The 136,009-nt window shown below is 47.5% G+C and overlaps 23 protein-coding genes across 23 annotated transcripts in view; 13 read left to right on the top strand and 10 right to left on the bottom strand.

The window, feature by feature from the left end:
• SODALDRAFT_332853 (hypothetical protein) overlaps positions 1–889 on the top strand; it is a 2,383-nt gene extending 1,494 nt beyond the window's left edge. Inside the window, exon 2 of the mRNA XM_028611817.1 lies at positions 1–889. This exon is cut by the window's left edge and continues 513 nt beyond it. Within this exon, the coding sequence (XP_028467216.1) occupies positions 1–431 (431 nt within the window). The 3' untranslated portion in view covers positions 432–889.
• A 439-nt stretch (positions 890–1,328) lies between these two features.
• Positions 1,329–2,639, bottom strand: SODALDRAFT_158958 (GTP-binding protein SAS1). The gene is made up of 3 exons (XM_028606920.1): positions 2,500–2,639; positions 2,039–2,306; positions 1,329–1,901 (listed from the first exon to the last, which is right to left on the bottom strand). Exons 1-3 carry the CDS (start codon positions 2,527–2,529, stop codon positions 1,570–1,572), a joined length of 630 nt encoding a protein of 209 aa, XP_028467215.1. The 5' UTR covers positions 2,530–2,639; the 3' UTR covers positions 1,329–1,569.
• A 558-nt stretch (positions 2,640–3,197) lies between these two features.
• On the bottom strand, positions 3,198–5,796 carry SODALDRAFT_350553 (ATP synthase regulation protein NCA2). The gene is made up of 2 exons (XM_028613490.1): positions 5,653–5,796; positions 3,198–5,523 (listed from the first exon to the last, which is right to left on the bottom strand). Exons 1-2 carry the CDS (start codon positions 5,667–5,669, stop codon positions 3,507–3,509), a joined length of 2,034 nt encoding a protein of 677 aa, XP_028467214.1. The 5' UTR covers positions 5,670–5,796; the 3' UTR covers positions 3,198–3,506.
• Positions 5,797–33,628: 27,832 nt separating this feature from the next.
• On the top strand, positions 33,629–35,918 carry SODALDRAFT_339739 (C-4 methylsterol oxidase; the record flags this gene model as incomplete). The annotated part of the gene is made up of 4 exons (XM_028612879.1): positions 33,629–33,649; positions 34,894–34,965; positions 35,065–35,208; positions 35,265–35,918. 4 exons carry the CDS (start codon positions 33,629–33,631, stop codon positions 35,916–35,918), a joined length of 891 nt encoding a protein of 296 aa, XP_028467213.1.
• A 438-nt stretch (positions 35,919–36,356) lies between these two features.
• SODALDRAFT_332847 (transcriptional coactivator/pterin dehydratase) lies at positions 36,357–37,563 on the bottom strand. The gene is made up of 3 exons (XM_028611816.1): positions 37,036–37,563; positions 36,891–36,953; positions 36,357–36,741 (listed from the first exon to the last, which is right to left on the bottom strand). Exons 1-3 carry the CDS (start codon positions 37,312–37,314, stop codon positions 36,484–36,486), a joined length of 600 nt encoding a protein of 199 aa, XP_028467212.1. The 5' UTR covers positions 37,315–37,563; the 3' UTR covers positions 36,357–36,483.
• Positions 37,564–38,952: 1,389 nt separating this feature from the next.
• On the top strand, positions 38,953–41,470 carry SODALDRAFT_158854 (hypothetical protein). Its single transcript, XM_028606919.1, has 3 exons — positions 38,953–39,210; positions 40,096–40,673; positions 40,750–41,470. Exons 1-3 carry the CDS (start codon positions 39,057–39,059, stop codon positions 41,245–41,247), a joined length of 1,230 nt encoding a protein of 409 aa, XP_028467211.1. The 5' UTR covers positions 38,953–39,056; the 3' UTR covers positions 41,248–41,470.
• An 878-nt stretch (positions 41,471–42,348) lies between these two features.
• SODALDRAFT_294848 (actin-like ATPase domain-containing protein) lies at positions 42,349–45,354 on the bottom strand. Its single transcript, XM_028608765.1, has 4 exons — positions 44,883–45,354; positions 44,506–44,826; positions 42,709–44,441; positions 42,349–42,600 (listed from the first exon to the last, which is right to left on the bottom strand). Exons 1-4 carry the CDS (start codon positions 45,067–45,069, stop codon positions 42,565–42,567), a joined length of 2,277 nt encoding a protein of 758 aa, XP_028467210.1. The 5' UTR covers positions 45,070–45,354; the 3' UTR covers positions 42,349–42,564.
• Positions 45,355–45,652: 298 nt separating this feature from the next.
• SODALDRAFT_332844 (DASH complex, subunit Dad4) lies at positions 45,653–46,593 on the top strand. Its single transcript, XM_028611815.1, has 5 exons — positions 45,653–45,757; positions 45,830–45,886; positions 45,953–45,997; positions 46,078–46,162; positions 46,228–46,593. Exons 1-5 carry the CDS (start codon positions 45,755–45,757, stop codon positions 46,254–46,256), a joined length of 219 nt encoding a protein of 72 aa, XP_028467209.1. The 5' UTR covers positions 45,653–45,754; the 3' UTR covers positions 46,257–46,593.
• A 32-nt stretch (positions 46,594–46,625) lies between these two features.
• SODALDRAFT_332843 (YL1 nuclear) lies at positions 46,626–47,835 on the top strand. The gene has a single exon (XM_028611814.1). The coding sequence runs from the start codon at positions 46,733–46,735 to the stop codon at positions 47,354–47,356; it is 624 nt and encodes a 207-aa protein (XP_028467208.1). The 5' UTR covers positions 46,626–46,732; the 3' UTR covers positions 47,357–47,835.
• A 757-nt stretch (positions 47,836–48,592) lies between these two features.
• SODALDRAFT_350547 (Got1 family protein) lies at positions 48,593–49,979 on the top strand. The gene is made up of 5 exons (XM_028613489.1): positions 48,593–48,801; positions 48,941–48,967; positions 49,064–49,112; positions 49,179–49,194; positions 49,311–49,979. The coding sequence occupies exons 1-5, from the start codon at positions 48,771–48,773 to the stop codon at positions 49,605–49,607; spliced, it is 420 nt and encodes a 139-aa protein (XP_028467207.1). The 5' UTR covers positions 48,593–48,770; the 3' UTR covers positions 49,608–49,979.
• A 308-nt stretch (positions 49,980–50,287) lies between these two features.
• On the bottom strand, positions 50,288–51,147 carry SODALDRAFT_323787 (profilin; the record flags this gene model as incomplete). Its single annotated transcript, XM_028609835.1, has 5 exons — positions 50,288–50,422; positions 50,520–50,666; positions 50,769–50,853; positions 51,003–51,018; positions 51,135–51,147. The coding sequence occupies 5 exons, from the start codon at positions 51,145–51,147 to the stop codon at positions 50,288–50,290; spliced, it is 396 nt and encodes a 131-aa protein (XP_028467206.1).
• A 2,323-nt stretch (positions 51,148–53,470) lies between these two features.
• Positions 53,471–55,585, top strand: SODALDRAFT_276420 (hypothetical protein; the record flags this gene model as incomplete). The annotated part of the gene is made up of 2 exons (XM_028608017.1): positions 53,471–54,201; positions 54,280–55,585. 2 exons carry the CDS (start codon positions 53,471–53,473, stop codon positions 55,583–55,585), a joined length of 2,037 nt encoding a protein of 678 aa, XP_028467205.1.
• Positions 55,586–56,581: 996 nt separating this feature from the next.
• Positions 56,582–57,658, bottom strand: SODALDRAFT_276509 (synaptobrevin; the record flags this gene model as incomplete). Its single annotated transcript, XM_028608025.1, has 6 exons — positions 56,582–56,622; positions 56,706–56,968; positions 57,070–57,126; positions 57,258–57,386; positions 57,459–57,541; positions 57,638–57,658. The coding sequence occupies 6 exons, from the start codon at positions 57,656–57,658 to the stop codon at positions 56,582–56,584; spliced, it is 594 nt and encodes a 197-aa protein (XP_028467204.1).
• Positions 57,659–59,313: 1,655 nt separating this feature from the next.
• SODALDRAFT_378496 (Sec63 Brl domain-containing protein) lies at positions 59,314–66,074 on the top strand. The gene is made up of 4 exons (XM_028614989.1): positions 59,314–60,461; positions 60,522–63,264; positions 63,346–63,534; positions 63,626–66,074. The coding sequence occupies exons 1-4, from the start codon at positions 59,556–59,558 to the stop codon at positions 65,914–65,916; spliced, it is 6,129 nt and encodes a 2,042-aa protein (XP_028467203.1). The 5' UTR covers positions 59,314–59,555; the 3' UTR covers positions 65,917–66,074.
• Positions 66,069–69,186, bottom strand: SODALDRAFT_310837 (hypothetical protein). The gene is made up of 2 exons (XM_028609150.1): positions 68,773–69,186; positions 66,069–68,657 (listed from the first exon to the last, which is right to left on the bottom strand). Exons 1-2 carry the CDS (start codon positions 68,783–68,785, stop codon positions 66,367–66,369), a joined length of 2,304 nt encoding a protein of 767 aa, XP_028467202.1. The 5' UTR covers positions 68,786–69,186; the 3' UTR covers positions 66,069–66,366.
• A 1,270-nt stretch (positions 69,187–70,456) lies between these two features.
• On the top strand, positions 70,457–71,320 carry SODALDRAFT_276177 (hypothetical protein; the record flags this gene model as incomplete). Its single annotated transcript, XM_028608003.1, has 2 exons — positions 70,457–70,671; positions 70,708–71,320. The coding sequence occupies 2 exons, from the start codon at positions 70,457–70,459 to the stop codon at positions 71,318–71,320; spliced, it is 828 nt and encodes a 275-aa protein (XP_028467201.1).
• A 322-nt stretch (positions 71,321–71,642) lies between these two features.
• SODALDRAFT_378494 (dolichyl-phosphate-mannose-protein mannosyltransferase) lies at positions 71,643–74,825 on the bottom strand. Its single transcript, XM_028614988.1, has 3 exons — positions 74,295–74,825; positions 72,723–74,166; positions 71,643–72,617 (listed from the first exon to the last, which is right to left on the bottom strand). The coding sequence occupies exons 1-3, from the start codon at positions 74,451–74,453 to the stop codon at positions 71,974–71,976; spliced, it is 2,247 nt and encodes a 748-aa protein (XP_028467200.1). The 5' UTR covers positions 74,454–74,825; the 3' UTR covers positions 71,643–71,973.
• Positions 74,826–76,816: 1,991 nt separating this feature from the next.
• Positions 76,817–78,570, top strand: SODALDRAFT_276526 (zf-CHY-domain-containing protein; the record flags this gene model as incomplete). The annotated part of the gene is made up of 2 exons (XM_028608027.1): positions 76,817–77,557; positions 77,647–78,570. 2 exons carry the CDS (start codon positions 76,817–76,819, stop codon positions 78,568–78,570), a joined length of 1,665 nt encoding a protein of 554 aa, XP_028467199.1.
• Positions 78,571–78,726: 156 nt separating this feature from the next.
• On the bottom strand, positions 78,727–79,658 carry SODALDRAFT_332831 (hypothetical protein). The gene is made up of 3 exons (XM_028611813.1): positions 79,550–79,658; positions 79,363–79,440; positions 78,727–79,235 (listed from the first exon to the last, which is right to left on the bottom strand). Exons 1-3 carry the CDS (start codon positions 79,634–79,636, stop codon positions 79,212–79,214), a joined length of 189 nt encoding a protein of 62 aa, XP_028467198.1. The 5' UTR covers positions 79,637–79,658; the 3' UTR covers positions 78,727–79,211.
• A 322-nt stretch (positions 79,659–79,980) lies between these two features.
• Positions 79,981–84,035, top strand: SODALDRAFT_344280 (hypothetical protein). Its single transcript, XM_028613155.1, has 3 exons — positions 79,981–80,527; positions 80,603–82,661; positions 82,728–84,035. Exons 1-3 carry the CDS (start codon positions 80,395–80,397, stop codon positions 83,827–83,829), a joined length of 3,294 nt encoding a protein of 1,097 aa, XP_028467197.1. The 5' UTR covers positions 79,981–80,394; the 3' UTR covers positions 83,830–84,035.
• A 469-nt stretch (positions 84,036–84,504) lies between these two features.
• Positions 84,505–85,940, top strand: SODALDRAFT_332829 (DUF1000-domain-containing protein). Its single transcript, XM_028611812.1, has 2 exons — positions 84,505–84,962; positions 85,229–85,940. Exons 1-2 carry the CDS (start codon positions 84,706–84,708, stop codon positions 85,668–85,670), a joined length of 699 nt encoding a protein of 232 aa, XP_028467196.1. The 5' UTR covers positions 84,505–84,705; the 3' UTR covers positions 85,671–85,940.
• A 673-nt stretch (positions 85,941–86,613) lies between these two features.
• Positions 86,614–90,382, bottom strand: SODALDRAFT_359297 (hypothetical protein; the record flags this gene model as incomplete). The annotated part of the gene is made up of 10 exons (XM_028614173.1): positions 86,614–87,011; positions 87,089–87,801; positions 87,884–88,375; positions 88,482–88,559; positions 88,658–89,219; positions 89,309–89,356; positions 89,411–89,581; positions 89,728–89,867; positions 89,968–90,039; positions 90,195–90,382. The coding sequence occupies 10 exons, from the start codon at positions 90,380–90,382 to the stop codon at positions 86,614–86,616; spliced, it is 2,862 nt and encodes a 953-aa protein (XP_028467195.1).
• A 3,861-nt stretch (positions 90,383–94,243) lies between these two features.
• SODALDRAFT_275971 (chitin synthase export chaperone) lies at positions 94,244–95,505 on the top strand (the record flags this gene model as incomplete). The annotated part of the gene is made up of 5 exons (XM_028607998.1): positions 94,244–94,273; positions 94,388–94,423; positions 94,530–94,711; positions 94,813–94,906; positions 94,960–95,505. 5 exons carry the CDS (start codon positions 94,244–94,246, stop codon positions 95,503–95,505), a joined length of 888 nt encoding a protein of 295 aa, XP_028467194.1.
• Between the last annotated feature and the right edge of the window lie 40,504 nt (positions 95,506–136,009).

Here is a 136,009-nt window from a genome sequence, read left to right as displayed (position 1 = left end):
ACTTTGCGCGGAAATATTCCGAGCCGAGGCCAGACAGCAAGCGGAAACAAAAAAAGGCGGTCAAAAATAAATCCAATGGCAAGGCGCCGGAGATAGAGGCAACAAACGGTGAAACAAGAGGGCAGTTGGGGCTTTCTAGTGAAGCATCGGACGGGGCCCTCGAGGGCGGTGACGGGGCTTATGGAATCGACAAAGGGACTAGGGGAACTGATGCCGGTGGCGATTGCGGCTTCAATGGGAACATGAAAACCGAAGGTCCGGTCAAATCGGCGCGCTTCGTGGTGTCTTTCAGAGATGCGCTTGAGGCACGGCGATTCGTCAGGACATGGCATCGGAGGGAGTTTTCCCTCTCCTCCCCCACGAGTCTGGAGTCGACACCAAACCAGCAGCAGATACAAGGCATAACCGTCAATGCCATTATACCCTGGTAATTGCAGGTTTTTTCTTCTTCTCTCTTTTCCACGTTCTCGTAGCCCTTTGGAGGACTGCTTGCCACATATCCTGCTGTGTTCTGAAGCGCAGACACAGCAATCCAGCTGTCATGTTGACTGCAGTCCTTTATCTATGTAGAGGAACAATGAAAGTGCAATACCAAACAGCTTTCTCTTATACCCGAAAAGCTAAGCTTGTATTCAACATTGGTGGGGAAGGGGGCCGGGGGGAATATTCTTTTCTCTCTTTGTTTTTATTTTAGTTTCGGCAGGCAAGGAACATGTCAGCTGCGGGTGTATGTGCACGCCCATGCGGACTCGCCTTAGATCAAGAGGGTCGTTGGGAAGAGAGGAGGCAGTCATCAACAAGATTAAGACAACGTCTCATGCGCAGTGTGATGAGAAGGAGAAATAGAAAAGTATATTAGACCCCACATGATAAACCGAACTCCAGACCAGATATTTACTCTCTAGGGGATGATGATAACAATGACGGCGACAACAAGTAATGAAGGAGCCAGAAATCCCGTCAAGGCAACATGCCAGAAACAGACCGGTCAGGGTGACCGACCGGACCGAATCCCGTCTCCTTTCGCAGCACCCCATTGTGTTGTACTTCCACAGGAATACCTCCCAACTGAACGGACGCTTCCGCATGATTCCTGCCTCGCTCTGGTGCCGCACACAGCGATGACGAACCCATCAGAGTGACTAAAGTGTCACTTGCCAAACAACGCACGCACTCGCTCCTCTCGCGCAGAAGCACAGGAAACCATCGAAGCCAAACCAAGCTGCCTCCTTTCTTGTCCTCCGACCTTCCCTTGCTCTTCTTCCTTGTAACGACAATCACGTGCGAACTTGTCCTGCCGGAAGTAGACCCAAGCTGCAGCTGTCGCCAGCAACTCCGGGGTTCTTCCCTCGAAACCCCTCTGTATCCGTCCACTCGAATCGGTCATGAGATCCCGTATGCGTAGCCACATACAGAACGCCCAATGCAAACGCAGACACCAGAGCCTTGGTGTTCACTATGTCCGCCTGTGTCTTCCTTGGTCTTGCACCATGCCATGTGGCCCCTCAAGTTGTTTGTTACCCTGTGTCGTTGACCCCCTCCTTTTTTTTCTTCCTGGGGGTTTTTTTTTTAACAGCATTTGCCGCCGAGACCGCCGGCGCCGCTTTGTTGGTTCACCGCGATGCCTGAACTGCCCGTACCGGCGCCAGCCTGGTCACCCTTCTGATTGTCAATGAGGCGCTTCTTGATGTCGGCGGCGAGGGAGTAGAAGGCCTGGTCGATGTTGATGTTGCTCTTGGCAGACACCTCGAGGAAGGGGATGCCGAGTTCATCGGCAAGTTGCTGTCCCTGTTCGGTCGACACGACTCGCTTCTCTTCCCAGTCACACTTGTTTCCGATGAGAATCTTGTTGACGCCTTCTGTAGCGTGCTGCTCGACGTTGGCGAACCAGGTGCGAATATCTGATCAGAAGAGGAAGGAAGGCAAGTTACACATGTTAGCACATAAGCAGCAGAGACAGACGTGCACAGACCTAGGCCACGGGAATAGTGGGGTTTGTAGTGCAAGGGACGAAAAGGAAAGGGGGCGCATTGCGTACTATTGAATGACTTCTCGTCAGTGACGTCGTAGACAAGCAGAATGCCCATAGCACCGCGATAATACGCGGTGGTAATAGTGCGGAAGCGCTCCTGGCCAGCCGTATCCCATATCTGGAGCTTTACCCGCTTGCCATCGAGCTCGATCGTCCGAATCTTAAAGTCGATACCGATGGTGGTGATGAAGGAAGGGGTGAAAGAGTCCTCACTGAAACGCAGCAGGCAGCAAGACTTGCCGACGCCCGAGTCCCCGATCAGCAGGAGCTTGATCTGTGGACAGTGAAAAGGAGACGGCGGTGTTAGCAGAGCACATCAGACAAGAGGCGAGGAGAGGAGGTGACAGCGAATGAAGTGCACGGGGTCAGGGAAAGGTGCAGCGGACAGCACGGAACGGATCAGGCTCGACGGGCGCATCGCAGGGTCATGTAGGCTGGGTATGTCTAGACGACTGAACAAGACGTACTAGGAAGTCGTAGTTTCTGTTACTCGACATGTTGATGAAGTTGTCAAAGACCAGTCAGTTCGAATGTTGGGAAACGTGGGTGTGAGTTTCTCGTCGTCGTCTGGTATTGATGGGCGAAGACTCGAGGGGGTTGTTGTTGTTGTTGTTTATTCAAAGCGTTGCGTCAATGGTAATAGCAGGCGGATTTCAATGGACAATGGACGAGACAATCGCGATGATGTGCCGCCGCCCCCAGTGAGTCGAGAAGTCGTTTAGAAGGCTGAAGGGACGTGGCCGAATCGGGGTCTGGGGCTGCGGATTCCAAGTTCGGAGACCCTTAAGGTACTTCTCCAGCACCCGAGTTTCCCTGCTTTTGGAGGAAACCACCTAAGGTCATTTGCTGTTGCCTAAGGTATAGGTACGTAGAGTAGTACCTAGGTACTTATAGTCTCCAGTGAACGAGCACTGAGTAATACTCCGTACCTACTACGCAAATGAGGTACCTTATCTTCCCCGTCACACGTACCTTGAGAAATAGCACCTTGTAAGTACCTTACCTAGGTACCTAAAAGGGATGGTACCATGAGAATACACGCAAACACGATCCAGAATGTACCTTAGGTACGGACGAGAGGGACCAGAGGGACAAGAGGGACTGACCGACATCCTGTGAGTCTGCAAGAGTCCAATAAATATTAATCAATTGTATATCTATATTTCCGTTTGATCTAAAAACGATGTTTCTGTATTCCTTATTCGACTAGCGTACCCTGGCCTCTCCATGCTTTTTAATCCAGTTTGTCCAGACACCATTCGCTGTTATGCTGATGATACTTTTTTCGAGCAAATTCGACGGCCACCCGTACGGAGCAGATATCGTCGACAAGTCCGGGAAGCTGCACTCGCCATCGGACTCATGGCGCCTAGGGAGACAGCCACCAACGGCTCCAGACCTTTTATCCACCTGGTTCCATCAAGTAAAAGACATTGACTCATCGAGTGTGTTCCTCGCGTCAAGAGACCTCGCCTCACCGCACCCATTTTGCATAGGCCCATTTCATTCTGTTGAAAGTTTGCACTTGGACTGGGTATCTCTTAGGGCTGGCTAGGTCATCCAGATCCTTCAGAAATTCCTTTTCCATATGCCGCGGTAGCAGCTTCGACATCGCGTTTCGCAGCACGTGCACCTCGCACAATAACCGGCCGTGATCCCGGTAATGGAGGAATTCATTGGCCGTCGGTGTCGCTTCGGTTAAGATGCGGTCGATCTTCAGCATTACCCGTAGCACCTGGTCTCCCTGGCGCTGGGTACGGGCTCCACGTCGGCCGCCAAAGACTCCTCGTATGTACTGAACCACCCCCGCGGTAACGAGAATACCCGGGGTTAGACCCACCAGGGCGAAGACGAGCTCCTGGCTCCTCAGCAGAGCATCGATGCCGCTGACTGCTACCTCGAGGTCGACTTTGGTCTTCTGCACTTGTATGAGAAGTGATCGGACGAGGTCCCCTCGCACCGCGCCTCTAAAAGGTCTACGGAGATCCGTCTCATACGCCCGCAGGACCGGGGTCAAATCCCCTTCGTACACTTTGGCCCGAAGCACCGCGATTTGCGCGTCGCTGAGCGGGCCTGACGCCCCTGTGAAGTGCGGATTGTCAAGGGCGAAGTCGACCACCATGCGCTCAAGGCTCTCTCGATCGGCCTTGAGGCTGTCACGGCTCATTATAGCGATATCACTCGCCTCGTCGTGTCGAATCGTGCGAACCATGTTGCGAACCGGCTGGATGACCCAGTTGGTCCAGAAATCTCGAGCTGTCACCGCGATATCTCGTGCCCAGGTGGCTAACTCGGCCTTCCTGTTAACGAGGATGCGCAGGACAGTGGTAGAGGACAGAGCGGCCAGCGTTGCGGGAAGCCAATACCGCACCAATACCGATGGCCGCCCATGTTCCCGTACTTCTTCATGCAATTCGCGGGTTCTCTGGGGAAGCTTGTGCTCTAGGATGTATAGCAGCCGTTGGGCGGCGGCAGAGACTCGCAGGGGCGCTTGGGGATCGTCAAACTGTGTACCGAGCTCGGCATCCTCGTATATGGTGCGGAAGACGCTAGTCTCGAAATCTTGGGGGTAAAGTTCTAATTCCATGATTTTATCAAGGACCGCATCCATCATTGCCACCGTCTTAGACACAACAGGTTTCCAGTGAAGGAGGTCCATGCTTTCATCGTCGGTCTTAGCGTCGTCCATATCCATTCCAAAGGCGAGGCCTTCGTCGACCAGCATGCCCAGGCCGGTGGAGGTAATGTCTTTCAGCTTGTTGAGCTCGGCAAGATGCCGACGCACCTCGCGGCGGCTCCGGGACACTGGAGAGAGGACCTTGCCCCGAATGGTCGTCATGGAGCGCTCGCGAACGCTTCTTTGAACTATGCCATAGAACTGGACCCATGAGCGAGCCATACCCTTCCAAGCAGACCCAGGAGGGGGTTCATGTTCAACATCGATATTGCCAATATGATCGTGGACGCTGCATCGAATTCTGTGAAAAGTGTCCCAAAGTCGCAGGGGCGACGTTTGTATGGTGTAAAGAATGGTGTATGTATAAGAGCCCAGAGTCTCCTCCCAGTATTGGATGTCATCGCTCAGAGGAACTATCTGTTCGAAGAGCATGTTGAGGAGGTGCCCATAGGCTTGGACAGTGGCCCTGCTGATTAAGAGCCACTCCACATTGGACTGGTGGAGTTTGTCTGGACCTGATCTGTCGGCGAGGGAGTCTACATCACCAAGGTCGGCAAGCCGGGATTGCCGAAGAAGGGTTTGAATGCGATGTGGAGATACTTGGGACAGGGGAGACGAGGCAGAAGAGAGGGCGTTGACAATGCGGAGAAGCTCCTGTACTCGAGGAGTGGACAAGGCTTCGTTGGCGTATTCCGTTTCGACATCATCGGTGCCGTGAATGGCGGCGTCCGATAGCTCGTCCAGGTCTGGAGGAGGAAGCCTGCCGAATCCCAGAGCGATTCGATCAAGCTGTGCGTCGATCTCGCGCACGCGACTGCACGAGTAGCAAGAAATGTCAGTAAATTGGCACAATGTTAGGGAACATCAAGATAACGGCGTGGTATGATAGGAAGAAGAGAGACCGGGACTAAGGGAAAGGAAGGGAAGATGGTGGGAGACGAACTCGGCAACGATAGACATAGCAGGCTGCCAAGGAGCAGACTGAGTACCTAGAAAGGTCTGCTAAGATTGCCTACGTCCAGGAAGTTGCGCATAGATAGATGCCTGCTTAGACGAGTCCTGCTTATTGTATGGGTATGGTAGCTTCAGGATGTTTGGCAGTGAGAGATGGATGCATCGGCATCGTGCCGAAAATAGCTGGATAACGTCACTTCAGTACCGTGGTCAGGTAGGTACCTGAGCACTCCGTAGAGTGGGTCAAGCTTGGTAGGTAGTGACTAGGTACCTTATTAGGCCCCGTTCGACAATTTCACTAACTTTAGTGACGATTTTCCTTTTCTTGTGTAAGTGACTTTCGTTAGCTAAGACGCTATTTTAACCCCGGCCCTTAGCCTCGATATATCTTTTTATATAGTAATAAAGTTTTTATATCGGAGAATTATTAAACCGATCCGTGATACGGGGTTATATCTTTTAGATATAAAACCACTATCTTCTTAATGCTATATAATATCGTGATAACTTTATTATATATCTATATAGCTGCCCTTAGTTCTATTAGCGTGGAGGATATTATAGAGGGGTCACTTTATAATATACCTAACCCGGGCACCGGGTATATCGAGTCGTAGACACAGAATCTACCGCCGCCTTTAATGTAAGGGAAGGATACTATCGATTCCGACGCCTCTAGCGACGAAAATACGTTAGAAAACGATATAAATACCTAAAAGACTACCTTACCTATACGTACGGCGTCTAAGGCCGCCGCTCCTATATCCGGTAAATAGTCCTTACGGGTAACTTAGAGCGATAACGTTAAACGTGGCCTCCTTAAACGACTTATCACTACGCGTTATAATAATACCCTATTTACTACTAGTAATAAGAGGTTAGCTAGATAGCTAACCCTAATATCGATCCTACCGGAACTATAAGAGGTATTCTCCGAGGCTAACCTAATAGTTAAGGCGATAATATTAAAGCTTAATCGTATAGAAAAAGATATACGGGCGGCCTTAACGCTTATCGGTAAGTCCGGGGTTAATAACTATAACGATAAGACCGGCATAATTAAGGCGACGCCAGAGTAGTAGGATATCTTTAAGGCTAAATACGGCGAGATCGGTAAGCGTATTCGTAAGCGCGGGGGCGTACGATAGGTGGAAAGCCTCTTAAAGCACGTTTAGCCTAATACTATCGCGACGGGTTAAAATATCGTAGACGTATACGAGCTAAATTAACGTAAGCGTTAGTAATCTATAGTATCGTTAATAGCTATACTACCGCCGGCTAGTAAGCGAACTCGGAAGTAATAATAGGATTCTAATAGTAGTAGTATAAGCTCGTCTATCCCTTATAATAATATTTTAGATACTCTTCCACGGCGCTATTATAGGAGGGAGCCTAATATACCTAATCCTCTAATAACCGGTTTAGTTATATTAGCCACGCGCTAAAATAAGCCTATTTTTATAAAGGCTATTATCAGTTACGAGAGTGAGTTCTATAACGAGTTAGGCGGCGTTAATAGAGTAGTTATAGTGGTAGAGTTCCTTACTTAATTAAAATCCTACTAAGGCTACGCTATTTAACGCGATCTCGATTAAAGGAAAACGGTCGTTTTTAAAAAAGTACGGCTTTATCTAAGGGAGGGTTATTATGGGCGGTGAAAATAACAGTAATAATAGTGATAATAGTGATAGTAGTGATAGTAGTGATAGTAGTGATAGTGGTGATAGTGGGAGGGGCGGTAGGCGTAGGGCTATAATAGATCTAGATTCCGACTAAGCTTATTTTTCCGTGGATTTAATTAACTAGATATATTCACCACCTACCCGAAAAGGACTAATACGGAGTATAGCTCTATTTTATCTACTCCTTCCACTACTATAATCTATATAATATTTAAAATATCGATATATCGATCCTTTTTTTACTTTAATAATAATAATCCTATATAACTACTACTACTATTCTATTATCTTAGATATCTAGTATTGTATCTTTAATCCACCCTTATTACCGATATTACGGTCGGCACGCTCTACGGCTAGCCGTAATAGCTCCTTTTCCTCTTCCTACGTAAACCCCGTAATTAACGCCGTATCGTTACGAATACATCTAATAAAATTCTAGATCCCCGTCACCGTATATATAATCTTAATCTGCTTTTTAAGGCTATATTCGGGTGCCTTTACGCCGAGAATACGGAAAGACCTCTTTAATACCCTAAAAACGCGTTTAACGGCACTACGGTAGCCTGCGTAAAGACGGTTAAACCGCTCCTTTAAGGATAGTTACTTCTAAGCTATTTTAGAGAAATCTTAAAGGTGGTACCTCTCCCCGTCGAACGGGGTTATAATACCTCGAATATCGCTACCGAAGCTATTATCTATAAGGTAGAACCGCCTATTAGGTACGTGAAAAGACCCTCTCGCGAAAGCCTCTCGAAGTAAGGAAAAGTCGTTTATACTACCCTTAGCGCCTGCTAGGATATACGTGAACGAGAGGTTAAAATCCACCGCCGCGAGGATATTTTAAATAAGTTATCCCTTCCGGTTATAGAACCGCCGTTATACCCTTAGTAGCACCCACACCGTGATATACGTTCCGTTAATTACGCCGATATAACTGTTAAACTAATTATTACGTCGTGATAGTTTAATATATCGTGATACGTATCCTGCTAATAGGTTTTTAACGTATTCGATATAAAGCTAATGTATAGCACCTAGGACCTCGTTAAAGATACGCGATCCTATATTTAAGGATATCTTAAACCGGTGGTATATATTACGCAACGATACGCTATAGCCGATAATATAGAGAAAGATTATAACCTTTTATAAAATCGTATAGTAAGAGGTCTCCCTAACTATACTATTTAATACAATCTAATATATTAAGTAATAAAACTCCTCCCAACTTAATCTAAATAGGTCCTAAAATACTATATCCGATCCGACCACTAATCCCCTTATAATACCTATCGTTATAGTAGGATTATTCCCGTGGCTATTCTAGAAGGTATTTCTACGCCTCTTAAGCCGTCGAGTGACTTTAGGTCGATAAAGCATTAACATTAGAACTAGTAGATTAAGTTCCGGAATAGTATCGTTATCGTTAGTAGTAGTAGTATCGTCGTTAGCCTTACCTATAGTGCGGCTAATAGTGGATCTTATCTTATTAAAGGTCTTTAACGCGCGTTATTTATAACTTTTTACGTTAATAAGCCTCCCTATATAAAAACGCCCTTTTCGTGGAAAAACGTCGATAAGAGGATCCCTACTTAGCTATTAGATAGGTAGTTATAAGGAGTAAGAAGGTAGTAGCGAGAGGGTCTAAAAGGGAGCAGGCGTGTATTAAGTGGTGGTCACGGCTAGTCCAAATATAGGTAGCCCTAAAGAATCAGAATAATCGCTGCCCTCTCTATACTAAAGAGGGGGCACTATATAAGCACTATATACTCCTAGGCTAACGCTAGTATAGTTAAACGGATATCGTAAACGGATATCTACGCCTAAGCCTAGGCTATAGCCCTATATAGTAGTATCGGCCTAGGGTAGCTATAGCTATGTTAAGACGGGAGCCCGGTCTTATTTATACGGGAACCCGTCGTGGTCCCGTCGTGTACCCGGCCTCTATCTCCTAGGCAGGGGCACTTAATAGGGCGACCTCCCCCAGAGTACTCCTATCCTTAGAAGCGGCTAGTGCCGGATAGGGCCACTTTTCCCGACTATACCCGGCGTCGGCCTATATCCCCTCTTACTGTCCTTCTATCACTAATCCCGCACACGACGCCATTATAGTCCCGTTGTGGTCTTACCCTTAATCCGTCACTCTATTCCCACTATCCTTCTATCGCTAATCCCGTACACAATCCTGTTATAGTCCTATCGTGGTCCTATCCTTAATCCCTTACTCTATTCCTATAGTCCTTCTATCCTTAATTCTGTACACGACCCCGTTATAGTCCTATCGTGGTCCTATTCTTAATCCATTACTCTATTCCTATAGTCCTTCTATTATTAATCCTATAGACGACCCCGTCGTGGTCTTGTTATAGTCCTATTCCTAATCCGTCGCTCCTATACTATAGCCAGCATCGGCCTGCCTTTAATCTATATAAAGAACCGGCGCCGATATCTCTTTAATCTATATAAAGAACCGGCGCCGATATTCCTTTAATCTATATAAAGAACCGGCGCCGATATCTCTCTAATCCTTATAAAGAACCGGTGCCGATATCCCTCTAATCTATATAAAGAACCGGCGCCGATATATAATATATCTAAAAATAGAAATTTATCTCCTTCCCTCTTATACCCCTTTTACCCTTATACCTTCCTCCTTTATAGGAAGGAACGGTGCCCACGTGTCCTTCTAGGGGATATCTTCCTTAACGCCTCCCCCCTAATTTTCTTCTCTTTTTTTTTCTTTTTTTCTTTACGCCTCCGATTTCGAGATTTTTCGTTGTATTCGTAGCGTGCCGTAAGTTAACCCTCGTGGTATTTTACTTATAGGAGCAGGGCTTAATAGTTATTAACGTGTTATAGCTCCTTAATTTTCCTAATTTTTCTCTATTATCTTATAAGTATCCTTTTAATATCTCTCTATCCTAGGGGAAAATAACTTATATAACTTCACTAACTATCTCATATAGCTCCCTTAACTACCGCCACTATACCTCCTAAGGAGACTAATAATAATAATAAAAATAATAATAAGCGGCCGGTATCTAAGCTAATAGCTAATAGCGCTTCTAAGAAGCGTAAGATGGCGATGGCTATAGTGTTATCGTCGTCGACCACCCCTTATTAAGAGGTGGTAGACGTTAGGGAAAGGGCCTCCGGGGGCTTAACCCTTAGGGACCCTTACTCCCGCTACGCCGGCTAGCTGGCTAAGATTAATTTTAGTAATAAGACGTCGCGCTTACGGTTTGAGTTATACCGGTACTCCGGTACTATATCCGCTAAGTATACCTTTTACTTTAGGTATAATAGTCGCCGTTATAATAAGCTTCCCACTATAGGCTATAACGTGGCTATCTAATTATAGAAGGTCCTTATCGTCGCCGCTACTAAGGATAGGATAAACGATAGCTATCGTGTAAGTTCTTCTTTAGGGATAACTCTAATATAGACTCTAATATAGGTATATACTAACCGTGCTATAGACTATAGCTATAGAGTGCTAGAACGTCCTTAAGGCCTCTCTGGGTAAGCTTAAGAGGGAGATAACCTTTACCGCCGCCGATAAGTCTTATACCGTTTATCGGGCGAAGGAAGAAGTTAACGACGCCCGCTAGAAAACGGCGGATAAAAGCCTAGAGTCTCTTTAGAATATAGCGTTATCGCTTCGCCGGTACATTAATTAATAGGACTTATAGATAGCCGTGCAGGAACGCCTCGCTATTACCTTTAAGAGAGTTACTACTAGTATAGCGTATAACCCCCCGGTAGTCCCCCCTTTTAATACACTACTAACTTCTTTTCCTCTCCTACCTTCTTTTCCCTAACTAGATATCCCCCCTCCCGCTTTCACGCCCGCTTTTACGCCCTCCAACTTATTAGCCGACGATAACGATAATAACGATAACGACGGTATATAATAAGGCCCTCCTAACCCCTATAATATCCTTAAGTCCGAGCCTGCGACGCTTACCCTCGCGCCGAAGAAAAAGGCGCCGGCTAAGAAGAAGGCCACGCCTAAGAAGATAACGCCTTTAATACCCTTACCGAAGAAGAAGAAGAAGTAGTAGAAGTCTAAGCCTCCTATTATTCTTTCGGATAATACGCCGTTTATTAACGGGTAAGAGGTAGAAGGGGATAATACCTATATAAGTAGAAGTACTACTATTTCGGGGTAGAGTAAGGTATATACGGAGGATTAAGTAGGGATTATGCCGAGGATCTATAACTATAGTAGGCGGTTAAAGGTATATAAGGAGGATTAAATAAGGGTTACGCCGAGGATTTATAATTATAGTAGGCGGTTAAAGGTATATACGGAGGATTAAGTAGGGATTACGCCGAGAATCTATAACTATAATAGGCGGTTAAAGGTATATAAGGAGGATTAAATAAGGGTTACACCGAGGATTTATAAATATAGTAGGCGGTTAAAGGTATATACGGAGGATTAGGTAGGGGTTATACCGAGGATTTATAGCTATAGTAGGTGGTTAAAGGTATATATAGAGGACTGGGGGTTTTTTCTTTTTTTTTTAATATAACTTATAGGGTACGCCCGCTTACCACTTTGATTATGCCCTCTTAATAGTCCTGTCGTGACTTATAACCGTGTAACTGCCTAAGGGAAAAGGAGATAGAAGAGAGGGAAAAAGGGATAAAAGAAGAGAAAGGCTTAACTAGTTTAAGGGGAGTAGACCAAAGAAGAATAGAGAAAAGGAAGACTTAGTGGGTTAGTCGTGGTCCTGCGATACTTTAGGTATATTATAGTCCTATAATGCTCCCGCTATATTAAGCTTCTGCTTAAAGTAGGTATTAATAAGCTTATCCAGTATATTACGTTTTAGCTCCTATATATTCTCCTTATCGTCGTAGCCGGCCTATTTAATAAGGTATTAGCGCGTAAAAAACTTATAAAACTAAACCGGCCTATCTAAAAACATATCACGCCTATTAACCACGGGTATGTAATAGGAGTAAAATTAATAAAACCACTAAGACGGAGATTATAACCACCGCTTCTCTCCCGGGATACTATCGTAGTAATACTATAATACCGGCGCTACGGTATAGCCGGAAGAAACGTGGGATAGTATTGCCCTGACCTTAACTACGCAGAATTCGTAATAGACCTACTTTTCGTAATATAAGCGTTCCCCCCCTTATCCGTGGCGGGACGTAGCGCGGAACCGATATAAGACCGAAAGGGGATTACCGCGCCCCCCGGAACCGAGAGTAACTAAGATTAAGGCAGAAATCCAGGCCTTACTAGCTAATAGGAATATAATCGAGTAGGTTATAGAGCTAGTAAAGGAACTGATTATAATATATAGTACCCGTAAGGATACTGGCGCGATACCGCTAGTATACTTATACGCTACTATTCGCTATATTATCCGAGAAAAACTCCGAAAAGGAATAAGCGGTATAAAAGAGACTTAGGCTAATATTATAGCCCGGGCTCCCGCGGTAATACTGCCGTGGGACCCTGCCCCCCTTAAAGTAATCCCCGCTAGGTATTACCGGGAATTAATTATCCGCTAAGGAACCCTCCCCGAAGACTAGCCTCTTAAAGCCAGGACCCTAAAGGAAATTATCTAAGCTATAAACGCTACGATTATCCGATACAATACTATAGCGGTATAGAAGCTACTAAGCGGAGATATCTACCTTACCTTTACCGAAGGGGTATAGTAGTAGGCCACCTATAAGGAATAATAGATCAAGAAGGCCTTTAGTAAAGGAGCTACCCTAGCCGTGTATACTTACCCTATATTAGTTAAGGCTATCTCTTAGGAGGTCTTTAACGCCTTATCCGAAGAAGACTTATTAGTAACCCTATAAGATATAAACCCTAAGATAAAAATTATCCGAGTATAATAGCGCGTACCCCGCTACGGTACTAGTAGGGTAGCGCTTCTCCGTATCGAATCGGCTTTACTAGAAGGGGTAGCGAGCCTTATCCGGAATACCCTCCTTTTTAAGGGGGGTAGCTATATCTCTAAGCTATACGATCCTGACCTTAGCCCCCTAAGGTGCTATAAGTGCTTATACTTTAGCTACTAGGCGAACGGCTACCCTATAACGGAGAGGGTATACCGCTATTATGCTAAGCCCGAATCGGTGTACTTATAGGGCCTAGGATACTATAAGGCTATAATACTTAGGCGCCCCTGCCGCTACGCCGCTTATACCGGAGATTATAATACCTTTAACGATTTATACCGACTACTAAAGAAAGAGACTAAAAAGACCTACGAAGCGTATAAGTACCGAGCTAGGGACTTTAATATTACCTGCTAGACTAAAGCGGTATACCCGCGGTAGCCGTAGATTTTCCCCCCGATTATTATCACCTAGGACTAAGACCGCCCCTTTTATAAGGGTAGGGGTTAGCCCCCGAAAAGGATTAGAGGATAGGAGGGCTCCTTAATACTAGGCCCGATAAGCGCCTATATAGTCCCCTACGGGGCCGGTAAGGCACCGTAGTAGGAACCCTAGAGCTAGACCCCGGTTATATCGGACATGTTATCTTAACCCCCCCCCCTTTAATTAATAGAAATCTATATCCTTTCGTGGAATATAGGGAGGAGTTAGGCGTGGCGGGAGCTACCGCTCCGGTGCCGCGCTAAGTATAACGTGATAGTAATCCAGGAACCCGGCCTTAACCGTTTCACGAAAAGCCCCGCCTACCCCTCCTAAGGGGTATATTAGCTGATTTAGGGAGGAGGCCGCGCCCTTTTATATATCTATAAAAAACACCCGCTATATATATAGACGTAGTAGGCCTACCGCGATACCTACGCGATTACTTTAGGACCGGAGATAATACCCTTATAATCTAGTTAATCTACTTAGAGAACTACTAATTAGCTAGGATCTCCTAGAATACGCCCTTATAGAATATATTCGATATAGTACCGCTACGGGGCTAATATGCCCTTATAGAGGACTTTAACCTATACTACTCTCTATAGTTATAGCTACTATAGTATTACCCCTAAGCTGATACCCTGCTTACCCTTATAACCCGGTAAAACCTAGACCTAATAACCCCCCCCCCGGAATAACTATATAGTACCGCCTGGGCCGGCGTACTAGTACTATTAACCTTATATAGGTAATATAAAGGCTCCGTTACGATTTTAGCGGCCCGGATAAGACCGTTATTGGGTTAGACTACTACTTATAGATAGCCTAAATACTTATAGAGACAGATACTATACCGATTACCGTAACGATACTACCGCGGGATTTAGCCGGGCCCCGCTAAGTCTAAAAAGACTTTAACTCCTTATAGGTCCTTTAGCTCGCCGCTATATAGCTATAGTAGACTAGCCTTTTTATAATACTAGGAGATATCGACTTAGTATTAGATAACCTAATAAACGACCTTATAACCCTAGCTAATAAGGCCGCGCCGCGCCGCCGCGGGGTTACCCCTAAATACCTATCTACCCTTTAGTAGAACGCGGAGTTAACCGCCCTTACCTAGGAAATAATGCGCCTTTACCGTAGATATATATTTAGGAAGTCCCGGAACCGATAGGATAAGTTCAAGGAAGCGGAGAGGTGCCGAGATAAGGCCGTGGCGGTAGCGAAGCGGCTATACTAGTAATACCTGCTTTACTCGACTAGGAAGGATAATAGCCTTCTCTAGTAGCTATAGAAATAGGTATAAATTAAAGGAGGAGTACCGCTAAACCCCTTATCGGTATTACTACTATACTAAGATAATAGCGATAACCCGGTAACTATACACGCAGAAAAAGCCGAAGTCCTTAACCGGAAGTTCTACCCCCCCCCCTTTCCCTACCGCCCCTAGGCCCTTAGGCGCGGAATTCCCCCCCGGGTAGGACGTCTACTAAGACGTTACCGTAGCGGACGTATTAGAGCGCTTTAAGAAAACTAAACCCTAGGCGGTACTAGGACTAGACGGACTCTTAGTAGGGCTCCTAAAAGTATATAGACCCCTTATACACTAAAGGCTTAGTGCTATCTTTATAGCGTGCCTTAAAATAAGCTATTACCCGAAGAGGTACCGCTATGCTACCGTGGTAGTCCTTAAGAAGGAAGGCTGGCCGCCGGCCGATCACGGGATAGTAAAGGGCTAGCGACTAATATTACTCCTTAGTATAATAGATAAAGTCCTTAAGGGGATATTAGCCGACCGGATCGCTATTATAGCGGAGGAGTATTAGCTCCTCCTAAAGGGATAGATAAGTAACCGGATAGGGCGAAGTATAGAGATAGTAGTAAAGAGAGTTATAGAGGCTATAAGGGCGAGCTAGGCTTATAACGGCACCGCTTTAATACTCTAACTGGATATAAAAGGCGCCTTTAATACGGTCTCTTATTCCCGCCTCCTCGAGGTACTTAAAAGGAAAGGCTTCCCTTAATAGCTTATTACCCTAATTAATAGCTTTCTCTAAGACTGTATAGTCTAGCTATTACTTAATAGCGAAATAGCCCCCCTATAATACCTTTATAAGGGTATACCGTAAGGCTCCCCGGTCTCCCCTATCCTTTTTATCCTTTATATCTCTACCCTATACGAAGAACTAGAAAAGGTCCTTAAAATAATAGTAGTAGGCTTCGCCGATAATATGAATATTATCGCCTTTAGTAGGATAAAAGTATAGATGCGGTCATACCTCGCCGCCGTATAGCGGATATACCTAGACCAGGAGATAGTAAGCAGATTATAGTTTAAACTAAGTAAGTATATCTATATCCCCTTTACGAAGTTACGCTAACCTTTACCTACCCCGCTCCCCCTTAGTATTATTTCGGTGCTAGTAACGGAGGCGATAAGGCTCTTAGGCGTTTAGCTTAATAGGAAGCTTAACTTCCGACGTAATACTAAAGAGGTAAAGAGCCGTCTAGCTACCTAAATATACGCCCTCTTAAGGCTTAGCGCGGTAGCGTAGGGGTATAGCTTTATAGGCGTAAAGAGACTATACCTTATAGTTATACGACTAGTAATCGCCTATTATACTTTAACCGTCTATAAGATAGGGGCCGGCCCCTGGTATAGCCCTATAGCGGCACTTATAGCGGTATAGAACCGATACCTCCGATTAGTAGCCGGAGCCTATAAAGCCACGCCGGTTAGGGTCCTTAAAAAAGAGACCTTTATCCCCCCCCTTAACGTATACCTCTTAAGCCTAAGTGCCCGAAAGATCCTCCGGATATAGGAAGAAGGGACCGAAGATAAGATATTAGCCGGAGTATACGTTATAGTAAGAGCCTTAGCGGCACCGAACCGGTATTATAGGACTTATGCCGCCCTCGCATGGATAGTATAGCTTACTGCCCTAATAACTTAGGCCGGAACCTCGCCCCCGCGGAAGGCCGTTATAAGAGAATAAGGCCGAGCCTAGGCGGAAGCACGGCGGCCCTATATCTACGCCGTAGCGGTACCGAGCCGCCCCCCGATATAACGCTCCCTCCGAAAATATAGAGGGCTCCTTAAGCTATAAAACTCCGCATTTACCTAGATTAGATTAGAAAAACTAGACCTACGGGTATTCCTAGCTAAATCGAGGGTGCCGGGCTTCCTATTACCGTGGTGCCCTTACGGGGACGGAGGGGCGGAAACGGCGGAGCACGTAGTACTCTAGTACTAGGAGGTAACCGAGGAGGACTATAAGGACCTTTTTGGTGCTATAGGGAGGCCGCTTATAACTAGAGGAGACTTATACAATATATTAGAATATAATACCGAAGCCGGGGTAGTTATAAGGTGGTTCCTATAACTGAAGAGGCTTAAGGACTTTCGCCTCGCCCTTAAAGTTATAAAGGCCTACGAAAATAGAGGTAATACCGAAGCGGGACCGGAGCGGAGGTAGTATAACGCGGCGGATTAGTTAATTATCAATAGGGGCCCTATAAGCCGGGACCCCGGCAGTATTAGCTTAGTATTAGGGGGGGCTACTAATAGCTATTAGCTATTATCGTACTAGTTATTATCGTCCTCGTTATCCTTAGTAGTGCTAATACTACTCTTAATATATTCTAGGCCTTATTAGAATCGGTTAGCTAACCACCGCCACTATAATACCGTAAGGAGACCGAAAAGGGGCCACTTATAAAGTACTCCAGAATAAGGTCTATCTTACCTTCTAAACGTCTTATCTAACAAGATAATTCCTATACCTCCGCCGGCGCGGTGCCGCCGCGGCTATAACCGGAAGGTAGTGCCCGGTTTAGGGCCCGGCTAAAAGACCGGGACGCCGTCCCTAGACGCTCCTTAGCCTATAGTTTATTAGTAAAGGACTACTTTAGCACTAAAGGGGGATATATATAGTAGCGACACCGTTACCACCGGCGGCCTTTACTACTATATACGCCCTATAAAGATCTATAAGACGCTACTACTATTTTTTAGTAGCGGGGGGGACTTATGGAAAAATTAGTATATACTACCGCGATACACCTACAGCACTATAATAATATCGGCACGACTTATATCCTTACACGGACGCCGGCTATTAGTATACTAAAAATAAGCTGCTCCTATACCCGTGGTATTAGAGTAAGCCTCCACGTCGTCCGGGTATATACCTAGGCGCTTACTATAACGAATATAACTACCTTAGGTTAGCTACCGTAGTACCGCCCCGATACTACCAGGGAATATATACAGTATAACCCGGACTAAGCCCTTCTTATACTAGCTATGGTTATTATTAGTATTATTATTATTAGGAGACGATATCTACGACTATTAGTACGCTACTACTAAGGCATTACTACGCTACTAGGAGAACTTATATTATACTAGTACTGCTAATTAATTATTTATATATATATATTAATACTATACTATCTAGTTAACCCCACGTTACCACGCCACCGCGGCATTGCCTATAAAGCACTTATGGTCTAATTATAATAGAAATATAAATAAGGAAACCTAAAGGGTTTTACTATTAGTATAGAGCCGTAATAATAAGCCGGCGGCACTATAAGCGGGAATAGATCGGGAGAAAACCTATAATAAACTCGTTAGCGTTATAGGAGGAAGAGAGAGGGAAAAGAGGCACGAAGACCTTATAGGATATGAACTATCTAATTTTATAATAGGGTAGAGCCCTATTCCCCTTACCTGCCGCCGGATATAGCAGGAACCTACCTAAGGGAGGCAGGAGGCGCCTACCTCCCCTTACTCTCTTTATTAACCGAGTAGAAGGAATAAAAGACACGATCCTTAGGGATATAGGGAGGCCGAGGCTAAAGGGCCGTAGCCTCCGCACCAAGGAGGTATAGGGGCACCCCCTTAGCCCCTACTCCGTCACTAACGATTAGCTTAGGCTAACCTACCCAACTACTAGCCTATTATACTTCCAGTTAGCCACTAGCCTAGAGATATAATCCAGATATAGAGTAAAGACGAACCGGGGCTATATCGGCCCCGTAACGGTATTACCCTACCTAAGGAAGTATATAGGGGTTTTCCCCGGGTTTTACCCGGGGTTTCCCCCCTATAGCCACCTGAGAAGAACCGTATAGCCTAGAAAGGCTCCTATAGATTAGTTAGGATAGCGGAGTAAGATCGATAATAATAATAATAAAGGTATTAGCGCTATCTCCTTTAATAGTAATAGTTTAAGATTACTTTAACCTTATATTGAGTCCGGTTTTACGTTAATGTCCTACGGTTCGGGTATCTTTTTATCACGGGTCCTCTATAATTCTAGTAGGGAGATAGGGAAGACGTTATAGATCCTTATAGTCTTCGGGAGGGCGAGTTAATACGCTAGTCTATATGTGTCTATAACCTTAGTAATTTTATACGGTCCGATAAACTTATCGCTAAGTTTCTTTAAAGGCCTACGTTATCGGATATTCTTCTTGGAGAGTAAGATATATTTATTAACCGTAAATATTTTTAGGTCCTCCCGTTATTATAGTATTATTTATACATTTCTTAGGCTTTTTTAATTAGGTCTATAAAGGAGCGGCGGCTAGCCACGAGTTACTCCGCGCGTATCTCGGCCTTAGCTAAATAAGCCTCCCCCGCCTTAGGTAATTACTTTATTAGGGCCCCTCGGGTTATAACCTATTAGTGCGTCCACGGGTATTCGTTATATAGCGGAATACTACGCCGTATGATAAGTAAATTCCGTAAAAGCTAAACGGTCTATCTAGTCGTCCTATTCCTAGTAGTAGAAGACCCTAAGGTAGTATTCTACGTTCTGGTTCTATCTCTCTATCTAGCTATTAGTCTACGGGTGCTACGCTATAGATAAGCGTTACTTAGTGCCGAATTAACGGTAAAAAGTAGCCTAAAAACAGCTTATGAATAAGGACCCTTAGTTAAATATAATCCTATTAGGAACCCCGAAGGTTTAAAAGATATAATGCTATAACGTGTTCGTAAGTCCCTTAGTAGTAAGGCTACTACTTATAGGGATATATAACGCATATTTTATTAGACGGTACACGATAATAAGAATCGCGTCACGTTTCCTGCCCTTATCGTGGATAGGGGGTAGTCCCGTAATAAAGTTAATCGAAATCTCTATAAAAGGATAATCTAGGATAGGAAGACTCGCTAGCTCGCCGTAGGGCTTATAATACCGCGGTTTTATTTATTAGTATACTATATAGATAGGTATAAATTCTCTAACGTTTTAAGGGAGGTAGTCCTAAAAGTAAAAGCCCGATACGCGCTTCGCGGTATAAGCGACCCCGTAATAACTAATACGAAGTCTATCGTGGAAAGCTTATAGTACTTTATCTTATAACCCCGAATAGTTTAGTATAAATACTTGTCCCTTAAAACGAAGAACGCCCTTAACGTCTCTCGACTAGTATCCTTTCATAGTTACGTCGCCGTGGACCTCCCGTTACCGGTTATAGAAGGGGCCTTCGGCTTACGCCTCGATAACCTCTTTTACTAGAGTAGAGTCTATTAGCGCTATAGGTATATTTAGGTTTATCGATACTATAGCGTTATTAGGGTTCATCGATACTAAAGGTATATTTAGGTCCTATACGGTTCCTATACTAATAGCGGCGAGGATAAACTTCTTACAGAACGATTCTACGGCGCGGGTCCGATCTACGATTAAGGACCGTTCGTAAGGGGTATACTACGGCTTCCGCGAGAGGCTATTAGCGGGGTTTAACGTACCGGGCCTATACCTGATTTCGAAGTTAAAAGGGGCTAGTTCTTCTAGCTATCGAGTATACTACCCTTTAAGCTTTAGCTTATTAAGAAGGTGATAATAGTTTAGGTAGTCTATTAGGACCACGACGGGGTTCTAACTATAAGCGACGTAGTACCGCTATATTCGAAACGATTTAATTATTACTATTAGCTTAGAATCAGGCGTGCTATAGTTTAACTCTACGCCACGTAACTTTTAGTATATAAACGCGACGGGTCTTTATAAACTATCTTCTTACTAGCTTATTATTACGCTAATGGCAAATAAAGAAGTATCGGGTTTAATACGTATAAGTAATACGGGGTCGAAAGTATCGTAGTACTAAAGCCTCCTAGAATACTAGTTTTAATTATTTAAATACAGTATAGGTATAAGGGGAAAGGTGTAGGAGCCCGGATCAGGCACCCTTTAAAAGGTCGGTAAGGGGGGTAGCTACCTTAGAATAATTTTTAATAAAGCGTCTATAGAACCTAGTAAAACCGGGGAAGATTTAGATTTTCTTAATACTATAAGGCGCTTCCTAATCCCGGATAGCCTTAACTCGTACGGGGTCTATACGTACTCTATTAGGGCTATAGATAAAACTAAGGAATTCCACGTTATAAGTCTTGAATTCGTATTTATCGGGGTTAGCGTAGAGGGACTACTCCCGGAGCCTGGCTAGGACTTAACGTATATACTTTCGGTAGTCTTCTAAGCTATTACTATGAAAAAGGATATCGTCTAGGTATATAATATAGATCGTATTAATATATCCGGCGAGGGCTTAGTTAATATACCGTTAAAAACTCGCGGGGGTATTAGTTAGGCTAAAAGGTATTATAAAGTATTCGAAGTGGCTGTATTTTATACGGAAGGCTATTTTCTATTTATCGCCCGCGCTAATCCGGAGCCAGTAATAAGCGTCCTCAAGGTCTAGCTTAATATAGTACTACGCTAAGAATAGATAGTCTAGAATCTTATAAATTAATAGTAAAGGGGTACGGTCTTTAATAATCACCTTATTCAATTCCCTATAATCCACGTAAAGACGTAACTTACTACCCTTCTTAGGGATAAATAGGATAAAGGCCCTATAAGGACTAGAAGATAGTTAGATCTAACCCTTATAGACGGCGTCTTAGATATACTAGCGGAGGACCTTAAGCTCTTATACGGCTAGGGGGTAGATAGAGCCGAAAAGGGGCTTCTTCCCTTCCTTAACTTTGATTACGTAGTCCTATCGTTAGTAGGCGGGGAGCTATCCGGTATCGTTAATATTAAATATATTAGCGAAATCTTAGTATAGTTTAGGGAGGATAGCCGGCTTAGGGGGGGCCGGTGGATTAGGAGGACTAGGGTTAAGATTAAAGCCTACCCTAGCCACGCGTTAGACTAGTATAGAGGAGGATAGGGTTAAAACCGTTATAGCCTCCTTTATAGCTTTCCGTAATTCTTATCAGCTCGAGATCACATGGAGATTAGAGTGTTTTAAAGAGTAATTCTAAGTACTAGTTTACTAATCGACTATAGGGTTAACGGCTACTACCTAGGGTTATCCTACGATACTTCGGGAGCCCTTAGAGTCTAGGTTTATAACGTGAAATTTAACGCGTTATACTTTTCTTCGTTTTTATCGGTCGGTCGCGAAAATAAGTCGAGTAACTAAGCTAAGGGTGGATTTCTTTTATCCCTCTATAATCCAGGATATAGGAAGGGGTAGTTTAAAGGGGACTTAGTCGGGACCTAGAAGGAATCGGTCTAAAACGTTAATATCGGCTCCCCTATCTAGGAGAGCCGGGGTCTACACGTATTTCCTGCCTCTACGGAGGGAGACGCGCACCTTTACCGGTATAGTAGTAATAGCCGCCGCTTAAGGCGGGGTTAATTCTTAGGCTATCTCGCCTATAATACGACCTACTATCGGGCGCGTCGGCGAAATAGGCAGTTTATTTAGATTAGTATAAGTAGAGGAGGGGTAAGTATTAGCATAATAACTCTTCTAATTATAGTTAAAGTATATAATAAGTTTAATCGGGGTATAAGGGGGCCTAGCCTAATCCTATAGTTCTCCCATGCTCTTGGTGGTTCTAGGGTTTAAGGTCGCTAGTATTCTAAGGAGGTTTCCTTAGCTATAGTTAGTATAGGGGGTGGATAGCTATTATCCTTTTACTAGGGGCTCAATTTTTAGTTACTCAGCCCTTTTATATTCCTTATTATATTCTAGGTAGGTTTTCGGTATTCTATACGTAGATAAGACGTGCTCCCAGATTAAGGGTAGTACTTAAGTAAGGACTATCTACATCCGCTATTAATCCGGTAGGCGACTAAGGAGTTCCGCTTCTAAGGCTTCTTATTACTAGATAAACTTCGTAAAGGGTTTACCTAGCTTTTAGTCCGAATAGTTATTAGTTTATATTTATAGGGCGACGTCGAGTAAACGCGTATCGTAATTATCGACTTATTCGCCTAACTAGGTTTTTAGGGCCTTTTAAGTAACCCGGGACGAGTTATTATCGTAAGCGTGCCGGAGGTAAGATTACTATCTTTCCTTAAGATAGTTTGGTAAGGAGGCTATAACGTAATAGTTCTTCAAGGCGTTATTAGGAAGGCTATTAGGGTCGATTATAAATCGTTACTTTACTTCCTAGATAAATATCTGGTATTTTACCTATAACTCGCCGTTCTACTTAGGGACCGCGTAGTTAACCTTCGCCTATAAGGAATTGGCCTTAGATCTAATAGGGTTCCGGGGGGGATTAGTATTAACGTGGCTCTAAATAGTAGAACAAAAGGGGGTAAAGGATTAGATGTCTAGGACGGAGTAACGGTGCTCCGCAATATATCGTCGTATAATAGCACGGCTGTTAAGGTTAGGATAAGTTAAGGAACTAGCCCTAGCGGTTTTAAGGGCGATAAGTCGGTTAAGTTTACGCTTCCGCGCCTTTAATGCCTTAAACCACTTAATCCGTTCCCTAACCTATACGTTAGTTAGCTAGTTATAGGGGATACTCTTATAAGGATAGGGTAGGCGAGACGGGGTAAAGTTAATAGGGGGTGCTACACGCCGAGGGGATAAGGGGTAGGGATTAAGGTCTATCTCCGTTTAGGGCACGTCTTAATTATATTATACCTAGGTTATAAAGGCGCTTAGGCTAGAAGGATTATCGATATTTAGCGGTAAAAGGTCGGAGGGGCTAACCACGTTATAGGTCTTATTATTATTATAAGAAGATATCGTTTTCCTATTAATACTCCTTAACGGTCCTTATATCTTTTAGAAAGGTAGAGCAGTTATAAGGAGTAAAAAGGTAGTAGCGAGAGGGTCTAAAAAGGAGTAGGTGTGGATTAAGTGGTGGTCACGGCTAGTCCGAACGTAGGTAGTCCTAAAGAATTAGAATAATCGCTACCCTCTTTATACTAAGGAGGGGGCACTATATAAGCACTATATACTCCTAGGCTAACGTGTCAAATAGGTAGTCGTAAAGAGTGAAAAGGTAGGGTTAAGTAAGGAACCAGGTATAATCATAATAGGATCATAATAGAGTCGGAACATAGGTATAGCCAAAGAATCAGATTAATCGCTAGCCTCCCTCTTCTAAGGGGAGGCTCCTCCACTCCTTAAGACTACGCTTCGCTACTCCTCGAGGACTACTTTATTTACTTCCTCGAGGGCTACCTTATTTACTTCGAGGGACTATTCTGTTTACTAGTATAATAACTGCTTCATTTATGCCTTAAGGGGTCTTAGACTAGGCACGCCTAGACCCCTATAGGTTTATACTAAGGACCTATTATAACCACTACTATAGGCACCTAATATAGCGACCTCCCCCGGATACTCCTATCCTCAGGAGCGCCCGATCCGTACCGGCCTCTCGGCTTCTCTAAAACCTAGTACCCGAATCCGTCCCTAAGTCCCCCGGTACCCCGAACCAGAGCCCTCTATAATAGGACCCCGATAGGTCCCCGCCTAGTTCCTATATAGAGTCTTATAGGCCGTGGCTCTAACCCGGGTATATACTCCCTCTCTTCGTTCTATTAATAAAACCACTAAAGCTAATATCCCCCTTAGGACCCTAATAGGTTCTAGGGTGGTTCCTTCTCGGACCTCCGGATCTACCCCTTTATTCCCCTTAGGTTATCCCTTCGATTAATCTATAAAGCCTTCCGAGCTAGTATTATATAGGATCTAATATTACTCCTTCCGCGAACTCGTAGCTTCTTTCTTTATACTAAAAATAGGTGCTATATAACCGTTATAGGGGATATCTCGTAACCTACCGTTACTTCCTCTTCCTATTCCTTTTCTTCCTCTTCTATACTTAATCTTTCGATTATACCATTCTTTATAAGTTTTCCCCCTAATCTAAGATATCGCGTACTAATAACTTATAGTCTTTATTAGTTAAATAACTAACTACTATCTTATAAGTGCTTCTATATCTTTAGTCTAAGATACTAGCTAACTATAAGATATAGTATAGTCACTTTACCTTCTTACGAAGATAATAATAATAAACATACTGCCACTCCTACGAGTATAACACGAGCCTCTAAAAGGCTTAAGACCACGGCTATAGCGTTATCCTCGTAGTCCGCTAAGTAGTCTACCCCGTAATTAGCTATACCGTAGCCGGCTACGCTAGAGCCTCCTACTCCTACTACGGCTACGCCTTTAATATCGACTACTACGCCGTCGGTCGCTCCACGCTAGAGGGTAATAGATATCGGTATAGGCGGGGATCTAAGGGCCCACTATATACATTATATGGGTAAGTTAGTGGCGATTAATTTTAAAGAGAAGACGTATACTATTAAGGCTATAACCTGCCGATATACCGATAATAGTCGGCGTACTAATAAGTATCACTACTACTCTAAGCATAATAGCCTAAAGTGCCGCGTAGTAAGTTATATATCTCTATCACCACTTAATCTCTATAGCCCCTCCCTTCGTAGACTACTCTATAGTCCTATTAGTCTAACACGTATAAAAGCTTCCTATTACCGGTAAAAATACTGCTAAGTAGCTATAAAAGGTTTTGGTTATCGCTATTAAAAAAGGTGGCCTAAATAAGAGTCGTCGTATAAGTATTACTAACTATATCCCCTTATTAGTCCTATATAGTACACTTACTAATCCTATAGAATACTAATACTAGGCTATAGCAGTTCGATACTAGATTATCCTTCGAGAGGCTCTAGGTTAAGTAATGCTAAAGGCTAACCGGTTATCTACTAAGGAAGCTATAGCTACTCGGCGTTAAGCTAAGGAAGTCGCCGACGCCCGCTAGAAAACGGCGGAAGATATCTATAAGAGGCTTAATAGTATAGAGTCGATTCTTAAGTAATTCGTTAGGCTATAATAATAGCGTTTTACCGTTAAGCAGAAACGCCTTAATATTAAATAATAACGCCTTACGTTACATAAGCGCGACCTCGCGGCCTAGGAGCGGACGGCTACTACTTTCGAGCAGATAGCTACTCTTAACCTAGCCTAGGCTTAGGCCTAGGAAGACCTGCCTATACTCTTAGGGCCTGCCTTAGCCCTCGCGGGGGTTAGCTTTACAGGTGACGATATATTTAGTGATAGTGGCTCTGCGTAACCTTAAGGCTTTATGCCGTATGGTCCGTAAGGTCCCCCGGATTCTTATAAAGTGCCCGACGATAACGATATAGTACCGACCTTATTAGTGAAGAAGGGTAAAGGGAAAAAGGCTTTAACGCCCTCGACTCCTTTATTAGGGAAGAAGAAGAAGAAGAAGAAGTAGAAGGCGAAAACGCCTCTATCTCTTCGACCTTTAATACTATCCGCGGGTAGTAGGTAAGAGGGGGAAACGGCTACTACCACGGGGTAGAGCCAGGTATATATAAAAGAGAACGGCGAGGCGGGTAGGCGCGAGCCTACCCCTTTAGACGATAAGTTAGTGGGGTTTAAGAATATCCTTTTAGGGGCGTGATAGCGGTATATATAAAGGAACGGTTATTTTTTTTTAGGTTTTTTACTAGCCTTCGGGTTAGGTTTTTCTTTTTTTTCTTTTCTAACTAGCTTTAGGGTATTCCTATTATAACTCTAATAGTCCTAACTATACTTCCTTTATAATATAATCGTGTCCTATTATAACGGTTAATTAAGGGGAAAAGCAGAGGTAAATAAAGTTTAAGGGCGATAAGCTATTATGCTAAAGGAATAAGAATAGGGTTAGGGGCGGTATTACGCCCGAGGTAGAGAAGAATAGTGAATAAGGTAAGGATGCCTAATAAGAAGAAGGGCGGTGATTAAGGGTGATAAATGCTAAAGGAGGAAGAATATTAAATAAGGCCATAGCGCCTATAGGGTCCCCGTCTAGATTAAGAGGGGGTCCTTACCTAAGAATTTATCTCCACGACCCACTAAAGGGTTTTACTAGGTTAATCTAGCCGATTCGTAGTCCCTTATCTCTATTAGGTCCCCTACGGGGATAGTATATAAACCTATTTAATTCCTAGTAAGTCTTATTATCCGTAAGAAGGGGGAAAGATAGAGTAACATCCTTATATCGTGTCTATAAGGTCTCTTATAGGGATAGTATATAGACCCGTTTAGTCTCCTAATAGTCTCGCCTTAAAGTAAGCGTTAATGAGTTTATCGGGGATATTCCGCTTCGGCTCCTAGGTATTCTCCTTATCGCTATAACCGGCCTATTTAATTAGATACTAGCGCTGTTTACCCTAATATTGATAGTCCAGGATAGCTTTAACCTTATACTTATCCGAATTCGGTTCGACGTCGACTATAGGTGGTTCTAGTTATAACCTATCACAGGACCTCTATAGCTCTAGCAGGGAGACAGGGAAAACGTTATTAATCCTTATACCTTATAGCAGTACTAGCTAGTAAGCTAGACTATATATGCCGACGATCTTAGTCACCTTATATAGTCCGATAAACTTATCGCTAAACTTTTTAGAGGGCCTCTTTTATCGGATATTCCTCGTGGATAGTAAGATGTACTCGTTCACTTTAAACCTCCGCTAAGCACAGCCGTTATTATAGTACCGTTCGTAAGAGGCCTATGCCCTTTTAATAAGATCCGAGATAGATCGGCGCTAGGCTATAAGGTATTCCGCCCGGGTCTCGGCTTCGGCGGCGCGGACCTCGCCTACCCTCGGAAGCTATACTTTGTTAGGTCCCCTTAGGTTATAGCCTATTAGGGTATCGGATAGAGTATAACGTATCGTAGAATACTACGCTATATTATAGGTGAACTCTGCTAATAGTAGCCGGTTAACCCAGTTATCCTATTCCTGCGAGCAGAAAACGCGAAGATAGTACTCGAGGTTCTAGTTCTGCCGCTCCGTCTATCCATCCGTCTATAGGTGCTAAGCTATAGATAGGCCTTATATAGTACCGAGGCAGCGATATAAAGTTACCTAAAAACGGCTTATAAATAATAAGCCTTAATCTAATATAATATCGTTAGGTAGGCCGAAAGTGCGACAAACGTGATGCTATAGAGATTCAGTAAATCCTTCTACTATTAGGCCACTACTCGAGGGGATATAAATCGAGTACTTCGTTAGGCGGTACACTACTATAAGGATAGTATCCCGTTTTCTATCCATAGTTATACTATAAACCGGTGGCAGTCCCGTGATAAAGTTAATAGATATCTCTATAAAGGGGTGCTAAGATACTAAGAGACTCGCTAGCTCGCTATATAGCTTATAGTGCCGCGGCTTAGTGCGTTAATAGATAGTATAGGTGGGTATAAACTATCGGATATCCCTAGGTAAATAATCCTAGAAGTAGAAGTCCGAAATCCTCTTAATAGTCTTTATAACCCTATAGTGACCCACGCTAGGTCTATTATAGAAACACTACAGGACCTTTTAACGGAGGCTAGAGTAGTCTAGTATAAAAACGCGATTCTTAAGACGAAGGATACCACCGCTTCTAGACTAGTATCTGTATATAGTATCGTCACTATAGGCCTTATGCTATCTAGTATAAAAAGGGTTATCCGCTTACGCCTCTACCACCTTTTCTAGTAAGGTAGGGGAATCAAGAGCGGGAAAAATAGGGTTAGACTCGGGGGTATTATGGGAACCACGCTAGTTCCCGATAAGGCCTAAAACAAAATACCTCGATATAGGCTCTAAAGAAAGATTATCCGCCTACACCTCTACCACCTTCGGCAAAGGGGAGTTAAGAGCGGGAATAGAAACTAGGGTAATACGGGAACTACGCTAGTTCCCAATATAGCCTATAAAATGCTTAGAAAAAGACTCTACTGCCTTAGCCCAGTTAGTAACCAGGGCACGCTTATAGGGCGCGTGCTAGGGCTTTCTTAATAGCCTATCCGCGGGGTTTAACGTCCTCGGGCGGTGCCGAATCTTAAAATTAAATAGGGCGAGCTCCTTAAGCCACCGTGCGTGCTAGCCCTTAAGCTTTGGCTCATCTAGTAGATAACGATAGTGTAGGTAGTCTATTAGGACTACTATAGGGCTCTAACTATAGGCCACGTAGTGGCGCTACGTCCGAAAAGACCCGATAATAGCTATAAGCTTAGAATCGGGTATACTATAATTAAGCTCGGCGCTACGTAGCTTACGGAATATAAACGCGATAGGTCTCTATAGCCTATCCTCTAGCTAACTAATAACGGCCCTAATTATAAAAACAGAGGCGTCGGGTTTAATACGTATTAGCAGGGCGGGATTAAAATACCCCAGGACTAATACCTTCTAGAATAGCAGTTTTATTTCCTCGAACACAGTCTAGGCCTACTAGAAAAGCATAAGGACCCCTATATAGCCCCCTTTTAAATAGTCTATAAGAGGGGCGGCGACTTTAGAGTAGTTCCGAATAAAACGTCTATAAAACCCCGTAAAACCTAGGAAGACCTGTATCTTCTTAACACTATTAGGGTGTTCCTAGTTGCGGATTACCTTAACGCGAGCCGGATCTATCCGTACCCCGTCTAGGCTATAGATAAACTCTAGAAATTTAATATCGCGGGTCTTAAACTCACACTTATCGGGGTTAGTATACAGGGACTACTACCTAAGCCTTATAAGGACCTCGCGGACGTGCACGCGGTAGGTAACCAGGTCCTTACTATAGATAAGGATATCGTCGAGGTATATAACGTAAATAGTGTTAATAAGACCTATCAGCGCCTAGTTAATATACTATTAAAAGCTCGCGGGGGCGTTAGTTAACTCGAATAGTATAACGAGGTACTCGTAGTGACCGTATTTTATCCGGAACGCCGTTTTCCACTTATCGCCCTCCTAAATCCGTAACCAATAATACGTATCTTTAAGGTCTAGCTTAGTATAGTACTACACTAACGATAACCGATCTAGAATTTCGTGGATTAGGGGTAAAGGAGTACGGTCCTTAACGGTCACCTTATTTAACCCTCTATAGTTAACATAGAGGCGTAGCTTACCGCCCTTCTTAGGGATAAGTAGAATAGGGGCACCGGCCGGGCTAGTAAATAGTCTAATCCATCCCTTTATAACGGCGTCCTATAGGTATTAACGCAGCACTTCTAATTTCTAAGCAGTAAGGGGATAAATAGGACCGTAAAGAGGCATTTTCCCTTCCTCCACCTTAATCGCGTAATCCTATCGCTAGTGTATCGGCAGCCGTCCGGCGTTTTCGACGTTAAAAACGTTAGCGAAATCTTAATACTATCCCGGTAGCGTAGGGGGTTTCCCGGCCTCTAAGAATTTATCTCTATATCCCACTAAAGGGTTTTCTGCTAGGCCGATATAGCCGATACGTAGGCCCCGCGTGGAACCTATATAGTTTAGGGTAAGAATAGACTTAGCTTATCTAACTACTCTACGCAGCTCTCTTAGGGATATAACTATACTAAGTTCCGCGTAGGATAAAGGATAAGTCCATGTGCTATACTGCTAATTAACGTTAGGGTTAACAGCTATAAGCTATAGTCTTCCTAGGAGTATACGGGCGCCCTAGGGATTAAACTGTATAACGTAGAACTCGGCGCGCTATACTCTCTTCCGACCCTAGTAATCGGTAGTAATGATAATTCTATAGAGGGACCTAAGAGTTATCTTCGTTTATCCCTCCGTAATCTAGGATACTAGGATCGGGGGCCCCTCGGGAACCTAACTAGGTCCTAGAAGGGACTGATCCAAAATGTTAATATCAGCGTCTCCGTTAAGGAGAGCCGATATCTACACCTATTCCCTACCTCGGCGAAGGGATATATATACCTTTACCGGTATAGTAGTGGTAGAGGGGGTTACTCGAGGTAGGTATTATCCCTAGGGCACCTTACCCGTGACACGGCCGACTATAGGATATAATATGGATACCGGTTAGGTATTCGGGTTACTATTACTTAAGCATCGCTTAGTATAAGGGCTAAGGCATATAGTAGTATAGTGCCCCTTTTAGTTATAGTTATAGTAGGTAATAGAATCGAGGTGCGATAACGGTCTAGGGCGTATAGGGTAACTAGGAGTAGAGGCCGGTATAGATGCAGGGGCAGACGAAGGGATAGGTGCGGGAGTATAAGCAGGGGCAGGGGCACGCAAGCGGAAACGATATTATTAGGTAGCGGACAGAAATCTATCCGAGCAACGGCTAGACTATCGGTAACAATTAAAGCCTTAGCCCTATAACAGGCCGGGGCCAGGTCTTAGTAATCCTTAAGAACCCCTATAAACACTATATAGTCCTAAATAGGTAGGAGAACCCTTATCAGTACTATCTAAATCCTCTACTAGTCCGGGAGCTCGCCCGGCAGTTCCGACTCTAGGGCTTCCTACTATTATATAAATTTAGCGTAAGACTCCCCCTCTCTCTAGGAGGAGATAGACTCACTCTGGATCTATACCGCCACCTCCCGTAGGCGGGTATCGTTATCGTTAACCTAATAGGATAGCTAGGCCTATAGGGCGGCCCAGGTAACTCTATTAGAGTCGCTATCATACTTATATCGTAGTTTAGCCTACTAGCATTCCTTAAAGTAATAGGGGAGGCACGATATAACGAAGTAGTTCTTCGTAGCGTCCGTAGGAAAGGATTAAGAATCCAGGTTAAACCGCTAGTTAGTTTCCTAGATAAACGTGCGATACTTAGCCTAGGATACACTATCCTATTTAGGTAAGGGGAAATTAAACTTAGCTTAGGTGGTAGACCCGTGTATAGATAACGTCGTGGATATATCGTGGGCCTACTAGGATCCCAATGGGGTTACGATAATATAACGTTAAGGCTTAGCTATACGTTGGTAAGTAATATCGACGGGGCTAGGATTAATAGCGGGATAAATAGCGGCTATAACGGTAATAATAACGGTAATAATATCCGCCTTAAGCTTAGCGAGATAAGCGAGCTTACGCTTATAGTAGTTCTATGCCTTTATCCACTTAATGCGTTCGTCTAATTATTCCTCTACTAGCGTGGTTAGGTTAACGGTTACGTATAGGGGCATGTTAGGGTTATACGCGGGTCCTATTATAGCTATAGAAGGGACGGGAATGGTAATAGGGGCAGAAATAGTAGTAGGTACGGGAATAGGAGCGGGTATAGGGGCAGGAATAGGTACCGGTACGGTAGCAGAAATAGGAGCCGTGTTAGTTCCTAGCGTGTCCCCGTCGTATTCCTCGTTAGTATCTTCTATAAAGGCGGTTTTGCTATCGCGGAGCTACCACTTAAACTAGCTAGTAGCCTTGTCGAAATCGAAGGTAGGATTCTTTATTTCGTGATAATTAGATATCTTAGTAACTCTCCTTAACGGTCTTCGCGCCCTTAAGGGTAGAGCGATTAAAATATTAAATAGATAATCGTAAAGAGTAAAAAGGTAGGGTTAAGTAAGGAAACAGGTATAATTATAATAGGATTATAATAGGGTTAGAATATGGGTATAGCTAAAGAATCAGATTAATCGCTAGCCTCCCTCTTCTAAGGGGAGGCTCCTCCGCTCCTTAAGACTACGCTTCGCTACTCCTCGAGGACTACTTTATTTACTTCCTCGAGGGCTACCTTATTTACTTCGAGGGACTATTCTATCTACTAGTATAATAACTACTTTATTTATACCTCGAGGGGTCTTAGACTAGGCACGCCTAGACCCCTATAGGTTCACACTAGGGACCTATTATAACCACTGCTACAGGCACCTAATATAACGCTAGTATAGTTAAACGGATATCGTAAACGGATATCTACGCCTAAGCCTAGGCTATAGCCCTATATAGTGGTATCGGCCCAGGGCAGCCATGGCTATATTAAGACGGGAGCCCGGTCTCGTCTATACGGGAACCCGTCGTGGTCCTATTATATACCCGGCCTCTATCTCCTAAGTAGGGGCACCTAATATTAGCGTGGTACCTCGAAGAATAGAGAATAATAGGGGAATATATAAAAAATACAGTTATACTGAAAATATCATATAAAAAGGGTCCTTATATCATAGGTGGGTTATAAGTTATTCCTTTTTTTTACTTATTAATGTTTCTCAACAAGTTAGTGAGATTATCGAACGGGGCCTTAGGGACCTAATAAGTTTCGCCTCAACCCAGCGCCACTTCTAGCGCCGGATCTTTCTATACATACCTACGGAGTATTATTTCGATGAACTGTTCTGTTCAAACTACGTGTATTATCTTGTGGCGGTACTTTGCTTAGAAATGACATTCTACGGTTAGAATTGCAACGCCGGCACGACTTATATCTACCTTACTGCCGATGTTTAGATATAGACCAAAGTACACTGTAATTAATATCGCTTGACCTACCCTGTACTTCTGACTGTAGTACTACTACTCACGAAATAAATAACCCTACCTTACGGAGAATGGAAGTCGGCCTGCCTCCGTGGGATGATGACTCTCTACGCGGAACATTTTTTGTCTTGGGAAGAGTCTCGTTAGAGACTGTGTCTCTGACCACCTACCCAGGTAATTCAGTAAGGGCGTATGGAAACGGATATAAGCGATGGGAAGATCCCTCGCACTATTTTGCCCGATGCTTAGTACACAATTACCAGCGTAGATTTCGGATCCCGGCGGGCTTTGAACGATTCATACTGCGTTGAGAAATGAGGGGTCGTTTTGGTGTGTTCTCCCAGTGTTACTCCTTCGTTCGAGCTGGGAAAGAATGGAGTCCCGTTCTCGAAGTGTGAGGCGTGGTCCATCTGCGGGGCCGCTGGTTGGTTCGCCTTTGGCTTCTGGATGTCAACAGGATACGCAGACCACGCGATAATGGGGAAGCATCATCCCATTATGAAGGTACGGAAATTGCTGCTGCCGACGATTGTGTTAAAAGTCCTTGATAGGTACAATAGGTAATTACTTCGTAGTATTACTCCATAGGCACTCGGCGCAGTGGAAGGACCTTCAAGTCAATGGAATGATCGAACGATCCCGTGATATTGTTACCTAGGTACATAAAATCAAAGACCGCGTTGCTCTCGTATTCGGGATGCTCCTGCTGGGGTGCCGCCACGCCAGTGAGTATCTTGTGGCACTACCGTAGCAAGCAAACACTGTCGATTTCTTCAAGAGATGCTTCACTGATAACGGTTATTTCGGACCAGCTTCGGCAACGCAGTCAACACAACCGCATGATGTGAACTCGATGTATTGTCATAGCCTGTCGCACGAATTTTGCAGGTTCACACTTTGCCATCAGGTAAACCGTTGAGGTGGCGGTTTATTACCTAACTGGGCTGTGATACCCAAGTGGAAGGGTCGAAGAGTCGCAGGGCTTTCTAATGACCAGCACCTACCTTACCCTACCTAGGTACCTAGGTATCCAGTAATAATTAATTACACCCTGAAATTCAGTGTCGGACTGAGAATTCAGGGGATTCCAACGCCACGGAAGTCGGAAAGCCCATCGGGGGAAAGTGGCATCATGATCATGCCGTTATGCGATTGGTTAAAATTACAATATCATTATCATCAGGGGCAATAGGTGGGTCCAGTTTGCACATGGATAAATAAGGTACACCTGACCTACGACAACTCGTTGTTCTTTTAATCTCTGAACGAAGTACGTACCTTAGGTAGGTAAGGTGGTAGTCAGTCCCCTTTATCGTATCCGTACGAAGTACTGCCGTACCCATATTTATCCATTTCCTTCCTCCTTTTATTTTTTATTTCAACAGTCGCGTCGTCCTTGGGGTCCTCTTCTTCCGATTCTCTACCCACATTGTTCCCCCTGGACGCTCCTTTCACCCTGCCTTCTACACAAGGGCGAGGGAACTTTTTCTGGTCTCTGGCTGTCATCATGGACTTCACGTAAGTATCCATTGACCTCTTTCCATGCGGCTCATCTCCACGTCCCAGGCCAAACCACTGACACAAACTGCAATCAACAGAAACTCAACAATCGTCTCGGTCGCCCTCAACAAGACCCAGGACTACTTCAGCGTCCTCGATGAGGTGTCAAAATACAACGTGCAACTGAACACTGCCGAACGTCTTTGGGCCGTATGTCGCCTCTCCATCCCGGAAATTTTACCCTGCCCCCGTCTCTCTTGAAGGAAGCGAACGTCATGACAACGCCGACACTGATTGAATCTCCTCTAGGCCTGGTACCTTTGGATGCAGAATGACATACTAGCGACCGGAATCATGAGCTTCGTCATGCACGAGGCTGTTTACTTCGGCCGCAGTCTACCCTTCATCATCGCCGATTTCATCCCCTACTTCCACAAGTATAAGATTCAAGTGGTACGTGTGGCTCCATTGTCTACGTTTCGCGGTGCAAGAGTTGACCCCATGACCAGCAAAAAATGCCCACCCTCAAGGAGCAATGGCAGTGCACCTACGTCGTCCTCCTCTCCCACTTCACGGTCGAGCTCCCACAAATCTGGCTGTTCCATCCCCTTGCTACCTACTGCGGTATGGAATTCGGTGTTCCCTTCCCTCCCCTGTGGAAGATGGCCATGCACATCGCCATCTTCTTTGTGATGGAAGATGCTTGGCACTACTGGTTCCACCGCCTGCTGCACCATGGACCCCTGTACAGGGCCATCCATAAAATGCACCACTACTATTCGGCACCGTTCGGTTTGGCTGCTGAGTACGCGTCCCCGATTGAGGTCATGCTCCTGGGTATCGGAATTATCGGCTCCCCTATCCTCTGGGTTTCCCTCTCCGGCGACCTTCACCTTATCACCATGTATCTTTGGATCACTCTCCGCCTTTTCCAAGCCATTGACGCGCACAGCGGCTACGATTTCCCTTGGAGCCTACGGCATTTCCTGCCATTCTGGGCCGGCGCTGACCACCACGACTTGCACCACGAGAAGTTCATCGGCAACTATGCCTCCAGCTTCCGTTGGTGGGACTACATGCTCGATACCGAGGCTGGTGTTGAAGCCAACAAGCGCCGCCGCGAGAAGAAGCTCAAGGCAATCAAGGCGCAGAAGCAACAGTAGACACACCGTGTCTATGTGTCTGTATGCCCATGTATCGGGATGGCTATAAAGCCGTGGCATCACAGACTGCTGTTTCCGTTGATTGCGGCAACGCAAAATTGGCATCCTGCTGTTCAATACTGACCTCTGCAGAGGTACAGGTCTGTAACAGCAGGCAGGTGAGCAGCGCAGCATTCACACAGCGAAGGTGGAAGGCTGGCACATTATGGAAGGAACTGGTAGGGTAAAAAGAAGTTACCTTCCCAGGATGAGTGATTCAGTGTCCGCTACAAAAGAGGCGGATGTATCAGCAAGGAGCATCTAGCCATGCGTATTATCATATCTATGGGAGCGGCGTTTTGCAAAGGCTGGCCAAGGGAGGCCCCGTGGGCTCTCCTGTTGTACATATTTGGGCTTGCTGGTATCACATGCAACATACTATACTTAATTAATGCAACTAATATGACAGTAAAACACGCCTATTCGGGCCATCCGAACAGTGCACCTAGATACGCGCTTATGAAATATGAGGTTGAAGTCTCCCACATGGAGTCGTCCAGCACCGGATGCGCTCTGTCACAAGGATTTATTGGGGTTTCCTCCCGCAGCAGTCCCCAGCAGCAGAGACTGCCGCACCTGCCAGTTGGCCCATCGCACAACTGGCCTCGTCAGGCCTGTCACCCATGGTGTTTGTCTTCTGATCAACGCTACTTGGACTCGGGTCTTCGATGACCTCGCCAAAGTCCCGGGCCAGGGTGTCACACAGGGCTGCGAGATGGACATCCCGGTCTGAGAGGCCCTTGGGATTGTGAGTTGTCCAGCGGATAAAGGTAGTGTTATAGACCTGCGAGGATCAGAATACGAATGTTTAAGCAGGTACATGGGCGGAGGGGGCCAGGGAATGGAAGCCTGAATATGACACGGCTTGATAATGGAAATGTAGGGGGGGAATGGAAAGGAAAAAAAGTCATATTTGACATGCTTGCCACGCACATTAGACCACTCCGGGTGGTGATTCCGAATCTTGCACTGTAGGCTCACAGCGGTCATAAAATCCTGAGTTGTAAATCATTAGCTCCCGAGTCCCCCATCTGGAACAAGATAATGTGGCGAAAATAGTGGTTGGTCCTCAGCGCACCCATGTCTTCGTGAACGTCTTGAACTTGAAGTTACGCTCCACGGCCTCGCCGTCCTTGGAGAGCGTCCAGCGGCCGCCTGATTCGCGCAGCAGCTTGTCGACGGCCGGACGTAGGGTCTCCGTATCGGCACCTGGCGAGAACTTTGGCGTGGGCGCCGGTGCTTGTTGTGACATTGTGCGGGCGTGTGTGTTGTGGTGTCTCGTCGATGGGAGGATCAGCCTGGGCTGGGCAGAGTAGAGGGTCGGTCGGAGTCTAGGCAGCATCAATTGGAGTCCCATTATCCCGCAAGTAGTTTTACAACGTAGGCAACTCCGAGGTTGTTTGCCTGAAGTCAGATGAGGTGACGCACGATGACTTATTGCGAGATCAGGAGAGAAATGGTAAAGAGCGAGACGGGCCTCTGATAAGATGGGAGCGAAGGAGGGGATGGGCAAAATGTAAACTGCTTGTTAGAAAAGTACTTCAGGAACACCACTGAAATCATCACTCATTCCGGCAATATAAAAGTACCCTGATATCGCACGACGTCAACGTTGGTAAAGAAAGCATTTAGCATTTGGAAGCCGCCCAAAAAAGTGAAGTATGCTGAAACGGCAAACGAACGCTCTCAATTGTTATCAACGAAACTCGTGAAGGCGTCTCTGTACGCACTTATGAGTGTATAATTATCCGGCGATGTCTACGGGAACCTCATTTGGAGAGCAAGGCTGCCGTGTCCCCAGCAGAAAACGATTGACTATTCTTCTCGTGTCATTACATCTACCAGACGAAGAGAAGTGAAGACGGATATCCCTATGTCTTGATGGTAGTTGGTATTCCGCCGCTACCATCGACGACGACACATGGGCTTATCCTACCATGACCTGTACCAATGGCGGCTGCAATCATGGGATGGCTCCCTCACTTCCTGTATATCTACAACAATGTCCAGCCTCCGTCTACGCGTCGATACGGTTCTGATCTTGCCCCGCGAAGACTCAGCTGAAAGATGTTGATGCGGAATGGGACATGGAAAATCACCGGGGCTGGTTCGAGTGTCTTTAGCCTCATCTTCCGGACCCGTGATCATGCTCCAACTTGATATCGAATAATGGAACCTTGGACTGGATGCTGCTACTCATTTCAATAGAAGCGAAGAATTCAACGTCCGTGTGGCCACGTCCAGAATAATGTTGGCAGCGAATTCGAGAAAGGTACTTTATATTACCTACGTGTAGTGTTATCACGAGGTGCCTTATTACGGAGCATTCTAGAGGAATTCCAAATGCAGCAGGTGCCTTGCCCACCGCTGTACGCCGCAATCCATAATACCCCGTACCCCCCCGTATTGCGATTGTTTGCCGACCCCGCCTTGTGAGATTTGCTGACAAATTGAGCTAACACAGTGTTGAAGGTTGTACTTGCAAGATGTCCCGGTCGGTCGTATGGGTAGCTGTGAACTTTCCCCGTATCGCCGTGGAAAAAAAAATATAGGAAAAGGAAAAGAGAAAGTGACAAGAATTGGAATATAAACTATCTGTATTCGTAGAGGCTCCCGAATTCTCAAGCAATTAAACTCACTCACGGTGTAGCCTATGGCGTTCGTAAATCACCTTAGTTGGCTTGTTAACTGTACACGGTGTGGGGGACTGTGACCGCTGAGTCCAATACTGGTCCCACTCTAATCCCATCCGTAACTTGATTGGCTTCGGATTTAAACGAGACCAGCAACAATCAGAAAAAATGGCTTCGTAAGCACGGCATCATATCTCCCTCGTAGGTAAGGTTTCGGAGTTTCGGAATCCCCCACCCAGTACCACCCATTCATTACGTACTCGTGCAGCCGTATCCATCTGCTGAGTCGGCCTTGTTCCAAGCTTTATAAGGTAAGCAGCGGCGCTGTATTTCTCTGTCATCTTACCTTAGCACCAACGAGTAGTAATCATCGACTTTTCCACTCGACGACCGCAAATCCCCGCCCTCGTTTTCTCATCACCTCAGCTGGATTTTGCTGACTCAGAGTCGAGGAACCTCGGAAAGGATGTTAAAGAGGAAGATGCAACAACAAGAGGAACAGCAACAGCCGCCAGCGAGCGCGTCTCCCGGCGACTCCGGCACCGTCGCTGTAGCTGGCGCTGGCGCTGGCAACAATCTTACGGCGAATCATCAACAACATCACCAGGAACAGAATTCGGGTGAGTAACTAGTTGCTTTATTTCCATCGTGGTTATTCGTCTTTATTCGTCTCTCCCATCCCATCAGCTTCTTCGCTTCTTCTCTATGCTATCTATCCCGTCCGTCCCTCACTTAAAGGTTGTCCATGTTCATGCCCCGGTTCTCGCTCTCGCGCGACACACGCGTTCAAGCAAACCTCCATATGCCTTCCTTCATACCTTTCTCTTTTCTTCCACCTTCTTCTTCCCTTACTGTTCTCCTACAAGCTCCTCTTCTATCGCCTGTTGTTTTCCTTCTATCTCAGCACACTCACACGTTCCTGGCACCCGGTTATGACCTGGTATGAGAGAGTCGCGTTCTCCCCGCGTGTAGTGGTGAGGCCCTGTTTCCCAGTCCGACTTCTCTGCATACTCTCTTTCCTCCCTATATAATGTCCTTGCGCGATTACTGTCATTTCCCTGGGACTCTCTCCGCTCCCTGACCTATGCGACTCTCAATTCATACTCTCACATGCCGTCATTCCTCATCCGCCCCATCCCTTGACTGCGCTTTTCAGAGTATCTCCCGCTCCCTTGGCTCTTCAAGATGGAAGTGCCGTTATCTTTGCCGGAGTCTCTGTGAGAAGTCGAAACTGTTGCCTCCACCCCTCGGGACCGAAACACACGCCCTGTAACAAACCTTTTAACCTCCGAAGCCATAGTTGCGCGGTGGTTGAGGCTTGGTCTGGTCCACTTCCCCCGATTTCTCACGGCACGCCGATTCATCCCATCCACCGCATCCCCTAAAAACCCTACCCATCGATCCCCCCTTCGGCGATTGCTGCTTACGCCGTCTCCTTCCCTGACCGAGGCCACTCGATGACCAATATTTCTTCGCGCACCGCTGACGCATCTCTACCTTCCCAGACGCCCATTTTAGAGACCATCTCGGCGTGTTTAACGCCCGCGCCCCGCCCAACTCCGAGCCAGGCTCTGTTACTTCACCCCGTGGTGCTCATCCCGAGCCTCCGCAGCCTGTCTCTCCGTCCCCTGCTCATAGCTATGCCAACGGCGTGTCACCTCCAGCCCCCGACGCGCTTGGTACGATATCGAGCCCTCTTGACCCCGAGGCGCATATTCACCCCGATCTCCGAGCTCGATCTAGTGTTGGGCCGCCTGCCCAGAATATGATGCCAGCAGGGATTCAACCTCCTGCGGCCTCGCCGGGCGCTGCTAACATCGGTTCTTCTGCGGCGGCCCAGTCCCAGCCTCAGCCTCAGTCTCAACCCCAACCCCAACTTCAGGCGCAGGCAGGCCAGCCCCAGCAGCCCCAGCAGCCACAGCATCCTCAGCATCCTCAGCCGCCTCAGCAGCTTCAGCAACCGCACCCTGACCCGACCGCTGATCCCATGGCCATCGACGAACCGGCGCCCTCTGCTGACGGGCGCAAGGCTAAGCGCGAGCTCTCTCAATCCAAGCGCGCTGCGCAGAACAGAGCTGCTCAGGTTTGTCTCAATCTTTAGCTCCGTTTCACTCGTCCACCTTTGCGCTTCTCCTCGGCTGACACGATTTACTCTGTAGAGAGCCTTCCGGCAGCGCAAAGAAGGGTACATTAAAAAGCTTGAGCAACAGGTCCGCGAATTCATGGAGATGGAGCAGAGCTTCAAGCTGCTGCAATCCGAGAACTATGCGCTCCGCGAATATGTCATTCACCTACAGTCTCGTCTCTTGGATGCCCAGGGCGAGTACCCGCAGCCGCCGCCTAACGTTAACCTCAGCCAACCACCCCATCCTCCCCCTAACGCCCAGGGACCTCCTCCCGGGGAGAATGGTGCTCAGGCACCGCAGCCTGCCAATCCCGGCGACTCTGCGGCCAGTAATGCGGCCGCAGGCACCCCACTCGAGGCTGTCGCACAGGCAGTAGCCGGTCTGGCTGCGCACGAACAAATGGCAGAACGCCAGCAGTTCCCCAACAAGGAACAACGTTTCGAGCCAGTCAAACAGGAAACGCGGGACGAGGAGGAGATTGCCCGCCAGCTGCGGCAAGATGGGATGGCGGCCCCTCCCGCTTCGATGTAAGGTTTATTCTGGGAGGGGAAGAGCAATGCGCAGTAACGGATTTTTGGCCACTTGGTCATTGTCCATGGGTGAATCGGCGTTTAGGCTTTCAGATGGTCCCCATCTCATTTTCGATGGACGGGTGGGAATCGCGCCCAGGGGCTCGGGCTTATTGTGTGCAAGTGCGGTTTGTTGTCTTATTTTTCATCTTTTCGCCCGATTCTTCCTGTATTGGTCCCCCTTTTCTGTGCCAGGGTTTCTGCTTAAGACTGAAGGACACCATCGTTGTCATGCTACGGTCAGCAAAGGGGACCTGCTGTGCCGTGCGATGCTCGCCGACTCGTGTGTCGCTGCTATGCGGCGCAGACAGCAGGTTGTTATAGCACTGCCTAGCTGAAAAATGGCGATTTTTGTTTTCTTGTTTTTCAATTTTTTTTTTCGTTGGGTAGGAGGAGAATCTTGTTTTCTTACAGGGAGCCTTGATCCTTTGTCTGTTTCATTCTGCCCCTACGGACAAATGTTATCTGTGTAATGGTTCTTGGCGGTAGCCAACTACACTGCCTTGTATGGATGGGCTGCTGCAGGTGCGTCTCGCAGGAAGTTTGGGTCCAACGACACTTGAAATTCAAAATCTTGGGAAGCGAGACAGTGGGGGATATGGCCCATTCTTCGATTAATACTGAGACTATGCCCTCGCGATGGTTTTCGAGTCTTTCTTTAAGCACCACCATGATAATCGCCTTGAACGACATGTGAGAAGGTAAGAAGGGCGGAGAGCATCTCTGAGCAAACTTGAGCGTCATATTCCAGGTAAGACGACTCGGTGCAGGCAAAGTATGCGGAATGCAGGTCTTCTCCTACCACGTCTCATGCTCCCACGCTTCTTTTCCTGCTTTCTTTCTTTCCTTCCTATGATTAGGAGTGTGAGGCCCCCATGGCTGAGGGGGCCTTGGTAGCTCGCTCTCGTGTAGCCAGAAAAGGCAACGGCGCGGAAGACACAAAGGCCGACGATACGAATATTATTTGAGTATTACCTAGGTAGGCAGTCCCATTCATACTCAGATAATCGTGGAGCCCAAACCTGGGAGCTGAAAACATACAAGTATGGAGGACTTGAAAGATCTGGTTTAAGTGACTATTTCCTCAATCTATATTCCGTAATTTACACTCGCAGGAGTCTGTCTCCCAGCACTCCCCTCGATGCAACAGAATGCCAAGCCTCCTCTGTGAGAGCTGTCGAAAATCAGCATAATTACCGCTGGCTCCTTTCCCTTCACCAAACTCCTTTTTTTTTGCCTACCCTTTACTTTCTCATGATCAGCCGAAGCCGAAGAATACTCATACAGTCGAGACAGGGTTTCCCAGGTCGTGCTCCTATTTCCAATCAGTTGGCGAATTTGTGACTAGATCAAGTTGCACAAGAGAGCGAGAGAAACGGGTCGAGTGGGACATGGGGTGGGGGTGGGGGGGGGGAGGACTCACCTTGAGATACTCGGAACCTTTCTCAAGGTATTCAGCCCTCGTGATCGTCGCCGCCTTCCAAGCACTGGAGCCGCTCCAGGCAGCGGCGCCCCTCCAGGCATCGAGCTGGGCGTTCTGCGCGCGGCGGACCTTGAGCGGCGTATCCGCAGGGAGCAAGGGTGTGAGGCCATCGCGGAGACGCTGCTCAAAGTTCTTGAACAGCGTGTTGCCGCCCGTGAGGAAAATGTCCCGGAGGAAGGCGTCGCGGTCGGCGCCCGCGATGGCGCCGCTGAGGCGTTGGTTGACGATGTCCCCCGCCATTTCCACGAGCCCGGCCTGGTCGACGCCCGCGATGGACGGCTGGAAGAGCACCTCGGGAACGCGGATGCGCTCTACGTTGAGGTGGAGCTGGTTGAGTTCTGCCGCCGAGGCCGGGTCGAATGGTCGCGGGCCTCGGGTGAAGGCGTGCAGCATGGACTTGGACCAATCCAATTGCGCCTCGTAGGTATCTTCGTACGTGAAGCCGGGGTCGTACAGCAGCAGGTCCTGCTCGCAGGTTTTGAGGCTGGCCATCAGGTCCTCCTCTTCATGCTCGTCGTCGCTGTTGTCTCCTATGGCGATGGTGCGGTAGACACCCCAGTCATCGTCGTCGGCTCCGAACGTATCGTCGTCCCCGCCGCGCCGGCGCTTCTTGGTCGGATTATCCGATGCGAGGTTCGCTATGGTCTTCATGCGGCTCTGTGATGCGAGCGACTTGCGGTTGCCGAGGTCTTGTTTGAGGCGATCCCGCTCCTTCATCTTCTGTAGGGCCTCGGCGCGTGCCCGCCGTTTGTCCTCCAGCCAGCCTTCGAGATCTTTCTCGCGCCTCTCCTCGTCCAATCGCTTTGCTTCCTCAATGCGCGCCTTCTCGGCTTCCTTTCCGGCTTTGGCTCTCGCGCGTGCGTCGTGATTGGACTTGAGCAGGCGTTGTTGGCGCTTTGCTTTGAGTCCGGCCTCGTCTAGTTGGTCATCCGGTACGTCTAGGAGGTCAAAAACGGGCTGCTGCTGGTCTTCCTCGGGGTCACCACCCACGTCCTTCGTCTGCGCCTTCCGAACCGCCTTGTCGAGAGCATTGATGGTCTTCTCCAAAGCGGCCTCGTCTTTCATTTCGCCGGCGTCCAGCATTCGCCGTACATCCTTCTTGTTTGTCGCATTCTGAATGCGTGTCTGCAGATTCTTGTAATACTCAAGCTCCTCCTCCTTCTTCATGAGCTTCTCCAGCCGCAACTTGGCAGCCTGCTCCTGAAGCCGCCTACCGCTCTCCTTCTTTCGCTCGGCAATGCGTGCCAGCTCTTCCTCGCTTTTCTGTACGACAACTTCCTCCGTATAAGGGTACTGGACGACGATATCTCGGTCCTCCAGGCCAGTCCAGTCGAGATAACCTCGTAGCTCGTTGTCGTAGTCGGCGGACAAGTAGCAGTAGTCGCGGAGCATATGTTCTGCTTGTGACGAATTAAGCTTGTTGACGAATGCCGGATACTTCAGTTTGAGTAGCTTCAGTAGATATTCAGCCGAGTGCCAGCCGCCCCAGTTCAGCCGAGTGGCCTGGGCGAGAAGGGGTCTTTGGTTGTAGACGGGAATGACGTGGGTGGAGGTGTGAGAAGAAGAGACCACGAGACCGGTGTTGCCCTTGTTGTGTCTGTAGGAGAACAAAGCATCGATACCGTACGCTACCGAGGGGACGCCGTAGCACTCGAATAATGTCTCCGACATGGCTGTAAAAGACAAGTCAGTCGCATGCTCAATTGGAACTGCCATGCAGACCATGCAGTCGCTTACTCTTGCGCACGTATGTGAAATTCGCCACAGCTTCTGTCATAACAATGGGCCAGTCCACCGACCCGTCGATGTCGTTGAATCCGAGCTTGATGAAGATGTAGTCCAGCACATGTTCCATGGCATCCCAATTGGTTATGACGCCGCTTCCTTGTTCGAAGGCGTTCCGAATATGGCTCCGAGAGTTGGCATCGACATAGCAATCATTCCCGGCAAATGAATACGTCTTCCCGGCTTTACGATCGCGGAACTTGGACATGATGGGAGGGATGCTAAAGCGAGGGTTGTCCTCAAACGACCAGCCTGCACGAACATTGAAGGATCCTACAAGTGGTCAGAGTGCGATCCTATCCTACCACAAAGCCAATCTCCTAACTTACCATTGTCAATGACGATGACTGGGTTTTCGTTAGCTCGGGCCAATGCCTTTTCACGTCCGTCACGCTGGATTGCAATGGTCTTTTCGAACTTGGATTCCTTGGCAGGGAAGATCTTTGGAGGCGGATACGACTTTGGCGGCGGCATCTTCGAGGCGATTACAGCCTCTTCTATGGCAGATGGCGCCATCTCTTGAGGTTCCTTTATTTATTCGTGTGTTGATGTCGTATGCTGTTTGCGCAGGTGTCCGGAAGCAAGAAGGCGGCAGACCGTTATCGTGGTGGGAAAGGATGAGAAGACGGCATGCTGTGGGCATTTAGAGGGGGTAATAACGGCCCAAGAAGAGTGATGGAAGCCGAAAGGAAGAAAAGTTAGAATTGGCGAGTTACTGAGAAGAGTGGGATTTGGTTGGAAGCGGTTACTCTTCCATCATTAAGCACCGGGTATTTGCGACAATGGGTATTGGAGATCGCGATAACGCGACATGTGGAAGACGAGGCTGAAAAGGCCGATCCACCTCTGCGGGCTCTGAAGCTAAGGTACCTACTGTAAGGTAAGCAGGAGCGTAAAGTACCGGGAGGTACCTTACAGTGATGTGACAACCCGACCGTAGTATCGTGGCGGTGGTGTCCAATTGGCAATTACCGAAGGTAAGGTACCTTATTTATGGAGGTACCTGATATCCTGCACTGTGTACTCCGCACGGGATACTATCCCATACTCTGTATAGCAAGTTCATTATTGCGACAGAGCTCCCCGCAACTAACTTGGTAAGGTATTGGACAGCCAGCAACACCATTTACACGTCAAGCGGGTGCATATGTTCTCAGCTTTAATCTAACACGACACTTCCATTCCGGCGAGATTTGCTAAAATGGTATGCGCAATTTTTTGGGATAGTGGTACACTTGTCCTGGCCATGTAACTCGCTGATGTGGATGAATTTCAGGAGAGCCCTCACGAGCACCAGCAGAACCTGCTCCTGTCGCGGATCATCACGAACGTGGTAAGCAGATAATCCACAAAATTATGCCAATCTACTCTTATTATCAGGTGAGCTAATGGGTAATAGGAGAAGTTGAACGAGTCTATCGTGGTCATGAATAAGCAACTTCAGGTGAAGTCGAACTCTAGTCTCCTGGCTCTAACTGTGTACATCTTCGCCCAGAACGAGCACTCACAGGTGTATGCTCCTAGGAGATCAACATTCAGAATATGAACGTCGAGCTTGTAGCTCAGATGTTCAAGAACTACAGATCAAACGTGCTCTTCCATCTAGAGGGTACGGCTCGATTCTTTGGTCGTGCACCTCATCAGGAATGGTAGTTTTGCTAACTCGCACTGTAGCCACGGACAACCTCAAGCCCCCATCATGACGCGTTTCCCGCAATCATTCTCAGCCAGCATTATTTGCCATAGGAAGGGTGAGGTTGAACTGTTGAAATGTGTGAGGGTTGGCAGACGACCAGGATAGTTGTAACAAATAAACCGCCAGAGACATGCTCTATATTTGTTTCGAAGGTACTGCTACATGTGTTTTTCTTCTTCTTCTAAGAATTGCCTAGATCGCTCAGCGGGTGGTTCTCCAATACGGAGTCCTCCGAAGTCCGTTGTCCCTTCCCCGGTGCATGTCATGTTCCGGAGTGGCTGTAACGCATAGGGCAGGTGGTTAAATCCGGCAGAATATTCAAGCTCGACTTCCGGGTATCCCTCACATCAATTCACATCCATTTATCGATGCTCCATTGCCATCTTGCAGATGTCACATCACGAACAACTTCTGTTCCTTTGCCGTGTCACAAGTAACTTCTGTTTCTTTTCGAATTGAAGCACGGGTATCACCGTCGTAAAGATGGCTGCACCAACCGAAGCGCAGCTCGCACACCAGAAGCTCCTCGACGAGCTCGACCTTCATTCCGTCCACAAAACCTTCCGCGCGTCCTCCTGGCGCCCAAACCACCGCCGCAACAAGAACATCAAGACAATCTTGATGGATGCTTCCCGCAAAGAGGCGTCCTCTTCTGTCGCCACTCCGCAGGACGTCTCAGGATCCGTCACCCCGATGCCCACCCTTGCGGCGCCTGATAGCAAAGACGACGGGCTCTCGACCAGTGGCTCCTCCACCCCAGCCAATGGCGCTGATGCGCTCCCTAACAACCAAAACCCCAACCTCTCCCAGGCATCCCGGAGCCTCTCGAAACTCGTCCTCGAAAAGACCCTGCGGCAGGGTGCTGCCGCCTCTGCAACTGGTGCGTCTACGGCACCCAGCGTAACGTACACGAACATCGAATCCGCTCCGTCGCTGGCGCACACCAGGCACTACTGCGACGCGACGGGCCTTCCTGCGCCATACCTGGACCCCAAGACTAGGCTGCGCTACCACGATAGGGAGGTGTTCAGCTTCATCAGAAGCTTGCCGCAGGGTGTCGCGGAACAATACCTAGAGGCTCGGGGCGCACATGTTGTTCTCAAATGAGCTTGGGGGCGAACAATTCAAGTTTTGTCTCGGGATGTCTTGGGATGATAGTGGCAGCACCGATTTTTCCACAATGAAATCGCTCTAGGGTGGGGGTAATCATACGGATAGCATGGCGTTGGCGGAGTCGGGAAACGGCACAGGAAGGTTGAAGAACATTTTTGGGGTGGCAGAACGCCTTAGTATATTCAGTTTTTAATATGCGTAGCATAGGATATATATGTACGACCATCTAAGTCAAGCCTCGCCTATGCACCCTTCGCTTCTCAGCCAAGGGATGTTAGATGACGCTCCGGCTTAATTGTGATCGAGGTAAGAATAATTGCTTTGTGCCTGTAATCTGACAGATCACCGAGAACGTATAGAAAGACGTACTCAGTTGCTGTAGCGTAGAGCTACAGCCGCCGCGGCATATACAGTCACTACATAAAAGTGCCGTGATATTCTGAAGATTACCCAAGGTCGCTAAACCAATGGAACGAATTTACTGGCCGTTGACGCTGGAGCACGACTCTCTGTAGCCAAAGAGCCATATTTGCTCAGATATTTGCGTCTCGCAAAGTGCGGAAAAGGAATATGCCACCTTGAAGCTCGCAAGTCTCTTCATTCGTCCCCTCCTTGACATTGTGGATGCTTGCTCAGTCAACTTAGCATAGGAGGTCATAAAACAGATACAGACAATGATGTGCAGTGTTGAAAAAACAGCCGTTAATCTTTTCAGTCAGCGGTAGGAATGTGCTTTCGCAGCTGCGTCTTTGTGTCCATGGTCGCGACTCGACCCGGAGGTGCAGGGGTCATCACATGAAGCGCTGTATTCACAGACTTGTCCTTCCTCAGTTTCGAGATCGTCGTTGCAGTGTGGATGATAGTAGCAATAGAACACGCCAATAGAAGCAACCAGGGAGGGGTGGTCAGTTGCGTCGTCGTTTTTCCCTTTTGTGTTTTTTTCTCCCCAGATCGAGGGAGGAAAGACGGAAAGAGAAAGTGAAGAAAAATGGTCAAGTGAGCTTGAAAGGAAAACGACCTGCTTGGCATTCAGTTTTCCGGGGAAGATAAACCCGATAATTCGCTTATCGCATAGGCCTTCCCGTCCACCTGCATACCTATCTGTCTAAGAAAGATATGTACTTTGGACAAATTCTGAGATCCTTGTACCCCGATAAGGCTGCCCGACACGACAGATCGCGTGTTGGTAATAATTGCTCGTAGCTTCGAGAATTATAACAATAATTCGAAGGCGAAATTTGGCAATTTCCTTATGAATACGTTTCCTCTGATTATCTATCCCATAGCACCGCAAGCTCCTGTTCACCAGTGAATCAACCCCCATATATTTCCCAGTGTGAAGGACGCCGTCATCCAGTTACATCTCTCCAGTCCCGAGTCGAATTCCGTCGACCACAGCACAGCGAAGATGTCGGCCATGTGGTTATCAGATTCCCAGAGTACGTCACCCTGGCGCATTTGCACTCATGGCATTGGGAATGATACGATCAATGGACGACGCAAACGGCTTCAGATTTTAGACGGCCTACTCAATGCTTGCCAACAGTTCCATTATGGCTGACTTGGCGATGTCTCTAGAAATCGGGGTGGCCTTTTGCTCTGGCGGTAGGTTCTCCCGCGCATTCTGCCAGGGATGAGTGACAGTGGCTCAAGACCCCGTGAACTCCCACTGATAGCGAGCCCCTCGGTTCACTGTATTAGGAGGTCTCTTCCTCATAGGCGGAGTGATGTTGTTTTTTGACCGCGCCATGTGAGTCTCTCCCCGTCTGTTATAATCTGTTTGTTGCGACTCAAACTGATTATTGTTTCGCTGCAGGCTCGCAATGGGAAATGTAACGAACACCTGCTCCTCCCTACCGCATTCCCTTTCTACCTTATCCCAAACCGCAAACGATACTGCGAACGAGAATGCGCCTATGCTGACCCTTGAATGCGACCTCCCTTACAGATACTCTTCCTCATCGGACTAACTATCATCATCGGACCGCAAAAGACCCTCCTATTTTTCGCGAGAAAACAAAAAGCCAAAGGCACTGCCGCCTTTTTCGGTGGCCTACTGCTCATCTTGCTGCGGTGGCCTCTCATAGGCTTCTGCGTTGAGCTGTACGGCATAGTGGTGCTCTTTGGGGATTTCCTAGGAACCATAGCATCCTTCGCACGGGGCTTCCCTGTCATAGGGCCGTACGTCGGTCTCCTCATGGACCGCTTAGGACTGGGTCGACGGAACGCCGAGCTCCCAGTATGAGAGCGTCCGGTTCGCGGTAGGGGTGCCCGCTCCACAAGAAAACAATAAGGAACATGCCATAGGCCTGGCAGTGTATAATTTCGGCTGTGTAATGGAGTTGCGGACAGCTGGCACAGACCGAGATGTCTGTCTTATTTGCTACCGGCGTTGGCAGGCGAGACACGGTGCATTTCGTGGAGACGCCAAAATGTGTTGCTGGACCGGCTGAAAGGACGTTGTATGATACCTTGGGCTGGATTATAACTGTACCGACTGAAGTCTAACGGAATCGGCGAGGGCCAAGGTTATGGGGGATAGACAACTGTTAGAAAAAGTTTGATGCTTGTCAACCCTCTTTTGTGAGGTGGAGCCATCAGTCATATATTTGTCTTGACGCACTTGGGGACTCGGAATGAAGATTTCATATCGGCCTCACTCTCCCACTGGGTAGTTACCGCCCGGGCAGAAGATCTACCGCTGTAGGCGCTAACTTTGTCCCTTCCCCTTTCTAATTTGTCGTTGATCGTTGACACATCGCACGTCGGCAGGGATGTCTGTCTCTTGAGGACCCCGCATCTTCGACGCCCCCGTGGATTGTTGGATAACCTCTTTCTGCCTTGCTGTCCTCCGGCCACTTCCTCCCGTCCCGATCTTCGGAGCCGTTCGGTCTTCAATCCAGAATTAACACCAGCTCCTCCATATTAGTACTTAAGGCCAATGAGGTAGTCGGCCAGCTTCTGTACAGCCTGGGTGGCGTTTCCGGCAACACCCTCCTCATTGTGATGGCCGACAAGAATGGCCTGGTTAGTCTTGGCAACGGCAACGCCCTCTCGACCCTACATCAGGCAGCACCAATACGTCAGCCATATGATAGCGACAATAATAAAGAGCAAACACAGCTCGACTCGCAGCGATGTGTCAAGGTTGCTTTACCTTGCGCGCATAAATAGCGCCGTCCTCAGCTCTTGCCATAACGTATCGCTCGCCAGCGATGTACAGCCCGTCTGCGAAAGCCCTGTCCTTGGCGCCGGCCTTATCGGTAACGACGTCGGCAATGGCCTTCATCTCGGGAGCGGAAAGCTGCGCGGTGGGAGTAGAATGATCAGCATCTTGGACCGTGATATTGGCGAATGGGGCGGTGCGGGTTTGAGCATGGAGAAGAGTGACGACTATACGACGTACGCTGAAGCCAGCCGAGGCTGCCCAAGTGCTGTCGCCAGCGATGCTGATGATGGCGGCTTTGTCAATATGGCCGGTGCCAACGAGGCTGGTGGAGCAAACATGTGTCAGAAACGGGTCTCTTCCGTGTCTCATGAGTCGTCTTGGTTGTTTTTATTCCCCCGCACACCCCCTGATCGACAGAAGAGCCAGTTCAAGCTAAAGTAGTTGGATAGAGAAGACATAGAGTGTAAATACCTAGTATCGACGTAAGCTGTAGTTGGGGAAAATGTCAGCCATGGCTACCTTCAAGACGTCCTCGGTGGGGGGGGAAGTCATTCGACCTCCTTGGAGGTGGGGTTGCATGGCGGTGTTTCTGGGTCAACGCACCTTGCCAGGACATGGTTGAAGATGTGGAAGAAGGTAGGTAGAATTAAAGACAAAAAGCAGAAATTTCCAACGGGAGGAGAAGAAAGGCTATGTACTTGAGCGAGATCTGAGTGAGAGATGTTGAGGTCGGGAGGAAGGAGAAATGTTCCGAGTTTGCCTTTCTTCGGCTGTGCGGTTGAGGTCAAGTTTCTTTTGGCACTTCGGAGAAAGTGAGGTGCCTGATGGCGGGGTATTTAGTACGTTGTATGTACCCTCCTGAGCACCTCCACTAGTAGCGTCATTTCCACAGGTTGCTACTCAAAGCTTTATAACCATAATCAAGTTCAACGGGGAGGCCGGGGAGTGACCGGTTCGTAACCAATAAACGTACACAAGTCACATGATGCAGATGAAAACGAAATTCAATGTACGAATCAATTCAACATATGGGCCTTGCAATTGATACTCCTACTCTGCTAATAAATAAGTAGGAAATTTTCTGGTACCTTATTAGGACGACCGGTTTCGACGAGTTTGTTTACGATAATAATCACCTTGATCCCACAGTGTGATACTGCTCCAATTCCTTGAACCTCCGTCAAGGCCGTGGATGTCATTTACACATGTTGCCCGGACAGTACTCCGTAGCTTCGGGGATTCCGAATTGCGCGGCCTGTCGGTGTCAAGGTGAAAACTGATAGTCGATTGCCCGGAGCTCAGACACCAAGCCAAGGCATCAACACAGGAGCTGGAGATCAAGACACGAGTGACAACCACCCGATCCGGTCCGATGTCCAGAGTAGATCTGCGAGCCGGATGCGGAGACCTCATCTAAACGTGGGCTGGCCGTGCGGTGGCTGTCGATTTGGATCAGACGGCCCTGTGCGGCGATGCACAGATGCCGCGTGCAGTGTCATACTCAAAGGTTCCTCAAGTTCTTCAGGCTCCTCCCTAGCGGGAGCCAAACCGCAGACCGCACTGTCACCAGGAGAATATACGCAGTATTTAGGTATTACTTCGCCCGTGACGGAGGATGTACAGACGCCCAATAATACCTTACGCGTAATGAGTACGACTACCGTCTTGAGGCAGCATGGACATGGTTTGAACATGGTACAGCCATGAGACGATTCGAGTCTCGCCATATTTGATCTTCTCCATCTGCTCCGGTTCAAGCATGCCGAAACAACCACGTTCCTTTGACTGCCATCACTGAAATTTTCTTGTAGCGCTCAGTATCTATCATATTAATAATCTAAACTGCGCTCACCGTCTGCCTGTCTGCTACTTCTTTTGTATGTTTCCTCCACTTGAAGACCGGAAGTCTTGTACAAATCGCTGGACAACGTACAGTTACAGTGTACTCCGTGATTACCTTATTAAGGTACCTAAGGTACCTGATGTACGTACGGATTCTCGATGCATAGGTAACCAGTACACTTAGTGTAATTTGAAACATTACTAACTAGGTACTTCGCTGGCTAAAAACGGCTTCATGCACGAGGAGACGGGACTTACCTTACCTAAGGTACTTCGTAGTACGGCAGTACGAAATCCATGGGTATGGGCAAATAAAAATGTGACCTCCTGTCATTTTATTTCTTGGTTTTGACTGTCCCTCAACCAAGTAAATAATTACGGAGTACAAGTAATTACCGTACGGATACGGACAGAGCATCCGTATCGGTACCCCTTCAAGCGCTTTTCTGGGGGTTTAGCCTCTGATCTCTGTCGTCGCACGTCAAAAAGCGAATGAGTCCAGAGTTCTAGCCTCAAATCATCTCAAACGACCGATAACCCCTGGACTCAGCGAGCCATTACAGGCATGACCCTGTAGAGAAGCATTCACAGGACCACAACCTGTATCTGAAAGTACGGATAGGATGCATAGGTGCCATGGTGTGTCCCATGAATCCCAATGATCCCGAAATGAACGAAGGGAACAGACAAATGAGACCATTCCGCTGAAGAATTCTCTCTCTGTTGCCTTGTCCACCGCCCGGCGCAACTTCTGGGACCTAATGTACGTTGTACGTTGTACGTTTTCTCGCGATACGATACCTACCGTGGTTGGTTCCGTTCTCTATTCAGAACGTCCTCCGAACGGGAGTCGATGAACGGTATCCATCCCTATCTGCATTCGTACATACATAGTAGGACGAGGTAATAACCGCCCTCTCCTCTTTCCACACTCTTTCCTCTTCTCTCCACTCCTCCCCCCTCTCTTCCCCCTCGTTCGTTCCCTTCTCCAGTCGCGAGTACCTAGTGCTTGTCGATCTCGGCCGTACAACGTGTAAATCCAAAACAACCCCTCCCAGCAGGGATCGCTCTCACACCCTACGATTCTCTAGCGGAGAATGTTCGAGTTCGTCCATCGTTCCAGACCGTTCAAGGACAGGCCTGCGCACGGCCAAGGGTCCCTGGTTCTGAGCGATGAGCCCCTGATGCCCAGTTGTCCACCGGCGAAGCGGGATATGACATCCGGTCAAAACGAGGGGACGGCCTCGCCCTCAGCGCCCCTACTTCTCTCGCCCGTAGTCTCTCATCCGTGGGCATTGGACATGCCAGAACGACCGGGCACAAGTTCTGGTCCTGGTCCCAACGGGTCGTCATCATCATCAGCAGCAGCAGCAGCAGCAGCAGCCGCCGACACGAACAGCTTCGAAAAACGACGGTCCAAGGACGACTTATACATTCATACGCGGGCTGCGACACGGGAGTTCAAGTCATATCATATTCCTATACGAGGCAAACTGCCATCACCTCGGGACAGCGCCTGGGACGGCTCACCTACGTGGCAATCGATCTCTGTCAGGACGGGGACGCCCGAGTCTCTGCATACTCGGAACGAAATTATTACCATCGGCATGGCATTAGGCAGCCCTACACATCCGCCGCCGGGTGCTTATAACAACTGGCAACTTCCGTCCATGGGGATGACAGCAACGCCGGTACCTCTGGAATCTGTCCCGGAACCGATAGCACCTGTATCGCAAAGACAAAAGTCCACCAGATGGAAACTTTTTGGGAGGTCCAAAAGCAGGAGTCAGAAGCCTGCCCCGAGGGCTGCTCCGGCGCCGGTGCCGGCGTCTGTGCCCGTGGCTATGCCTATGCCCACGTCTGGCCCAACAGCGCCAAAGTCTGTCTTGACTCCCACTTATGCAAGTGGCTTGGACAGAAGCGTGCCAGGTCGCAGGCAGCCAAAACATAAACCCTTAATAGTCCGCTCTCAAACCGAACCTTTTCCATATGCCCTTGAGGAATTTGATCAACCCCACGAGACACCAAGTAGGGAACCATCAAAACACGCATTGCGCGTAAACGGAGAAACGGGACAACGAGCCTCACAAGGCATTACTTCTGATACAACGGGGAGTCGGAGTCCCTTGTTGGATGTTGAGATACCGAATATCACCATGGAGCGCTATAGCGTCATGTTTGGCAACCTGCTACAGACCCAATCGTCCTCTTCGGCTCTCCTCACTCGGCGTCAGGCCACAGTGGAAAAGCTGAGGTCTACGACCAACAGCCAGGTGGCCTTGCGGGACGAAGATGTGAAGGAGGATGAAGGTCAACGGCCGCCAACAACAGCAACCTCCCACGCGCCACCTTTTACATTATTCCCACCACCGCCGCCTTCTGGCACATCAACGTCACCCGCATCTCCGCCTCATACTCTGCCGACAGGGCTTCCAGCACACCCCAGACAGACCGTAATGTACGCTAAGAAGCCGACAGTAGTGACAACAGCACAAGCAGTAGCATCACCAGCAGCGGCAGCCAACGGAAGGCTCGAACCTGGTTCCAGTCCCCTGCCACGCGAGAGGTCAGAGTCGGCCACAGGAGACCATGTTCGTCAAGAGCCCGGCCAAATTGCACCACAAGACTCTCCAGAACAGCGAACCAAACAGGCAAGAATGACGGCGCAGTTGGCTACCAAAGAAACCAGCTCCACAGCCCGCAACAAGGAACGCCTGAGGCTCGTGGTTCGGGAACCGGCCTGGAAAGTAGCCACCACGCTGGATGCCACGACTTCTCCTCGAGGCCGGTCAGTTTCGTCGCCCGCCCGCACGGTCCCCGAACACGCCAAGAAATCCTCGCAGGAGCGCTTCGGCGACGAGATGGCCCTGAACGCCGCCGTGGAAATCTCCATTGCTCGTCAGATCAGCATTTCACAACAGCAGCGCCACATGCTCCGGAAGGGTCTCGCAAGCAGGCCGAGAAAACAGGCCAACGAACCCAGCGGCATGAACGGTCTACCGGAAAGGCTTGGGGACAGACTCGGGCCGGGGACGCCTACGGTGAAGAAGACCAAGGCCCCGGTTTTGACCAACCTGGCCGAGAACGGGAGGCTGGCGGCTACCAAGATGGCCATGCCGACCGTCGTCACGCCTCCGGAGCCCCAGATTGGGTCGCCCCTGGCAGAGCATCGGAAGAGCGAATGGATAGTCGTGGAAAACGGCCTCACGTAAATGACATGCGGAGAGTTTTCAACGCCCACTCGCTTGAGACTGGTGCAGGTTCCCTACTTACTGTACGGACATTTTCTTTTTGTATTTACTTCGCACTCACCTCAATGCCCATGCATCTCTCCCACATCCGAAGAGATGTTGCTTTTTGTTGTTTACTTTCTGCTCCTTCACTCTGGACCTCGCTGGTGAGGTAACGTTTTCAGCCTGGAAAATGAGGGCGGACTATAGGCGGGACTTTTGGGCGCCTGTGACTCTGACAAGAACACTGATTTTCTTTGTGGCACGACGACACATGTCGATAGAATTACCTGTAGTCGGTTTTATTGGCGCAACCATGAGGGTCGTCAACTAGATAGATACCATTACCATTTAAGGGCTGGAAGGAAGTTAGAGGGAGGCACGTCCTGGCAATGATACCGAATTGCCTCGATGATATGACTTCTTTAGATCCTTCATCATATATTATCTGTTTGCAAGATGCGCAGTTTGGAGAGCGTCGTTCCGGTGCTCTTCTTGTTGAGAAGACGAGAGGAACGCACGGGTTGGCCCTATGTCCGGTCCTGCTTCGTGAGTTCGTCGATTGATTACTAGCTTCCCTTGAGCACGCCGACGGATCGCGCAGTCACGAAGCAGAATCAGAGGTAGGGCCAACCGTCTCCTCACCATACACTGCACAACCCTCCTTGTATCGAAGGCAGGGAAAGACTCGCTGTGTTATCATGGCCATGCAGAAAGCCCCAACTCGTCCGAGGCCATAGTATTCCCTCAAACGAATGCCACTTTCCGATTACAGGTTATATTGAACGAGAGTGAACGGAAGAGGAACGTGGAAATGAGTGGTCCTCCAAAAAGAAATCCCGCCCCACCAAAAGACGACAGGAAAGATATGCCAACGCCAGAATCAGAAACTTCAAATCGTGTATCTAAAATGCCTCTGGGGTTTCCTCGGACAGAGCGGCGTATTCCTTCCCGAGTATTTCTTCTCCTTTCTTCCCCTTACATGAGCAGACAACAGGAGTTCTGCTTCTTTGCTTGTTCTGGAGGCGCTTGAGGTTAGAGTACGGATCGGCATACAAAGAAAAAAAAAAGGGGAAGGGGGGGGAGCCGGGGATACACGTACGATAGAACATCTTGCTTTGAGAGCTCAAGCCGTCGCTCTTGGCCACAAGATCATCGATCTTCTCGCCGCGCTGCAGCACGCTCTCGATGGTCTTGTGCAGGACAATCTTGGTCTCGTCGAGCTCCTTCTGAATCTTGAGAATACTGTCGGCCTGCTGCGGGTCCTGGTACTTGGTGATGTAGTCCTTGAGCTCGGGGAATGCAAGGGTCGGTTCGCCAGTCGCCCAGGTGGAGCGGGGATGTTTGGAAAGGAACTCGTCAACCCTGTGTGCCGAGAAGACAACGAAGGAAAAGAGGGGTCAGCGTGAAATTGCACTTTGAACGGCGGGGAAGAGCGTGGGAGGTGGCGGCAAGTGCAGACATACACCTTGGAAAGCAGCTGATGGGCTACTAGGCTGGGATATTGATGGTCGGAGATGATTCTTCGGAGCGCACGGAGCCTTGTCAGCATTTCACGGTACCGTCATAGGGGTTCGGGACTCGCAGAATGACGGGTCAGCCAGGGCCACAAGCTGGGGTGGGTGTGGCCGAGGCAGCGACGGTAAAGACTCACATTCCACAAACACCCTCGCTCCTCGCCATCGCATGGAAGGTATAATCTTGTTCTTCGACATCCTGTCTCTGGCCCGGCCTCGTTCGCTCGGCGACCGTCTTGGAGAAGAGGGTCATGAACTCTGCATAGCTGGTTGGCGGCGGAGGGGAAAGCGTTAACGGCAACAAGTCTATGCGATAGACGGTCCGGTGCCGGACCTACTTGGCTTTTGTGAAGCGCGAATAGGCAGACAGCTCCTTTTCGCTAACCAGTTCGACGACCGGCTTTGTATCGTTGCGGATGATCTGGAGGGACGGACAGCGGGTCAGTTGTCGGAAAGTTCTGGACGCTTCTTCACTGGGAAGCCAGTTGGAGCTCAGTCAGGGGGCGGGGCTCCTTACGCCGATGTAATGAAGCTTCATGGTCTTAGAGTAAAAAAGAGTTCTAAGGTAGTTAGCAAAATAAGTCCAGACGTGCCCTGCCAATGGACCGTCTGATTAACTGCCTAGGCAGCTCTGCACTCCGTGGCTTTGATGGAGTGGCGGTCTGAAAGGGCTGGAAGGAGGGGGGAGCGCGATCCTTACGGGTGACAGGAAACGTTATTCCAAGAAGGGGCCTGAGTGTCAATCGTCGGCTGGATGTATTGAGTCGTCTAATCTGTCGGGGAAGTATCCGCGAGCTTTGTAGATAAAAAGAAAGAAGAGGGTGGTAGTTATTAGAGGCAGGCTGGATGCGGTAGAGACGCTGAATGGTCATAGGGGAAAGGGACAGAGGGGTTCCGAGAGGGTAACGGTTGACGTTCTACAAGTACCCCTGTACTCGTACATACTCCGTCCGTACCCAGCATCACATGCACGCTGCCCTTACTCCACGAGGCTTCAGCCACTTCGTACTTCGTAGTCCCGACGGAAGACACCAAAATTCCGAATCTCCTCGAACTTACCTAAACCTACCTTACCTAACTAGGTCCCGGTTTCCTCCTTGTTTTACCTTGACAACCTGGAGATTGCCACGACCTTATGTACCTTGCCCGATCATGGAGCTCTACGTATAAGGTAACCAGCATAGTACTCCGTACCACCTAATAGTAATGGGGCGTTCTGGGCCAGATCCTCGGACAGGCTTCTAATTAGAGTACTCTTTAATTCTGCTCTTTCCTCTCTCTCTTCCTCGGGCAGCTTCGCAAGGGAGGTAATTACTTAGGTGTTAATTCTGCGTTGTTCAAGAAGGTACCTTACCCAAGGTACGGAATGAATTGTATAAAGTACACATACCGTAATAACCCAACAAATAGGACGAACTATTACACTCAAAAACGTACTACTACACCAAAAGAGAATCCTCTAATGTGTAGGTACTTTTTAAGGTATATATAGTTTAACACACCCCCTAGCCTGTATAAGGATAATCTTCGTGCTTAAAGGCTGACTGGAAACACACTTGTATCGACACGGCTTATTTCGTATAAGCGGTCTTCTAGGGCACTAAAGCTTATTTAAGGCATCTCCTTAGCTGGGTTTCGAACGGGAACGGATGGCTAGCAGCGGAGGTTCCAGGAATACACTAGCGTATTCCTCCCGGGCTCATAACTATTACACTCAAAAACGTACTACTACACCAAAAGAGAATCCTCTAATATGTAGGTACTTCTTGAGGTATATATAGTTCAACACGAACGCTAGCGCCGGATTCTACATCCCTGCCGTAACCCAAAGTAAACGTCAGACTGTGTTTCGCCTGGATCCTAACGGGTCCTCTTTTTTCCGACAGTGATGACTAATACAATACTAGACGTCATTGTACCAAAATACCTTGCATCTGATATTGAGGCTCAAGTGTCTTATGTACACTATAGTGCCGGAAGCCTTAATGATTGGCTGGGGCTGAGGTTTTATGGGGCGCCAAGGCGCTACCACTCGTCCTATTTGTTGAGTGATTACGGTACTTTAAGATGTAATTGTTCCAGTGAGGTAGGCTTCCCCGGATGACTCGTTTGTCCGGTCTCTATCACCGATGTATCCGTGACTTCCATCAGCTTCTTTCATCGGCTTCTCCTGTTTAAGTTGTCAGTCAACGTCCAAGTTCTGGACGTTGAAACCGCTTTGTCGTGAGCCTCAATCTTTTTTATAAAGCAAGACAGAGAACGCCATCTAGACAGGGATCATAGGGACGTCTTTGTGTTGTTTCTTTTTCAACTCGCAAACTATTTTACCTTCTTTAGTCTTCGATCTCCTCGGTCTCCTCTGAACGCAAACGCAAACGCAAACGCAAACGCAAACGCAAACGCAAACACACTCGTCTCAAATTTTCGACCCCATCATGGCTCCCAACGGCTTAGACGCAGCAGAGGCTCAATGGCGTGCTCAGTTTGAAGCCATGAAATCTGCCTTGGCTGGTCTGAAGTTACCCCCTTCCGACCCGTCGCCCCTGGACTTCGATGATGAGAATGAGGGCTACTCATCCGGCAATACTGCGCAAGACGTCTGGGATTTCATCTCAGTTGACGACGAAGACGATTATAGTAGCGACTATCTTGATGCCCCGGATGTTGGTCCCGATGGAGATGCCCCTTATGGTGCGGAATGGTTTGTGAGCAAATGCTCCGCCCTTGCTATGAAGAATGGCCTCTCCAGTGACTCCTTGCAAAATCAAATTATTGGTGTTTTGACAGCGGAACAAGGAGACGATGGACTCCAATCTCAGCTCACTGATCTTGTTGGCCTGGATGACCTTGACTTCATTATCGAACTTCTGGCACACCGATCCGAGATCGTCACAGCGGCCACTTCTCGGCAAATCTCTGTACCAGAACATTCCGCCAGTAAGAGGATTCTTACCAGAGAAGAGAGAGAGGAGGCTTTGAGGATGCAGGACTACGAGCATAAAAACGCCGCCCTTGCGCCTAGGTTTGCCCGAGAACCCCAGTACCCCCACGTCTTCAAGGCCCACGATGCTGGCAATAGCCTGAGCCATTCCGGTCGTAAATATGCCCTGCCACAAGGCAGCGAGAGAAAATTATTTGACAAATACGAGGAGTATTCCATCCCGGCTGGGAAGAAAACTGGCCTTGCACCGGGCCAAACGCTTGTCAGGATAGCCGACATGGATGGCTTGTGCCGGAACACTTTCAAGGGCTACAAGACGCTCAACCGCATGCAGAGCTTAGTCCACTCTGTGGCCTACAGGACCAACGAGAACATGCTCATCTGCGCTCCCACTGGTGCTGTAAGTACAGAAGTAGCGGTTGTCCCCTGGTTTTTTTTACTCATTATTTCGTCCGTCTAGGGTAAAACGGACGCCGCCATGCTCACCATCTTGCAAACCATCGGGCATTACTGCACCCCCAATCCCATAGAGGACACGGCTACCACCGAGTTTGCCGTGGACATGGCCGACTTCAAGATCGTCTACGTTGCTCCCATGAAGGCGCTGGCGGCTGAAGTCACCGAGAAGCTCGGGACGCGCCTGGCCTGGCTGGGGATCAAGTGCCGCGAGTACACGGGAGATATGCATTTGACCAAGTCGGAGATTGTGCAAACCCAAGTCATCGTAACCACCCCCGAGAAGTGGGACGTTGTCACGCGCAAGGGCACCGGCGATACCGAGTTGGTGCAGAAAGTCAGGCTGCTGATCATTGACGAGGTGCACATGCTCCACGACGAGCGAGGTGCTGTCCTCGAGTCTCTTGTCGCGAGAACCGAGCGCCAAGTCGAGAGCACCCAATCCCTCATCCGTATTGTCGGTCTCAGTGCGACATTGCCAAACTACATCGACGTGGCCGACTTTTTGAAGGTGAACCGCTACATGGGCCTATTTTACTTTGATGCATCGTTTCGACCTGTCCCCCTGGAACAGCATTTCATCGGTGTCAAGGGGAAGGCGGGCTCGAGACAGTCCAAGGACAACCTGGACACCGTCGCCTTCGAGAAGGTAAGGGAGATGCTTCAGCATGGCCATCAGGTCATGGTATTCGTCCATTCGCGACGTGACACCCTCCTCACCGCCAAGATGCTTCACCAAAAGGCGACCGAGGATTTCTGCGTGGACCTCTTCGACCCGTCTGGGCATCCCAACTACGATAATGCTCTCCGAGACATGAAGTCCTCCAAGGCGAGGGATCTGCGCGAGTTGATCCCCAAGGGACTGGGTGTTCACCACGCCGGCATGGCTCGGTCCGACAGGAACCTCATCGAGCGTCTCTTTGGCGAAGGCGTTATCAAGGTCCTCTGCTGTACAGCAACCCTTGCCTGGGGTGTTAACTTGCCTGCCGCCGCCGTCGTCATCAAGGGCACGCAGGTGTACAGCGCGCAGGACGGCAAGTTCGTCGATCTCGGTATCCTGGACGTACTCCAGATCTTCGGCCGTGCCGGTCGCCCGCAGTTCGAGGATGTCGGTATCGGTATGATCTGCACCACTCACGACAAGCTTCACCACTACCTCACGGCAGTCACAGAACAGCAGCCCATCGAGTCCAAGTTTTCGTCCAAGCTGGTCGACAATTTGAACGCGGAAATCGCGCTGGGCACTGTCACTTCGATCCCCGAGGCGGTGCAGTGGATCGGATACTCGTATCTGTTCGTCAGGATGCAGCGAAGTCCTATGGCATACGGCATCGAATGGGCCGAGATTCGGGATGACCCGACCCTGGTCCAGAGGAGACGGAAGCTCGCCATCCAGGCTGCGAGGACGCTGCAGCAGTGCCAGATGATCATCTTCAACGAGGTAACTGAAGAGCTGCGCAGCAAGGACATTGGCCGTATCGCCAGCCAGTACTACATCCTCCACACCAGCATACAGGTTTTCAACACCATGATGCAGCCCCAGGCCACCGAGGCCGACGTCCTCAAGATGATGAGCATGAGTGGCGAGTTTGACAACATACAATCCAGAGACACCGAGAGCAAGGAGTTGTCTCATCTCAGGGACAACGTCCCTTGCGCCGTGGACGGCGGCATCGACACTCCTCAGACCAAGACCAACATCCTGCTTCAGGCCTACATCTCGAGGGCACAGCCCGAGGACTTTGCTCTTGGCAATGATCTTAACTACGTGGCTCAACAGTCTGGTAGGATTTGCAGAGCGCTCTTCATGATCGCGCTCAACCGAAGATGGGGCCACCAGTGCCTCGTTCTCCTGACCCTAGCCAAGTCCATCGAGAGGCGCATATGGCCCTTCCAGCACCCTCTCCATCAATTTAACTTGCCTAAGCCCGTACTCAACAATCTCGATTCAAAGGACTCCCTGTCCGTTGAGGCCATGCGGGACATGGAACCGGCAGAGATTGGCGGGCTCGTGCATAACCATGGGGCCGGTAAGACGATTGCAAAGATCCTCAACAACTTCCCGACCGTCAGTGTCGAGGCCGAGATTGCCCCCCTGAACCGTGACGTGCTGCGAATCAAGCTGTACATCACCCCGGATTTCCGTTGGAACGACCAAATCCACGGAACGTCCGAGTCGTATTACATCTGGGTAGAGAACTCCGAGACGTCCGAGATCTATCATCACGAGTTCTTCATTCTTACCAGGAGGAAGCTCAACGATGACCATGAGCTCAACTTCACCATTCCCTTGTCGGACCCTCTGCCTACGCAAATCTACGTGCGTGCCGTATCAGACAGATGGCTCGGTGCGGAAACCGTAACGCCCGTCTCGTTTCAGCAGCTCATCCGGCCGGACACCGAAAGCTTCTGGACGGACCTGCTGGACTTGCAGCCTTTACCCGTCACGGCCCTCAAGAACCCTGCGCTGGAGGAGATCTATGGCCAACGATTCCAATTCTTCAACCCCATGCAGACGCAGATCTTCCACACACTCTATCATACGCCGGCCAATGTACTCCTGGGATCACCGACGGGGAGTGGCAAGACGGTCGCTGCAGAGCTTGCTATGTGGTGGGCTTTTAGAGAGCGTCCCGGTTCGAAGGTCGTATACATTGCCCCGATGAAGGCTCTTGTACGAGAGCGTGTAAAAGACTGGGGTGCTCGACTCGCGAAACCGCTCGGGCTGAAGCTTGTCGAGCTGACTGGTAAGTAGTGGTCGTTGAATGGATTCTATGTAGAAACCCCAGCCAAGAAAGTCGTATTGGAACCCAGCTAACTTGACCTAGGTGACAACACGCCCGATACCCGGACCATCAAGGATGCCGACGTGATCATTACAACCCCGGAGAAGTGGGACGGAATCTCTCGAAGCTGGCAAACCCGTGGCTATGTGCGCCAAGTCAGTCTCGTCATTATTGACGAGATCCATCTCCTCGCCGGCGACCGAGGTCCTATCCTGGAGATTATCGTCTCTCGTGAGTGAACCCTGTCAGCGACATGCTTCTTCTCTATCTTCTCGGACCCCTGGGCTTTCTCCGCTCGGCTGACAATCTGTCGTGTCTCCAGGAATGAATTACATTGCCGCATCGACCAACAACACGGTCCGTCTCTTGGGCATGTCCACAGCCTGTGCCAACGCTACGGATCTAGGCAACTGGCTCGGTGTAAAGGAGGGCGGGCTCTTCAATTTCCGCCATTCTGTTCGACCGGTTCCTCTTGAGATCTACATTGACGGCTTCCCCGAGGTTAGGGGCTTCTGCCCGCTGATGCAGTCCATGAATAGACCGACTTTCCTCGCCGTCAAAACCCACAGTCCCGACAAACCCGTTATCGTCTTTGTGCCTTCTCGTCGGCAGACCCGTCTCACTGCCAAGGACCTCATCAACCTGTGTGGCATGGAGGACGATCCCCGCCGGTTCCTCCATATGAACGAAGACGACCTTCAACTCAACCTGACTCGAGTCAAGGACGACGCGTTGAAGGAGGCCATAAGTTTTGGTATCGGACTCCATCACGCCGGCTTGGTCGAATCGGACCGCCAGTTGGCCGAAGAGCTGTTCCTCAACAACAAAGTCCAAATCCTCATCGCGACGAGTACCCTCGCCTGGGGTGTTAACTTGCCGGCACACCTGGTCGTCGTCAAGGGAACACAGTTCTACGACGCCAAGATCGAGGGCTACAGAGACATGGACCTGACTGACGTGCTACAGATGATGGGACGAGCCGGTCGGCCGCAGTTTGACAATTCAGGGGTGGCACGTATCTTCACCCAGGATGCGAAGAAGGATTTTTATAAACATTTCCTGCACAAAGGCTTCCCCGTCGAATCGTCGCTCCACGCCGTGTTGGACGACCATTTGTGCGCCGAGGTGTCGGCCGAGACCGTCGTCACTAAACAGGATGCTCTGGACTATCTGACATGGACCTTCTTCTTCCGCCGGCTGCACAAGAACCCGTCCTACTACGGTCTGGAAATCACGGCGGAGGACCACAACAGCGTCACTGCGCAGCGCCTCGCCAACGAGTTCATGATCGACATGGTCGACAAGTCGCTGGCAGAGTTGGCCAAGTCGAAGTGTGTCGAGGTCTACCCCAATGGCGACGTCGATTCGACACCGCTGGGTAAGATCATGTCCTACTACTACCTCTCGCACAGGACGATACGATACCTCGCCCGCCATGCCGCGCCGCGGGCATCCTTCTTCGACGTGCTCTCCTGGATGTCCCGGGCGGCCGAGTACGACGAACTGCCCGTCCGCCACAACGAGGACCTCATCAATGCCGAGCTCTCCCGAAACCTCCCATTGCCCGCCACCAACTTCGGCCTCCCCATGTGGGACCCTCACGTCAAGGCCTTCCTCCTGCTACAAGCGCACTTCTCCCGCGTCAGCCTTCCCATATCCGACTACATAGGTGACCAGACGTCCGTCCTGGACCAAGCCATCCGTATTATTCAGGCTTCCATCGATGTCTTCGCCGAGCTAGGCTACTTGTCCTCGTGTTTGCAGATGGTGACGCTGCTGCAGTGCGTCAAATCGGCCCGCTGGCCCACCGACCCCCCTGCGTCCATCCTCCCTGGGTTCGACTTGGACGACGCCGCCTCGAAGGAGGATGACAAGAAGAAGTCGATCCCGCTCGCGACCATCAGCGCCACGCCGAACGAGAAGCTCTCACAGCTCGCCGCCGGCCTGGGTGTCCCGCGAGCCAAGCACGCGGGGTTCTCCAAGGCCGTAGCGGCGCTCCCCAACGTGGCAGTCTCCGTCCCCGACGGTTCGGTCACTTCCCAGGGCCTCTCCGTCGAGCTGCGTCGCCTCAACCGCCTGACGGAGCGTGATGCGCGCATCTTTGCCCCTCGCTTCCCCAAGCCGCAAACCGAAGGCTGGTTTGTCATCGTGGGTGATGTTGCCAACGACGAGGTCATGGCCGTCAAACGCGTTGGCTGGGGTTCGGGAGCCTATCGGGGGCGAAATGATCAAGGGAAGAAGGGAAAGGCTGGCGTAGGACGAGGTGGGGCGAGAGGAAGAGGAGGAAGAGGAGGAAGAGGAGGAAGAGGAGGAGGAGGTGGAGGGCGTATTGGTGGTGACGGTGGTAGTAGTGGTGGCGGTAATGCCGGGGGAGAAGGAGGTCTCCTGGTAGGCGCCAGGCCTACAGCGAGAACGACCATAAAACTCCCCGAGAGCGTTCAGGGGCGCAAGCTAGACGTCTTGGTTGTTAGCGACGCGTACATCGGGCTCGAGTACCGTGTGAGGGGCTTAGATATTCCGGTGCCGCCGACTGTGGACGATGATGTGGACAAGGAGAAGGGCAAAGGTAAAGCCATCGTAGATGGTGCTGCGGGAGGATCGGGGTCGGTTTGAGGCTGCTTGCTACAAAAATGTCTTACAATTCAGGGAGGAGGGCCGGGTTTACGACAAACTGTAGGCCTTACGAGATGATTTAAAAACGCCCCGACACGACAATGCAAGCACGGCGTCTAGGATGCTTAGCCGATGATACACAGCTGAATCTGGCCCCGATATTCAATATTCTGCGTGTGCACAAACTCCCCTGCACACAGCTGTAGCAAGTGCGTGTCTGATATGTATGTTGTGTTCAGGTTCAGTCTACCGAGATAAAACGCCGCCCATTACCCGTGAATCGCCAGGCTGATGATGAGTTTCCATCCGGAATACCGCAACAGAAAATCGCTAGTTGACAAATCAATACCTGTCAAGAAACCAAAGCGCATCCCATGTGTCCCAAGAAGAGAAAAAGGGAAAAAAAGAAGAAAGGAAAAAAGGGGGGGCGTCCGGAGAGTCCAAGGAGTATCAAGGCAGACCTCGTCCTTCGTCTCGCCTTCTCTCGCCGAAGAGATAGGCTGCTTCCATGCAGTAGCCTCCCGTCCCGGTTCTCATCAACTTCTCACTACCATAGCAAATAATCGCGGCGTCCACGATGCCGCTCAAAATGTTCTCCATGGCACCCATAATCGAGAACCCGATGAAGCTGGCCACTATGCCCACAACGTAAGCGTACGCCGAGCCCCTGAGGCCCATGCCGTCCGACGCGGCGATCCGCAGCTGTTTCGCCGTCATGACCCAGCCCGCGAAACCCAGCGCCGTGGCCATAATGAATCGTGTCGCGTAAAGAAGCATCTTGGACAACCGGTATGGTAGTGTAGGCGACCGCGAGCCCCGTAGGGACGACAGGAAAACGTGTGGTGTCAAGGTAGTCGTGGGTCGTCCGGGGGAGAGGAAATCTAACCTGCTGAGGCCGCGAGCCGCCGTGTTGAGGTTCTGGGAATGTATGGCGCCGTAGGTTATGGTCAGGGGGTTCGTAAGCGCAGATATGGGCGTCGGTACGATGCGGGAGCTGATTGCTTCAAGTATGCCGGCAAGGCTTCTCGGTAGCACGAGGAGCGGCGTCCGGACCAGGAGGGCCAGGAACGTCTGCTGGCAGATGCTGCCGAATACGGTCGTCACCGCATGGCTGAAGGCGGCCGACACGATCTCGTTGGACGAAGGCGCTGGGGCAGCCATGCGATGAAAATACCACTGAGAGACGGTGGCCGCCGTGGTTGCGCGCTGCACCGAGTTGATGACGCCCACGGACCACATATACATGAGGACGAACCAGACGCCCAACCACCAGCTAGAGACGCTGATCACGAACTTGGCCATGGACTTGGAGAAGTACCCGCCCAGGAAGATGCGCGTGAACATGCCCATCCACATCCAGGTCCAGGCCACAATGAGGACTAGACAGCCGAAGCCGAGGACCACCAAGGCTGAGTTGGCAGCGAGGATGCGGCTGGAAAACTCGAGAATCTCGACGGCCTGGCGGATGCTATGACGCGCTCTGACGACGAGGAAGACCCAGACGACACAAGCGGCGGCAGGGACGACGGATGCCCACCGCAACGCCCGATCCTGAAAACTCGCGCCTTTGGTTGTCCCTTTGAAACTTGAGACGAAGGCGTAGATGGAGAAGCTCGCCATGATAACCGGCACGGCGATGACGATAAGTCCGGTCAATGGCCGAGCGAAGGAGCGCAGGGCCGCAAGCCAGAGAAGTGCCACCATGACAGATACGACGGTGTCGACGGCAAGCATGTGGAAAGAGGCCCGCAGGGTCGTGTATATCGTATCGCCCATCCCTTTCCTCGTGGAAGTATGCAGCCAAACCAACACGAAGGTCGACAGAAGAGCGGCAAGGAGGATGAGGAAAAGCCAGGCGAAGAACGGGTCGTACTTGAAGATGTCCCCTTCGGCGAGCGGCACTGTGGCCGGAAGAGCATCGTCGTCATCGGAGCTGCCACGCCGTGCCTCATCGTACATTGATCTTTGAGGTGGTTCCCGCCGTAAGAGGAAACTATCACGTTCCGCCCCTCCGGCGAACTTCTGGAACGCCGGGGGACTCTCATCGGCATCGGCGTCGGCGTCGCCTGTCAAAGACGCCGGCGGATCGTCGTACTCGATGTGGGAGTCCAACCCCACGTCAACCATCTTAGGATCCGCCCCAAAACCATGAGGGCTAGCTAGGGCCCCCGAGTCATGGGTGTCCTCTTCAGCCTCCTCGTCGATGGTCCCCTGGCCTTTCCCACGGCCGCTAGTGCTTTTGGTGCCGTTCCAACTGCTGCGGATGCCTCTCCGCGATCCCCTAATGTGGCTGTACGTCTGGCCTTGGTGACCAGCATCCTCACTCTGGTCTAGGGAACCGCGGCTCCCATCCGGCTCAGTCTCTGAGCTTTCGGCAAGCTTGCTGGCGGCGGCCACACGACGAGACCTCTGCAGGGCGAACAAATCGGCGGCCTCGCGGTCCCTTTCCTCCTCGTCATCGTCCTCTCCATACTCGTTGAGAGCGCTGTGGAACAGCGGGGCGTCTTCCCGGGCAGCTGACAAGCGAGACGCAAAGCCGAGATGACCAAACCGCGAGCCTCCTGTCTGATACGTTTGATAGGGATTTCCCGCATAAGCCCGGGACAAGAACGATCGGGCGGCGGGATTTCGCGAGGGGCGTGATGCTCGGTCGGGTGCTGGTCGAAATGGACTGTCGGCGTTATCGGCTTGGTCCAAGTTCGAGATTCTGCTTTGCGACTGCGCAAGAAACTTTGACGCATCTGGCCAATATAAGAGTCAGAGCCGTATCCCAATATGACAGTACGTGAGGGGAAAGAAAAAAGAAGGCACAGAAATGAAGAAGAAGAGGGGAACGGGGGATTGCTCCAGGCTTACATTCCGAAAACATCTTGCTCCAGGTTCCTAAGGAAACCTCCACTCGGGGTCGTCGTACCCGACACTGGGCGGTCAGACAATATTCACAGCCCGTCTAGAGTCTGGTGGGGGAGATATGGAGGTAAGGTTGGTCTAGGAGGAGCCTATCGCTTCGTGGCTGGCTGATAGGACGAACAGAGCGAACAGGGGGAACGGGGGTTCGCTGTAAGGCCACGGCGGGATGGGATGTGGTGTGGAAGAACCCAATGAGTATTAACTATATGGGGCGAATAAAAGAGGAAACATGAAAGAAAAAAAATGGTCCCAAAGACTGGATATGCGTGTCCAGCTCTTGTGGGGAGAGTGTGTAATTGGGAATAGACAAGGAGAGGAAGATGAGAGAAAGACGGGAGGACGAGAGAGCAGGCCCGAGTGACGGAGAGACAAGAGTCGGTGACAGCACTGACAGGTGACTTGATGACTTGATGACTTATGTCTGATGACTGATGATGGGGAAATTGTTAGTTGTTAGCCTAAGGTACCTTATTAGGTATTAGGCAGCCTTGGTTGCTGGTTACAGCGCCTAACCCGGTACTTATGTGCCCCACTGTAGGTACCTGCTCTGGGTTGCTTTTAGTGGTCCTCGGCGGGGAAGCTTATCGCTCAGGTACCACCACTATTAGAACTTCCAGTTGTCATGTCATGTCCACGTCGCGGAGTACGAGTACGGGGCACGGACTTTGTAACGTCCGTACGTACGGTAAGGTAAGGTTAGGTACCTTATGTACCTTATGTTAGACAACGAGACGTCACATCAAGGCCCGATAGTAATTATCACAGCTTTTCCCAAGGCAGTCCAATCTGCTTTGGTCGGGAAACAGAACCAGTACAGTAGCAGAATAGGAATACATACGATAGTACCTATCCGTACGGATAGCGGTTAGCACGGAGGACACTAGCTACCTACCGACCTACCTTAGGTAGATATTTTGTACACACGGTCGGTACCTAAGGTAGGTACCCACAACAGCTCGTAGGTACTTCGTACATGTCGCGAGCGGCGTCCGTGGTTTGGATCGATTCGCTATCAGACCGACCCCATTCTGCGATTCTTGCGTCACTGATAAGAGACCCTGGCCAACTCCAGCCGTCACCGGAGCCTCGGGATTTCCTAATATCCTTGTCCACCAACCAAAGACACAGTCCGTCCGTCTTTTGACCTTGGACTCTCGACCCATCACGAGGAGCTTGCAACCTCACGCAGTGAAACAGCACCTGAACCATCTGCAATTTTTGTTCCCAACCACCCTCACGCTTCCGAGTCTCTTTTGGACACTCATTGCTTGATTCGAATTTATCTCAACTGAGCTGGGGCATATGGACAGGTCATTCTGAGTCTCCGGCAGCATCATCTATTATCTTCCTGTCCTGTCGTCGAGCTCAGTATCTTGGGCGTCCACGGCCCGAAACCAAACGTCCTGGGAGTCGACAGCTCCAGCTACCTGTCCCGTAATCCAGGTAGACTTGAAAATTACCTATTGCAAAGAGCCTTGGGAAACAACTGGATCTCCTCGTCTCGAAAACCCGTCGTTTCGAAGTCACCGAAGAAACGGACTCAATTCGACCCTTCCACTCGTCCTTGGTAGTCTGTATTCGCCCTCTCCGTCCCAACTCGCCTGGTCCTGTCCTCCAAACAAAACAGACCATGTCCTCCCCGCCCTGGGATTATATCGCGAAGCTCGTCTGCATCGGCGACTCAGGATGCGGTAAATCAAGTCTCACCATCCGCCTCTGCGAGGGCCGCTTCTCTCCTCACCACGACGTAACCATCGGCGTCGAGTTCGGCTCCCGCATTGTCCCCGTCGGCCCGCCGCATTCCCAACCACCACCTCCCGCGGCTGCGCCTCTCCCTTCCTCCGCGTCAGGCGATGACGACTTCGAAGCCGCCAAAGGCAGCAACCCGCCCGAAAAAGCCGCCGCAAAACCGAACGGGCTCCCCGACCCGCCACGGGTGCCAGAACCAACGGGCCCGCCGCCGCGGCAAAAACACATGAAGCTCTCCCTCTGGGACACCGCCGGCCAGGAGACATACAAGTCCGTGACGCGCTCCTACTTCCGCGGCGCCTCGGGCGCCCTCCTCGTCTTCGACCTCACCCGCAAGCAGACATTCCAGCATGTAACCGACTGGCTCAACGACCTCCGCCAGATCGCCGAACCCGACATTGTCGTCGTCCTCGTGGGCAACAAGGCCGACCTCGCCCAACTGAAATCCTCCACCACCGACGCCGATGGCGCAACCGTAAACCGCCGCGAAGTCACCCGCGCCGAGGCCGAGGCCTGGGCCCGCCAGAACGGCATCCTCGAGTACGTCGAGACGAGCGCCAAAAGCGGCGAGAACGTCGAGAGCGCATTCACGCGCGTGGCCGAGCGTATATATCAGAACATCCAGGCGGGGAAATACGACCTCAACGATCGTCGGTCTGGTGTCAAGGGACCGGGGGCCGGCGGTAGCCGCCAGGTCCGCCTCGGGTCTAATAAGGCGAAAGCTTCCGGAGGCGGGTGCTGTTAGGGAGGGCGGACAGAAAAAAAGGAAAGAAAAAAGGAAAGAAAAAAAGCAACGCATAGATTCATACCAACAAGCTGTTTACACCAACAATTTAGTATTTCTGCGGGTTAACGGAGTAAGCCATACGCCACAAGCGACCAGGAGGAGAAATGAAAGGAGGACGGGGTAGAGTGGGGGGAGAGATACCCTGTACCGTCACCAAAGGAGCAGTCGGTACATCATGATGCGGCCATGATGCCGGATACCATCGTAATACTTAATGTCCAACAGCAAAGCTTCAATCACGCAGATGCGCCGGCCGAGATCACCAACGCTGAATGGCCTACATTATGAAGAAAACAATTTACATCTCGTCTGGGCATTCACCAAGAATATGGATCCATTGCATTAGCTCGTGTTGAAAGTTACAAGAAGTTCCCTATCGTCTTACATCCCGCGCCGGGATTGCAAAACTCCTCTTTTTCCCCTCTGTCCCTGTCTTATCCCAATAAGTGATGCGAGGAGAGAGAAGGTGGACGAAGCACGTAGTGATAGTCCCCTAAAGTTAAGCTCTGTCTAAGGCTAAGGCTCGACGGGGACGATCCCGACGACGCCGATCGAGTAGAGTACTACCTAGAAGTAGTGAATAACAACTACAAGTAGGGGAAAGGGATTCTTCAGTCCGTGACCCTCCACTTCTCAAACCACTTCATGTACCGGTACTGTTTGTTCGGCCCCGTCATGCCAAAGCAGATGGGAATGAAGTAGATGTAGAGACCAATGATGACGGTGTAGAGAAGTCCGTAGGCGGCATACTGGACAACGCGCTTCCGATTCCGGAGGAACCAATCCGCCAAGAAACCAAAAGTCAAGATGGCGAAGTAGAGTGCGGGATAGTAATGGTGTACGTATGTCACACGCGCCATGACAACGAATGGGAGGTAGTGGAGGAACCAGCCGACAACGGGGTAGAGTCCCGCGTAGTGGATCTGGTCCAGCTCCGTCGTGTTCAGATCACCGAAGCCTCGCTGCCAGCGAAGGATGTACCACGCAGCAACCAGTCCGAAGACACCCAGCGCGGCGGTCGAGCCCCAGTAGACGAAGGGGTTGCCCAAGAGGAAGTACTTGACGACCGAATCATCCCAGCTACACATTCTTAGGCCGACGTCGAGAATGGGCCACTGCCACCACTTTGAGGCCAGGTCGTCCTGCTTGTCGGGGTCCGGGACCAGAGCGTTGTTGGACGTCATCATGGCCACGTTCAGGTGGATGAAGTCGTGGAAAAAGGGCGACTTGTACACACCGGGATCGCTGGGGGGAACTAACGTGAAAACAGTCAATACACATTGCGTACTAGAACGGGAACAGACAGGAGCAAAGGGACACAAAAGCAAGAGAGAGAGAGAGAGAAACAAGGAAGACCTACGCTTGTCGTTCCAATGGGCCTCCACATTCCAGTGAGTATAAGTGTCGCGAGGATTGTTCGTCTTGGTGCAAGTAACTTCGATCTGCTTGAAACCCCATTGTGGGAGATTCTTATTCCCAGCACGGAGATAGCAGCCCATCACGGGATGTTTGAGGCGGAAAGCCGTCGTCAGAGTTCGAATCCTGCTACGGTCCCGGGAGGCCGCGTCTCGGACAACCTCCACCTTCCAATGGTCTTTAGCGTCACCTACGGTCAAGTTGCCGTAGCAGGACACCTCCTTGTCCGACTTGGACATGGGGGCGGCAATATCATGCGAATGCAGGTTGCGTCCGGTCTGCGCATGGATAAGACGAATAGTGGTGCCGTCGGCGATGAAACGGGGATCAGCTTCGGAATCGTAAGCCTCGTCATCGCGGCTCGGATAGAAGAACCAATCATTATTGGAATCCTTGTGGTGGTAGCAGGTGACTTGTTGCTGGTGGGAGCCCTCGGGATAAGTCTGAACGTGAGAGTGGAGCAGACCGCCGCCGTATCCCATGTTCTTGATGGTGGCTCGAGATCCATAGGCGATTTCCAAGGGGCTGTCTCTGCCTACCGATGTCCCCTTCAGATTGGCCTGGAAGAGAGAGCTCATTTGCGCATCTCCAGGGCCAGTGCGGTCGAGGATAGCGAAGTGCAGGGCAAACGAGAGCATGTAGACCAAGAGCGGGATGACGATGAGGCCAACAACCCGGGTGACGACGTGGGCGCCGAGGGTAACGACGGGCATCTTCGTATCGCCGAACTTGCGCCAAAGGTCTTCGACGGTGTAGAGGCCCACCAGCGCGGTAACGAACAGACCGACGAGCTTCACGCTGCATACGCAACCGATGCTGAGGCCGGTCATGAAGAGCCAGAGGAACCACTCGGGTTCGAAGCTGTTGTAACGCTGGTTGTGAAACTTAGCCCAGCAGTAGACGGTGGCTACGGTACCGCAGAGAAGCATTGAGTCGAGGAGAATAAAACGGCTAATGGTGGTGTACGAGTTCTCGCAAAGAACCATCAACGTGACCAACCAGACGGCAGGGCGCGACAACTTCAGCTCCCGTGCGGTGAAGTAGGCCATGGGGATGCAGGCGATTCCGAAGCCGGCATTGAAGGCACGCATGAAGGTATAGTCGACATCTTCGGGATACTTCTCGCCAGACTTGAATTCGAAGGAGCCATTGTATCCGGCGAGGACGCCAGACAGACCAACGAGCATCTTGCCCAGGGGAGGATGGACGTCGAAGTAGTATTCATGTTTGATGTAGTGGCTTCCGAACTTGCCAAAGTGAGCCTCATCCCAGGTGACGATGTTGCTGATGCCAATTTTCCACAACCGGGTGAAGATGGCCAAAGCGGTGAGTAGTAGCGGGGCAAGGACGACCTCCCACGCGTCGAGGAAATTGAGGACCGAAGATTTCTAGGGATAGGAGACACGAGGTCAGCTCGAAGTCCAGGTCAGGCGGAGTGAGGGGAGGGAAAAGAAGGGAGGGGCAAGGAAAGCAGTAATGGGGTGTCTTTCGGATACTCGCGCTCATCGCTACGAACCTTTGGTGCCAACTGTTTCTTGTTATCAACTTCAGTCGGAGCAGTCGGAGCAGTCGGAGCAGCCGTTACAGGCACGGCTTGGGCGGCCGCTACGGGCCGCCTCCTGACACCATCACCAACATCTGCGCCAGAGGCGACAACAGGCTTCTTTGGTGCCATTGTCGGTCGCTCAAGTGGCGCAATGAGACGACTCAATATACTAAAGTCTTGGGGGTAAGCTTTGTTCGTCGATGTGAGATGGTAGCGTCGGGATGAAGTTGCTAGAGGTTTTGTGGATAGAAAAAGGGGGAGGGGGGGAGAAGCAACTCGGACAGCTCGCAGTTAATGATAGGACGAGTTGCACACTCAAAATAAAGGGAGGGGAAAACGGGAACGGGGACCTGCGAAGTAAGTCCAAAGGAAAGATTAAAGAAGGGGACAGACGACGGTCAGTGGGCAATGAAAAGAAATTCTATTGAAGGCCACACCAATTGAAGGGAGGGCTGCATGGAAGAAGAGAAAAATGATCCATGGCAAGTTGACAGCGGCACGATACGAAGGTGCGAAGCCAACGTGGTCAGGTCGAGTTACAACGTACAAGTACTTGATAGAAGTACTTCGTAGCTCCAAATTACCTAATCACCGAAGTACGTACTTTTCTGGGCCCTTTCCCCCTCCCTCCAGGCTTATTGGTTGCTTGTCAGCAGCTGGTTAATTACAGTCGCTGGTTAATTACAGTCTGGACACTGGTGCTGGAGAGGTAAGGTACGAAACGAAGCACGCGTAATTACCTCGCACCTTCGTTTGGTGGCTACAATTGTACGAAAAGTTCTTGAGATGGCTTCCACCCTAGGTAAGGTATATAAGGTAAGGTAAGGTAAGGTACGTTAGCTTTTAGAAGATACATACGGAAATCCCGACAAAATCCTTGGAAAGCACACTTTCTTCCTTCAAGTCAACAGGACATTGTTATCCACACTTCGAACGCCAGTGTTCTCCCTTTAATTACGAATACCTACTCAGTACGAAGTATTCGTATCTCTGTTCCTGTGCGAAGAACCAACGTGTAGTTGGGACAGTGCAATGAAATCCCGAGTTGCCCGATCCTCCCTGCGTCCCACCAATGTTTATTCAAGCTCCCTTTAGGAGTTCCCCTTTGGCCCTTCCGGAATGTTTATCTGGCTGGATCCCCCATGTGTTTTTCTTCTTACCTTACCTACTTTTACCATAATATTAAGTATTGCAATGCATACTCAAGGCATCATATGTACCTTATGGAGTCTACTCTTTTTCCATGACGAGTTGAGCCCAGCACGGCTACAGCCTCCATTATGAGTTCTATCAATATCGTTCTACCCACTTTCTATATCATCTTCAAAGAATATGGCCCGTTGATCTTGGTCGCACAAACACATGACACTTACACCATATTCTATGCATGCATAGTCAAGTTCATACTCTCTTTTAACTTCACTCGTTGATGTTTCCTCAATAGGAACATACAAATCTCACGGGATTGTATCCCCATCTTCTCGCGATTTCGCCGCAACCCGAAACCGACCTGCTGGTGCATGCTTATTTATAGGAAGCAGTGTTGCCATGCCATCTTCCATACCTTACCTACCTTACACAGACTCTACGGAGTAGGCTATTCTTAACATTCAGCTACTTCTTTGGTACGAGGGCAATACTTGTTGCTGTGGCCGTTTCGGGATCAGCGGGGGCTCGCTGAGTTTCACTCATTACAGGTATATCATGGCTTCCCACCTAAGCCTGTCAACCCGGACTGCGCTTCCTTGAAGGTATCAGCGACCTTCGTGTGCATATCTATCTGTATACGGTAAAAAGTACCATTGCCAGTAATCTTCACCTCAAAACATCCTCTACAGAGTATATATAGAAATCTTCCTCTTCGACCTACACCTTCCTCTTGCCATCGATAATCCTTCCTCTGCTACAGAGTAAGGTAGATTGAATTTTTGTATCTTATTAGATGCTAACTGCCGGCTTCTATCGGCCAGGCCCGTCCCAAGTTAGGCAGCTCTACCTAAGGTACCTTAGACTACAGTAGGTACTTACGAAGTACATATCCCAGATTGTACTCCGTACCTATTACATACTCCCGTCCTCTTCACAATCCCCAAGACTCGTCCCGCCCTCCTCCACGCCGAATATCGTTCATTTGGAAGGGCCATCTCTGACCGTCTCGCCGTTTATCGCACGGATTCTCGTCGATGTCTTCTCTGGTCACAGAATTCATCATCAATCCGGTCATTCGACAAGCCCCGCGGTTGTCCGACAGAGCTCCCCCTGATTGGGACGACTCCGGGCGCTCCGCCACCCACCACCGGCAGCACCCGCAGCCTCCTACAAGGTCCCATGGCCGTGCAACCCGAACGACAACCCCCACGGTGTACTCCGCTCCGACATCTCGATAGACCTCGTCCTCGACATCGACCTCGAATTCGACTTCGTCCACCATCGCCATCGCTCTTCTAGGTGTTCGCACGGCCTCCGAGCAAACAGGCCATTTGGCAGAACCTATGGAGAATCCAACCAAGCCATCACATCGGCTGCCCGAAGATGATGGCATGGGTACTTTGCGGAAGCGGCTTCTCGCCCTTCAAGCCGAAGACCTCCCCTGCGACGACAAAGCCCGTTGCATGCATGAAATAATGTTGGAAGGCTATCATCTCTCGCAGCAGATGACGCCCAACCCGCAGCCCACGAGCCCGACCATCACCGCATCGTCCAACAGCCCCAGCAGCCCGCCCGCCAGCGCCAAGGCCTGGAAGCAAACCATCCCCGTCAGCACCCTCGAGTCGCTCAAGTTCTGGCAACACCCGCCAGGCGAAACCCCGCCCGCCGAACAGTTCGTCCTGACCGCCGAGGACGTGCAGCCGACGTTTGCGACCGTAAAGAGTCCCAAAGACACCACACCCGAGGCGGAGCAGGAACGGCCTCTCGGCTGCAGGCATTACCGCCGCAACGTCAAGCTGCAATGTTCGACCTGTGGGAAATGGTACACTTGCCGCTTCTGTCATGACGCGGCCGAAGACCACAGTTTGATCCGGAAAGACACGAAGAATATGCTCTGCATGCTCTGCGCCTACCCTCAAAAAGCCGGCGATACCTGCGTCAACTGCGGCGTGGGCACGGCTCGCTATTATTGCAACGTCTGCAAGTTGTGGGACGACCATCCGGACAAAAAGATATACCACTGCAATGACTGTGGTATCTGTCGGCGCGGCATGGGCCTGGGCAAAGACTTTTTCCATTGCAAGGTGCGTACAGTTTCCTCTCTCCCGTGCTTTGGCGGCTTTCCGTCGTCTTCGGACCTGCCGCTCATTCCGACAAAAATTACGCCACCTAGAAATGCTGCGCATGCATCTCAATATCGATTCAAGTTTCCCACAAATGTATCGAACGATCCACGGACTGCGACTGTCCCATATGCGGGGAATACCTGTTCACCTCGCCGAATCCAGTCGTATTCATGGTCTGTGGCCACAGCATCCATTCGAAATGCTATAATGAACATATGAAACGGTCGTACAAGTGCCCGATCTGCAACAAGAGCTTGCTTAATATGGAGAGCTACTTCCGACGCCTGGATCTAGACATCCAGAGCCAGCCGATGCCTCCCGAGTTCCGGTCAACGTCGGCCACGATCTTGTGCAACGACTGCAGCGGCAAAAGTACTGTGCCTTACCACTGGTTAGGTCTCAAATGCGCCCTCTGCCGTTCGTACAACACGGCAGAGATACGGATCGATAGTAACAGCAATACCGACACTGGCACTGGCAGCGGCTCCTCGGTCGAGCGGAGTGCCGTTTCTCCAGACCAAGCATCATCGGCTTCCCAAGGCGCCCAGGGACCAGTCCAATCGCAAGCCGCGGCCGAAGTTACGGTTTCCGTGCCAATCGAAACGACGGGACAGTCAGCGAGGAGGCGGCATTCCAGCCATGCGAACCCCGGCATAGGTGTTTCGGGAGTGAGAGCAGTCGTCCCAGACCGTCTGGCCAGGTCAGCGTCCCCTCCACTTGCCCCAGGCATGGGAATGAGGGCATCCGCTACGACATACAACATCCTAGCTGAGGATTCTGAGGACGACACGGATGAGGACATGCTAGGCCTGTGGGTCCATCGCCTCCACGAGTCCTCCTCCGACGAGGTGGAGTCTTTGTCAGAAGAATCGGAGATTGAAGAGGAAGACGAAGATGAGGAGGAAGACGACGATGACGAAGATGATGATGATGATGACGACAACGAAATTGTACTTATTGGACACCGATGAGGGCTGGGATTGATGATTACCCATTGTACTTTGCTTTCGGCGTTGGATCGGGGCTAGGGAGGACAATATGAGACACCATTCAGGGAGGGCACTGATTTTGCGGCGATGTACGGCGCTTCTGGATTATTGATGACACATTGTTATAGTTTGTACATGGGACTAGATTCCTTACTTGGGCTTATGGTACAGGGTTAAGGCAAAGGAGTAGGATTAGCTACTGATCAGTACAGGTGTTCGTTCTCGATCTTCGGTTTATATGCTTGTGCCAGTGGGACGGAAATCGTCAGAAGGCCGAGTGTTGGGGCCATAGTGGGTGTGCTTTCGATGCTCCAAGTCGCGAGACACACGGAGGGAGGTGCGACTCCGGGTGAGTCCACCGGGCAGTGTTTTTCTCACATAGATGGTTGAATGGGGATATCCATCTCATGAAAGCTGAGCGGATCCACGTTTCCCATAAGCGACTCCTCTCTGTCCACTGGAAAACCAGACACTGTCCTGCGGAGTCGCTATTGGCGGCAAGCAACGAAACCTGTCCATACGTAAGAAGATCGACGGAGGATGGATACAACAAGCATGAGTATGCATGGGGACCTAGCGCCTCCGCGCCCTCATATCCAGCTCCGCCTCTTGAGCCTCTTTCCTCAACTCCTTGATGACGGTCTACGCTGGGCGTAAAGAAAACAGGGTCAGCAAAAGGGGAGAGAGAACAAGTCCCCAAGCCACGGGCGAGCCGCGATGACGCAAGGCCGCTCGCCTTGGAGCGCAAGGGGGTGGGCGAGAGCTTTTGCTTACCGCGAGGGCCTCGGGGTTGACGCCGTTCTCGATCATGGAGATGCAGATGGAGAGGGTACGGCGATCAAGCTGGCAGTTCTGTTGCGTTGAGTTAGGATCGATCTTTCTCCCCTCCTTATTTCCAATCCTCCAGTCGTTCACGGGTTTGTTCTCTTGGATGGAGGCGAGGCGGGAGCTGGCAACTAACTAGGATGGTGGAAATTTCATGGAGAATGTCAACAGCTTGTTGGGCCGCAGCCTGCTTTTCTTTCTTCTCATCTGCCGAGGGAGGCATATTGCTTCATTTTGCTGGGAAGTGGTGTCGGTTGCTCAGTCTGCCCAGGGAGATGAGATGGTTTGTGTTCCTGCTTATTACCTTGAGAGGCTTGAGACAACAGGGGGGAAGATGGAGCAGTACCAAAAGTGCGGAGGACGGAGTACCGATACGGAGATCTATAAACTTATTCACCTAATATACCGTGTGCCTCTGTACTCCGGAAGTGCCTTACTAAGGTACCTTAGCTTATCTTAGTCGCGGTTCGCTGATAAGATAAGAACATATCTGAAAGAAACGCGCTGCAGGAAGTTATCGCCATCCTCATCTTATAACATTTTTCTTCTGTTCCCCGTCACCCCTATCTCTGGTAACTACGTGCAAAGCGAACGAGGAAGAGATGGGCCGACAACCCGATATTTACAAACCTTTCTAACAACTGTCTCATTGGAAGCTTCACCAGTGTCATGGTAGAAATATGTCTCTTGTAGTCCTACTTTGACATCCGTTGGTTCACCCGTATAGCGGCTACCAGCTTAGCCTACACACACTCTCTCTCTCCCCTCAGTTTTATATCCAAGATTCGCATTTCAGCCAAATCCTTTCAGGACCTCTACTTCGACTCTCCTTACGCCCAGCGTTTCTACCTGCCTCCAGGCTGCTCTCGAACTGAGCTTCTTGAACCATGAGACGGCGTCTCCTCTCGCTCTACGGCATGATTAGGACGACACCAAAGTCACCTTGTTCGGCCGTGAAGCTATCCACCACACCCCGGCCTCATGGCCGGCCTTCAAGATGAGGGCGACCGAATTTACGGTCCTCCGCGAATCACTATTGTGCCCCGTCAAGAACCTGTCTCCGTTACTGCCTCCGGACTACCCACGCTGCATACCAATCGAGATACTTCCCATGGTAAGCCAATTTTCTAATCATGCTGCGAGCTGTGGACATGGCCAAGTTGCCCGAGCGAGCTGACAAGGGCGTTAGCTCTTCATTTTCACGCGGTGGGCCATTCGGAGACGTGGTATCCGGCTACTGCGACTGTTCTACCAGATCCCGTCAGCTGGAAAGAAGAAAGGCGGCACAAACGTTGGATCCATGGCACCTACCCCGAAGCCATCGCCTGCGCCTCGGGGCTGTTGTCCGACTTTGTGGCTGAGAACGAAAGCGCAAGGCCGTTCTCAGTCGGCCCTCTACTCGCAATCGGTCAAATGACGGACTTTACAGACCCCAAGCGCCCGCGTTCCAAACCAGTAATTGCTGCTGCGACCGGGCAGTCCGGCGAGGTCCTTCGTCTAGTTACTATAAACTACGCTAATTGCCACCGCGATGGCGATGACATTCCTGCGATGCGCCTTCTCCAACCCATGCAGGACGGCATGGAGGATACTGTCTCTTGGGCGCAAGATGATAGTCCTATAGCCCAGGTCAAGATCGGCCTCGATTTGGCTAGAAGTGAACCCTCCAGATACGTCATTGTCCAGAAACAACTCTCAACAACCATCCTCAGCCCCCAATATCGACGGGTGCCCGTCTCTGGACCACCTTGCGACCCTACCAGGGAACTCGAGCGACCGTCTCGTATCGATCCCAGACCTGTTCTGACTCTCTCCTACCAGGATACCGGGGGTAGACCGCATTCAGATGTTGCATTCAGCCCCCTCTCGGAAGCAAGTCCTGAGATGCTTGCTATAGTTGATGAGCGAGGGTATTGGAGCGTCTGGGAAATGCACAGGAAATTCCGCAAGCTCGGTCGGGTCGATCTTACGTCGGAGCTGAGGTTCTGCGGTCGAATACACGCCGGAATGCTCGAGGACCTGCCAACCGAGACAGACTCGTCCATTCCTGCGGGGCACCACGGTATCCTCTGGGTGGGATCTTCTGGGCCAGACTGGAACCACTGGGATGCGCCGTTGATTGATCCGCAAGGGGAGTATGACGAGGGAACTGAAGGCAACGAGTTTGGGCGGTCTTCCCGGGTGCACATGCTACTTGTTTGGAACCGGACTGGCCTCGAGTGGATCGACCTTCGCTACCCGGACTGCCATCCTGCACGTGGTCCACAAGTGCTCAGGACGCGACGAGATGTTATACAGGATGTTCAGTCGAATCCTGCCAACCAGAACCAGGTGTTTGTACTCACTAGCTCGGACCTCATCTGGATCGAACTAGTTCCGGCCCAGGATACTGGCGGTGGCGTCGTGGGCAAACCAACCGTATTGCTCTCGTGCGCTCACTTACGAGGTACCAGCAGCGGCCATCTCAGAATTCGAACACACCACGCATGGCCGTCACTTGGCAGCAACGCCAGCGTGGTCTGTGTTCATTCCGACACCAGCCCTGACGTTGACATATTCACATTTCGTGTTAGCAGTGAGACGGGGCACCCTCGGTTTCAATACCATACGATCAAAGTACCCCGCCCTAGCCCTAGCCATGATGCCACCACCGCAGGTGACCTCCCGGCTTTGCAGACGCTCAGCCTAGTCCCAGCCCGCATCTACTCCACTGGTGCGCCGTCGAGCGGTCCGGACGAGAAGTATCTCGGTCGGCCTGACCATTTCTGGCAGCTCCTCTTCCTTCGCGAGGATTTGAGCTTAGGATGTTGCATGGTGGTTGCCACTACGTCTGGCACCGACAATGTCGCTATTCCTGATATCAGCGGGGCCGTATCCGACGGCCAGATCAGGCGATTGCGCGACAAGCGGAGAGCGGATTTTCTCCAGCATCACGGGGAGACTTTTGTTGTGTCAGATGCTTTCGGGGACGTGAGCGACCAAACTCGCACCGGTGGCGCGTTAACCCATAGTTCAACGCTCGATGATGGAGATACGGGTCGCTCACGCTCAGGCTCACGCCGTTGGCCTAGGGGCCATGTCGAGGGCGTCGATCTACTGATGTCGCGCGTGTCGGTTTCAATAGATTCGCTGGCTCTGGAGACCGAGCATAACCGTGCCCGCGGGACTGTCCCCGGACTCGAATCCGTCAAGGATGTGATACAAAGTTGTCTTTCTGAAGACGAGAGGCGTCTGCCACTTAGAACACTGTGAGTCTTCCCTGATCAACCGTAGCAAAAACATTCACGAGTACAACAAGCTCACTGGAAAATCAGGCGAGACTGCGGGGTCGTGTTTGAAGCGCCGCCGATTACTGAAGCTGGCGAGGCGGATTGGGACTCTCAGTTGCGGTCCCTTCAGTCCCTAGCCGACGGACGTGTGATTATCCAAGCGATTCTCCCGCGCATATTGGACGTCGAGCTGTCGGGGAATCATGCATCCATCGGGGAGTTGCGTCGTCGATGTGAAGAGTGCTGGCCTGTCCTAGGGAGCTCGTCACCCGGCCGTCTTTCGAGAGAACTAGCGCTGTCAGAAGCATCCGAGGCCATCATGCGGTCCTCATATGGCGTCTCGGTCTTCGGCTTGGGTGAATCCCGCGAAATGGAAGGACCGTCTTCGTGGGTCCCGATGTTGAGGCAGGCGCCCAACACACAGACGCAGTTGGGGTCCTCGCAACAAACGGGCTATCTCACACCCCGTACGACCAAATCACTCTCTCCCGCACCATCGTCCCAGACATCCCAAGTGCCGGGTTCTTCAGCACCTTCGGCTCCTGGCTCGTCGATCGAGGATGGACACGGACGTGATGCTCTGGAGCGACTCAGCATGCTTGCTCACCGGGTCAACACGGCCAAACCACTTCCAGGACGGCCCAGCCCCGTGCTCTCATACTGGCCGGAGGAGCGCGGTGTGACGACAGAAGGGTATCGATCTTCGATCCAGGCAGCGTCAAGCCTCCGGTTGGAGGAAGCGCGCAGTAAGACGCAGCGATCGGAGTCCCGCCGGCTCCAGAGGCAAAGGCAGCGAGGGCGGAGAGCAGAGGGCTTCCCGCATGGATCGACGATGGACATGGCCTCGTCATCACAGCAAGCGCCGGTTTTTTCCCAGGCGGCGGCACCTGCCATCTCACTTGCTCCTCCGTCGCTCTCCGATCTCATTCTCCCCATCCTCCCCCCGCCAGTTGTCTCATACCAGATGCATACGCATACGCAGGGGCAGGGGCAGGGGCAGCCGTTTGCACAGTCGTCATCACAAATACGTCCGTCGTCGCAGTTCTCTCAGTTTCCGGGGGAGACTATGTCGCAGCCAGTTCCGGGACAGCACGGGCGGAGGCCGCAGCAGCAAAAGAAGAAACCAAAGAGGAGGGGTGGTTTTTAGGTGGGGGTTTCGGTTTGGGCAATCAGGAAACAGAAACCCTTTTAATTTGGCATCACTGCCGGATACCTCGCGAGGAGTGTCGTTGATGTATATTTTTTGGGGGATATTAGGAGTTACTGGCGCTAGAAGATACCCTGGGACTAAAGAGAGCCACCTACTACGTACCTTAGGTACCTTGTTGAGAGGATAAGAGGATAAGAGGATACAAAGGTATAATAATTCAAATTTAAGGATCAACAACAGTGGTGCTCGATACCTTAAGGTACTTATGCGTGAAGATCGGGTGCTTGGAGGAGCAAATGGACTTGATACCTACCTAGGTACCTTATGCCCAGCTGATGGTACCTGCATACCTACCTTACCTAAGGTAGGTAAGGTATATTATGACGACTTATGGAGTACTTGACGTAGCTTGCTTGCTTCCAGGTTGTTTACCTGTTCTCGTCTGAAACCATGAGAAAGGCATTCATAGCAATCCATGAGCGGGGAGGCAGAAAACTAACACGACAAACAGGCGTATTATAAGTCGTATTTATACGAGCCTTGGGGAAAAAGGGAGCTTCCAATTAGTCAATGTAACTGCGTACTTTGCGTACTTGATGGATGTACTTACCTTATACAAATGCACCCCGCTACCCCACCAGGCCTTCCACCCTCCAACACAAACCACCTTCACTTCACCATCACCACCACTAACACCATCAAGAACGGGACGACGGCAAGGTGATAGATAGACATTTAAGACGGCCGCAGTTCAACTCTACACCGACACACTTAAAGTTTGCAAAAGAAAGAAGGAAAAAGAAGAAGAAAAAAATCAACCTCCCATGTTCTAAACTAAACAATCAACTGGAACCCGGAACTGCATCGCCTAAAATGTCCCACTGTCACGACGAGCATAGACATGGCCACGGTGACCACGGCCATGACCACGACCACGACCACTCGGACGACATCACGCCGGCACTGCAGAAGTCTCTGTACCAGCAAATCAACTTTGACGAGATCGTCACGCTTAACGAGGCCGTGTCGGACAGCGGGAAGGCCATCGTGAAGAAAACGTGGATGGAACGCATGGATGACTCTCCTGAGCTGGAGAGCGATGCCGATGAACAGCTTTTGATGAATGTCCCGTAAGGATTTTTTTTTCTCATCCCCCCGCCCCCCCCCCCTTCTTCTTTTTATTCACCCTCTGGTAAACACTATTCAACTGCAGTCTCGTCGCTGTTCAGGTCAAAAAGTGAAAAATACACCAGCTCCCTACTCATGATCTGACCATCGACTCTATCATCTATACCCCACCCACCCTTCTCACAACAGAGCATGTTGTCTTATTCCTCATACCATCCAATGCGATAAACTAACATAACTTCTCTTCTTCTCCCCGCCACCACCCCAGATTCACGGCCCAAGTGAAACTCCACTCCATCCTCCTCCGGACATCCACGTCCCCCTCCGCCCCCAAGACCCTCAAACTCTTCCAGAACAGGGACGACATCGACTTCTCCACCGCCGAGGACGCCGAGCCCGCCCAGGTCTTCGAGCTCTCCCAGACCTCCGACCTCCAGGAGATCCCCGTCCGCCGCGCCCTCTTCGCCAAGGTGCGCCGCCTCGCCCTCTTCTTCCCGGACAACTTCGGCCACGGCGACGAGGAGGACGAGGACGTCACCCGCCTCGCCTACGTCGGCTTCAAGGGCGAGTGGACCGCCCTCGGCCGCGCCCCCGCCCAGATCATCTACGAGGCCGCCGCGCGGCCGTCCGATCACAATATCAAGGGCGCCAATGTCAATCAGGTGGGCGGTGGTATTGGAGGCCCGAGGGGAGGCGGGCATGGCATGTGATTTCTTTCCTCGAAATGGGGTGGAGGAGAAGAAGGATAGCGGGAGGGGAGACGGCGTGGAGAGCTGGGTAACTTAATGCGCAGCAGGTGGCAGAGGGACTTGCGGGTGTTGGTTGCCAAATCGTCTGCCATGGATGAGCCTTTGTCCTGGGCCTTTGTCTTATAGCTCTGCCAGTTCATCGAGCCGGGTTTCGCTACGAATTAGAGCCAGCTTAAGCAGCATCGCGAAAATAAAGCAATGGTGGTCAGAAACCACAATAATGACCCGACCAAAAGTTTCATCGTCCTACTTTGATCTGCTGCCTCAAATGATTGCACAAAGTAGAGTCCAAAGACGCGGAACGAGAAATAAGGAACAACGAGTTGGTGCGTATTGTATGTCATTGCGCTCTCTAGAGCCTCATCTCTAGCCGCTTGTCCGTCCGAGGCAACCACCCGTCGCCGACAGGCGATATATAACTCTACACATACAGAACGAAAGACAAATTACCAAGGCACTAAGGAGCATGCCTGAAAGTATTAGGGATGTTGTCCCCGCTCAAAGGAAGGGGCGCGGCGCGATACGCCGCAGCCGTAGTTGCTGCCCTTTATCCGTACTCCGTAGTCTTGTAGTCTTTGGATGTCATCAACAATTATTCGCCGCTGGACGGTAGTCAAATGCTCTGTCGCTTCTTCATCTCCATCTGCATATCCCTGAGGGCCCTTTCCGCTCATTCAAGCATGGGCGGATATGCATGTACACAACTCATCTATCCAAGAGAGTGAGAGTGAGAGAGAGAGAACGAGAAGAAAAGAAGAAGAAAAAGGGGGGGAAAGGGGGGAAAAGAAAAGAAAAGCCAACGTTCCAAGATAACCGTCCGAGACCATGCGTCGCCGTCTATATGTAATTGCAACAGAAGGAATATTCCCGTCTAATCTCTGGTCCGGTATAAGCAGGGTCGTCATTATCCGTCGCGCTCGCCCGTCTCGGCGTCCTCGCCCCTGTCACCTTGCTGATTAACGGGGGCATATCTGCCTCCGCCGGCGGTGCTGTTGCCCCGGGTGCGGCCGACCACTCTAGAGACCCAGCCGCTAATGGTGCTACTCGCGTCGCCTTCGTTGGGGCTTTGCAACTTGCCGTCAATCGAGGCAGCCTCGGGCGGATCGAGTGACAATCCGGGAATGGCACTCGTGGTAGGCACACCACGCCCCCGGTAGTCGGACAGCGTCGGGGAGCCTGCTTGCATGAGAGATCCCGTCTCGTCGTGTATTGACGGCGTGCCCATGACGGTACTGGCGTCGCCGAAGAGCGAGTCCATGTCTTCGAGGCGGACGCCACACGTCTCGGGGTAGATGAAGTAAACTGAGAGTCCGAGTCAGCGCGTCGCCGTCATGCTACAAAGAAAAGAAAGGCATAAACAAAAAGGAAAGAAGACTTACCAACTACAAAACTGGTGGCACAGAAAAAGGCGTGCATCAAGTACAGTCGCCAATGGATCCACTCCTGCAGGACGGGCGTCATCTCGCCGACAAGCCAGTTGAACGCCCAATTCGTGGCCGTGGACAAACTTGCGCCCTTGGACCGGATACTGAGCGGGAGGATTTCTGGTGGGTACAGCCAGGGAATGGGTCCCCACGAGTATCCAAACGAGGCGTTGTAGATCATAACGAAGATCACAACAAACGTCGGCGTCGACTTGACATCGAGGTAAAGGAAGTACGAGATGAGCGAGAGGGAGATGGTCATGAGCACGGCGCCACTGAGCAGGATGGGGCGCCGTCCCCAGCGGTCTACGAGGTACCAGGGAGGAATGGTCGACAAGAAATAGGTGATGCCGTTGATGCCGGTCATGAGGACGGCGTCATGACCGACCCAGCCGGCCGACTCGAAGACGTAGGGAGCATAATACGAAATGACGTTGATGCCGTTGAGCTGCGCGAGAGCCTGTGCCGACATGGCGATGAAAACGCGGGTGCCGTACCGGCGGAACATCTCGGAGTAGGACCGCTCGCCTTCCTGCCGCTGGAGCAGGACGTTCATCTTGATTTCACGGAACTCGTCCCGTGCCCTGGGGTTGTGAATGTCGCCTTTACCGTAGAGATTGGCAATGACGATGATGCCCTCCTCGTCGTGGTCGGTGTCCAAGAGCCATCTGCCCAATGCGTGTTAGCAGGGGAGTACTTCGGAGGGAGGCCCTTTTCTTTGCTGCTGCTTTTTCTTGCTCTTGCGAGGACGTCACTTGCCTTGGAGACTCTACGATGATCAGGCTGCCGAGACCGAGCAGAGCACCCATCACGCATTGCATCAGAAGAGGGATGCGCCACGAGAGGTTGCTCTCGATAAAACCACAAAAATAGTCAACCCAGACCGAGGTTGCGTAGCCGATGATGTTCCCGGAGAACTCTATACAGGCAAGCTTGCCACGGTTGTGCGGTGGGGAGATTTCGGACTGGTAGACAGGCACGATGGTAGACAGAGCACCGACGCCGAGACCGGCGACGAAGCGCCCAACCATCATCATGGGCATGCCGTTGGCGAAGGTCTGGAACGCGCCGCCGATGAAGAATATCATGGAGCCGTACGAGATGGTCTTTCTCCTGCCGATGACATCGCCGACACGGCCAACCACTAGAGACGAAATGAATGCGCCAATCTCGAGAATGGCCACCATGGTGCCAATGGTGGCCCTGGAAGGCTGGCCGAGATAGTTCATGAAATAGGGCCCGCTACATAGGAGCAGAAGAGTCCAGAGTCAGCTATGGCGTCCGTCGGCTACCCAGTAGACAAGGTAGGAATGTGTAATATTAGAGGTGGAAGGAAAGATCGACGTACGTGATGATGCCCGACATGACACCCTGGTCATAGCCGAACAGGAAGACACCTAACGACACGAATATGCTCGTGAAGTAGCTAGGTTGTTGTCAGCTTTGAGTCCAGTACACAGCTATATCCTGGGAGAGCTGTCCGTTTCGAGGGGAGGAAAAAAAAGAAAAAAAAAAAGAACTCACATCAGGGGCTGCCCTGTAAGGCCGTGGATGGAGCGCCCGCCCGACATGATGAGTCCGAGCAACCGTTCAGCTCGACTAGGTGGTCTTGGAGTAATTCGGGGCACTTCGATGGCCTCCTTGTCGATGGTACCAGACCGGCCCGGGGAGCGGTGACGGTCGTACTCCGAGGGGGGCTGGATGCGGACCTTCTTCTGTTTGTATTTATATTTAGGGTGTCGTCGCGCTAACCCGGCGAGGAGTTCGTCATCGACGCCTTCGGAATCGTGGGACAGGTGATACCGGAGCGGGTCCTCGTCGGCGAGCTGTTCAGCGATGTCCCCCGTATCGGTCCAGGACGATTCGGAGTCCGAGTCTGCGGAAGGACGTCGGCCGGAAATGTCGTCGTGGCGTGGATAAGAGGCAGAGTTGGAGCCGACGCGGTGGGTCGTGGCAGTGGTAGTAGTAGACGCTAGCAATGACGTCGCCTGTTCATCCAGGTCCGGGCGCGTAGGCAGTGTTCGGAGGGGGATATTGGAAGGGAGACGGGAATCCTTTGAGGAAGGAATATTGGGCGGTGATGGGGCTGTTTAGCAGCAGCTCCCTTCCGCGAAAGACTGGGTAGGGGTTGGGTAAAGGGGAAATTTGGGAATGCAAGTTTGTTTATAGGTCAACGGGTTGAGTGTGAATCAATCAGGGTCTGCGTCTGCACAGGACCGGCATCTGGGAGTAACGAAACGACATCAGTTAGTCAAGGTGTCAGTCGTCAGTGGTCACTCGAGCTTAGGCCCCATCGCTCCGGCTCTGTTTGGCTGTTTGGGTGCGGAGCCGTGCATGGGGGGTGCGTGGTGGGGACCCGGGGATCAAGGGGACAGGGGCCAAGACGTATAGAGTGGAGAATTGCTATGCACGCGAGTGGGTTCCCGTCCAGGACAACATCCAAGAGAACTGGATATGGTCACAAAACGGTGAACCCGCCCGGGCACTGTCTGGATACTGTGAAGGCGGCTTTGGGTCTTGCCTTGGGAAACCTCACTAGAGGTATATCCCTAGAGTTAAGTTACCTAAAGGTAGGTAGGTAGCGGCGAAATGACCAGTAAAGCCAGCTGTTTTCCCGCAGAAGACAGTGGGGGACGTGGTAGATAGCAGCTTTTGGGGAAAGACAAAGGTATGGGCGACATTGTACGACGACTTTCTGGGCAGTAGGCGGCTGAAGCGCGCGTGTTTTTGGGCACTTGATGCAGCACCATCGCCCAAAAGAACGAGGAAAAAAGAAAAGGAAAAAATGGGGAAGAAAAAAAGGGATGGAGAAACACAGCTGCAGACTATCGCACACTTGCACGTTCGGCACCCTGCTGACCAATTGTTCCTCGTGAGACCCTCGAAAGAGGAACGACTTGAGCCACCTGGTCAACTGAAGTGCGAAACATCTTGTATCCTGCCATAAAAGGAACAAACCTGACTGCAGAAATGATGGCCAGCTGACCAAATGCCAACGCTTGGGAACCCTAGCCTCATAGCGCTTGATGGTCCCGGTGCAGCTCCGTAGAATCCACTTCACAGACGTTGTTCCATCTGCAAGATGGCAGAGGGATTCACGACGCGCCAATGAACCGTAGCAATAACCCCATAGCGTTCAACTGCAGTGTGGCAGCTGTCCGGCAGGACGAATGCACTTCTGGGTCCGAAGAGAGCAACTGGCCGCAAGCGACCGTTGTCTCCATTCGGGGGACGGTATCGATCGAACATGCGGGAAAACGAAACAGGAGGCAGAAATAAAATGGTCACTTACTAATGACGCTGGCGATATTGAAGCGACGGCAAAACCAAACCAGATAAGCTGGATAGCGACAGTACAGTAACGAAGAGATTCGAGGGCCGTTATGTGCCACGGCGTAGCGGTCGGTAAATTTTATCCAGGGAGCGGCGGGACGTGTTGGCATCAAAATGTCAATGAGCTCGCTGCCTCGGGTTCGTCAGGGGACAAAACAATGAGATGGAAAGGGGGAAATGATACGAAAAAAAGTCGAGATGAGAATGAAAAGGGTGAATTCTGTCCTGGACGAACTGAAGGCGAGATGAGGGATCGACCATGCCTTAGATGAAAAGATGTCCTATTTCCCCTATCTTCTTTCCCATCACGTTTCCGATCCTCCCATTGGTATTCGGGAGGGTCCCTTCAGGGAAGTGGCCCCCCAATTCCAGTCGGTCGCAGAAAATTAAGATTCTCTGGCTACGCATGCAGCCTGTCCTTACAGCTGCTGTTGCAATATACACACTGTACTCCGTACTCGGGCTTTTCTAAACAGTTAAAATGCAGACAAGCCGATAATTGCTTCGTAGGCGCACAAGGTAGCTAGGCAATTACGTACTCCGTACTTAATGAGTACCTAGGTACCTACCTTGCCTAGCTGTACAGCCCCGCCAGACTCGACATTTGGCTCTTATCCCGAATTTACCCACAGTGCCAGCTCCTTACGTATTACTGCCTTGACCGTGGTTAGTAGAGGCTCATAGCATTTGTGTACGGAGGGGACAGTTTCCTTCTTCACGCCGCAGGACTGCCTACGAAGTGGCCACGGAGTGGCTACGCAGTTAGGGATCTTAAGCCAGTGGTAACCTTAAGCTGTTGTCCCAACCAGGCTGCCAGACCTGGGACAACCCCTGATTTAGCCGCACACGTGAAGCATAATACAAGCTGACTCGTTTTGTGGGATCGACGACTCGTTCGATTCATAAGGTACCGGCAGTACCTAATCGTCTAACACAGTACGCGAGCTCCGTACCTACCTAATAAGGCTCAATATTCAGTTTATCAACCCGGCGGTGCGGTGGGCAGTTGCCTCTTTTCTCCGCCTGTAGCGGCTAACTTGCGATAGGTCGGCCATTACGTCACTATACCGGTGGTGAGTGACCCGGTATAATAGGGTAAGGTACACGTGTAGAATTCGAAGTAAAAATCCGGGATTAGGCCCAGGATTGGAGCCCCGCCAAGCGTCAGAAACAAGAATGGATGAATTCTCCTCTCCAGCTCTTTGCGGACTACCCTGATCTTTTATTCGCACATCGTCGTAGATTGAACTGCGTAATGTACGAGTGATGATAGCTTGTGTCATTCCCTGCATCCGCCAAAGGCGTGCATGGAGGTTATTCGTGCAAAGCACGAAGTACGAAGTATCAAGTATTGCCACGGGGACTTTATCATCAAAGAAAGTCGGGTTCTCGCTAAGATCGGGACCGAGCCGTTCGGTCTTTAACAAAACACCGGGGAACCTTTCGGCTTCTTAGGTAGGCTCGAATGCGCTCGCCCGACAACGGAATATATCACCTGGCGGATGATAGTCCAGCAGCAGGATCGAATATACCTAATCCGAGAAGCCCCAGTATAGGTAGGTTTAATCATTCTAGCATCATCTAGAGGGACAATAAGTACCGGTGAACGGATAGATAACGTTCTTGCTCTCCCATGGCTCGCTGTCTAATCCGTAATCCCTCTACCCACTCCCTCACCCCCCAACGCCGGCGTTGTCATACTACCTAACCAGTCAGCTACGTCGAAAAGTAAGACAGCATTGGTATCGGCTGTTGAGAGACTCATTCCATCCTCCGAGTTCGATGTGCATCCTGACAGCGCATTTACCAGAGCGGGGGGTTGCAATGTATCAACGGCGCCGGTTGCCCTCTCATCCACGCACACCGACCGGAGCCGACTCACGGAGTGGCGAATGCGGGAAGGTCGAACAAAAAGGCGGTGCCGAGGCGGTCCATTTCATACTCACCGGCCGAATGGTGGCGAAGGATATGTAGTACACGTCACCCGGTTTCTCCGAACCAGTGTCAAACATCAGTCTTCAAGCTGTGGAACAAAGGACGCAACTAGCTACGAAGTCCATATAGACGTAGCCAGTTGTAGCAATGTCCTTTGGGAATCGAAGATCTACTGCCCAAACCAAGCATCCCATCAGCCCGTAATCATATCACTGTAGATCGGACATTGAAATATTTCGCCGATTCGGCCGATATAAATACATCACTCGATCAGACCAGATTTTCGGCAAACTTCGTGTTTGGCTGTGGGAGCCTAATGGTGCACAGAAAAGGCCCCTCGGACATCGCCTTGGGCATTCCTATCCCGAACAAGGGCACCTCCTGGAACCAGCTTGGGGTCTGATTGGAGACTAGCAAACATCGCACTTCCGAGGTGTTCTCCTCAAATAACGACTCTAAAATGCGAGTAGAGGGCATGTGTCGGTATTTCGGACATACGTGCATACATACACGATGCCAGAAATAAACATAACAGAGGTTCTCCGTCATTTGTCCTTTGCAGGTGAACCTTTATAAACAGCAATGACTGCAAGCCAAGCCATCACGTGGCAAGTGCATGCTGTCCAGTAGATTGGCATAACACAAAATACGCACAATACAAATGTGCATAGCACTAAGAACCTAAGTAATTAAAGTGACCCTCACATTTGGTACCAGTCAGATATTATCCAGAGCGACGTTAACACCAATTGCCCATGAATAAGTAGTCAACCACCCTGAAGACCTGTACACTGAATGTGCCTCCAAGTTTCCAGGAGACGAGAAAAGTGATTCGGCAATTCATCGATCGCATGCTGCTGGCTCCGATCTGTGGTCGGTGTTTTAATAGTTCATATTACAAAGTACGAAACCGTGGCACAATGCAGACATCAGACCAGGGGCCGTTTGCAGGACAAAAAGCGTAATATAGAGTACGTATGTACATAGTGCTATCCGTAATTTCGCAAAGGGACTGGGGTGTGGGACTAATCTCCAGTGTACCACCTCCCTCCGAGGGGTGCGAACCAATCGCGAACGCCGTTCCCCTAGCATTAGTCTTGGCAGGCATCAGACCAAGTACCTGGTTGCTCCCAGGGCCCCCAGATCCAGTAAGAAACGTCGTTCCAGTTCGTCCATTGGGTTACGGGTCTTTGGAACCTTTGGATTGTTATTACCCGGTAAAGTGACCTTGGAGCCCGCTTGTGAAATCCTCAGCCGTTTTCCTGTTGCTTCTGTTCCTTTTTCTTTCCCCGTTACCGTATCAACCCTCACAACGCTCGCGCAACGTAATTTTTAGAGTCGCTTGGCAAGCAGTCGGCTTCAGTCGAGTTCTGCAAGCTGCGACAAACGTCAAAAGGAGGCATCAAGACAAGGGAAGAAAAGAAAACTTTCGGTACGAAACGGGGAGGAAAACCGCGAGGCGCAACGACGAGATCGGTCCACGGCCTAATTCACCCAGCCACCCAAAAGACCCGACGAACTCGACACGCTTACGCACCGCACCTTTCCTCGCGAACGATTACGCCTCCACGACTCGCTCGCCCTCTCGTCTATCATCGACAATTGAAGAGACGAAAAGGAAGGGAAGCAGGACGGAGTAAACATAGCATTCTGTCTGCATCGCGCCGTTCTTCGAACAAGCCTCTTTGACTCTTCGCTCGACGCCGCTCCATCTCCCAACACCAACTGAAACAACATAATCACCACAATCGCCGGTCTTTTCTTTTTTCTTTCCTCAGGAAGTAATTAAACACATTTACCGACTGTCAGCGACGCTTTCGCTGCACTCCAACGCCAACCGCAATGGGGTCAACAGAATTCGGCAACTTTAATGTAAGATCCGTGATGCAGCTTCGCGGAAAGCAGTCCTCCCGCCTGCGTAGCATCTTTTGCCAATCTTAATCTCCTATACCCTGGGCTGTCGACTGACCGACGTCTTTTACACAGAACTTCTGTCGAGATTCGACACTGCCAGTTTGCAATGTGAGTTTAACCCCACGTCTCAATTGTCTTTGCTTCGGAGCCGCATGGTTATTGCAAGGCTCCGGCTGTGGCACAGTGGACTGACCCAAGGCGACATTCTGTGTAGGTGCTTTCCAGCCAGCACGACCAGCAAGGGCCATGGGGTGGCTGCGAGCTCACGGGTATCCCATTGCCTAATGATCAAAAAATCGGGAACCTGGGTTCGATTATTTTTGCTGCTCTTGCCATCTTGGTCAGCGTATACCTTGTGTGGAGGTCAGACAGGAAGAGGGCAGCCGTTGGCAGAAGGTAATGCCGCAGTCCTTGGTTGCGCTTGTTGCGACTGGTGCACGGTTCAAGCCGTCCCGAAAAATTGTCGACTCGCAGACGTACTAACATGACTGGAACAGGGAAATGCAATTGTTCCTCGTCGGATACCTTATCATATCGATAGCCGAAGTGTTCACTGTTGGAGAGTTTCCCTTGCCGGACACTGTTCGCATTGTGCGTTGTCGTTCCAGCTCTTCGAGTGCTCCATCAGCTGACGTTTGTTCTAGGCTTTTACCGGCATCCACATTGGTATGATCATTGCGACGACCTGGATCCTCATGCTTAACGCAATCGTGGGTTACCAAATCGTTGACGACGGCACCCCGCTCTCACTCGGCTTGATGCTGCTTTCGGCCGCCATTCTTCTGGGCGGTACGCTTTACATCACCCTCGACACGGGCTTCCGTTGGACCGGTTACTGGAATTCGAGCTGGGAATTGCCCAACCGCAACATCGCCCTATACGTGCTGTACCAGCTCGTGCCTCTCGTCTTCCTCGTCGCCTTCTTTGTCCTCGAGACGATTCTGGTCCTGCGTATCCTGGGCGAGACGAGACCTATGATCTACCTGACCGCCGCGCTCCTCCTATTCGCCATCGGTCAGATCTTCAACTACGTTGTCAGCAGCCACATCTGCAGGGGGACCAACGGTGCCATTGACGGCGCTCTCTTTCAAACGCTATTCACCCTCTTGTCCGTCGTCATGGTTTGGGTTTTCTGGTCCAGCATCACCGAGGATGACTGGCCCATGCCGGTTGGCAGCACATACCCTTAGAGCGGACTCACCTTGTGCAGGGACCAACTGGAGACACCCGGAATATAGAGCTGCTTCGAAGAGGTGTTTACATTTTGACGGCTGAATATCTAATGGCGATGACTTCACGTTCATGTTCCCGGACCAGACGCGGGGACTGTCCATTTTGGTCATAAAACGCAGAAAAACATGGCTTTATTCTTTATCGTGGGCTTCCCGAGTGGAAGCCGCTAGCCACAACTTCGAGGTACTCGAAGGTCTGACGACGGATGGCGGCCATTTTCCTTTTCAATACTCTCTTTGAGGTTTCGATTGCCCGAAACGACTTATCGGACGACCTGCGGTGTTTTACGGGTGCCACGAGCGAAACAAATGAGCGATGGAAGCGGACGGCCACTTCTAAGCGTGCAAGGACATCGAGATTGCTTCGTCACTCGTGTTTCTCGCCCCGTTTTCCTCGCAGTCTGCTGTCTGCTCCTAGTTTAGCAAGTTGGACGGAGGCCAGTGTTCTGAGGCTGCGGAGAAGATCTGTCTAGCACCACATTGCGGTGCAGTGGCTGTGATGTAAAGAAAAAAAGAGAAGAAAAAAAGCAAAGAAGGAAGAAAGGAGGGTCATATTCTGGAGGCCATTTTTTTGAACCTTTCTGGCATGTTGCCGGACATTTTTTTTGTTGCGGTTTGCTCGTCTCTTATCTGTATATTGACCGAGCTTAGCAAAGCCGTGTAGTTTCGTAGTTTATACCCCAGGGGACTCGGGAGGAAGCGTGGAATGCAATAAACATTTCCAATTCGTATATGATAGGAGTATCTTTGCTTTGTTCTTGGTTGTGTGTTTAGTTTGGTACCTGGTTACGTGGGGATGTCAGATAAAGCGTAGTCAAAATCGTCACAAAAACGGTCAAAATTGATTAAGTCAGTTATGTGTGTATTATGACCCTCTCGGACTGTTGGAGAATGCCTGCCACCGTAATATTGGTGGTGAAGATTCTGGAGGTGTCTACCCGGATTATACTCTTAGTAATCCGGCCTATTACGTAACCGTAAATCCCGTAAATCCACGAATAGGCTATGGTCTGTTCGATATACCCCTTAATCGCCCTAAATATTAGTTAGGCGATTAAAGCTATTCGTATCTAGTAGATAATCCAGCTATATAATCTATTCGTTATAGCCGCACTTAAATTTATCCTCTAGGTCCTCTAAATACTCTATCCGGAATTGCTTTAGCTGTTTTTGCTGTAGCCGGTCCCGTATATCTATTATACCCACCTAGGTTCTAAACGTCTTAAATTTCTCGCCGTATAACGCCTTTATTAGACCGTCTACCACTATTTCCGCGCTCGTAACGTACGTTACGAGGATCTACCCTTGGTCCTTTACTTAACGTAATTATGGCCGTCGATATCGATATAGCGGAGGCGCGTTATTAGCGTACTAATCTCCTAATTAACTAATCGAATTATTTAGTTATTATCGTATAGGATCCTTAATTCCGGATCCTTAAATTCTACTCCTATACTAAATAATAGGTATTATATAAAGATGCCCTCTTTTATACCCTATGCTATCACTAATAGCTCTGCTTCTATTATTAATATTATAACCGTATCCTGCTTATTAGCACACTACGCTATTATGCCGCTAAATAAGCGTATTACAAACGCTTAACTGCTTTTACGATCGAGGGTATTATCGGTAAATAAGGCGTTAGTATAGATTTCGATAGTATCGCCACCCCCTAGTTCTAACATAAACGATTAGCTATTAATTAGATAAAGGATAAGATAATCTGCGGCCTTATAGTATATAGACCCTGGATTAACGTTAAAGCGGTATAGCCTAGATACCGTAAACGCGATATTAGGCCGCGATATCACTACTACGTATAGTTTAGATCCTATCTTCTATTAATAGCTTCTAATATTAGTCGAGGTCCCTAAATAGGGTAGTAGTTCTGCGATTTTAATTAGGTATATTAGGCGATAATTACTGCTATGCTTACTATTACTATTTAGCTTTAAGAGGCGTTCTAATTTTATAATATAGTCGCGTTACAATAGCTAGATTTTACGGGCGACGCGGTCGCGAATAACCTTAATACTAAGGAACCACTATAAAGGGTCGCCACCTTATAGGTTATAGTGGCGTTATAGGTTATTAACGGCCTGCTCTATCTACGCCTTATATTATTCCTTATAAGTAATAACGATATCGTCGACGTAGAAGAATAGGATTAAACCACGTCGCAGAAAATAACACAGTTCCTACGGCACTATCTAAAAACCGTCCGCTAAAAGGATAGCCGAAAAGTGCTTTTACTAAAGCAGTAAGGACTCCTTAAATCTATATAACGCCTTTTTTAGGTGTAAATAACTCTTAGGGGCTAGAAAGCCTAGCGGCGGGTATATAAAGATATTATAGGGGAGGGGCGTGTATATAAACGCGTTTATAAGGTTAAATTATAATAGCATAAGATTAAAACGGGCGGCGATAGCTATTAAGGCGCGGAACGACTATCCGGCCAGCGTTACTACGTATATCTTCTTAAAGGAGGATTAATACTACTAATCTCCTTATACTATAAGCCTTACCTTATATTTATATAGAAATCTATGCTTATCGAATTTATATATTTTTATCTATATCGAATTAAGAACCTGATTTTTATCTACTACGGACGCCGGTACCTATATCCACGACCCTATCCCCTCGTGGCTCCGTAGGTAGTCTTTTTATGCCTATTAGAATAGGTGGCTGTAAGGATACGAGGGTATATCGCGAGGGTTTTTCGGAGGAGGAGGGAGGTCTTTAGAATAGATCTTCGATGCCGAGGCTACCGCCGGGTTTATATTTTCCGAGATAGCTATTAGGGCTATAGAGTTAAGTAGTGGCGATAAACGCCGTTATAGCGTTATAGGAGTAGTCCTTTTTAACCGTAATTTAGTTAGCGGAGTCCTATCTATAGTGCGTATATTAGGGGCGTAGCGGCTAGCGTTAAACATAGTAACCTAATAGTCTCTTTTCTAGCTATCTCCTTACTAAATTAGTCGCGCTCCCCTATTTATAGGGAGCCCTATAGCCATAACTATAAGGGTATCGTAGTATCGTGTTCCTTTATCTATAAAGAACTCTATAGCTGTAACCGTAAAGGATTCACGGTTTCCTAATATCACGGCTATGGTTAGCGCTATAACCGATAGCGGGGTTACTAGTAGAGTGGGAAATAGTAGATCGGGCTGATATAGACGGTGATTAGGCGCTATACTAGTTAAATTATACTGTCCGTAACCTAAATCTTATCCTAATAGACTTAAGATAGCCTCCTTTACCCGCTTACGGCCGGGTATTACGGACTATAACCTTAACAGTAAAGCCGTTAAGGAAGGGGATCCGGGGGGAATTACCCCCGGTAAAGGGTTAAGTTTAAAATAAGTAGTTATATAAAGGGGGGGTTCCTTAGCTTATACGTGTATAAACGGCCGTGAATATCTGGCCCTCTCCTGCTCGATCTAACTAATTAGGTCTTTTAGTTATTCCTCGGTTAACTAATAGAGGTTATCCTTAAAGGTAGCGATATCGCCCTGGAAGAAGGCGCGTTCGTTAAAATCTATATCGCGCGTGCGAATAACGCGGTTATAGCGGCGTAGGCTACGCACCTAGATACGGAAGATATTTATGGAATCGTAGCCGATAAGGTAGCCGATATAGGCGCGGGGAGCGATACGATTTAATAGCTTATTAATAGCCTTTTAGGCGTCCTTTATTATCGCGTACGCCTTATAGCCGTAGGCTGGAAGGTATAATAAAATCGGCTTACTTTTAAAGAGGACCTTATAGGGCGTTTTCTAATCCTTTTACTGCCTTCGTGGAGTACGGTTATAGACGTATACGGCTATAGGAATAGCCTTAGACTATATAAACAGCGGTAGCTTAGAGTGGATATTTATCGTACAACCCTTCGAAATAACTATAGTAGTAGTATATTCGGCACCCCTGTTCTGCGCTTAAGTATTGGTAGTAGAGGCCTCTAAAAGAATACCCTCTTTATATAGGAATTAGGTGATATCGTAGGATTAAGTTAGCTCGTTATTAGACTTGAAAACGCGCACCTTATAGCCTAATTAACGGTCTACCTAGGCGAGGAAATCCTTAATTATTACGAGGATATCCACTACTAGCTTACTCTTTATAACGTAGGTGGCCGTAAAACCACTATAACGGTCGGTAAAAAATATAAACCGCGAGTCCTTATCGAACGTTCAGTTAAAATCTATAAAATTAATTGCCCACCGCTCCCTTACGGAAGCAGGTACGGTATAAGGGTGCCTGCTAATATACCGTTTAATCTTTATAAGCTCGTAGGCCTCGTAGTCGATAGTTATTAGTCCTTTTATTTTAACCCCCTACGTCTACTCTTCTAGGTGCCTAAGCGGTTTAGGGCTAGCGTGCCCTAGCCGTAGATGCTATAAGATGCCCTTTATAGTGCTTAGATACCGTATTGTTAATTTATAGACGGCTTTTCGGGTAGTAGAAGACGAAGAAGAAGAGCCTAGAAAAGCAGCCGCAGATTAGTTAAAGGGTATATATTTAATAACAGTTTAATTAAAGCGGTGACTTAGCTAGTATAGTATAGATCTATCGGCACGTTAAAGGTGGTTATTTAGTGGCTTTTAATCCTACTAGTATTCTCGTAGTCGTAACCGTTAGTTTAAGATTAAATTATAGGCAAAATCTTTATAGTATACGACGTTTAATAGTCTAAAATTTAGGCCTCCTATTAGTCCGTTTAATCTCACGGTCACGTTACCGTAACCTTTAATAGGTAGCGACGATCTACCTACGACTACGTAGTCTCCCTATATAGCGGGTATAAAATCAGCAAAACGGGAAAAATATTGAAAATATGAATAGTAGCGCCGGAATTAAGGATAGTAGAGGCTCGAAGAGGGTAACTAGTAATAGCGGCTCCTGCTATAAAGCTAGCGGCGTAGGAGACGCCGCTACGGATACTACGGACGCTGCTATAGTCGAGTCACGCCTTTTTAAGCTATATAGAGTCCTGGCCTATATCATTCCTTACCTTCTTTACGGCGCGTAGTTCTTCTACTTCCGCGCGTATAGCAGAGTTATATTTAAGAATACGGTCGACGGTTATTTTAGTGTTCTTATAGGGTGTTTAGCCGTTAAACGCTATCTCCGGAAAGATATAGTAATAGGTGTTAATATCGTGATACGGCGTAACGTCTAATTAATAGGGTTCCCCTTATTAGAGGGTAGACTAACGTCTTTTAGAAGAAGAACGGTTAGTTAAAGTAATAGAAGGTGTGGCTATAGATACCGTGGTAGTGGGATTCTTAGCTTTATTCTTCCTACGGCCGCCCTTCTTACGGGGCTTAGCCGTGGTATCTAAGGTATCTTTACCCTCTGCTACGCTATATATGCTAGCCTGCTAGTACGTGGAGACGGCACGGAGTGCTATAGTTTATTCTAGCTTAGTTAGATAGGTAGCTTAGTTAGGAGACTGCCGAGGTATATCTATTATACCTCTATAGATAAGCTCTGTTACGGGCTATGGCCCGCGGAACAGTCCCCGGCAGTGGCCGGGACTAAGAAGCACGGACCTCCTAGTAAGGCCCGTGCGATTCCACACGTACTTAGCCGCCTATATACCGCGTAGACTTTTCCTTTCCTCCTTTCCTTCCTTAATTCGAATAATCTATATTTTCGGCCTTAATACGTGAATAACTTTTAATAAGCCGTTATATATTCGAACTCGTAAGATTATAAGCTTTAACGCTTATATAGAAAAAAGTCCCGGCTACTTCGCCCTAAGCCTATTAAGGGGCTAAGGGTAAGTCGTAGGGACCTCGTATAATAAGATCGACGAACGCGTATTATAACGCGTATAGGAAGCGGTAAGGATATATATCGCCCCTATTTATAATATAATCGCTAGCCTATAAGTAGCCTTCGAAAGGTCTTAACTTAACCAGTACCTCGCGCCTATTATATACCCGACACTTACCCTAATTATCACGCCCTCGCCCTTACCTAAGCTATTAGAGACAGAGACTATTATACCTATTCCGCTACCGCCGCCGGTACTTATACTCTTATACCGGGTATAGTAGGTCGCTGTTCCCTTAAAATGTAGTAGAAAACGCACGGAATACACCGCCTAGTCCTAGGCTATACGACTAAAACTTAACCTTAATAGACCGTTATTCCGTAGTAATAAGGAGGCGTGGTACTTAATTAACGCGTGCTTAGACACCTAGCCTTAGTAGGTGGTTAGTACCTTCTTCGGTAACGGAGGCATAAATAGTGAATTTAACCCGGAGGAATTTATAGCCTACCTCGACCGCACGTATAAGGACCGTAACGAATAAGGCCGCGCCACAAACGCCCTCAGAGCGATAAAGTAAAAACCCGACTAGCTATTCGCGCACTTCCCACTAACCTTTAAAAGAAACCTAGCGTAAGTAGGAGGCTATAATTAGGTAGACTATATTAAGATATCGTTCCTCGATAGCGCCCTAAACGGCGGGCTACGTAATAGCCTAGTAATAGCTAATCTCCCCGATACCTACTCCGAGTAGGTCGATAAAGTATAAACGATCGCGTAGAGATAGGAGGGTATTAGTAAGTCGTACCGACCGATTCCCGTCGCCCGTAAACTAGCTAAGGACGCTAACGGCGACGTTGCTATAGGTGGAGTTAATAAGGTCGGCGAGTTTAAGGGGACTTAATAGAAACCTAACCGCTACGCGAATATCACGTATTAGAACTACTAGAAAAAGGGCCACGTCTAACGGCACTATAAAAGTAAGAAGGATACGGTGGCCCGAATATCCCCTTAAGAGGAGGAATCCGAAGATATTCCCGAAGATACCGAAGACTCGGAAAAAGAGTAGCTTTAGTGCGAAATCGGGCACCGGAGCCGACGGCGCGAGAGTAACGCGAGTAGGAGGAGTTTAAACCGCTATTACGGAGCGAGTTAGTATTAATCTAAGTAAGAGTTAATAGTAATGGGTTAATAAACGCTTTTATAAATATAGGTTATAACTGCTATACCGCTATAAATAAGAAGTTTACTCGAAAAATACGCTTACCGTTAATCGATAAGAAGAAACGACTACTAAAAGGCTTCTCGGATAAGACTAAACTAGCTAGTAACGCTAGTATCGTAGTCTTTACGCTAGATATATCAGGGTATACCGAGCGCGTTTTCGTATATATAATACTAGGTCTAGATTAGGATCTCTTCCTTAGGCTCTTATAGATAGAACGTAACGATATAGTCCTCTACGCTAAGGAATATAGGCTTTACCACGGAGTGGCCGATATCGATATACGACTTTAGAGCGAAGAGGAGCTAAAGGCTATACGAGAGATCCGCACTATAGTACTAATGATAGGGTCTATATTCGTAGGGCTATATAGACGACTACGGCACCGGAGAGGAAAAAGATAGGAAAAGAGCTTATAAGCTATATCGTTAAAAGATATCGAAAAGGCCTTAAGTATAAAGGAATTAGTGGACCCGCGAGAATACGTCCCCGAGGGCGTTATACGAGAGTTTAGCGACTTATTTACGCCCTTATACTCTATACGCCTGCCCCTATACCGACCTAGCACCGACTACGAGATCTACTTATAGAAGGATAATAGTAGTAACGAATAAGCCTTATTATAGGGCCCGCTCTATAATATATTATATAAACAGCTCCTCGTATTACGGAAGACGATAACGGACCTAATAGATAAGGGATTTATTTATACGAGTAGCTTAGCGGCCGCCGCGCCTATGCTATTTATAAGGAAGCTAGGAGGCGGTCTCTAATTTTACTATAACTACCGCGCCCTAAATACGATTATTTAGCGAGATCGCTACTTACTCCCCCTAATTATAAAGACCCTATATAACCTAGCTAAAGCGAAGTGGTTTACTAAATTAGATATTATCGCCGCCTTTTATAAGATACGGATAGGTCCTAGGTTCCTAGGTATGAGTATAAGACCGTATTCCGTACTCGATTTAGACTATTCGAGTAGTTAGTATACCCTTTTAGGTTAACCGGCGCGCCTGCGATATTCTAGCGATATATTAACTTATCGCTACGGGAGTTCCTTAACGATTTCGTCTTAGCGTATATAGATAACGTCCTAATCTACTTAAACGGATCTTATAAGGACTATAAGGAGAAGGTACGGTGAGTGCTTAGTGCCCTTATAGATGCTAGACTAAACCTCGACTAGAAGAAGTGCGAGTTTAGCGTTAAGACGGTTAAATACCTAGGGTTTATCGTTATAGCAGAAAAAGGGGTATTTTACGACCCCGAGAAACTTAAGGCTATCGTAGAATAGGAAGCGCTAGTCTCCGCGACTAGCGTGCGAAGTTTCCTGGGGTTCGCTAACTTCTATAGGATATTTATCCGCGACTTCGTAGCCGTTATAGCGCTATTTACGGCCCTAACGAAGAAGAACGCCCCGTTCTACTAGGGCCCCCTATAAGAGGTAGCCTTTAAGGAGCTAAAGTAGAGGTTTTAGGAAGAGCCTTACCTATAATAATAGTAACCTGGAAGGAAGACCTGGCTAGAAACGGATTGCTTAGGGTTCGTGTTAGGTAGCGTGTTCCTATAGGAAGATAAATAAGGATATAGGTACGTTATTATATACTACTTACGCCGTCTTAACTCCGCTAAGTATAATTACCCGATTTACGATAAGGAGATACTAGCGATTATAGACTGTCTATAGGCTTAGAAAGCCGAGCTTATAGGTAACGGCCGGTTTTAGATTTACTCTGATTATAAAGTATTTAAATACTTTATAACTAAAAGGGCCCTAACTAAGCGCTAGAGTCGCTAGGTAGCTAAGCTCGCCTAGTACGACTTTATATTAGAGTATAAGCGAGGAGCCGATAATATCGTAGCCGACGCGCTTTTATATTAGGATTAGGACGTGCCTAAGGATTCTTCCGATATCCGAGAGTAAAGGAGGTATATCTAGATAATCCCCGATATAGCTATCTCCCCCCGGGTATACCTAGTAAGGGTAACGTTATCGGAGCCAGCTATAGTCTTCGAAGTAGACCCCGACCTATAGCGATTATAGGATAAAGCTAGGGCCACCGATAAGTGTTATTAAGGTGCCTTTACCGTAGTAGTAGCGGGAGAACGGAGTTTTCCCCCCGAGCTAAAGCTTAAAATATAGATCGCCGAGTACGGAATCGACTAAGGATAGCTAATATTTCGTGACCGCTTATAGGTGCTAGGGGATAGCGAAAACGGGGCTAGCCACCCGCTATAAGGCCGTTTAGTATAAGCGATCCACGACTTAGTCGTCGGCGGATACTTAGGCAGGGATAATACTATTACCTTAATCGCCCGCTAATTCTTCTAGCCCGGTAGAAATCGAGATATTAGAAGATTTATACAGAATTACGATATATACCGAGCTAGCTATATATAAAGGGGTATGAAGAGAGGATTACTATGCCTACTCCCCGTGCTAGAGCGAATCTTCTACGATATCGCGATGGATTTTATAATAGACCTATTACCTACCCGTAAGGGTAAGTATAGATACCTATAGGTAATTACTAACCGACTCTTAAAATTAGTAACACTAAAAGCGATAGATACTATAGATACCGAGGCCTATACTAAACGGTTCTTACTATACTATTATAGGTTCTACGGAATACCGAAGTCTATCGTTAGCGATAGGGGGTCGAACTAGACTAGCCGCTTTTAGAGATACTTCTATAAACTCACGGGTATTAAATAGCGATTAAGTACCGTATACTACCCTTAGACGGATAAAGGTCCCGAACGTATTAACTAAGAGGTCTAAGCCTACTTCCGAGTTTATACCTATTACGCCTAAGATAATTAGAATACGCTATTACCGGTAGTATAGCTAGCTTTAAATAATAGGGTAAACTCGATAATCTAAATAAGCCCGTTCTTCCTATAGCACGGGTACTACGCGAACCCTCTCTAAGTTAATAAGACTATACCGACCGATAAGCGCGAGGCTTCCGCGTAGGACTTACTAAGTCGCTTTAAGGAAGCTACCCAGTTCGCTTAAGCCGTGATAGCCGTTATATAACTACGCTAGGAGGAGTTAGTAAACCGTCGGCGCTATCCTGCTAAGAGATTCGAAAAGGATAACCTCGTATAGCTAGATATCGGTAACTACTCTTCGCCACGGCCCTTAAAGAAACTTACCTAGCTTTACTATAAATATAAAGTTATAAAGGTCGTTAACTCCCACGTCGTAGAACTAAACGTTCCCTTATAGATCTATAACCGTTTCTACGTGCATCTCCTACGGAGAGCCGACTATAACCCCCTATTAGGGTAAGCGATAATAAACTCCTAACCACCACCTATCCGTAAAAGGCTAAATAGGGAGGAGGAATAGGTAGTGAAGGAAGTCCTCTACGCCTATACCCGGAAGCGAGGTCGCGGTAGGGTCCGCGAGGTATTAGTATAATAAGAGGGCTATATAAAATTAATATAAGAACCACTTAAAAGCCTGCGGGGGATATAAGCGCTTAACGAATTCGAGAAGAAGCACGGCCCGGTATAGTTAAATAACGGGCCTTTATAATAGTATATAAAAGAGACACGGGCGCGAAAGAAGGCCGACACGGCGGCGAGGAGGATAAGAATTAAGAGCGAAGTTATATTAGGGGCGTACCCCCGCGCTACTTAACTTAGGAGTGGGAAAGACCGAGTAAAACCCTAAAAAGCTACCGAAATAACCTAAACGATATAAACAACCTACTCTCCCACAATCTCGCCCTCTTCTAGCTCCTCCTTTTACGAGGCTATACCGTCCTTGGTGGTACCCACCTATAACTCCTCCTAAGGAGGAGCCGAGGCGAGCGTAGCCTCGGGAGCAGCCCCCGGATTATCACCCGTAATAAGGGGGGTCACGGCTATATAGTGCTTATATACGCGGCGTACGGAGTAAGACAGGTTACGAACCTCTTATGATATTATAGTGATATCGTTATTCTTATCCTTTAGCTTTTACGATACTTCTTTAAGCGTTTTATCTATACTGCGTATAGAGGTAGCGATATTATCGAGGGCTTATACTATACTTACCTAGAACTCGGTAGTGGCGGACGGGGCGGTAGCGGGTAACGGGGCGGCGGCGGTAGGAACGGCGATAGGGGCGGTAATAGGAGCGGGAGCGGTGACGGGGGCGACGGCGATAGCAGGAGCGGGGGACTATAAGGGACCGGCGATATTCTTACCTAACTTAGCCTAGCCGAGGGCGACTTAGAAGCGGCCGTAAGTATCTTAGAACTAACGGCGATCCTATATAGAAGAATTAGTAAAAAGGCCACTAAGCGAAGGGCAGGGGTAAACTTATATCCTTATTATCGGTATCCGCGTTTATAGAATAAGGAGTATTCTATAGGGTATTAGCGGCGTTATAGGCGGCGGGCGGGAGCTATATTACCCGTTAGTCGTAGTTACCCTACGTATAACAGGCATACTTACCTCCGAATACTTATAAGTGCGGCACGAATACTCGTAATACTTAGCGTCGGCCCTGGCCGCACTAGGGCCCGACTAGTAGTAATACTCGATATTATATTCTTACTTATACTACCGGGTAGCGTACTACGCGTAAGGGGCGAGTTAGCGGGGGCCTAGCGGCTTTTAGGGGTATATCTTTTCTTAGCGGGAGGGAGGGTCAGGGTCTACTCATTATTAGTTACGGCCAACCTTATAACCCGTAATAATAGGGGCCGCGAATTTATATCGTTATTAATATCGCCCTTATAAGGGCGCTTACTAGGTAATACGAAGTCGGATATCTGTTAACGGTTAGCCACGGCACCGAACTATAAGCGAGGGGAGTACTAACTTACTATAATAAGGATATAGGCGGCTTAACAGATAAGCTATTACTCGGCGACGTTAGTTATACTGCCACAGGACCTATAAGGTATCTCGGGGCTACTTATAGTATAGAAAAATTAATTAAAAAAAAAGAGAAGGAGAAAAACTTACCTAAAAAGAAGCTATAGAAGGGGAAGAAAATAGGGAAAAACAAAGAATAGTAGGAGGTTTATGTTACTACTCTTCCTACGCTATCTGGGTAAATGGAATAATCCCCGGTTATATATTCGGTAGGTATATTATTTATAACGAGTAAACACGCCGGCGAGGAGCCTATAACGATACCGCTATACGAGAGCTCCTTTATACTATTTTAGCCTTAAAAGGATCTTAGCTACTACGGATTACCTCCCTTCGAAGGAGCCTTTAAGGGAGCCGAACAAAGGAGGCTATTTTTAGATTCCACGCAGGGAGGCTAGAGTAATACGAGGTTATGACTATATAACCACGACACGACCGCGACCTCGCCTCCGGCGGGGGGGGTATATTACGGGCTATAGCCCGCGGAATAGTCCCCGGCAGTGGCCGGGACTAAGAAGCACGGACCTCCTAGCGAGGCCCGTACGATTCCACACGTACTTAGCCGCTTATATACCGTGTAGACTTTTCCTTTCCTCCTTTCCTTCCTTAGTTCGAATAATCTATATTTTCGGCCTTAATACGTGAATAACTTTTGATAAGCCGTCATAAGCTTGTAGAGCTTACGACCTCTCCTTAAATCTATCTTTATTTCTTATATCTTCTTAACATGCATCGCGCTATAGCCGTAGTTACGGCCTAATAAATAGTAGTAACTGATTACTTCCGATTGTCGCTATACTATACCCTATTTTTCTTTTATTTAATCTGCTAATTCCTAAAAGGCGAACGTCTCCTATTAGAAAACTCGATAATCGGTTATATCTGTTAACCCTGGCAGAGCCCCTGATTAATATAACCCGGTAGTACGCCGAGATAGCTAAGTCCCGTAGTTTTTTTCTCTAGCGTCTCTTTTCCCTCTCTATCTTACACCTAACCATAAAACCGCTATTCGTCTCGATTATCGTAGACACAGATCTCGCACTCTTACCGTCTTCGCACTTTTCGACCACCGCTTACTACCCCTCTTTTTATTAATATTATTAACTTAACATATACTTTCCTTGCTAGCAGTTTCCTTTTAGTAAACCCTACTCCTATTAGTTTTTAAGTTTTATTCCTACCGGATACGACTACTATAGTTTTATAGTTTTACCGGGCGGTTTTTCTTTTCTATACTATTATTCTTCCCTACCCTGAATAGAACCGCTATCTATAGCAGAAAAGGAGATTTTTTAAGTCTATACTTTTATTAAGGCTAACCCACTCTAGACTTAGGCATAGAATCTACTACCGGGAGCTATCGCTATTATCGAGTAGGAAGCCTTACTCCTGCAGGAATAGGCACTCGCAGAATAGTAATAATAGACGTTGTAACCTATAAGAACTAATAGGAGGAACCGTAACTCTACGGATCCCGACCTATCCTTTCCTTCTACATAGGTAACCGATAACTAGGTAGCTAAGGTAACGCTTCGTATAATACTTCGTAGACTTAATATCTACCGTAACTAGCTAGTAAGCCGTGTCTACTCTCGCCAGAATAGCCTTAACCCTTAGCTAGATTAACCTATTAACCCGTAAGGCGTCCAGAGATATAGGCGTTAGATATTAGCCGGTCGGATAGCCCTCGGTTTAAACCTAACTAATTAAAGGCCACTATTTAGTTAATAAACTACACCTTAAATAATTATACTTCCCTAGTTTTTCTAGCCCGCCCCTATACCACCCCTATAGGAATTATATACGCTAATATCGATACCTCTATCTCGCTAATTATTATTTTTTAACCCTACTTTACTAGGATCTTTTCCGTTAAATATTATCGTGACCGCTTAGTAATCGTAGGACGCACCGCGCGGTTTATAACCACTACTAGACAGGAGATTACCCGCCCCGGAACCTACTAGGATAGACGCTAATATAACCGACACTAATTAGAATAGATAATAGGCTCCCGCTCTATAAGGACCTATACTAATCCCGTAGGGCCCGGCACCGGCTCCGCGGAACTAAGTATAAAGACCGGCCCCTCCCCTTACTACTTCTCTCCCTTTACCTATTATACTATCCTCGGACTAGTTTAAAAATATACTATCTTTCTTTACGAAGTAATAGCTTACCGGAAATTCTACCGGTAATAACCGTCATAGTTTCCGTAAAAAGCTTACTTCTATTAGGTTTTTTAATCTACCTACGGATAATAACGGTAATCCCTATAATATATAGTCGTATATCGGCGATACTATATATTAGTATAACGTTAGTTTATTTATCGAGAGCGCTAAGGACTAGGCTAATACTCCCGAGCTAAGGGAGGAAGTTCGTCTTAACCTATACTCCCTGTTTAAAGGCGTAGCCGGTAGCTAATAGCTTACGAGCCTGGACGCCACTTAACGAGCGGAGGTCCGGCATGACCTTAATACCCTATTTACTACTCTTTATCGGTGTTAGTAGGTTAATCCCGAAACCGTAGCGGCTAAAATAGTAAATCTTAAATTTACTCCTAGGGATATTCTAGATAGCCGCCCCTTCGTTAAATAGGTAAACTAACTTACTAGGCTTTACCGGGCGTTAGGAGCTATTACTCGTATAAATCTCGATATTTAATAAGAGATTTAGAACCGTATCGACCAGACCCTAAGGGAAATCTATCGACGCCCTAATAGTCTTTTATACCTGGACGAATTTATATATAATATTAAGGCCTAAATTAAGAACCGCCGACTATTACTATAGTATTAGGTTTAATAAGGAATAGTCCGCCCGGAGTAACTCGGCGAGATATCCGCTACTAGCACCGTATAATATACTAACCGACCTATATAGGTCGTTCCTGATAATAGACTTCTAACCTATTACGCTAATAAGATTATTATAGAAGGAATAGCTAATTAGGGTTAGATAGGCTAGCGTATAGACGGTTTTTTAGGCCGTGATAGTGGCTATAGTTATACGGGAGGCTATAATCGCGGCGGAGGCTACGGAGGTAGTTAAGGCTACGGACGCGGTTAGAGCTATAGACGTAGTTAAGGATACGATCGCGGTTTTAGGAATAGTCGCGGTTTTTCCGGATATAGGTTCACGAACTAGCGCGGAGAATAATCCCGATAAGCTAGATAGTTTAGATAGAATAGTAGATAGTATAGGGAGGAATAACGTCCTTATTAATATTAGGTGCGTAAATAGGTTAGAAATCATATAAACGATAGGGATAGATAAGTAGTATATATAGCTATAGACGATCCTTATAAGGATTAGGACGAGTATAAGTTACGCGAAAAGGGTTTTATATTTCTTAAGGAGGTTCTTAGTAAGGGAGAGAAAATATATACTTATAAGATTAAAGAGGGAGATATTAATACGGAGGAAATTAGTATAAATTATTCTTATTTTACTGGTTATATCGGTTATCTACCCGTATATAAGCGCCCTGCTACGCGGATACACCGTGATTAAACTAATATTTTAAATAGTTAGAAACCGGGTATACCCTACTACTATACCGTAAAACCCGCTATACTACTTGCGGGCATAAAGCCAGCTATATATAAATACAGAAAGTATAACGCTATTTTCTCTAGTAGAATATAACTTTTCCGTTACGTTTTTAGGAATATATATATAGAACCGAAGCCTAAGGGTTAAGGACTACACGGAATATAACGGGAATAGTAAAAACTGTGGAAAGCTCCTTTACCTCTTTATAGACTACAGTCTAATAAGACGCCGCTTCATAATAATATCGAGGCACTATATAACGATACGCCGGCTTTTAATAACGTCGAAGCGTAATCTAATAACTTACGTCCCGCGCATAAGCTATTAACAGGACTTAAGCGGCCCGAATCGGTATATATCGGCTCTAAGGCGTTACTAATAGGAACTACCCTATTACCTAGACTACTAAGACTACTTAAACCTAATACACTTAGTGCACGATACTTCTTTAAGCCTAATAATATTATAGATATATAAGCCTTTATAGCCCGAAATTTAGAACGGTATACTTATTACCGTATTCCCGTTAAGTGCACGCCTAATAGACTACCTTCGGATATCTGCGTGGATTCCGGATATACTATACTACTTATAGATCGGAAATAGCTAATAGATAATACTAATAATATTCGTTTCGCGACCGCCGCTAACCCTAAGCCTATACACGGCGTTATAGAAAAAATAACCGTTGAAGAGATTATTACTTTTAATTTCTATATCGACGGATATATCTAGTATACCCCTATTACCGGTTATTTTATAGTAATAGCCTAGGTAATAGACGGTCTTAAAGCTAATATACTTCTTAGTTCTAAGTTTCTAAAGATATACGGCGTTAATATACTCTACTCGCTCGGATAACTTCGTATCGCCGGCTACTATAATATAACTATACCTATTATCGGACCCTATAAAACCCCTGCTAGATACCGCCGTAGAGTGATAGTAGCTTAAACTATAACGATTCCGCCTTTATCCGCCATGCTTATTCTAATTCGATATATAAGTCTTCCCCTAGGACCCGAATTCTATTTTAAGCCCGAGGCATATTATTTAGCTATATAGCACGTCTATAACGCAAAGACGCCTAAAGTCGTATATTATATTAATAATACCGACCGCCTAATTATACTATATAGATCGGATAGACTCGGATATATCCGGGATAAATAGGATAATACTGATACGGAGTAAATCGAATAGGTTAACGCCTACGTTCTAATAGCTATCGAGGGATACGAATTTAATAACTACGTACTAGTCCGAAGAATCGTATAGGTAATACCGTAGGAGTTAAGGGAGACTCTACTAACTTCGCTAAATTCCGAAAAACTATACTCGGGCAGAGATAAATATAACACTATAAATCCCGAGAGACCGGATAATATCCCGGAAATCGTTATGAAGGCAGGCATGTATATTTATACTATAGACTCTGCTAAGGCGGAGCAGGTTCGTGAACTTTTATAATCTTTTAATATTTAGCGCGACCCCGGTATTATCCTACTACTACTTAATAAGCGTTTATAAGTCGATCTAGTTAATAATTAGCAGAAAATAAACCTTTACTCCCGCCCGTACTAGCTAAGTGGCGAGGACCGACAATACCTAGACGATAAATTTAACGATATATATAAAATAGGTCGTATAACCTAGTAAAGAAACCCTACCCCGTTCGCTTACCTAGCTTTTATTATCTAGCGTACCACTTAAGGTATTAAGAAAGGACGAGTCGTTATAGATCTCCGAAAGCTAAATAATATAGTTTTACTAAACGTATACCTAATACCCTCTTAGGATAAAATTATCTGAAGCCTATAAAGTAAGAAATAGGTTAGCGCTTTTAACGCTGGCTCTTTCTTTTACTAGCTTTTAGTTAAAAAAGAGTATAAAGAAGGTATAATAACCGTGTTACCCCGAGGTTTAGAGTGCCCTAAGGTTATACTAATAGGTTTCCGTAACTCCTTACCGTTCACGTAGAGATTTATAGACTAGAGGCTATTTAAGTATAGGCATTTCTATAAGGTATATATTAACGATATTATTATTTTCTCTAATACGTTTAAGGAGTACCTAGCTTATCTAAGGATAATACTAAAACTCTTCTAAGAAATTCGACTAGCCCTCTCTCTAATAAAATTATTTTACGCTTATAATTCCGTACGATTACTAGGATTTAAGGTCGACGGCCTCGGACTATATACTATTACGGACCGGATAAAAGCACTCCGATAAATAAAAATACTAGAGAAACTATTAGATCTAGAAATATATATCGGAAAAATAGGATTCCTATAACGTTTTATTCTATAGTTCCGAGTTAAGATGAACCCCCTATAGTAACGTAAGACTAACCTGCTTAATACTACTAAGGCTAATGGATAGATTATACCCTCCGCTCCGAAGCTTATACGATAAAAGTAAACCGGAAAACTTGTCGCACGTTAAATAGGCACTTGAATGATTAACTTAGTAGAGCAGAAATCTCGTGTGTGTGTGTATTATGTTAAGTTATATCTGGGAGAGTCTCTTATGCCCTTAATTTGGGTGGTGAAGACTCTGTTATGGGTACTATGTTATTTGGATCCTATCCGGTCTTTTCCGGTATCCACCCCTATTATATCCTGATACCCGAAGCCCCCAATATCCGGAGCCCTTAGTTATAGAGTCGATCCCCCCTGGATCCCCTATAGACTATATCGTGGTCCTGTCTATACGATACACCCCCTTAGTTAAGGTGGGTCTTCCTAGGTTAACTGACTAATTAAAGGCTTTAGTTTGAACTAAACGCTCTTAACTTTTCTATCGTAAAATCAATAGTTAGGGGAAAACGCCCGCGTAAAAGGGATCTAAATCCGCCCTATTTAACCGTTTAATTTAATTTTATCTTAATTGGTTCCTTGATCCTGATTAGCCGAATCTATTTAATTCATGTTTATCGGATCTGCTACGCCCTCGGGGGCCTTCGTAGTCGCTATAGCCGTGGCTTTAGCGCGTTTAATCTCTTCGTGTAGTCGTTTAGACCACTTAATACGATCCTTTTAATTAGTTAAATGAAGCTATTACTATAGTCTTTTGATCCCTGCCTCCGGTAGTGTCTTCGTTAAACCGTCCGCGATTATCTCCTTCGTGTTAACGTATATAACCTTAAAGAGGCCCTGCTATACTAACTAATATGCTTACTGGTTATAAATATCGACGTGCCGTAGCCTTATTCGTAGGCGTTATGCCTTCTTATTAACGAGGTTAATAGTCTGCTAATTATTATAGTGTAGCTATAGTTACTATTAGTCTAACCGAAGCTCTAAATCCCTCAATATCCGGCTAACGAATAGCCTCTCTTTAGCGGCCTCTATAAGAGCGAGTAGTTCCGATTCTATTAACGATATCGTGACTATCGGTTATTTACCCGCCTTCTAGTTAACGGTGCCGCCGAAGAGCTTTATCGTATATCCTTACGAGCTTTTACGGTCTGGATTATCCCTAAAGGACGCGTCGCTTACTATTAGGAAGAGCCCATCCCCGCCGAATTCCAGGCAATAGTGTCTTATATAGTATAGGAATAGCAGCACTTATTAAGCCCTCCTAAGGTGGTTAGAGGAGGGGTTAACGTTATATTAGGAAAGCTTTGAATAAGCGAACGTAATATCGGGTCTTATTATAATAGCGGTATATAGGATAGAACCGATTATACCCTAGTATTAGCGGACCTCGGTAATCGACGCGCGTATACCGCCGCGGGGTATTAGCGGCTCTATCGTTAATAACAGGACCTTTAATAGTTTTCGGTAAAGGATATCTACATAGTATTTAACCGCGATCTTTTCTATATAGGAGGATTATAATAGCTATAGCCTACGGGTAGCTTTATCCCTTAGGACCTTAATTCCTAGGAACTAGCGGATTTCCTCGCCTCCCGATAGCCTATAGCTCCGCTTAAGGGTAGCCTTAAGGTTATCGGCGTCTATCTTACGATCTCTATAGTAGATAAGTCCGATATCGTTAACGTAGAAGAATAGGATTAAACCGTCGCGGATTATAATATAAGGGTTATAAGGGACGGCTATAAAGCCTATCCTCTATAGCGTGCCGCTGAATTCCTTTTACTATAGTAGTGGCGATACCCTTAATCCGAAAAGGGCTTTCCGTAGTAGTAGTACCTTACCTGGCACTTTATAGCCTCACGGTATCTTTATAAATACCTTTTCTTTAAGGCTAGCGTTAAAGAACGCGTTAATAGCGTCGAATTACCTTATTTTTAGGTTAAATCGTGCGGCGATCGCTATTAATATACGGAAGGACAGCGAGGCTAGCGTGGCGGCGTAGTTACCTTTAGTCTCTAACCGTTTTTATTAATCCCCTTATACTATAAGGCGTGCCTTACACTTAAGGAGGGTGCCCTCCTTATTAAATTTATAGGTGTATACCTATTTATAGATAAGGACTTATTACTTATTAGCCTAATTACTACCTACCTCCTACTAATGGCCTATCTATCGGTGCCCTTTAAGGTATTCCCCCTTAGCCTATAACCACTACTCCCGTAACGGGTGGAGACGTATATCGCGGTGGTGATTTAATAGAGGCGGGAGATCCTCGCGGGTTATATACGATAAAGGCTAGGAGGTATTAGAGGGAGTGGAATCTATAGCACCGATATCGCTATCGTTAATAGCTTACTTCCTCGCGCGTATAGGGTTATAAGTCCTTTTAGCGTTAAAGAACCCCTTCTAGGCATTATCATTCTATATCTTCTCGGTCTTATAGATACTTACGATAAATAGGCGCGCGGGTAATAGGCGCGCGGCCGATAGGCACCCCTTAGGGGTATCCGCGGCTGCCCGTTAGTAGTTATTATCTCCTTCTACCTTAACGCCCCTGACCACCGCTAACGCTATAAGGAACGTGCGTGTAGGATCTTCCGGGGATATTAGAGGCGTAGGAAACGGTTTAAACCTCGTAGTGGTAAACCGTAAAGTGTCCGTAGTAATAACGGTAGCGTCTCTCGTAGTAATAGCGGTATTATCGCCTTTACCCGTAGTAATAGCGGTGGTATAGTCTTCTCCTATAGTAATAGCAGTATCCGTAGTAATAGCGGTACCCGTAGTAATAGCGGTGTAGTCTATAGTAATAGTAATAGCCTCTCTCGTAGTAATAGCGACGGCCTCGTAGTAATAGCGGTAGTGTTAGAGTTACGAGGTTCTAAATCTATAGCTTAGGTATTAGGCTATAGATTTAGAACCTTATCTATAGTAATAGTAGTAGCCTCTCTCGTAGTAATAGCGACGGCCTCGCCTTCGTCTATAGTAATAGTGGTAGCGTTAGAGTTTTCCGACTTAAGATCTAATACGTCTACGGCTATACCTCTTAATAGTAGCCTATTTACGGTCTTATTAGATTAGGTAATACGGATAGATTATAGGCGTTCCCCGATTTCCTCGGCGGAAGCTATAGCTTATAGCATTTTAATCCTACCGTTAAATATCTTATCTTCGTTAAAGACTATATCTCTTATAGTGATAATATCCGTTAGGTATAGTAGCTAAATACGGAAGCTACTTAAGGATTAGTATCCGATATAATAACCGATCTATACCTTCGGTTCTAGCCTTTATAGGCGGTTCCTTTTAGCTTAGGTATCGCGCGTTTTTATAAAGGCTTTATAGCTATAAGCTCGTAGGTGTGTAAGGTTAGGTTAACGGCCGCGTAGGCCTTTATATAGCGTTCGCTAGTCGTTAATATATCGTAGCGTCCTATTATACAGATATATAGCAGTCTTAAAGATCTTAGGCGAGATAGACGTGGGTAGATTAGCCTTAATCCTTATAGCCCTCGCCCTCCTTTTAACGATACCTCTAATCCGTTCTATAACGCCGTTTTAATTCTATAAATATAGTGCCGACGGCTAACCTTCCACCCCCATAGTAGCGAGGAAAGTAACGACTTCTAGGTGCTAAAATATCTTAGAATCGGCCTATAGAACGCGTGGCCTAATATCGAATTAGGTCTTAAGTAGGGTAAAAACGTCTTTTAGCGCGTATAGGATAAAGCCTTAGTCTCTTTTCTATAGGTAATAATCCTATATATAACATATATACACGTTTATAACGAATATAATAGACTTATATAGTCCGCCCGCTAACGACTCCGTCTCTTCTAGATCGTGGAAATTAACGGCTAGGGCCTCTCCGGGCTTTAACTGGTAAAGGGATAGTATCCGCCGGATCAACGTAGGTATTTACGATAATCTACACGCGTTGTAGTCCGTTATACGAGGTCGTTTTATTTTTACCCCCTAAGTGGCGTCGACGATCTTTATAAGAGTATCGGTGCTGTAGTGGCCAAGGCGTTTATACTACCGTTATACCGTAGTCTTCTACGGTTACCGCGGTTATCGTGATCTTCTATACGGGTTATCGCGGGGGTGCCTTACTAAGACTACGAACGCGGTAGCGGCCGTGGCTTCCGCGCGCTTAATTATATACTAGCCGTGGATATCTAGTAACTTATAGATAGGCCGGTTATCAGCGGAGCTAACGATAGTATTATTTACGGTATCCTAACGGTAACCTTATAGGCGTAGTTAGTATTCCGAGACGATATTTATAACGAATTCCTTATAGTATATAACGTCACGGAGGCGTAGTAGCCTTTTCGTGCCCGATAAGGACTATATACGTAACTTAACGTCTCCGTATCCGAGGATAGAAGCCTTATAAGTACCCACCTAAAGGGATACAGATAAAGTATCCGTGGGTAGTCTAACGGCCGTAAAACGGCCTCGATTATTAAAGATATAGATTAACGATCCTAAGTCTAGGATCGCGTAGTATAATAGCGCTCTAGCTTAGTTAATAGAGAGGGATACTCCCTATTCTTATTATAATCTTAATAGTGTCGTCGTACGACGACGGCGCGTTACCCCCTAGGTTAGGTGGGCGCCTAGTCTCCCTATCGCGGTAACGGATAGGTCTTTTAAAGCTATACTTACGGGCGGCCTAATAACCCCCCGATTTTATTATATAGTAGTTATACTAGGCGTGGTATTATAGAGTTAATCTTCCTAGACTTCCTCTATCTTATTAGCGGTAATAGCCCCTAAGGCTTCCCGCCTTTTCTATATCGCGGTATCCACGCGGCTGTTAAAACTATAATTATATATCTTCTTTTCCGTAACCTTCGTATTATCTTCACGGCCACGCCAGGTATAAGGGTGTATATCCGGTCTTATATACTAATAGGCGGCGGTAGTATAGGGGTTCTTATATATCCCATAAGGCCTCTTTATTATAGAAGGGATAGCCTTTATGGACGTATTACTATAAGAATACTTCTTATTATCTTTATTATTAGTAGTATCCTTAGTATTGGGGAGGTTCCCGAGGGTATTAAAGGTACCTCTCCCTACTCTAGGCTTTATAGCGGAGGATCATAGACTCTTTATATTACTAAGAACTATACGTAGAGCCTTTTCGAAGTCGTTAATCGTTAGCTCGTTTTCCGTAATCTTATCGTAGTTATTTACTAGGTAGTTATTACTCTATTCCTAGGCGATAGGTCTAATAGCTTTTAACGCGTCTTCTACCTAATAGTCCGCGCTTAATAGCTCGAAAACGTTTATATATTTATAGTATATTATTGCTATTTTCTAGCTTATAACCTAGCCGTCTATATCCTTAGGTATAGCCTTTATAGGCGTAGTGTATTATGGATACAGGACTAAGGCTTCCTTATAGAGGTCTATAGAGGTTAGTCCTACGTACGCGTATAGGATAGTAATGTAAGCCTATAGGTTATTTACGGTATCGTTCTATAACTAAGTAAGGAGGCTATATAATATAGTATAGACGGTCCCTTTAATATAGGAGTATACCTTATTAAACTCCTTTTACTACGTGTTATAGTCTACCTTTTCCTCGCGGTATACACGGCGATCTTATAGGTAACGCGTACGTCCCTTTTTAGAGAGGTCGTTAATAGATATAGGCCTCCTAGTTATTAGTTCTTTTATTACGGCCATAGCCTTCCGGCGAGCGGCCGTCTTCCTCTTACCGATAGCCGTGGCCGTTATAGCACCGGCTATAGTAGCCGTGGCGGTATCCGTAGCGTCCGTGGCCTTATCGCCCTTTAGCGTGATAATAGCAGACGGAGTAGCCGTGACGGTAATAGCTATAGCCTCCTCCGCGTTAGGGTCCACGGTAAGGGCCTTATATTTACGGATATTAGGCGGCGTAGGTATAGGGAGGAGATAGGCGTTAGCCTCCTTATCGCTTAGCTTTAAATTAAGATAGTTATCCTAGTAGGAGGCAGATTTACCGCGTACGGCGCGCTCCTATACTGCGTAATCCTTTTAGTTAATAAGGGTAGTAGCGGCCGCTTTCTATTCGGCGTTAGATATATTAGAAGATATCTTTACTTACTTATCGATTAATTAATTAAGTAATAGATAGGTTAATAGGTTAATTAATCGCTTAATTACTCTAATTAGGTTAATAATAGTTATTTAAGAGTGCTTATATAAACGTGATTACTTTTATAGTGGAATAGGGGTAGCCTTATTAATATCTATCGTTTTGGCGTTATAAACCGGGCTTATAACTATCGCACGTTAAATAGCACTTAAATAATTAACTTAGTAGAGCAGAAATCTTGTGTATATATAGTATATTAAGTTATATCTATATAAGTCTTTTATACACTTAATTTAGGTGGTAAAGACTCCATTATAGGTACTATATCATTTAGATCCTATCCGGTCTTTTCCGGTATCCGCCCCTGTTATATCCTGATACCCGAGGTGCGAAGCCCTTCGTTAGGGAGTGGATCCCCCCTGGATCCCCTATAGACCACGTCGTGGTCCTGCCTATACGACACCTATCGTCTATATACCTATCCTTTACCCTCTGCTTATCGTAGGTCAAAATAGCACTTATATAATTAATATAATAGAGCAGAAATCTCGTGTGAGTGTATTATATTAAGTTATATCTCTATAAGTCTCTTATGCTCTTAATTTAGGTAGTAAAGACCCTGTTATAGGTACTATATTATTTAGCTTCTATCTAGTCTTTTCCGGTATCCGGCCTTATTATATCCTAATACCCGAGGTGTCTAAAATCCGAAGGCCTTAGTCAGGTATAGATCTCCTGTTAGATAAAGCGTAGTCAAAATCGTTATAAAAACGGTTAAGATTAATTAAGTCACTTATATATATATATTATAGCTCTGTCGGACCGTTAGAGAATTCCTGCCACCGTAATATTAGTGGTGAAGAATCTATAGGTGTCTACCCGGATTATTATGTTCGTAATTCGGCCCGTTATATAACTGAAAAGACTATAGTCTATTTGATATACCCCCTAATCGCCCTTAACGTTAGTTAGGCGATTAAAGCTATTCGTAACCGGTATATACTCGAGCTATATAATCTATTCGCTATAGCCGCCCTTAAATTCATCCTCTAGGTCCTCTAAATATTCTATTCGGACTTCCTTTAGCTATTTCTGCTATAACCGTTCCGGTATATCTATTACGCCAACCTAGGACCTAAATATCCTAAATTCCTCGCCGTATAACGCCTTTATTAGCCCGTCTAACACTATTTCCGTGCTCGTAATATACGTTACGAGTATCTACCATTATTCCTTTATTTAACGTAACTAGTGGCCGTGGATATCGATATAGTGGAGGCGTGTTATTAGCGTACTAATTTCTTAATTAACTAATCGAATCGTTTAGTTATTATCGTATAGAATTCTTAATTCCGGATTATTAAATTCTACTCCTATACTATGTAATATGTATTATATAAAGATACTCTCTTTTATACCTTATACTAACGCTAATAGCTCTACTTCTATTATTAACATTATAACCGTATCCTGCTTATTAGCGCGCTATGCGATTATACCTCTAAATAGCCTTAGTATAAACGCCTATCTACTCTTCCGATTAAGGGTATTATCGGTAAAAGAGGCGTTAGTGTAGATTTTAATAGTATCGCTATTACGGGTTAACCCTGATATAGAGGATCCGGCTATACTCCGGATCTTCCTGACTACGCGCTTAGTTAACGGATCTATGTCGCTAAGTTATCGCTACCTTATAGCTAGCCTAGCGGTATAGACTTTTCTCCTTTTTCCTTCTTCCTTCCTTAGTTTTAGATAATCTATTATTACGACCTTACTTAGTGCTATAACCTAGAACTAGTCGTTTATATATCTAGAACTTAGCGATACCTACGCGCTATACTAGCGATAGATTAGGATCCTAATGCTACTACTTAATAACCTATTAGAATTAAATAGGTTATAGAGTGGATAAACTAACGGTTCGAAGAAAATAACCGAGCCCTAAATATAAGGCTAGGCCCTCTCTATGAATAATATACCGATATTAACTTAAGCCTCGCTCTAATATAAGAATATTACTCGGAAATACGCTAGTTTATAGACTGATAACGCGCGAGAGAAAAAGCTAATAAGCGATAATACTAGTTAGTCGAATAGCTTATAGCCCGGCTCCTAGGATTACCTACCCTATAGAACCTAACGCCTATTAACTTAAATATTCCGGCTCCTTTATAGACCCCGATAATCCATATACTAATAGAGTTTACCCTATTACCGGTTTTATCGCTAGCGCTATAACCAATAATAATAGTAATCGCCCTGTTAAATAGGTAGTCGTAAAGAGTGAAAAGGTAGGGCTAAGTAAGGAACTAGATAGGATCATGATAGGGTTATAATAGGAAAAGTATAGGGGTAGCTAAAGAATCAGATTAATCGCTGGCCTTCCCTTTTAAAGGGGGAGGCTCCTTTACTCCTTAAGACTACGCTTTACTCCTCGAGGGCTGCTTATTTGCTTCCTTAAGGGCTGCCTTATTTACTTCGAGGGATTATTCTGTTTACTATATAATAACTTACTTTATTTATACCTTAAGGGGTCTCGGACTAGGTATACCTAGACCCCTATGGGTTTATACTAGGGACCTATGATACCTACTACTATAAGCACCTAATATAGTGACCTCCCCCGGATACTCCTGTCCTTAGGAGCGCCCGATCCGTGCCGGCCTTTTAGCTTCTCTAGAACCTAACCTCCGAGCCCGTCCCTAAATCCCCCGGTGCCCCGAACCAGAGCCCCCCCGGCGGGACCCTATTAAGTCCCCGATAGGTTCCTACACGGAGCCTTTTCGGCCGTGGCTCTAACCCGGGTATATAACCCCTCCCTTTATCCTATTAACTAAACCAGTAAAGCTAATATCCCACGCCGGGCTCCTAATAGGTTTTAGGGTGGTTCCTTCCCGGGCTTTTGGATTTACCCCTTTATCCTTCTAGGTTATCCTTTTTATCTATCTATAAAGACTCCCTTATATAGTGTTACGTGGGGCCCGATATTACTCTTTCCGTGAATTTCGTAGCTTCCTTCTTTATACTAAAAATAGGTGCCTATATAACTGCTTTTTAGGGATATCTCGTAACCTACTGTTATTCCCTCTTCCTATTCTTTCTTCCCCTTCTATACTTAATTTTCGATCGTGCTACGCCTTATAAGTTCCACCTAAACTAAGGTATCGCGTACTAATAGTTAGCAGCTTTACTTAATTAATTAATTAATTAACTACTATCTTATAAGTGCTCCCCCGTCTTTAGTCCAGGATACTAGCTAAGCACGAGATATAGTATAGTTACTATACCTTCTTAGGAAAATAAAAATAATAAACGCGCCGCTACTCCCGCGAGTATAACGCGGTCCTCTAAGAGGATTAAGATCGTGGTTACGGCGTTAACGTTATAGTCCGCTAAATAGTTAGCCCCGTAGCTAGCTACGCTAGAGCCTCTTACTCCTATTACGGCTACGTCGTTATCGACTACTACGCTATCGGTTACTCCACGTTAAAGGGTAATAGATATCGGTATAGGCGGGGATCTAAGGGCCCCTTATATATGTTATACGGGTAAGTTAGTAACGATTAACTTTAAGGAAAAGGCGTATACTATTAAGGCTAAGATATACCGTCACGCCGATAACGGTCGCCGTATAAATAAATGCCACTACTACTCTAAGCATAATAGCCTTAAATACCGCGTAGTAAGTTATATATCTTCGTCTTCCTTTATATATCTTTATTATCCCTATAGCTCCTCCCTTTATAGACTACTCCGTGGTTTAGTTAGTCTATTATATATAGTAGCTTCCTATTACTAGTAAGAATACTACCGAGTAGCTATAAAAGGTTTTAGTTATTACTATCGAGAAAGGTAGCCTAAACAAGAGTTATTATATAAGTGTTATAATCCTTCCCGTTAACCGTATCCCCTTACTAGTCCTATATAGTCTCTTTACTAATCTTATATAGTACTAGGCTATAGTAGTTCGGTGCTAGGTTATTCTTAGAGAGGTTCTAGGTTAAGCGACGCTAGAGGTTAACCGGTCGTCTGCTAAGGAAGCTATTACTACTCGGCGTTAAGCTATGGAAGTTACCGACACCCGCTAGAAAACGGCGGAAGATATCCATAAAAGGCTTAATAGTATAGAGTCGCTCCTTAAGTAATTTATCGGGTTATAGTAGTAGCGCTTTGCCGTTAAGTAGTAACGGCTTAATATCGAGTAATAACGCCTAGCGTTATATTAGCGCGACCTCACGGCCTAGCAATATACGGCTACTGCCTTCGAGTAGAGAGCTGCTCTTAACCTGGCCTAGGCTTAGGCCGTAGAAGGTAATATGCCTATACTCTTAGGGTCTGCCTTAGCCCCCGCGGGGGTTATCTTTATAGGTAACGATATATTTAGTAACGGTAGTCCTGCGTAACCTTAAGGCTTTATACCGTAAGGTCCTTAGGGTCCCCCGGATTCTTATAAAGTGCCTAACGATAACGATATAGTACCGACCTTATTAGTAAAGAAGGGTAAGGGGAAGAAGGCTTTAACCCCCTCGACTCCTTTATTAGGGAAGAAGAAGAAGAAGTAGTAGAAAGCGAAGACGCCGCTGTCTTTTTATCCTTCGACGCTATCCGCGGGTGGCGGGTAAGAGGGGGTAACGGCTACTGCCGCAGGGCAGAGCCAGGTATATATAGAGGATAATAACGGCGAGGTGGCTAGGCGGGAGCCTACCCCTCTAGACGATAAGTTAGTGGGGTTTAAGGACGCCCTAAAGGGGCCGTGATAGTATATATAGAGGAACGGTTATTTTTTTTCAGGTTTTTTACTAGCCTTCGGGTTAGGTTTTTCCTTTTTTTTTTAACTAGCTTTAGGGTATTCCTATTATAACCCTAACGGTCCCTAACTATACTCCTATTATAATATGAATCGTGTCTTAATTATGACGGCTAAGTGAAGAAGGAGTAAAGGAAAATAGACTTTAAGGGCGATACCCCATTATACTAAAAGAAGAGGAACGGGGTCGGGGGCGGGAGCGTTACGTTTAAGAAGAAGAATAGAGATTAAAAGCAGGACGCTTAAAAAGGAAGAATAGAGATTAAGAGTAAAAAGCTTAAAAGGAAGAAAATAATAACCGAGGCGATAACGCCTATATAGTTTCCGTCTAGGTTAAGGGGGGGTCCTTACCTAAGAATCTATCTCCACGGCCTACTAACGGGTTGTATTAGTGATATGCCTATCCGGTATATCCCCTAGCCAGCCAGTACTATTAGACCTAGGGCTTCTAGGGTTTGAAAGGGCGACCTTTACTCTAGTATATAAGGGTAGAATAAAGATATCTTCTACTAAATAAAGGGGGAACCGCGCCGAGGGTATATCCCTTAGCCGGTCCGGTCTAACTATAACCCGAGTATCTATACTATGCTATTCCCGCGCGTAGTCCGGGCGCTATATATTCCCTATCCGTACGGATAGTGCCGGAGCTATACGTCCTCTATCCGCGCGAATAGCGCCCGCGCTATCCGCTTAGCTATAAAGCGGATAATGCTTACGCTATCCTCGCTAGAGGCGTATTATATACCCCGGGTAATAAAAGCCCTACGTACCGCGGGCGTTAACCTACACAGAACTAATAGCGCGAGGCGTATAAACTCCTACGCTTTTAGGAAGGCGGCGCCGCCCGGTTATAACTTTAATAACTATAGGCGCGGTGGTGCTTATAATAAAAAGGAAAAGGTGGTTATAGTAATATAATATATTACGCTAACTACGCTAACTACGCTAACTACTACTCCGTATAATAAGATATACGAGGGGAAAGTAAATTATTAGGTAGCGATAAGGAGCGAAAGGGGAACGGCGAGAAAAAAAAGAAAAAAATAAAAATAAAATAAGGTAAACGGGAGAAAGCGAAGCGACTAACTAACTATTTCCTATAGCGTATTCCTACGCCCGTGCCTAAATACTCCTATTAAACTAATACGCCTAAAACCTAGTACCTAAACCACGCCCTGCTTTTAATCTTTAGCCTTAGATCTCTATAACCTTAGGAGGCTATGGCTTAGTATCCGGGAAGCCCTAGCGCGATATCTCGCGTCTAAGGATAGTGGTTATATCACCCTCTATAGGATTAGTCTCTTCTTCGACCGTTTACTATAAGATCTTATAGGAGGCTATAACTCCCTTCTTCCTATAGGAGTTATAGTAACGGGCGATGACTACTATACGCCGGATAACTGCCTTAGCTAAGTTAGCGTTATCTATATAGCGTTAGGCTAGATATTCCCGTTTAGTATCCTCTAACACGCTAAGCGTGTTTAGTTTAGCGAGGTATACTAGTTTACCTATATACTAGAAACTAACGAGTAGGCTTAGCTTAGCGGCGTTCTATATATCGTGGTTTAGTATATACTTATTAAGGAATATAGCCGCCTAGATAGCGACCGGGAGCGGTAGTATAGCGGCGCGCGAGCGCTATCTAATTTCCCTAAATATCTATTCGCTATACGTAAACTTATTATAGTATATAAGCTAAGAGGGGTTATTTAGGCTAGCTGCGAAGCTAATAGCCGCCTAAGTGTATAGGATCTTATAGCTTAACTATATAAATATACGCTTCGCTAAAGGTAACGACGTATAGCCCTAGTAAGGGCGTTTAGTGCCCGCGATAGGCGATAGTACGCTAGCGACGGGTAATACCGGAGCACCTAATCTTAATCCGGCGAGGACGGCCGCGGCGCTTTATATAACTAGCGCTAGGACGTTCTATAGCGATTAAAGGAAATCTTAAATAGCCACCATACGAGGCTTAATACTAAAGGGGTAATCGCCTATATAGTTAAGGAAGTCTATACTACTAATTTCGTTATTCTGCAGATATTCTACTAAGTTTACTAGCTTTAGGCTTAGCGACGCTAGTTTATAGACTAATTATAGGACGCGAGCTAGTGTAATAGTATCGCGTAGCTATAGGGGGGGTTTACTAGTAGTCGGAGTCTAGGCGACCAGCGCGGTATTACTACGCGGTAAAAGCGAACCCGAGGGGGTAACTATAGTTCCTAGGCGGCGGCGGGATAGGGGGTTAGGGAGGAATTAGCTATTAAAGGCCTTAGGGGCGTTATAATAAGCTATAGCGAGGTATTACTCGAACGTCTAGGAGTATTAGGGCTAGTTAGCGGCGTCGATATTATTATTTAGCAGAAACTACGGCTAGGGGTATAGGGTAATAAGCTACTACGCGAGGTTAACTAAAACTACACGTTCCGCCTCCTTTACTAGGGCGAATATTATACGGCGGAGTCGATAGTTAAAGGGGTTATCGTACCCGGTATCGAGGGCTTATTAGCGGTAGGACGCGACTATTAACTTATTATCACAGCGCTCTTAATTAAACACTACGCTAATAGACTATAAACCTATAATAATACCGTTTTTATCTCTAAATAGCGTAATAGCTCTAAAGTATCCGTCGAAGGTAAGCCCGGCCCCGGTCTTTCCCTTAGAGAAGTATTTAAAGAACTCCTGCACGAACTCTTAGTCCTTTAACCGATAAACGTCTATTAGGTACTTAACCACGTAGTAATTTAGGAGACTTACTATAAACGGAGAGAGAACGTTACGAGCGCCTAAGGAACTAAGAGAAAAAAGGGTATATATAAGATACCACGAGATAATAACTAGGGAACTACTAGCTATTTACCTTATAAGCTATAATAGTAGTTCTATACGAAGACTAATAACCACGATACTTACGAAGATAGCTATAAAGAGTAGGAGAAGATTAATAAGCGTGGCCGGGCGTTTAGGGAATTTTTTATAACCGGGTAGGAGGGCGGGCTAATTGAGTAGAATAACGCGGTTTATACTACTTTTATTATTATTCCGCGTTGTTTTCCTTTCGCGTGCCTATTATTTAGAGATCGGATAACCCTTATACTTTCCCTCGCCCGAGTTCGAGGTCGTTCGCTATACGTGAATAACGCGTGGTTACCTCGGGTAACTTACTTTCCTTATTCGGTGCCTAATAAGGCTATAGGGCTATATTAAAGCCCCTTAAAGGTTCTTTACTCCGAGTATTTTTTAACCTATCTATTCCTTTAACGTCCCCCGGCTTAAGGGTTTTATCCGGCGTTATCCTTTTTATCGTAGCTCGTAGTATCTTTAAGGCCCTTTATCCTGCCTTAAAGGCTTCGACTATTTTTAGTACGTCTATCGCTTCCTTTAGTATCTATATATTCTAATAACTTAGCTAGCCTTTCCACCGAATTAAGTACTCGGTATAAGGCTTACCTCGCCCTTTCCGGGTAATTCTCTTATCTAGGATAGCGTCGATCTTATAGTACTCGTATAGGTCTTATTATTTATACCCGTTATCGTCCGGGTTACCGGGGCGAACCGGATTACTATCGGTTTCCCGACCCGGGAACGGGTCTAATCCTAATACCCGTGCTAGCTAAAGATAAGTAATACTAATAACGGGGTAGACGTTAAGTGTAGCGGGGAGATCTAAATAGTATACTAGCGGTAAGACTTACTCCTTAACCTTAAATAGGCCTATTTATTATTAACCGAGTTTAGTAAACGGTTTATTAGGTAGCGAGTAGCTATACCCGAGCTTAACGAAGATAAAGTCCTTTAGGGCGAACCGAATACTACGATACTTTTTATTGTATAGCCTTTTTATATATATCTAAGCTAAGGCGATAGATAATTTAGCGTCTTCCTAAAAAAGTTCTCGGGCAAATTATAGGTTAGTATCTCCGATTATATCGAGGGGGCTATTAGTTTAGACACCGTATAGTAGTTCGTTTAGTAAGTAGCCTAGGACTTCGCTAAAGGCGTTATTTAGGTTAAACTATAAGGCGATAATACCCTTTATTTATAGGATACCCGGGTAAGTAGCGAGGAATATACGAATAGCGATCTTAATTATCTAGTTCTTCCGTTCTAATAGCCTATCCGTCTACGGGTACTATACTATTAAGAACCTAAGTAGTATACTAGCTTCCTTCTAAAGTGCCGTCTAAAGGGCTAATAGAAACTTAGGGTTATAATCCGAGATAATACCTTTAGGGATACTCTAATTACCGAGCTAGAGGAATTAGAAGAGGATATAAGCCTATTCCTCCGCCGTGTAGGTGCTATAGCTAGGGATAAGAAGGGTAGCCTTCGTGAACTTATCCGTTACCGTAAGGAGGGAGTCGAATAAAGGGAACCCCTCCTTTTATTAAGGAGAACCGGCTAAGGGCACCTTGGGTAAGCCGATAATAAAGTCTATAGCGATAGTATAGAATAGGATAGGGGGAGTTATAATTAGCTATATCTCGCTAAGCGGGCGTTAGCGATTAATCTAATTAGTAGTATACGTCGAGTAATTAGCGATATAAGACTTAATTTCCTTACGGAGTTTAGGAATAATAAATCGGCTAATTAACTCGTACTAGGTTCGCTTAACGCTAAAGTAATAGCGCTTATCGTAGGCGGCCTAAATAAACTCCTAATATAGGGAGAAAGGGATATAAAGGCGATACTTCCCGCTTTATTTTAGGTAATAAAGGAGCCCTTTATCTAACTTAAAGGGGATTTTAACCGGCGAATTATAGTTTTATAGCTAGGTAAGGATAAGTCCTTATTTAGCATTATTAGCGTAACTATCGCTAATTCTTTATTATAGGTCAGCGTCTATCTTAAGCTTAGAGAAGTACTAAATAGCCTAATCGTGCTAAATCCGTTCTAGCTCGCTACTATCTTCCGCTTCCGGAGGATCTGTTATAAGTAGCCGTAAAAGGGCGTCGGCTATAATATTTATTTTACCGGGGATATACCGATAATCTAACTAAAACTAGCTAAAAAACTCCGAGGAGAGGATAAGCTTTATATTTAGCCGGGTCTTATCGGTACTAGATAGCGTAGTTAATTTTATAATTCCGATAATAGCGGCGTAATCCGTAAGAATAATAGTCGTATTATAACGGGCGGACTATATAATAGTCCGGGTCTTATGAATAGCCTATACTAAGCAGGTAACCTCTAATTCGGTTAGCTAATATTTTTACTTAGCGGTATTAAGGCCCTTACTAATATAGAGTACCGGATAGATAAGGGTCTTACTAATACTACCCTTAATAAGCTATTTAGTCTTATTAATAAGTTAGAATAGTATAGCTAAGAACCCGTACTCCTTAGAGGCGTTTAGTTAAATAAAGAGGATCTTTCCTAGGTTATAATAGAAAAGGTAAACCTCGGAGGTAAAAGTGCCCGTAATATCCTTAAACGACGCTAGTTCTTCGGCCGTGAGTTTAAATACCGTTTATTTAGTATAGGCTTTATAGGCTTACCCCTTATCTTTTCCCAGCTAATAAGCTTTAGCGAGTAGAGTAGTCTTCCGTTATTAAAGGGAGGTAATTCGGTAGGCGAACCTCGGAATAAGGTGCTATAGCTATCCGGTTATACTAATCTATTACTTAAGCGATTAAAGCGATATCGGTGGACGGATCCTTTATAGGGCTTTGGTGCGTTCCTTTATATTAGAGAGGTCTAAAGCGTTGATCTTAAATCCTAGGAGCTAGACTAATAGGTAACCGATAAAGGATTTACCCGGGGAGATAAAGATCCGCTTTTGATTAAATAGCGAAAAGACGGTTTCTAGATACTAGGCGTATTCCTCTTCGGTGTTAGAGGCTATAACGATATCGTCGATAAAGGCGGCGGCGAATATCTTATACGGTTAAAGCAGTTTATCTATATAGCGTTAGACGTAGGCTAGTAAATTACGGAAGCCTATAAGCGCGACCTTTAAATATTCCTATCCCCGATATAAGATAATAGTAAATCTTTTACGGTACGGCTTATATACCGGGAATTAGTAGAAGAAGGCTCGGGCGTTAATAACGGAGATAAACTTCTTCCCCTAAAGGCGGCGGATTACCTCGTCTTATAACGGTATCGGGTACGTATTAGGAATAATAACTTTATTTAGGGTATAGAGGTTAACCACTATCCGGCCTTTACGTTTCCCGTTTAGGGTTCGCTATATAATAAATACTAAGGCTCCGAATAGTATAGGCTATATTAGCTACTCTATTCGTCCTTACTTATAGAGTTTATTAAGGGTCTTATTTAAGAACTTTTAATCGTCGCGACTAAGGGGGTATAGCATCTAGCTAATCTTCTAATTATACTATCCGTTAACTAAAAAGACCTTTATATATTCCTCGGGAGATATATCGATAACGCCTTAGTTAGTCTAAACCTTTAGATACTTCTCGATAATCCTACTAAACCGGCGTATAAAGCGGTTACTATACCGGTAAATTATTACTCCCTTTTTAGTAATCTGTATAGGGGCGTTTAGGCTTTTAGCGATACCTAGCTTACCTTTAGGAGTAATATACTTATAAAAGATATTCCCTTCGCCCTTAGCGGGCGGTTCTTCCTTTATACGCTTAAGTAGGATATCTCGAGCGTTATCGCGGTCGGTATACTAATACCTATCCGTGTAGAATAGCTCTATACAGCCTAGCTTAGTGCCTTATACAATAACTAATAGCCGGTTATCGGTGTTAAAAATAGGTATTATAGCTTAGTCGCTAAGGATATAGTTCGGGGAGCCTTCTATATCCGGAAAAAACTCTAGGGAGTTAAGGCTAATATCGGGTTTATTAATCGGTATAAACCTATACGCTTATAGCGGAATAATTAAGCATTTAGTAGCCTTAAGTCTCCGCTAGATTAGAGAACGTTTAGCGAATACTCTTATAGAAACCGTTAGATCTTAATAAGCGCTAATATTAATAGCTTCCTACGTATTAAGGATATCTAGACTATTAGGATAGTTAAACTCCTATCCTAGGAGAAGACCGGCGTTAAGCTTAGGTATAACCTAAGCCCCGATATATAGGCGGCTAATCTTCGTCTTATTACTTACTATGCCTCGAACTAGTATAGTAAAGGTAGCCTATCCTAGGGTCTTTATTAATCCTATACCCTATAACACAGTGTATTTAGTGGAATCGATATACTTATCGGGGAATCGACTAAGGAGCTACTAGCTTACTATATAGCGGGAGGCTCCTAAGTTAACGTAAATATCGAATAGCGCGCCTATAGGGGAACTATAGGCTTAGATCCGGGCGTACGTATACCCGTAGGGACTATTAAAGTGATCCCTAACTTCCTAAATAGCGCCGTTAATTAGCGGTAAGTCCTATCCGTCCTACCTCTCTAATTAGTACGGTTAAGAGTAGGTCTTCTCCTGTCGGATAGTCTCTAGATTTAATGTTATAGGTTAATAGTATTTACCGTACTCTTAGTATACCTAGTAGAGATCGGTATATTTAGGTATAAATCCGGGTCTATCGGCGACCTAGTATAGTTAGTCGCCCCGCTTATTTTCCGCGTTATCCTTATCCTCGGATTCTATAAAACCCTCGGAGTCTACCTTAGTATAGTAGTACTTGTTCTTAGGCTTTACGTTGGTAGTATCTCCGGATATAGGCTTAGTAGCGGTCTTTTCGGCGGAGGCGTTAACCTAGTCTCGGGGTTAGTCCCGGCGATAATCCCCGTACCGATAATTAGACTACTCGTTAGCGTTATTAGTTAGGAGTCGCTAACCCTTATTATTAGTAAAACGATTAGCGTTTAGTGCTAATAGCGCGCGATTTTCGCTCTAGCAACGGAACTAGCTTAGTCCCGGGGAGCGATGGTTAGGCTAAAGCGTATAGCGATACTCGGGCGTCGGGCTAAAATATCGGTTATAATACCGCGGAGTAAGCTACTAAACTACTATAACCGGTAACGGAGCGTTATACGTTCCGCGGTTAGTCTTAGTAAGATTATATCGGTTAATAAGCTAGCGCTAGATTCCTCATATATAATTCCGATACTATCCCGGTATTAGACTAGCTAGGTTATCTATAAAGTCGGCCTATTTTATTTTAAGTCCCGGGTAAACTACTATCGCTATTAGGTTAGCGTTTAGCTTATCCTAAATAATAGATAAGTACTTCCCTTTCGGTTTATCGGCTACCTTAGCTAATCGGACTACTCTATCGGTAAACACACGGAGGTTATAACGGTTAACGATATCTTTTAGGGTATACTTTTCTCGGCGTAGCTTATATTTAGCTTCTTTACGCGGGAGTCGGAACTATCTTTTAAAAGCGTCCTTTTAGTCCTTTAGAGTGGCTTATTAGTTATAGAATATATAGTTACCGCTATCTAGACTTATAAACTATTTAAAGGCCTCGCTTGAAAGGTATTAGGTAATACTACGCGGAAAGGCCTTACGATACCCGGCGTTTAGGCCGGTGTATTACTCTATAGCATCCGTGAAATAAAACACGTCTAGGAAGATAAGCTTAGTTCCTTCGGTACGGATATCCTGGCTTACGGTAAAGTATATCGGCGGGTCGAAATATCCAAGGTTATCCGCCTTAAAGCGGTGCTAAAGCTATTACGGCTACGCCCCGCGCTAAAACTCCCCGATAATAGCGAGTAAGTCGGATTAGCGTATATACGTTTAATCTCCGCCCGTAAAGGGCGGGTAAGTTAGCGGCTATATTAGCGGCGGAGGAGGAGGAGGAGGCGTTTTATCCTACTATCCGCTACTATAACAAGTGTTTTATCGGCTAGGTCCGGGTATACCCGTACTAGATACTATACCCTCGGAGTTAACTAGATAGTCGGCCGAAAAGGTATAGCTAGGGGTATCGGACGTTTAGCGTTCTATAGCGATTAAATAGTAAGTAATAGTCTTAGTAGGACATAAGTAGGATATAGGCGATTAGTATAAGGAGGATTTACTTAGGGAGTATATTAGTTCCTCCTTTTCAATTACCGGTTCCTTATCTATTATTTTTATAGTAGGACGGATTAAGAGTATAGTAGGTTTTATTATAGTGAATAACGGTTCCCCTAACTCCCCCGTAATCTTAAGATAACGTAGACTACCTAGCTCTTATATCCTAAGCCCTATTATAGTAAGCTAGGTAAGGCTAAGCCCGGCGGAGCTCTTTACGATACGGCTAAGTTTAATTAGGTTAGCTTTAAACCTAGTTTAGGGAGTAGGACTAATAGTAAATAATCGGATAGGCTACTTCCCCTTAAAGTCGCGGAGTTCTCCTATTATCGCTAGGATCTCCCTATAAGTAGGTTCTCTATTAAGCTATTTTTCAAACGCGTCCACGATATTATCCGGTATTCGGACCTATTTCTTTAGGTAGGATACGTCGGATACGGACTCTAATCGCGAAATTCTTTCTCTTAAGGTTAGGCCGCTTACGCCGGCGGTTCCCGGAGCGTATATAGCCCTCCTAACTATATTAAGTAGAGCTATATCTTTAGCCGTGAGGAGATTAGCGATAAGCTCCGGGTAATCGTCTAAAAACTTAATAAGGGTTTTCGCGCTTTTAGCGTTTCGCGGATAAGGGGAATTATCGGGGAGGTTTATATCGGTTATAATAGCGGAGCGTAGGTTCCACGTTAGGTTCTTATTAGCGAGGTTAGTATAGTCGTTAAGCCTGCGTGCAAGTAGTAGATTATAGTCCTTATATACTCCACGCTTCAGTCTAGCGAAGGAGAGGTGTCTTCGCCTAGCGCGCTAGCGGTTATAATAATTCTATTAATATACTACGTGCTTATTTAGTTTTAGTATACGTAGTTCGCGCCGGGTAGCGGTATATAAACCTTACCTAAAAGCTTAGTTACTACTATTTAATATACCTATCCGGTATATCCCCCAGCTAGCCAGTATTATTAGACCTAGGGCTTCTAAGGTTTAAAAGGGCGACCTTTACTCTAGTATATAAGGGTAGAATAAAGATATCTTCTGCTAAATAAAAGGGGAACCGCGCTAAGGGTATATCCCTTAACCGGTCCGGTCTAACTATAACCCGAGTATCTATACTACGCTATTCCCGCGCGTGGTCCGGGCGCTATACGTTCCCTATCCGTACGGATAGTGCCAGAGCTATATATCCTCTATCCGCGCGAATAGCGCCCGCGCTATCCGCTTAGCCATAGAGCGGATAGTGCTTACGCTATCCTCGCTAGAGGCGTATTAATTAGTATAGCCGATATGTACATCGTATCTTTATCGGGTCCCCTATAAGAATAGTATATAAACTAATTAGGTTCCTAGTAAGTCTTATTATCCGTAAGGAGGGGGAAAGGTAGAATAATATCCTTACGTCGTGTCTATATGGTCTTCTATAGGAATAGTGTGTAAACCTATTTAGTTCCCTAATAGTCTTACCTTAAAGTAGGCGTTAATGAGTTTATCGTGGATATTCCGCTTCGGCTTCTAGGTATTTTCTTTATCGCTATACCCTACCTATTTAATTAAGTACTAGCGTCGCTTACCCTAATACCGGTAGTCCAGGATGGCTTTAACCTCGTACTTATCCGAGTCCGGTTTAATATCGATTACGGGTGGTTCCGGTTATAACTTATCACGGGACCTCTATAGTTCTAGTAGGGAAACCGGGAATACGTTATAGATCCTTATATATTTTAGCAGTACTAGCTAGTAAGCCAGGCTATACGTGCCGATAATCTTAGTTACCTTATAGGGGCCGATAAACTTATCGCTAAGCTTTTTCGACGGTCTTTTCTGCCGGATATTCTTCGTGGATAGCAGTATATACTTATCGACTTTAAATAAACGCTAGGCCCGACCGTTATTATAGTACTATTCGTAGGAAACCTAGGCTCTCTTAATAAGATCCGAAATAGACTGGCGCTAGGCTATAAGGTATTCCGCCCGAGTCTTAGCTTCGGCGGCGCGGACCTCGCCTACTCTTAGGAGCTATACTTTATTAGGACCTCGGGGGTTATAGCCTATTAATATATCGGACAGGGTATAATATATCGCGGAGTGCCACGCCGTATTATACGTGAACTCTACTAACGGTAATCGGTTGACCTAGTTTTCCTATTCCTGCGAATAGAATACGCGGAGGTAGTGCTTAAGGTTCTAATTCTATCGCTCCGTCTATCTATCTGTCTACGGGTGCTACGTTATAGATAGGCGCCTAACTATACGTAAATATCGATAAAGCGTTACCTAAAAACGACTTATAAATAAGGCCCCGCGATTAGATATAATGCTATCGGGTAACCTAAAAGTACGGAAAACGTAATACTATAGGGACTCCGCTAACCCTTCTGCTATTAGACTACTACTCGAAGGGATATAAATCGAGTACTTTATTAGGCGGTATATCACTATAAGGATAGTATCCCGTTTATAGCCTAGGCTATAGACTAGCGGTAGCCCCGTGATAAAGTTAATAGATATCTCTATAAAGGGGTGTTAGAGTATTAGGAGACTCGCTAGCTCGCTATAAGACTTATAGTACCGCGGCTTAGTGCGTTAATAGATAGTATAGATGGGTATAAACTGCCGGATATCCCTGGGTAAATAATCCTAAAAGTAGAAGTCCGAATTCCTTTACTAGTCCTTACGACCCTATAATGCCCTACGCTAGGTCTATTATAGAAATACTATAGGACCTTCTAACGGAGGCTAGAGTGGTCTAGTATAAGAACACGATTCTTAAAACGAAGGATATTACTACTCTTAGACTACTATCTGTATATAGTATCGTCGCCGTGGGCTTCTTGCTAACGGGCGT

This window comes from Sodiomyces alkalinus, assembly GCF_003711515.1.
Source record: "Sodiomyces alkalinus F11 unplaced genomic scaffold SODALscaffold_4, whole genome shotgun sequence".
NCBI classification, from domain to species: Eukaryota; Fungi; Ascomycota; class Sordariomycetes; order Glomerellales; family Plectosphaerellaceae; genus Sodiomyces; species Sodiomyces alkalinus.
Note: the sequence above shows the minus strand (reverse complement) of the source record. Positions and strands in the feature narration are given on the sequence as shown.

What these genes read in the sequence shown, in the direction of transcription:
- SODALDRAFT_158958 (XM_028606920.1), bottom strand. Translation starts at nt 2,529, where the DNA reads ATGTCGAGTAACAGAAACTACGACTTCCTA. An exon ending in ACAGAAACTACGACTTCCTA is followed by an intron (nt 2,307 to 2,499) that starts GTACGTCTTGTT and finishes CACTGTCCACAG; the next exon opens with ATCAAGCTCCTGCTGATCGG. An exon ending in TGACGAGAAGTCATTCAATA is followed by an intron (nt 1,902 to 2,038) that starts GTACGCAATGCG and finishes TCTTCTGATCAG; the next exon opens with ATATTCGCACCTGGTTCGCC.
- SODALDRAFT_332847 (XM_028611816.1), bottom strand. Translation starts at nt 37,314, where the DNA reads ATGGGACTCCAATTGATGCTGCCTAGACTCCGACCGACCCTCTACTCT. An exon ending in AGACGTTCACGAAGACATGG is followed by an intron (nt 36,954 to 37,035) that starts GTGCGCTGAGGA and finishes TTTACAACTCAG; the next exon opens with GATTTTATGACCGCTGTGAG. An exon ending in ACCACCCGGAGTGGTCTAAT is followed by an intron (nt 36,742 to 36,890) that starts GTGCGTGGCAAG and finishes TGATCCTCGCAG; the next exon opens with GTCTATAACACTACCTTTAT.
- SODALDRAFT_158854 (XM_028606919.1), top strand. Translation starts at nt 39,057, where the DNA reads ATGTTAAAGAGGAAGATGCAACAACAAGAGGAACAGCAACAGCCGCCA. An exon ending in TCACCAGGAACAGAATTCGG is followed by an intron (nt 39,211 to 40,095) that starts GTGAGTAACTAG and finishes CTACCTTCCCAG; the next exon opens with ACGCCCATTTTAGAGACCAT. An exon ending in CGCAGAACAGAGCTGCTCAG is followed by an intron (nt 40,674 to 40,749) that starts GTTTGTCTCAAT and finishes TTTACTCTGTAG; the next exon opens with AGAGCCTTCCGGCAGCGCAA.
- SODALDRAFT_294848 (XM_028608765.1), bottom strand. Translation starts at nt 45,069, where the DNA reads ATGGCGCCATCTGCCATAGAAGAGGCTGTAATCGCCTCGAAGATGCCG. An exon ending in TTTCACATACGTGCGCAAGA is followed by an intron (nt 44,442 to 44,505) that starts GTAAGCGACTGC and finishes TGTCTTTTACAG; the next exon opens with CCATGTCGGAGACATTATTC. An exon ending in AAGGTTCCGAGTATCTCAAG is followed by an intron (nt 42,601 to 42,708) that starts GTGAGTCCTCCC and finishes GATTGGAAATAG; the next exon opens with GAGCACGACCTGGGAAACCC.
- SODALDRAFT_332844 (XM_028611815.1), top strand. An exon ending in CGCGGATCATCACGAACGTG is followed by an intron (nt 45,887 to 45,952) that starts GTAAGCAGATAA and finishes AATGGGTAATAG; the next exon opens with GAGAAGTTGAACGAGTCTAT. An exon ending in TCATGAATAAGCAACTTCAG is followed by an intron (nt 45,998 to 46,077) that starts GTGAAGTCGAAC and finishes GTATGCTCCTAG; the next exon opens with GAGATCAACATTCAGAATAT.
- SODALDRAFT_332843 (XM_028611814.1), top strand. Translation starts at nt 46,733, where the DNA reads ATGGCTGCACCAACCGAAGCGCAGCTCGCACACCAGAAGCTCCTCGAC.
- SODALDRAFT_350547 (XM_028613489.1), top strand. Translation starts at nt 48,771, where the DNA reads ATGTCGGCCATGTGGTTATCAGATTCCCAGA. An exon ending in GTGGTTATCAGATTCCCAGA is followed by an intron (nt 48,802 to 48,940) that starts GTACGTCACCCT and finishes CGATGTCTCTAG; the next exon opens with AAATCGGGGTGGCCTTTTGC. An exon ending in GGTGGCCTTTTGCTCTGGCG is followed by an intron (nt 48,968 to 49,063) that starts GTAGGTTCTCCC and finishes TCACTGTATTAG; the next exon opens with GAGGTCTCTTCCTCATAGGC.
- SODALDRAFT_378496 (XM_028614989.1), top strand. Translation starts at nt 59,556, where the DNA reads ATGGCTCCCAACGGCTTAGACGCAGCAGAGGCTCAATGGCGTGCTCAG. An exon ending in TCTGCGCTCCCACTGGTGCT is followed by an intron (nt 60,462 to 60,521) that starts GTAAGTACAGAA and finishes TCGTCCGTCTAG; the next exon opens with GGTAAAACGGACGCCGCCAT. An exon ending in CCTGGAGATTATCGTCTCTC is followed by an intron (nt 63,535 to 63,625) that starts GTGAGTGAACCC and finishes TCGTGTCTCCAG; the next exon opens with GAATGAATTACATTGCCGCA.
- SODALDRAFT_378494 (XM_028614988.1), bottom strand. Translation starts at nt 74,453, where the DNA reads ATGGCACCAAAGAAGCCTGTTGTCGCCTCTGGCGCAGATGTTGGTGAT. An exon ending in AGAAACAGTTGGCACCAAAG is followed by an intron (nt 74,167 to 74,294) that starts GTTCGTAGCGAT and finishes TCCTATCCCTAG; the next exon opens with AAATCTTCGGTCCTCAATTT. An exon ending in GGCCCATTGGAACGACAAGC is followed by an intron (nt 72,618 to 72,722) that starts GTAGGTCTTCCT and finishes TTTTCACGTTAG; the next exon opens with TTCCCCCCAGCGATCCCGGT.
- SODALDRAFT_332831 (XM_028611813.1), bottom strand. Translation starts at nt 79,636, where the DNA reads ATGCCTCCCTCGGCAGATGAGAAGAAAGAAAAGCAGGCTGCGGCCCAA. An exon ending in ATGAAATTTCCACCATCCTA is followed by an intron (nt 79,441 to 79,549) that starts GTTAGTTGCCAG and finishes TCAACGCAACAG; the next exon opens with AACTGCCAGCTTGATCGCCG. An exon ending in TCAACCCCGAGGCCCTCGCG is followed by an intron (nt 79,236 to 79,362) that starts GTAAGCAAAAGC and finishes CTTTACGCCCAG; the next exon opens with CGTAGACCGTCATCAAGGAG.
- SODALDRAFT_344280 (XM_028613155.1), top strand. Translation starts at nt 80,395, where the DNA reads ATGGCCGGCCTTCAAGATGAGGGCGACCGAATTTACGGTCCTCCGCGA. An exon ending in CAATCGAGATACTTCCCATG is followed by an intron (nt 80,528 to 80,602) that starts GTAAGCCAATTT and finishes CAAGGGCGTTAG; the next exon opens with CTCTTCATTTTCACGCGGTG. An exon ending in CGTCTGCCACTTAGAACACT is followed by an intron (nt 82,662 to 82,727) that starts GTGAGTCTTCCC and finishes CTGGAAAATCAG; the next exon opens with GCGAGACTGCGGGGTCGTGT.
- SODALDRAFT_332829 (XM_028611812.1), top strand. Translation starts at nt 84,706, where the DNA reads ATGTCCCACTGTCACGACGAGCATAGACATGGCCACGGTGACCACGGC. An exon ending in CAGCTTTTGATGAATGTCCC is followed by an intron (nt 84,963 to 85,228) that starts GTAAGGATTTTT and finishes CCACCACCCCAG; the next exon opens with ATTCACGGCCCAAGTGAAAC.